Source organism: Hibiscus syriacus, unplaced genomic scaffold, assembly GCF_006381635.1.
Source record: "Hibiscus syriacus cultivar Baekdansim isolate YM2019G1 unplaced genomic scaffold, ASM638163v2 tig00110204_pilon, whole genome shotgun sequence".
Taxonomy (NCBI): domain Eukaryota; kingdom Viridiplantae; phylum Streptophyta; class Magnoliopsida; order Malvales; family Malvaceae; genus Hibiscus; species Hibiscus syriacus.
The window spans coordinates 1017483-1147541 of record NW_024062626.1 but is presented as its reverse complement, the minus strand read 5'-3'; the positions used below and the strand labels follow the sequence as shown (position 1 = coordinate 1147541).

At 33.6% G+C, this 130059-nt stretch overlaps 7 protein-coding genes and 1 pseudogene across 8 annotated transcripts; 4 read left to right on the top strand and 4 right to left on the bottom strand.

Annotated features, from left to right (window-relative positions):
* Positions 1-32105: 32105 nt before the first annotated feature.
* Positions 32106-35688, bottom strand: LOC120219052 (50S ribosomal protein L3-1, chloroplastic-like). The gene is made up of 3 exons (XM_039215902.1): positions 35303-35688; positions 33047-33080; positions 32106-32567 (listed from the first exon to the last, which is right to left on the bottom strand). The coding sequence occupies exons 1-3, from the start codon at positions 35645-35647 to the stop codon at positions 32278-32280; spliced, it is 669 nt and encodes a 222-aa protein (XP_039071833.1). The 5' UTR covers positions 35648-35688; the 3' UTR covers positions 32106-32277.
* Positions 35689-46060: 10372 nt separating this feature from the next.
* Positions 46061-77638, top strand: LOC120219139 (exocyst complex component SEC8-like). 2 transcript variants are annotated; one of them, XM_039216010.1, is made up of 27 exons: positions 46061-46202; positions 46735-46858; positions 48049-48261; positions 57001-57174; positions 57328-57432; positions 58200-58309; positions 59881-60060; positions 60821-60953; positions 61055-61161; positions 61488-61795; positions 61897-62054; positions 62162-62274; positions 63245-63315; positions 63962-64092; positions 64199-64248; positions 64563-64663; positions 72310-72422; positions 72624-72731; positions 73631-73828; positions 74048-74133; positions 74706-74892; positions 74978-75055; positions 75526-75627; positions 75732-75806; positions 76903-76998; positions 77086-77135; positions 77217-77638. In XM_039216010.1, the coding sequence occupies exons 2-27, from the start codon at positions 46817-46819 to the stop codon at positions 77302-77304; spliced, it is 3177 nt and encodes a 1058-aa protein (XP_039071941.1). In that variant the 5' UTR covers positions 46061-46202; positions 46735-46816; the 3' UTR covers positions 77305-77638. The 2 variants fall into 2 exon arrangements, with proteins under 2 accessions (XP_039071941.1, XP_039071942.1); XM_039216011.1 differs by having other exon boundaries at positions 46076-46203; positions 46782-46858.
* A 1382-nt stretch (positions 77639-79020) lies between these two features.
* Positions 79021-83844, bottom strand: LOC120219162 (annotated as a pseudogene).
* Positions 83845-93580: 9736 nt separating this feature from the next.
* Positions 93581-97068, top strand: LOC120219138 (SHUGOSHIN 2-like). Its single transcript, XM_039216009.1, has 10 exons — positions 93581-93639; positions 94519-94697; positions 94787-94824; positions 94946-95054; positions 95170-95193; positions 95300-95362; positions 96051-96092; positions 96209-96377; positions 96464-96515; positions 96590-97068. The coding sequence occupies exons 2-10, from the start codon at positions 94542-94544 to the stop codon at positions 96897-96899; spliced, it is 963 nt and encodes a 320-aa protein (XP_039071940.1). The 5' UTR covers positions 93581-93639; positions 94519-94541; the 3' UTR covers positions 96900-97068.
* Positions 97069-102578: 5510 nt separating this feature from the next.
* LOC120219057 lies at positions 102579-103710 on the top strand. The gene is made up of 2 exons (XM_039215905.1): positions 102579-102661; positions 102761-103710. The coding sequence occupies exons 1-2, from the start codon at positions 102611-102613 to the stop codon at positions 103400-103402; spliced, it is 693 nt and encodes a 230-aa protein (XP_039071836.1). The 5' UTR covers positions 102579-102610; the 3' UTR covers positions 103403-103710.
* Positions 103711-111131: 7421 nt separating this feature from the next.
* LOC120219134 (monocopper oxidase-like protein SKU5) lies at positions 111132-113585 on the bottom strand. The gene is made up of 7 exons (XM_039216006.1): positions 113273-113585; positions 113046-113155; positions 112665-112935; positions 112390-112519; positions 111914-112274; positions 111468-111839; positions 111132-111393 (listed from the first exon to the last, which is right to left on the bottom strand). The coding sequence occupies exons 1-7, from the start codon at positions 113420-113422 to the stop codon at positions 111132-111134; spliced, it is 1656 nt and encodes a 551-aa protein (XP_039071937.1). The 5' UTR covers positions 113423-113585.
* A 6266-nt stretch (positions 113586-119851) lies between these two features.
* Positions 119852-123458, top strand: LOC120219135 (NAC domain containing protein 50-like). The gene is made up of 4 exons (XM_039216007.1): positions 119852-120083; positions 120289-120566; positions 121364-121597; positions 122784-123458. The coding sequence occupies exons 1-4, from the start codon at positions 119867-119869 to the stop codon at positions 123369-123371; spliced, it is 1317 nt and encodes a 438-aa protein (XP_039071938.1). The 5' UTR covers positions 119852-119866; the 3' UTR covers positions 123372-123458.
* A 158-nt stretch (positions 123459-123616) lies between these two features.
* LOC120219136 (bZIP transcription factor 60-like) lies at positions 123617-126025 on the bottom strand. Its single transcript, XM_039216008.1, has 3 exons — positions 125523-126025; positions 124670-124893; positions 123617-123942 (listed from the first exon to the last, which is right to left on the bottom strand). The coding sequence occupies exons 1-3, from the start codon at positions 125708-125710 to the stop codon at positions 123713-123715; spliced, it is 642 nt and encodes a 213-aa protein (XP_039071939.1). The 5' UTR covers positions 125711-126025; the 3' UTR covers positions 123617-123712.
* Between the last annotated feature and the right edge of the window lie 4034 nt (positions 126026-130059).

Genomic DNA, 130059 nt, shown 5'->3' with positions numbered 1-130059 from the left:
ATGTCAAGTATGAATGTCATCTTCTAAAGAAAAAGGGGAAGAAGGCATTTGTTGCATCATGAAGCGATGAAGATAATTCCAATGATGAAGATGAAGTAGTCAACCTATTCCTCGTGGCCACTCAAGAAGAATTTGAGGTATCTTCTAACTCAAATGAATTTAATTCATTTACTTTTGATGAGAAATGATTTAGAGCTTTCAAAAATCAAAATAAATGTTTAGAAAAGACAAATTTGAGTTAGGAGTTAAGCTTAAAAGCTTAACAAAAGAAAAAGATTAATTTCTAAAACAACCTATATTTAAATGACAAAATGCTCACATTGTCATTTTCATGGTCATAAGGAACATACTTGTCCTTTGAATAAAGGAAAACGTTTTAAAATTAGGCAAGTATTGTAACACCCCCAACCCGTATCCGACCCGAATACGAGTCCGAAGTGTCACATTAACTTTTCAAACATTTATTCGTATAAAATAGTGAGTAATTTAAAAACTTTGATAACATTTAACTTATTCAAAACGTTTACAAAATATATCAGGTTCATACAATTTATATCTTTAGACTACATGCCAACTACACTCTATATAAAAATATATCAGTTCATACAATTTATATCTTTAGACTACATGCCACTACACTCTATATACAGTACATATATTTTCTGATCTGACATTTAGTAAGGAGAATTGACCTGTCTTGCTCCGCATTACTCTTTACTCTTCTCGAAACCTACGTGTGAACCAATCACACGCTAAGTCGTTGACTTAGTGAGGCATATAAACATAAATTTCATATACAAAACATACAAACATATACCATCATTATCATTAAGAAACACACACACATCATATGGTTCATGTAACACATTTTAAAACCACTTATAAACCCATCGTATACATATCACATTCAGTATGCTTGTTTAATCACTTTATTAGCCCATGTACACTAGTGAACTTAAGGTATGAGTACATTGAGGTTGTGCACACATATATTGTACCACACAGCTCGGATCAATGTCCGAAAGACCAGTCCATAGATTTCGAAGAACCTAGGTAATCAGTCAATATGTCCCGAAGAACATAGGTAAACAGTCCATATGTCCCGAAGAACAAGGTAAAACCCTCGACCCTTGGCATGCCACTATACCCCTAGCTCTCATATCACATAAACATAGCATTATCATTTATAATAGTTCACATTACTTATTCATATTCTTTCTCTTATAAACATATCTTTTCTTTTCAGTCACGTATCACATGTACGTGTAATCATTGATCTCATAATCACATGTTCCTTCTCTTCTGTCACATACCACATGTATGTGTAAACATATATCTAATATCATATGTTGCATGTAATCACATAATCGTATCATATAGCTTCTTTCACATACATGTAATCACTTAGTCTATTTTCATGTAATTCTTTTCTCTTCTCATATGATTTTATATTCATATCTCACATAGCTTATATCACCTTGCATTGTTTCATATAAACATAGATGTCATATCTTGTTCGCATATATTTTCTATATAACTCATATATCTCATAGTTCTTTCACATAGCTCACTATCATATTTTCATATCATATATCTTATAATAGATTCTTATATCATCATTTGTTTCCTTTCTACCTTTTCGTAATCACATAACATATACAAAGTATATTCATTATCTTTAGTCATGCATACATACAATCAATGTAATACAGATATCACATATAATTATAACAACACATAATCATCCATGACTTCATGCATATTACTCTAGGAAATAGACTCATCGCAAGTCTTATTTCCATTAAACACTACATATCACTAGTATGCACTCACCTTGGTCTCACTAGTCAATTCCAATCTCTTATATTTCCCTTGATCGATCTTACTTGTCAAATGTTCCGGAATTGCTTTACGCGCAGAATCTATATAAATGTACATTTGAGGCAATCATTAGATACCTACACCTTGTAATTGGATACTAGCAACTTAAACAAACTTATTAAACCAATATTCACATTTTCCTTTAGGGGAATCGGTTCCCTCCTGTGGGGGTATCAGTTCCCCCTTGACATTCTGTAAATTCTGGTTCGCTTGAGGGGGTATCGGTTCCCCTTGAATGGGTACCAATTCCCCTTGCCCATAAATCACATTTTTGAGCTCGAAATTCACTTCGTTTCAGCTTAAACCTTCATATTTTACTTTCTTTAATATTCCTAACTTCCATACACATATTTAAACTCATTTCTATTCCATAATCACTTCTTTAAACCCAAAATTCCATCATTTACATGGCATTCAAAATCACACTAAATTTTCAATGTGTTCTAATTCCAATCTAACACTTCATACTCTTAATTAGATTGTGACAAGTCAAATCATCCATAAAACTTCAACAACCATACCATATCAAAATTTCATCTTAAAACTCATATTACAAATTCCTTCTTAATTCCTTTATCTTATTGTTTAAATCCCATATAAGCTTTCCTTAAGCTTATTTAATACCCAAAGAATCAAAACTAAGCTTAAAACTCAAGAATTGACCAACTGAAATTAAACTTACCTTTGCCATAGAGCTTACGGGAAGAGAGGAGGAAGGAGATGACCCAGCTCCAGAATTTTCTTTTCTTCTCACCCTTTCCACGTTTTTATCACCTTAAAAGAAAGATAAAAATCTTTTTGGTCAAATGACCATTTTACCCTTAATTTCCTTTAATAATTACTAAATAACCTTCAACATATATTTCTAATAATCATTAAATTATTTCATTCTTCTACGTTAGTCACCAAATTCTGAAACTTTTCAATTTAGTCACTAACCCGGTATTACGGATGTTACAAGTATGGGTTCCGAAATGAACAAGGGGCATAGAAACTAATGTTCAATGATCCAAAGCAATTTGGATACCAAAATTTACTTAAATGTCTCTTATAGGTGTGTGTGAGCAATGTTGATAAAAGTGATGATATTCAAGATGCTCTAGCCACACATGAAAATGGAATGGGTAACCTCTAAACTTAATGCTTTTGATTTTGGTTATTTGGTTGCTCATTTGGATTTATGCATGCATGAGTTTTTGATTTTGAATGATTATGCATTGTTTTAATCTCATGTATGTTGAAAAGATGTTTTATGATGAACATTTTAAAGTTTTAAATGATTTTTCAAAATTTTTAGTTCATCATAATAAAATTTTGGTCAAAATTAGTTTAAAGGCAACGATATCTCTCTAACAATTGATATCAATTTTCAAATACTTTGATTTATAAATTTTAAATTTGACCTAAATTTAAATGTTTATGCATGTGATTTAAAATGATATCAAATTTTCAAATGCATAACATTTTAGAAAACTTTATGCATATGAAATTAATTTCAATAATTGATATTGCATAAAATATTTTAGACTTGGATGTATTGAATTTCATATGCTACTAACATGTTTGTTATTCTTTGTTGAAATTCAATTTTGTTTAAGTGTCATGATCCTAAAAGCTTAATTTTGTTTGTAATGCATTTATTGAGGGGGAGCTTTGATTTTTCAAATGATTTTTAAAATTTCAAAATTACTACTTACTCTCCAAAGTTATTTTGAACTTCAAAGATTGAATTATTTTTTATATAACAAAAAGGGGGAGAAGTTTGGTTTGAAAAATTCAATTTCTTAATGAAAAATGGGGAGCTTAAAATTTTCGTATATTTTCAAACAATTGGTAACAATTGATAACATTTTGTTAACAATTGATATCTTTTTCATTAAACATTTTATTAAGGGGGAGTTTTGCCAAAATCAATTTTTCAAATGTTTTGTTATATCAAAAAGGGGGAGATTGTTGAATTATGTTTCGATATAACAAATTTAAGGCAAAATGTTTTTGGACTTGAATTGAATTTATTCAAAGTTTTAAAAAGGTTTAAAAAATAATTCAAAGTCCATTACATTCAAATTTGAGCAAAAATGCTAAAGGGTGTCAAAGTGCATATATGCACCCTGGTAGTGCATCCATGCACCTCTGCAGTGCATCCATGCACCTGCACTAGTGCATCGATGCACCATGCAGTGCATCCATGCACTCCATTTTGAATGCACTTAGTGCATCGATGCATCCTGTTGTGCATCCATGCACGAAGGCTGCAATGACTAGTTTATTTAAATTTAATGAAGGGGTATCGATGCACCATGACAGTGCACCAATGCACCATGTTATGGGAAGCCTTTTTGAGTAGAAAAATCATCCCCAAACTGCTCCAAAACATCCCCAACGGTTATATACGACATCAAACACATTTCAAGCTATAAATACAAGCTAAGGACACTTGAAGAAGAAAGAAAACAACTATCCAACCAATCAAACACAAGAGAAGAGTTTTTCATTCTTATTTCAACTTTCTCTTGTAAATATTTTGTTCTTGTGAGCTCAATCTTGTAAACACCTACCTTAGAGAGGTTTTATTGTTTACTTATTTTATCATTTTGTAAAGGGGAAATGTTCTAGCTTATCTCGTGTAAAAGCTAGGGAAATGTTCTAGTTTAGCCCGGAAAAACTAGGGAGTTTGTAAGGTTATCTCTTTGTCCTCAAAAGAATGAACAAATTAGTGAATTTGTTGGAAAATCCTTGGTGAGAAGCTAAGATAGTGGATGTAGACTTTGGTTTAAAAAGTCGAACCACTCTAAATCGCTGTGCAATTTTCTATCTTTCAATCTCCTTACTCCCTAAAATCAAAAACCGTTCCGACCCCTCTTTAAATCGAGCACTCTAAATCGAGCTTCGGAAAATCCCAACAAAAGCCAATTTCTATTATTGAGAACATGCAGTTACATCGTGTTTGTTTTAAGTATTTTTTAAAAGAGAAAATAACCTCAGTGACAAAAAATGCCTTATAATATACGATTTTAACCAACTTTTTTTTGGATTTGCCAAAATGACCAACTAAATCGCAATGCGATCGATAATTCGCAACGCGATCTCCAGTATCGCAAATCAGTTTCCAGATTCGCAACGCGATTCTGACTATCGCATTGCGATTTCCCAAATTCGTATTGCGATTTTCCTAATTCGCATTGCGATTTACGTAATCACATTGCGATTTTCCTAATTCGCATTGCGATTTTCCTAATTCGCACTTCGATTTACGTAATCGCATTGCGATTTAGTAAATCGCAACGAGATTCTGACTATCGCAATACTGAATTTCAAATTCGTAACTCGATTTCTGAATTCGCAACAGGTTTTAATTTCACAACACAAATGTTTTGGGTATATAAATACGCAGCAGCAGCAACTCATAACCTAAATCCCTAAATCGTAACTCATTCCATCTCCATCTATCACTCTCTCCGGCGACATCCGTTCCTATATCCAACGACATCCTTCCCCATCCGGCAACAGGTTTTAGTTTCACAGCTCGTTTGTTTAGTAAATTAATTTACAATAATGAAATCATCTAATGTTGATCATGTTTGGGATAGATTTGTGTTTTGGAGAGTCATGGGAGAATGTTCATGGTGTTTTACAATATATGCCTTTACCCATGAATCTTCAACTAAAACTGTCATTAAAAAAGTTAACTTATGAAACTCTAATGTTACGTGTTGCAAATAAATTGAATTTAGAGCCTCTAAGTGGATTTAGGCTATCTTATCAGAGAAATAGTAAAGTTTATTTGTTAACCGACAATGAAGATGTTGAACGATTCATTGCTTACATTAGTGTTTCAAGTGATGATGTTACATTGTATGTTGTTGAACCTAGAAGTAGTGAAGTTGGGTCAGTAGCGGGTAGTAATCAACTAAGTTTTTCAACCCCAGTTTATGGTGCTCAAAATTTAATGGTTCCACCACAATTTCATCACCAAGCAAATATTGTTTCACCACATTTCCAATACCAAACACAATCTCAAAACCCACAACCTTTCCCTAATCCAAATCCTAATCAACTTTCAGCACCAAATTCCGGTTTTCGTATTGACCAGTTAGACGAGGATGAGCCAACAAAAAAAATTGTGAGTACTAGTCAGTATTCGAAATTTGATCTTGGTCAATACCTGGACTTTGATCTTGGTCAATACTCGGATTTTGATGATTTTTCAGAATAAGAAACAGACCCTGCGTGTAATGATTTTGATATTGGTCAATACCCAAATTTTGATGATGAAACATCGATTGCCGAGGAAGATGTTGTTGATGATAATGAGGAGGAAGTTACGACTGTAAATGAACATGTTGAACATCCATTCTGTAATTCATATAACACTGAAGAAGAATTAGAAGAAGAAGAAATCCCCAAAGAAAAGTCCCCGAAGAAAATACCACGGGAGTATAACTGGAATATGCCAGAATTACTTCAGATACCGGAAGAAGGGTTGGTAAATATAGCAGTTGATTGTCACACAAAAATTATTCGTATCAAGAAAGATGATTGTTTTGATACAAAGGAAGACTTGAAGATAGCTTTGTATACGAAATGTTTATAAGATGGCTATCAACTAAAAGTTAACAAATCAAGCAAAGATCGTTTCGAAACAAAGTGTATGATTGACAAAAACTGTATGTAGCGTATGATTGCAAAGAGGATAAAAGATTGCGAAATGTTTCAAGTTAGGACTTTTATTGATAAACATACATGTTCAAGAACCCAAGTTTTTCCTCACCATAGACAGGCAAACAAAAAGGTGTTAGGTGGTTTTCTGGCTGAGTTAATGTTTTTGAATGGTAGGGTATATCGGGGACATGAAATTATGACTGACATGAATGCTCGGTTTAAGATTAGTATCTCATATTCTCAAGCTTGGACATCGTTTGCCCAACTGGCTTATTGTCACAATTTAAATCTGAAAAATCATGGGTCGGTAACTCATATCAAAAGATAGAGATGGACGCTTTGAGTTGATGTTTATCGCCATTGGTGCTGCGGTTAGTAATCAATATAATTTTGTTGACTCATTTTGTTAGTTACTGCATTTCACATTTAAATGATATATTTCTTGTGTTATGATTTTGTAGATTCGTTCGTTTATTAATTACATGCGTCCAGTTATTATAGTTGACGGAGCACATTTAAAAGGTCGATACCTTGGAGTAAACTTATTAGCAGTAGCCATGGATGCTAACAATGGGATGCCAATAGCTTACGGGTTGGAAAATCTGAAACCTCTGATTCATGGACATGGTTTATGGGGCATCTTAGGGATTGCATAGGTCCTATTAGCAATATGACAATCATATCCGATAGGGCAAACTCAATTGACAACGCTGTTAGAAGGTGTTTCCCAGATGCTTTTCATGGACTTTGTGGTGTTCATTTGTATAGAAATCTAAATCAAGGTCTACTGGTATAAAAAATCACAATGGACATACTGGAAGGCTGTAAAAGCTTATCGGAAGTGGATTTTAATAAGCATATAAAGTGTTAAGACGGTTTTGCCTCAGTGTGCTCAAACACTAGAAGATGTCAGGTTTGAAAGATGGTCAAGAGTATATCAACTTGGAGCAAGATATGGTTTCATGACGTCTAATAGTGTAGAATCAATCAACGCTCTAAGTCGTCATTCCCGGAAATTACCCATTACTATGTTAATGGAGTTTTTTCGAGCCTCTATTCAACAGTGGTACTACAAGAAAAGAAACCATGCATGTATTATTTCTTTAAATTTGTAACTTATCATATATTTTACTAATGATTATTTATTTAAATTTACAGGAACATTGGAACATCGTGTTACACCATGGACAGAAAAAACGATAACGAAACGTGTTGTGAAGTCAACGTCATGAAGAGTTGAACCATGTTCAAACACTTTGTTTGAAGTACTGGATAATAACTTAAATGGGCTTGTCGATCTAAATGCAAAGACGTGTAGTTGTATGAAATGGCAAACATCTGTTATCCGTGTGGCCATGTTATAAAAGTTCTCCATCTAAACCAAGATGATTCAAGCGCATACGCTATGGATTGCTACACTACAGAAGTATATCGACAGACTTATGGCGAGATTGTCTACCCTATTCCACATCATTCTGAGTGGGACATACCAGATGACTTACAAACAGTTTTGCCACCAGCCATGGATAGAAGGCTACCTGGCTGACCAAAAGTCACGATCGTATACCGTCTAAGGGTGAAGAGAAGAAGAGATCGATATGTAGTCGGTGCAAGGAAAGTGCTCATACAAGGTTGACATGTGGATCACCAGTGCCATCACAATCATCTTTTCCTCTACCAAAATATGGATCCTCATCAAAATCCAAAGCTCATATGGTGTCAAGCAAAAGGCAATCAAAATCGCAATCATCTTTAAAATCCCAATCACAACCGGCTTCACCTTTTGGGACTGTTAACTTAGGTGATTTTTAAATGCAAACGTTGTATTATGTGGATTTTATGTGTGAACTTTTAACATTTTCAGTTAAGCATGTATTAGTAACTTGAGTTTGAAAATTGCTATGATCTGTTCAGTTGTTATCACTTATTAGGCATTCATTTGACTATCGCAACACGGAAATGACGTTCGCAATCATCTTAATGTCTATCGCAACGCGGAAATGACTATCGCAATGCGAAATGAAAATCGCAACGAGAGAATCGCAATGCGAAATGAAAATCGCAACGAGAGAATCGCAATGCAAAATGAAAATCGCAACGAGGGAATCGCAAAGCGAAATGAAAATCGCAATGCGAATTTAGTTTCGCGTTGCGATTTTGTCGTTGCGATTTTCATTTTGCATTTCGATTCTCTCGTTGCGATTTTCATTTCACATTGCGATAGTCATTTTTGCCTTCAACATAATGAAGATTGAAATCAACAAAATCAACCATTACATTTCAATCAATTAAACAAGCACAAATAAGAATTATGTTTATATCAATTAAACATATCAACTTTTACAAATCATCTTTTACAAATCAATTAAACAATAAAAAAAATAAGCAATAATTCTTATTTCCTCATCTACTATTGAATCAACTTTTGCAGCCATACATCATTTTCACGCAGCTCACTTCTGAGATTAACCTGCAGAAACCAAACATTTGCTAAAATAACACTTTCTACACATCTAAAACCTACAAACAGCAAATTATTGAATTCTAGGTACTTAACCAAACATTTTCAAACCACAAGCCTATAAACTTACCAATTGTTTATGACATTTTTATAACGCAGATGCAGGTAGGCAGCGTCTCGTATATATCGATCTAGCCATATAATGCCGAAACCACAAGCCTACTGCATCTTTATCTCTATCGGTGGGAGGTAGATACTTTATACTTCTTGTGATCAAACGCTCCAACGTCAAGCATACGAGAGGACCACAATCCCCTCTGGGTCATTTCGTTTGTTGTGGTGCGGTCTCGTATCTGCTAACTGTAATATTGAGCTTCTTTGGCTTATTGTTTCCAGAACGAGTCCAATAATTTATCGCATCCAAGAATTTAGCCAAATGAGAGCTCCATCCCTTAATAATATCTCTTAAATCAGCCAATGATATGTAATTTATCATGCTGTCATATACTATTGCCTTAAGGGATGGGAGCTGAAGCTCGACGAGAAGCCAATGTTTACGTTCCAAAACAGGGATAAACACCTGCAATTATAAGTAATAATTCATTCATTTGCGCACTTATTTATGAATACCTTTAAACTCAATCTAAAATAAATACTAACCTTATCGACCTCCCACCATGCAGGATAAAGTTTAGCTTGTCCATTGCCCAACGCAAATGATTCATCTCGTTGATTCTTCAAGTGAACGACGTTAAAAGATGTCGGCATAATTGTATATCGTGTATTTCTTTTATTTTCCTTAGTTTCCTAATTATTAGAAGACGTGACACCCACGCATCGATATGCTGTTTTACAAAAAAGGACATATATTAGTAACTTACATAAATTTTAAAAAAAATAATCAAATTGAAATATAAGAAAAATATAAGACTTACCCCTCCATCGAAATAGCCATTGTCTTCGACCCCTAATAATACGCCCCACCAAGACCGATCAAGCAACAAATAGATATCATCATTGAGCTTGCATATGTCAGTGAAACACCCCTGGCTCCGCTCATGTAGATAAAAATCAACTGCGGTCTTAGCCCAAAGGGTGTTATCCAGAATTGTGTCCGGTAGTTGTCTCCTCTCCACTTCAGATACCAGTATGGTACTGGCCGATAACTCATACGAGAGCCAACTTGAATCTATCATATCCGGCACATCAGAGGGTTTCTCAAGAATCTTACATATGACGCCATGTGAATCGGGCTCTTGAATGGTGGGAGGGACCTCTTCAACGATGACAGTGGCCTCTTGAACGGTGCGAGGGGACTCTCGAGGAATGATAGGGGCCTCTTCAACGATAGGAGTGGACTCTTGAGGGATGACAGGCGAGTCGGGCTTCTTCTTGCGGTGTCTTTGCACTATTGGGGTGTACGGAGACTTAATAGCACATGCACGCTGTCTGATGCGTGAACTCTGTCGTGCAAGAAAAACCCGACGTAAAGCATCCACCTTATCGGGCCGCTAAATAATTAAATACAAATATCAATAAATAAACAGACATGATATTTAAACAGTGAAAACAAAGACAAATATGTTTCAAACTTGCATTGAATTCACCCAAGTCATTATTCTATCATAGTTCACAAAATGCATCAGATAACAAAGGCAAATATGTTTCAAACTTGCAACACTGTCAACTTAGTATTTGTCTTTGTCTATTGGTTGAAGTAATGCAATTCATTCAAGTTTCAAGTTTCAATTTGTAGAAGAAGAATAGTTTCTGGAACTTAAAATCGCAACGTGAAAAATGACTATCGCAACGCGAAACGAAAATCGCAACGAGAGAATCGCAACGCGAAATAAAAATCGCAACGCGAAACCAAAAATCACAACGCGATTATAGTTTCGCGTTGCGATTTTTGGTTTCGCGTTGCGATTCTCTCGTTGCGATTTTCATTCTCTCGTTGCGATTTTCATTTCAACCAAAAGACAAAACAGTGTTACTAAAATATAGTTTCAAGAATAAACTATTTCTTCTTCTTCTGCAAATTGAAACTTGAATGGATTGCATTACTTCAACCAAAAGACAAAACAAAGACAAATACTAACTTTAGAGTATTAAAGAATACACAGTTTAGCAGAATTGGCAGCAAACGAACAAATTTACTTTCAACCAAAAGACAAAACAAAGACAAATACTAACTTCACAGTGTTAAAGAATACACAGTTTAGCAAAATTGGCAGCAACCGAACAAATTTACTTTCAACCAAAAGACAAAACAAAGACAAATACTAACTTCACAGTGTTAAAGAATACACAGTTTAGCATAATTGGCAGCAACCGAATAAATTTACTTCAACCAAAAGACAAAATAAAAGACAAATACTAACTTCACAGTGTTAATAAACAGTTTAGCAGTATTGACAGCAACCGAATAAATTTACTAAGCAATCTAAGTGAAATGGTTAATCTAAGTGAAATTACGAGTAAATTTATCATCAAGTTAAATATGGAAAATCTTAAACTTACCTCGATGCATAGAGTATGGACCTCATTCTACAACGATACTACCATCTCACGTAGAGCGGTAACCTCACCACGTAAAGTAGACACCTCCACACGCCATGCACCATCGTTATCGCGTAGAGTACCGATCTCCTCACGTAAGGCATTGACCTCATCACGTAACTCCCTTGACTCATCCCGTGGATGTGGAGAACAGGGAGATAGAAGTCGTGGCATCTTTTTCGGTCGCCTATCATGAGGTGATGGTGGAGAAGAGGCTCGATGATGTGACAGGATAGGTGACGGCTCTCGTTGTAGAGGTGTATAGTCGGGTCGATCAGGTGATGGCTCTGGGTGAGGTGATGGCTCTCGAAGTGGAGGAAGTGGAGGCTGCTCATCATTTGTACCATCAAGAAAACGCTGACTAGCTTGCCACCAATCAGTGGCAAGCTCAGCCTCCGTGGGTGTCAGTCTCATTAATGGAGTGTTGGCCTCCTAAAAATATAAAAACTCAAACAAAGTTAAACGTCTACTATTAATACCTTGTTTATATATGATAGTATTTGTGTTAACTTACATTATTTATTGTCGCATATGGTATTAAGTCTTCCCAATCCAACAGACGTTTCCTCTTCCAGGAAATAGCCCTAGGAATATCATTTGAAGTTTTTAATGCATATGTCTGCATGGGGAAAGCCTCGATATCCAAATCTACAAACAATATAATAACAAACATTAGTAATTGTTAAATAATTAATTATAATTTTGAAAACATTATATAGAAATTCTTACCTTAAAGGCCCAAACAAAGCCTGACAAAGTGTATTTCGACCCATCGCCATGCAAACTTTTGCGGTCATCAAAGGCAGACAACAACTTAGTCCAGGTAGCTTTCCATATATACGAACCCCACGGAAATAGATTCCATGCATTTAGGTCCTCTACCAATAATATTAGCTCCTGAGGAATAGGTTGTCTGGCCTCTTTGCCTAAAAAGCCGGCATACAAAAGTAATAGAAGGCATACTTGGACAACATCGACGTCATTCATCCGAGTAAAACCATCTTTCTTATTAAACAATTTCTTCAGGTCGTCGACATGTAAGTTCGCCTTCTCTATTGACTCATCAGGAAAAACCCTGGATAACCATGATGGACGGGTGATATGACGAGTGTACCGGCCTATATCATCGTGTCCAAATCGTAGACCAGTGATTAAGCAGAACTCCTTCCGCCCAAAACAAGTATACGCCGGTGGAAAATGAAACCATATCTCTTCCGCCACAAATGGGTCAAATTAGCATCTCCACCCGGATGCTGTACTCTCAGCCATGGCCCGAAGCAGGTTTCCTCAAACAAATTTCTTTGTGCAGGTGAAAGCTTCGAAGCAATTGTAGTGGCTAGGCTAACTTTATTCCTTAATGTCAATGAAGCCGAAAAAAATTCTACAAAAACAATAAACATACCAAGTTAGATATACCAAAAACTACACTGTGAAGATATACCAAAAACAATAAACATAAATAGTAGTTTATTATTGAAACTAAAATTTGCAACACTGTTTTGTCTTTTGGTTGAAATGAAAATCGCAACGAGAGAATGAAAATCGCAACGCGGAAATGACTATCGCAACGAGAGAATCGCAACGTGAAATGAAAATCACAACGAGAGAATCGCAACGCGAAATGAAAATCGCAATGCGATTTTGGTTTCGCGTTGCAATTATCTCGTTGCAATTTTCATTTCGCGTTGCGATTCTCTCGTTGCGATAGTCATTTCCGCGTTGCGATTTTCATTCTCGAAACCATTCTTCTTCTGCATTACTTTAACCAAAAGACAAAACAAATACGAATACAAACTTCACAGGGTTAAAGACTAAACAGTTTAGCAATATTGGCAGCAATCGAATGAATTTAATAAGAAATCTAAGTGAAATGGTTAATCTATTTTTGAAATTACCAGTAAACTTATCATCAATTTCAATATGAAAAACCTAAAATAATGCAAAAATTTCAAAATAAAAATAATTAAAAAAACTAACCCTAGGAGGTTGATTTTTCATTTCTGAATGATTGTGAGGGATTTCTGACCGTGAATGGTTGTAAGGGATTTCGCCGGCGATGGGGACGGAAAACTTCAGAGATGGGGATGGATTTTGCCGTAGAGAGTGAGAGATGGAGATGGGACTGAGTGTTGTGATTTTAGGTTTGAGGTTATGAGTTGCGATTACTGTGGACGGTTCAGTTTTCGATATATTAAGAAATTCGTGTTTGGAATTTGAAAAAAAAATACGCGTTAATACGAATGGCGCTATGTAAATCGCATTGCGATAGTCAGATTCGCATTGCGATTTACGTATTCGCATTGCGATTTTCCTAATTCGCATTGCGATTTACGTAATCGCGTTGCGATTTACGTATTCGCATTGCGAATTATGAAAATCGCAACGCGAATACGTAAATCGCAATGCGAATTAGGAAAATCGCAACGCGAATTTGGGAAATCGCAATACGATAGTCAGAATCGTGTTGTGAATCTGGAAACTGATTTGCGATACCGGAGATCGCGTTGTGAATTATCGATCGCATTGCGATTTAGTTGGTCATTTTGGCAAATCCAAAAAAAGTTGGTTAAAATCGTATATTATAAGGCATTTTTGGTCACTGAGGTTATGTAAAATGAATTTAATTAATATAATTATAATTAAACAAAAACTATTGATAAGTCGTTCGTTTTTTTTTCTCTTTTTGTCTTTATTGATCGACAGTGGTATCAACTTTAATGTTGGTTATCGATCACCGATATTATTTATTGTCTTTTTGTTTTCTATTACTTTCAATTTTCAATAAATCTACTTGTATTTAATGTTTGTCTTATGTCTTTATGACATATTTTCTTTTTCATTTATGACACATTTTTTTTTGCCTTTTGACATGTTTTTCGGTCGTTTGATAATTGTTTTCATTTATATTTTTTTCTAAATGTTGATTAGATATCGTCACGACTGATCAAAATGACACTCATATGTTATATTATTGATCTTCCCTACTTTGGACTCTCGAATTATATTTAGATACCCGTTATGCGTTCTTGGATAGCTTTTCACGTCTCTCGAGTCTAATTTACGATTTTTCGGTGGTCTTTCAGTAGTTTGATCCTCTTTTGTGGTTCGTTTGCCGATGCGATCAGATTTGTTTGTACATAACTTTATTCGAGTTTTATTGTTTATATTTTAATCTTTCCTTGTATGGTCTTTATGTAATATTAAGTTGGCAGTTTTGTTTCAATATTATTAGGAAATTATCCTAATTATATACTTAATTTACGATTATGATTGTGAATCTTTATTATAATTTAGGATATTTCCCATTTTAAATAAAATTAGTGATTCCAATAAAAAAACAAAACAAAAACTATTATGTAAAATAATTTATTATATTTTTCTCAAAAAAATATTTCCTTTTAAATTCATCCACCATTTTTTCAGCTTTCTCGGTTTTCACTTTGTATCATTTAATCATACATAAACGGTTCTCTGACAATAGAGCGTTATTTTATTGAATTATATAATTATTAAAAATTACAAAATAATTCTTCAATTATTAAAATTTACAAAATGATTCTATAACTATAGAACGTTACTTTATTAAATCCTTATATTGTAACAACACATGTGCATCATGAATCAAGACATATAACTAATAGTATGCATGTATACATATATTTATCGGATACTATTCACAAATGATTTTATACACATAGGTGTAGTGGTATAGGCCTTAACGCATGTACATATTAAGCCCAATTAATAAGTCTTATGGGTATTTTGATGCTTTCAGCAATTAGGACTTTAAATTAGACTCGAATGATCATTTTAGGTGGTTGAGTAACTTATCCAAGGTCTAAATAGTTATTTTGGATCGCATGCGTCCAAAATAACTCGAAAAACCCGTATTATGACCATATAAAATTTTAAAACTAATGAGTTATTTTCCAAACCAATAGAAATACTTTGAAACTTTTGTCTTAATTTCGAAACTAAATATGAGTGTTAAAATCGACTCAAATTTTTTTATTTAAGCTTAATAATATTCTAAAATGGTCCCAAAGACCCTATGATCCTTCAAAGTCACAAAGAACATTACTTTCACATTTTGGGAATATTAAAGGAGTTTTAGGCACAACAAAACAATAATTACTATTAAAGAATCATCGAAATAGGTTATGGCACCCAAAACCTTTCAAAACTCGCATTCAAAAATTAAAAATACGTACGAAATAAGTAAACTCAATAGTTAAAAGATTTATCGATATCCTTTAAGGTTTTGAGTTTGAACATCTTATATACATAGATATAAACGTAACCTAAATCCAAAAAATCACAAACTTAATGTAGATGCTTAATTTGTCTGGGGCCTATATTATTTTCAAATGAAAGCAGTTATGGGGAGTTAAAAACCAGAAGAAAAAAACGTGGGGGGATGACACGATCAGATAACAGAAAAAAGGAGACAAAGAAGAGGCAGAAGGGAATTAACCGAGTGGTCATGGGGAGTTAAAAACCAGAAAAAACATGGGGAGAGAAAAAAAAACAGAAAGCATTGAAGAATAATTCCATTTTAAATTCTTTCTCAACACAAACCTCACAGTAAAAATCATCCTCAGTCATCGATATCACAATTGAAGAGGGAGGAATTCGATCGTTACTACCTGAGTTCGAGGCCTCCATTGCGTGAGATTTGTCATCGGTTTCGTCTGGCTTTAAGGGAGCATCCAACCACCTAAAGGTAATACTTTTAATGTTCAGCCGAGGGTTTTGTTAGGTGTCAAGGGTTGTATCTTCGGGGTTAGTTTGGGATATAGGGCTAGATGGTGTCCTGTTGGCTATTTAGGTAAATCTTACACGGATTTAGACCCTCGTCAGAGCTTCTAGGTGGTGGTCGTTCGTTTTGGTTGAGGGCTAGAGAAAGAGAAGACATGGTGGCTTGGGTTCTTCAAGGTGGTCGCGTAGTTTGTTTTGAGTTGGGGTTTACTTGTATTTCTTTAGGAACCTTAGCTTTTCGTTGGAGCGGCTATAGGACGGAGGCCACGGTGGCCTTGTGTGGTCGCCGGTTCGAAGAAGTAGAGGGCAAAGGAGAAGAGAGATATGCGGCTGATAGTGATGAAGTAAGCTAGGTTTAGTTTTCACATGAAATTACATATATATTAGCGAATTAAAACGGTGTCGTTTAAGGGATTTAGGGTTTCCTGTTTCTACGTGGTTTATTCTTAATATGGGCCATCTAGATTTTCAATTTCATGTAGTTTCGTCCTTAAATCGATGTTTTCATATTTCTAATTTTGTCTCTGTATTTTACTCGTATTTAATTTCAGTCCTAAATGGTAATGTATTTAGTTTCTGCTTGTTTATACATTTGCCTTGTACTTTTACGCACGTATATTTTAGTCCTCAGGCTGTTTCTTTTGGGTTTCTGTTCGTGTCCTCTAGGTTTATTTCCTTTTTTCGTCCTAGATTAGGTTGTCTTTGATTCTATTTTGTTTTTACATTTAAGCTGTAATTTTTGAATTTGTATTTTAGTCATGGAGCAAAGTTATTTTGGGTGTGTATGATTTTCGTATTTAACCTTTAGTTTTATTTCTTGTATATTTTAGTCTTTTGAGCATGACTTGTTGCTGTTTTATAATTTCATTTTTTATTACTTATTTTTTATATATAGGTTCGTTCTGGCCTTAGATGTTCATAGTTTCCTCTTTTAATAGTAATGCCTATATTTTTTTATATAGTTGATTTTAGGCCATAATATTTTGCTTCATTTCATGTTAGTAACCTCTAATTTTTGTTATGTTTATTTCAGCCATTACATTGCTTTCTTTAGTTTGTATGTGATTTATCTTGGTTGTATCTTGGTGTGTTAAGCACAATTGTGGCATGCTATTAAATTAATTGGTCTAGGAAGTGTTTATGTAAGCATGTTTGATCATACACATATAGTTAGATGCCATTAATTTTTACATAACATACATTTTTTGCATAATTTTTATGATATCCTCATGTGCATAACTCGACATCATTACATAATTTAACTAAGGGTAATATCCTTTTAATTTAAATTGTTGAAGTGGCAGTTATAACTGATTTGAGGTCCGCTTTTAATGATTTTAAAATAAAGTGTAGCCCAAAAGTGAAAAAAAATTGATTCGTCACCTAAATTTAGGAACGAGAGAAAAAGAAATGTTCGTATTTAAATATATCGAGAAAAGGTTGTTATATCTTTAAGATCTGGTCTCGATATTTGTAAATAATCGAATATTCTTTATCTTTCTAAAACGACTCGGTAATTTTAATTTAATTTATTTGAGTGCTTTTTGAATGTTTTTAAATTTACATCCTTGTTTTATGAGATCAAAAATTAAATTAAATTTGAATTTGTAAAGTTCATTGCAAAGACGTTAATTAATCAGCTAGATACCGATTTAGGGCGTTGTGGGGGTGCTAATCCTTCCCCGCACGTAACCGACTCCCGAACTTGGATTTTGGTAACGCGGACCTCAATTTGTTGTTTTAATTAAAATTATTTTTTATTTAAAATGACAAAGCATTTTTGGGTGCCCAATCACACCCTAATCAAAGATTGGTGGCGACTCTTCGAACCGTATTTTTCGATCGTAAAGGAAATTCAAAATTTTTCGAAATGAGAGGTCTTTTAAATCGCATCTATTTTTAAATTAAAAAGAGACAATTAAGAATTAATTTGGTTTTCAAAATCTTTCTTTTTCATCACTTTTCTTAAAAAAATCGTTTCGACAGCTTGGCGACTCCGCTGGGGACTTTTTTTAGAGAGTCAGGCCGATAGTCGATTAATTAATTGTCTTTGTAATTGAAAATTATAAATTCATTTTAATTTGGTTTTTGATCCCTTGTTTGGTTTTAATAAGTTTTGTTTGTATTTTGATTTAATTCGATTAACAATTAAATAGTTGTACTAATCTGTTTGCTAATGGTTTCAGAATAATTGTTTGTTTTAGGAATTGATTTTGAGTGTTTTTATTGTTTGTTTTTTCGCTTTTCCTCACACACTGCACAGCTGCATTATCATAACATGAGCTAAAACCCCGCTCCGTCCTATTTAAGTAGGAGTGAGAGACTATGCCCTCGTGTGGTTTTCACCTCCGCATGGGATAGTGGATCACTCCTGGAGCTCACGCCTTATGGTCCTCGTGATGGTAATCACCTCCGCATGGACATAAGGAGGTGTGTTCTCTCAAAATTGAACTCGATCCCCTAAAGCCTATGATGGGCCAGGATTGAGGGTTCGGCAGCCCAATGGGGCACCGGCAAGGACAATTCGAGAAACTATTACTTTAGAACCTAACCCATCATATAGTGAACGTAGAGCCTGAACTTAGGTTGAGCCAAACCCGAACCTTAAGAATCCTGTGAGGAGGGTACACAAGGAAAAGCTTTTTTGAGTCATTTATTTTCGTTTTTTCGAATAAATGCATGCGAACTAGATATCATGCGGTTAGGTTTATTTTTCAAACAAGCATGCGAATTAGATATCATGCGGTTAGGATTTATTTTTGTGAATAACAAAGCATGGGGGTAGATATCATGTTGGGTAGGATCTGATAAAGCATGATTGGGTAGCCAGCATGTGAGTAGGATTCTTGAACAAATTATTATCCCGATTTAATTGCTTTATGTTTACTAACTGATCTTTTGTTGTCTTTGTCTTGTTTCTTTTCTGTTTTGCATTGCACTATCCATTACATGGTGTTGATTTGGGATCGATGTCCACATAGAAGGCCAGTAATATGGAACGAACAGCTCAGAAAGAGGTTGAAGATAATGCAAATATTTTGAGGTGGTCGGAACAGTCCCAACTGACCAATGGGGACAGCGTGATGCCTGGATACGTGTCAAAGTTATTTGGTTATACTCATATCAACGTGCGTCAGAATGATCTAAGTGAGCTAAAAGAGATATGGGGAAGATGGACAATAGCCGATAAGGAGATATTTTATCAGTTGTACGGCGATATTCATTATCTTCTGGATGTACCTATTGATCGAAATCTGTTTAGAGCATTGGCACAGTTCTGGAACCTGGCTTATAGCTGTTTCACATTTGGTAGAGTGGATCTGACACCAACAATAGAGGAGTATCAAGCTTTGGTCCGTTGTTCGAGGTCCCAGATGGATAGAGTATATACCAAGCTGCCAGTCACTCCTTCATTTAAGAAGAAATTATTATTGATGACCGGGATGAGTGAAGATTGGGTAGTTAGAAACATCAAGAAGAAGGGTGACAGTGAGTGCATCTCTTGGTCTGCTTTGAAAGAAGTAATTGCTCATCACCCTGATAAAAGAAAGAAGCTTGACTTGTTTGCTTTAGGGATTTATGGGCTCGTTATTTTTCCCAAAGGTGCTAGGATATGTAGACGTATAAGTCGTTGACCTGTTTGAAAGATTAGACAAGCGCGTGGATCCTGTTCCAGCTATTCTAGCTGAGACGTTCCGGTCTTTGAGTTCTTGTAGGTGTGGGGGAGAAGGACGCTTTATAGGGTGTGCGCCTTTGCTGCTAGTGTGGATTCTGAGTTATTTCAAACATGTTGAAAGAGCACCAGGACGAGTGTTTCTAGATGGGTTTTCGCATTTGAAAGATTTTCTTTCTAAAGAATGGCCTGGGGGCTTCACCGAAGAAAAATGGATGGTCATCTTCAAGGATATCAGAGATGGAGATATTTTGTGGCGAGCTTCGTGGAATACCTCTTCGGATATACTTTACCGATGTGGAGAGCGAGATTGGGTTTCTTTACTAGGTATATGGGGTTCTGTTGGGTATGCACCGTTACTAGTTTCCAGACAGTATGGATTGAGGCAATTCATTCCAGCCACGTGGGACTTGATAGGATCGGATTTTGCATTCAAAGGAGATCAGTATAAGGGTAAAGTTAAAGGGGTTATTGTGGCCTAGAAGCAAACTCGTCGCGTGAATTTGTTCACCTATGATCTCGAGTTATCTCAAGAGTACGAGCAGTGGAGAAGCGGTCGAGTAAATGACAACATCCCGATAGTGAATCCTGAAAATATTCAGCCGGTGGAGGAACAGTTGAGAGTGGTGCTATCTCCATTAGAGTTAGCCAAGCGCGATTTCGAAGCATAATGGAGACAATGGAGAATGACTTTGCAGAAACTGGAAGATGAAGTGTATCAAAAGGGATTGGAGATCGACATTCAGAAGAGTAGAGCAAATCGAATTGAAAAAGTAGAGAAGCAACTTCGGCTAGATTTTGACGATCTTCGGTCAACTTATCAGCGAATGGTAAAAGCTCAGGTAGGTTCTAGCTTGAGTAAGTCTGTCGAATTGAGGCAAGAGGTGGCGAGCCTCAAAAGAGTAGCCGGAGAGAGTCAAGAAGAGCTCAAGCAAAGCAGGCATCAAGTGAAGATTTTATCGAAAGAAAAGGATTCTTTAGAGCAGCGGTTACAAAAGAGTCAAGCCCAGAATGAAAAGTTGAAGGAGAAAATTTCAGGTTTAGAGACTGCATTACGACGATACCGAAACAGGGAAGATAGCTCGAGCCAGAGGGAGGTTGAAAGTCTGAAAAAATAAGTGAGTGAGCTTGAAGCCATGGTTCAAAATTTTCAGAGGCAAGTAAGTGAGCTATCAATAGTTCCTTATGAGGGGGATATACAATGGCGTTTTCGATGGGAGCGAGCTCAGGCGAGAGTTAAGCAAAGAGAGGATCTTATTGCTTGTTACTTAGGACACGCGCAGAGAATAGCTCAATATTTGGTCATTTTATCCGAGGAAGCTGCTGATGTGACTGAAGAACTAGATCCCGAGGCTAAAGAAAACCAAAAAGATCGTGGAGTTACTAGCACATGTACAACAAATAGGAGAGTTGGTGCAGATTTATTTGTGATATGTTTTAACTTTGTAATTGAACGTCGTTCTAATATAAAGAGTTGTTCTAAGGAGTCGTTCCAGGATCAACACCCTGCATTTTGCATATGAATTTTTAATACATTTAAATTTTTGCATCGCATTTTATTCATTCATAATCATATATCTCATATTCATTAATAAATATCAGCGATAACAAAATGACTCTGTGACAGAGTAATACTCGAAAATCCCAAGCATATCTACAGAACCAGGAAGAAAGTTATGGAGGACAAACTTTTCCCAAATTGATAAGGCTCAGTTGGAGTTACAAGATAATATCAAGAAAATGCAAGAAGATATGATGAATGCCCAAAAGGAGATATTTGCTAAGTTTGCGAGTATGTTAGAAGGAAGAAATCCAGAACATGGGAAAAGCCCTATGCCAGAAGGTGTAACTGAGGACCCACTTCATCATCCAGGGTTAACCCCAGAACAATCTCAGAACGTTCAAGTGACCCCTGTTCATGTCGGAAAGGTGCACATTAATCCAGTCGGTGCTTCTGTTAACGTACAACATGGATCTAGTTCATATCAGGAAGAACATCAATATCATCAAGTTTCGGACCTTGATGAAGAAGCCAAGAAAAACAAAAACGATCCACTGGAAGAGAAATAGAAACAACTAGAAAGAGAAGTCAGAGCCATGAATGAAGATACTAGTGCATATGGATTCGACGCAAAGGAATTAAGTCTAGTTCCGAATTTGGTTTTACCTCCAAAGTTCAAAGTTCCTGACTTTGAGAAGTTTGATGGTACCAGGTGCCCCTCTGCATATATCACAATGTTTTGTAGGAAGATGACCGGATACATAGGGGACGATCAATTGTTGATACACTATTTTCAGGAAAGCTTAACTGGTTCGGCAATCCGGTGGTATAACCAGCTGAGTAGAGCTAATATTAAATCATAGAAAGACTTGGCTAAGTCCTTTCTTGAGCAATACAAATATGTGAAAGATGTTAGGCCCAACAGGATGATGTTGCAAGGAATAGAAAAGAAGTCTAACGAGAGTTTTAGACAATATGCTCAAAGACGGAGAGATGTAGCGGTGCAAGTCCACCCGCCTTTGGAAGAGGAGGAAACAAATATGCTTTTTGTCAACACCTTAAAGGCTCATTTTTTCTCGCATCTTATCGGTAATCCTTATCGAAGTTTTGCTGATGTAGTTACAGCGGGAGAAATGATTGAAATGGCTGTTAAGAGTGGGAAGCTCGAGGGAGGAGAGTCTAGTAAGAGGCCACCAACGAGGAAAAAGGAAAACGAAGTCAGTAATGTGAGGCAGTACGATTCTAATAACATCACTGTTTCCCGTCCTCAAGGAGCAGGGTCATCAACACAAAATGACAATAGACAAGGAGCAAGGGACCAGAGGAGAGAGAGGCCTCAATTTGATCTAATTCTGATGACTTATAAGAAATTGTTTCAGATTTTGTATGATCGGTATGTGGTTTCACCGTATCACGTGACACCAATGCAACCTCCTTTTCCCAAATGGTATGATGCTAGTGCTCAGTGTGAGTACCATACAGGGAAACCCGAACATTCCATTAAGAATTATACTACTTTTAAGAAGGTTGTCCAAGCTTTAAGAACGAGGAATGTCATCAACTTTGGTGACAGTGAGCAGCCGAATATAGCTCAGAATCCGTTGCCAAGCCATGCAGGGGCAGGAGTTAACGCGATTATTGAAGAGAGAGGAAAAAGAATTGTAAGGAATGTTAGTGAGGTGGTATCACCCATGAGTTGGGTGTGGTGCCAGATGGTCAAGGTAGGATTGTTGAAGCCCAGTTTGACGGGTGAACAGTTTAACAGTGGAGAGGTATGTCTGTATCATAACAGTGAATGACACAGTATTCAGCAATGTCCTGACTTCCTATCTTTGGTACAAGACATGATGGACAGTAAAGAAATTGAGTTCTTTAGAGAGATTGCTGAAGAAGAGGAAGCGGAAGTTTGCGCTTCAGAAGGATCATCTAAAGGGGTATACAATGCCAGTTGTCCCCTAATTATTACTCCCAAGAATCGAGTTGCGAAGAAGGTAGCCCCGAAAGTGGTTATTACACCTCCATCTCCATTCCCATATCGGGATAATAAATAAGTGCCTTGGAGATATGATTGCCAGATGGGAGATGTAACAAAAGAGAATGAGGAAATAGATGAGGTGGGACACTTTACTAGAAGTGGTAGGTGTTATTCTCTTAATCCACCTAAAGAGTCTGAGAAGAAGGTTGCAGTTGATAAAGGGAAAAAGGTTGATGTGCAGAAAAGAAGAAGATAAGCCTGTTATCAATGAACCAGTAACCGAGAGTGAAGCGGTAGAATTTTTGAAGTTTCTGAAACACAGTGAATACAGTGTTATTGAACAGTTACACAAGTTGCCTGCCCGTATTTCTGTTTTATCATTACTTTTGAGTTCAGAGGCCCATAGGAAAGCTCTGTTAAAGGTTTTGAACCAGACTTTTGTTCCGAAAGAGTTACCCATTGAAAAGTTAGATCGTTTAGTTTCCAATGTACAAGCTGATAATTTTTTATCTTTTTTCTGAGGATGAAATCCCTTCTGGGATGATTGGTAGTCAGAAGGCTTTGCACATCACAGTTAAATGTAAAGGGCATGTGTTGTCCCGGGTTTTGGTTGATAATGGTTCGGCTTTGAATGTGATGCCCTTAGTGACTTTGAAGAAGCTTCCATTAGATAGTACACTTATGAGAACCTGTCAAAGTGTGGTTCGAGCTTTCTATGGGACTAAAAGAGAAGTATTGGGCAAGATTGATGTTCCTCTGAATATTGGTCCAGCAACTTATGAAGTGGAATTTCTCGTAATGGACATTATGCCTACGTATAATTGTTTGTTGGGAAGGCCTTGGATTCATCAGGCCGGTGCAGTTCCGTCCACATTGCACCAGAGACTGAAATTTGTGATTGATGGAAGGTTGGTATGTATTCATGCTGAAGAGGACATTATTGCTTATGTTTCTACTACTGCTCCGTATATTGAAGTTGATGAGCAAGCCGTCGAGTGTTCTTTCAGATCGTTAGAGTTTGTCAATGCTACGTTTGTGGCCGAAGGCATGAAGATACCAAAGCCTCGATTGTCAAACTGTACTAAGATGGGGCTCAAATTGACTCTTGGAAGAGGAGCAAAAGTTGGAAAGGGGTTAGGTCGACAGTTGCAAGGACCGATGAATCCAATATGCCCTGTTACTAAAAGAGATCGATTTGGTTTGGGGTATCAGCCAACTCCGAGGGATAAGCTGAGGGGAATTAAGAAGGGTCAGGAAATGAGAAAGGCCAGATTGGCTGGTGAAGACCTTAGTTGGGAACCCATGATCTTCCCACCGTTGAACAACATTTTCATATCTAGGGGACATATGTTTCAAGGGAATTCAAGGAACACTGAGGTGATGGTTGAGGATGCCTTGGGAGATTTAGGCATTAACGTTATAACTGATGATGAATTTGAGGAAATGAGAGATATGGGCATTTATCCTTCACCGCCGGGCTTCGTGTTGAACAATTGGACCGCGGAAGAACTGCCTGTAGTTTACAAATCTTTTACAGAGTAATGCACTAGAACTTTCTCCCTGTTGTTCATACCCTGGGGCAATAGGTGATTTTATGTAAAGGGTTAAGCTGTTTGTTTTTTCTTGCTTTCAATAAAAGATACATTATGTTAGTTCCAAATGGCAAACATTCTCTCATACATTTCATTCATTCATTCTTTGTTGTATATATGTATGTATTTATTTCTTTCTATTTATCTATATGGGAAAAGATCCTCCCATATGTATATATGTATATATATCTTCTCTTTCATTATTTTTTCAGGAGCTCAGATATCAATAATATGAATGCTAATGACTCTGACCCGGAGATTGATTTTGAGAAGCCTATATGCCAAGGGGAAATCGAGGATTGTGATGATGATGAGGGATGTGAACTACCTTCTGAATTGCTGAAAATAGTGGAGAATGAAGATAAGCAGATTCTGCCTCATAAAGAGTCTACTGAGATTTTAAATTTGGGGACAGATGAGGATAAGAGAGAAGTAAAGATTGGTACCACTCTGTCAGTTGGAGGTCGACATGATTTGATAGAATTGCTTTAAGAATACAAGGATGTGTTTGCTTGGTCATACGAAGATATGTCGGGTTTAGATACAGAGTTGGTTGTTCACAAACTGCCAATAAAGCCTGAATGTAAACCGGTACAACAAAAACTGAGAAGAATGAGACCCGAGATGCTGCTCAAGATTAAAGAGGAAGTGAAAAAACAATTTGATGCCGGGTTTCTTAAAGTGGCTAAATATCCTGAATGGGTGGCGAATATTGTCCCAGTATCGAAGAAGGATGGGAAAGTTCGAATGTGTGTTGACTACAGAGATCTCAACCGAGCTAGTCCAAAAGATAATTTTCCTTTACCATATATAGACACGCTAGTGGATAATACTGTTGGTCTTTGTTCTCTTTTATGGATGGTTTCTCTGGCTACAATCAAATTAAAATGAACCCTAAAGATATGGAAAAAACGACATTCGTTACCATGTGGGGAACGTTTTGTTATAAAAGTAATGCCGTTTGGATTGAAGAACGTCGGGGCAACATATCAAAGGGCCATGGTGACATTATTTCATGACATGATGCATAAAGAGATAGAAGTTTATGTCGATGATATGATTGTCAAAGCTAAGACAGAGGAAGAACATATTGGGAATTTGAGAAAGCTTTTTAAAAGACTAAGAAGATGCCAGCTAAAACTCAACCCAAATAAATGTACTTTTGGGGTGACATCTGGGAAGTTGTTGGGATTCATAGTAAGCCAAAAAGGAATTGAAATAGACCCAGATAAAGTAAAGGCTATTCAAGACTTGCCAGCCCCACGAACACAAAAAGAAGTCAGAGGATTTTTGGGGAGATTGAATTATATAGCTCGATTTATTTCACAGCTGACGGAAAAGTGTGATCCCATATTCCGCCTTCTTCGCAAGAATAACTCAGGGGAATGGAGTGAGGATTGTCAGAGAGCTTTTTGAAGCAGTGAAAAGATATTTGTCGAGCACTCCAATCTTAGCACCACCCATCTCAGGCAAACCCTTGATTCTTTATTTGTCAGTTTATGAAAATTCAATGGGGTGTGTACTGGGGCAACGTGACCAAACTGAGAAGAAAGAAAGGGCTATCTATTATCTCAGCAAGAAGTTCACTGAATGTGAGACAAGATACTCACCCGTTGAAAAGTTGTGTTGCACTTTAGTATGGGCTACCCGAAGGCTTAGGCAATATATGTTGTATCATACTACTTAGCTTATATCGAAGCTTGATCCCTAGAAATATCTAATGGGTGTGCCTGCATTATCTGGAAGATTAGCTCGTTGGCATATCTTATTGTCCGAGTTTGACATCCAATATGTAAACCAGATGGCAATTAAAGGAAGTGCTATAGCGGAATTCATTGCAAGCAGGGCTTCGGAAGAATATGAGTCGTTGAGCTTTGATTTCCCAGATGAAGATTTAATGGCTATTTCGGTAGAAGAAACAGTTGCATCCACTAGAAAATATTGGAAGTTGAACTTCGATGGTTCTTCAAATGCCATGGGACATGGAATCGGGGCAATTTTGGTCTCACCAGAGAGAGAGCATTATCCTTTCACCAGTCAGCTTAATTTTGATTGTACTAACAATATGGCCGAGTATGAAGCTTGTGTTCTGGGTCTTAGAGCTGCTGTTGAACGCAAAGTAAAAATGCTCAAGGTGTATGGAGATTCAGCTTTGGTAATATACCAGCTCAGAGGAGAATGGGAGACAAAAGATCCCAAGCTTGTAGAATACCGTAAGTTGGTTATGGAACTTGTTGATGGCAGCAGCATTTAAGATGAACGAGCATTCAAATATGATGCCCATTGAAATGAAGGCTTATGAGTATCCAGCCCATTGTTTTAATATCGAAGAGGAAGAAGATGGAAACCCTTGGTATTATGATATCTTGCAATATATAAGGTATCAGAGTTATCCAGAACAGGCCACTGAGAACACAAGCCTATATAAATGGAAACCCTTTATTAAATCCTTATATTGTAACTACACATGTGCATCATGAATCAAGACATATAACTAATAGTATGCATGTATACATATATTTATCGGATACTATTCACAAATGATTTTATACACATAGGTGTAGTGGTATAGGCCTTAACGCATGTACATATTAAGCCCAATTAATAAGTCTTATGGGTATTTTGATGCTTTCAGCAATTAGGACTTTAAATTAGACTCGAATGATCATTTTAGGTGGTTGAGTAACTTATCCAAGGTCTAAATAGTTATTTTGGATCGCATGCGTCCAAAATAACTCGAAAAACCCGTATTATGACCATATAAAATTTTAAAACTAATGAGTTATTTTCCAAACCAATAGAAATACTTTGAAACTTTTGTCTTAATTTTGAAACTAAATATGAGTCTTAAAACCGACTCAAATTAGATTTTTAGGTTTTAAAACCGACTCAAATTTTTTTATTTAAGCTTAATAATATTCTAAAATGGTCCCAAAGACCCTATGATCCTTCAAAGTCACAAAGAACATTACTTTCACATTTTGGGAATATTAAAGGAGTTTTAGGCACAACAAAACAATAATTACTATTAAAGAATCATCGAAATAGGTTATGGCACCCAAAACCTTTCAAAACTCGCATTCAAAAATTAAAAATACGTACGAAATAAGTAAACTCAATAGTTAAAAGATTTATCGATATCCTTTAAGGTTTTGAGTTTGAACATCTTATATACATAGATATAAACGTAACCTAAATCGAAAAAATTACATACTTAATGTAGATGCTTAATTTGTCTGGGGCCTATATTATTTTCAAATGAAAGCAGTTTTGGGGAGTTAAAAACCAGAAAAAAACGTGGGGGAGGACACGATCAGATAACAGAAAAAAGGAGACAAAGAAGAGGCAGAAAAGAATTAATCAAGTGGTCATGGGGAGTTAAAAACCAGAAAAAACATGGGGAGAGAAAAAAAACAGAAAGCATTGAAGAATAATTCCATTTTAAATTCTTTCTCAACACAAAACTCACAGATCAACAAAATAGGGTAAACTTAACAATCAAACAGAAACAAACAGTAAAAATCATCCTCAGTCATCGACATCACAATTGAAGAGGGAGGAATTCGATCGTTACTACCTGAGTTCGAGGCCTCCATTGCGTGAGATTTGTCACCGGTTTCGTCTGGCTTTAAAGGAGCATCCAACCACCTAAAGGTAATACTTTTAATGTTCAGCCGAGGGTTTTGTTAGGTGTCAAGGGTTGTATCTTTGGGGCTAGGTTAAGATATAGGGCTAGATGGTGTCCTGTTGGCTATTTAGGTAAATCTTACACGGATTAAGACCCTCGTCGGAGCTTCTAGGTGGTGGTCGTTCGTTTTGGTTGAGGGCTAGAGAAGGAGAAGACATGGTGGCTTAGGTTCTTCAAGGTGGTCACGTAGTTTGTTTTGAGTTGGGGTTTTTACTTGTATTTCTTTAGGAACCTTAGCTTTTCGTTGGAGCGGCTATAGGGCGGAGGCCACGGTGGCCTTGTGTGGTCGCCGGTTCGAAGAAGTAGAGGGCAAAGGAGAAGAGAGATATGCGACTGATAGTGATGAAGTAAGCTAGGTTTAGTTTTCACATGAAATTACATATATATTAGCGAATTAAAACGGTGTCGTTTAAGGGATTTAGGGTTTCTTGTTTCTGCGTGGTTTATTCTTAATATGGGCCATCTAGATTTTCAATTTCATGTAGTTTCGTCCTTAAATCGATGTTTTCATATTTCTAATTTTGTCTCTGTATTTTACTCGTATTTAATTTCAGTCCTAAATGGTAATGTATTTAGTTTCTGCTTGTTTATACATTTGCCTTGTACTTTTACGCACGTTATATTTTAGTCCTCAGGCTGTTTTCTTTTGGGTTTATGTTCGTGTCCTCTAGGTTTATGTATTTCCTTTTTTCGTCCTAGATTAGGTTGTCTTTGATTCTATTTTATTTTTACATTTAAGCTGTAATTTTGTGAATTTGTATTTTAGTCATGGAGCAAAGTTATTTTGGGCTGTGTATGAATTTTCGTATTTAACCTTTAGTTTTATTTCTTATGTATTTTAGTCTTTTGAGCATGACTTGTTGCTGTTTTATAATTTCATTTTTTTATTACTCGTTTTTTATATATAGGTTCGTTCTGGCCTTTGATGTTCATAGTTTCCTCTTTTAATAGTAATGCTTATATTTTTTTAAATAGTTGATTTTAGGCCATAATATTTTGCTTCATTTCATGTTAGTAACCTCTAATTTTTGTTATGTTTATTTCAGCCATTACATTGCTTTCTTTAGTTTGTATGTGATTTATCTTGGTTGTATTTTGGTGTGTTAAGCACAATTGTGGCATGTTATTAAATTAATTGGTCTAGGAAGTGTTTATGTAAGCATGTTTGATCATACACATATAGTTAGATGCCATTAATTTTTACATAACATACATTTTTTGCATAATTTGTATGATATCCTCATGTGCATAACTCGACATCATTACATAATTTAACTAAGGGTAATATCCTTTTAATTTAAAATTGTTGAAGTGGGCAGTCATAACTGATTTGAGGTCCGCTTTTAATGATTTTAAAATAAAAGTGTATCCCGAAAGTGAAACCAAAAAATTGATTCGTCACCTAAAATTTAGGAACGAGAGAAAAAGAAATGTTCGTTTATTTAAATATATCGAGAAAAGGTTGTTATATCTTTAAGATCTGGTCTCGATATTTGTAAATAATCGAACATTCTTTATCTTTCTAAAACGACTCGGTAATTTTAATTTAATTTATTTGAGTGCTTTTTGAATGTTTTTAAATTTACATCCTTGTTTTATGAGATCAAAAATTAAATTAAATTTGAATTTGTAAAGTTCATTGCAAAGACGTTAATTAATCGGCTAGGTACCGATTTAGGGCGTTGTGGGGGTGCTAATCCTTCCCCGCACGTAACCGACTCCCGAACTTGGATTTTGGTAACACGGACCTAAATTTGTTGTTTTAATTAAAATTATTTTTTATTTAAAATGACAAAGCATTTTTGGGTGCCCAATCACACCCTAATCAAAGATTGGTGGCGACTCTTCGAACCGTTTTTTTCATTCGTAAAGGAAATTCAAAATTTTTCGAAACGATAGGTCTTTTAAATCGCATCTATTTTTAAATTAAAAAGAGACAATTAAGAATTAATGTGGTTTTCAAAATCTTTCTTTTTCATCACTTTTCTTAAAAAAAATCGTTTCGACACTTATCCATTTAAGTCCAAACAAAATCTAAATCCATAATTTTTTAAGTTCAAAATATTGAAATAAAATTCCGATCTTTACATTGATTAGTTTTTGACATATCGTGTGTATTATATAATAATAATTAATGATTCAATAATTAAAATATAATAAATAAAAAAATATAAGGGATATACAAATAGATAAATTCCTATCCTGGTGAAAAACTTTAGGGTGCGTTTGGTTCACGGAATATAAGATTACCAGTGAGAATAGGATTACCGGAATGTAACATTACCTAACACATTACTGGAATGTTACATTACTGTGTTTGATTTGTTTGGCAGTAATGTAAGATTACAGTGTTTGGTTGAAGGAATAAAAGATTACTGGAATGTGTATTTTACCAAATTGACTTTGTTCTATATTTTTTAACAAGTGAAATTCTAATTATTTAAATAAAAATTATTTATATAAAAATTCATCGTTAATATATTTAAATAAAAATTATTTATATAAAATTTCATCGATAATATATTATTTTATTATTTAAATATATCATGTATTATTTTAATTTTAATTAATATTAATATTAAATTTAACATAAATTTATTTAAAAAATATATTAAAATTTTACTTCAACATAATTTATATAAAAATATATCACGTTCAATTTTACTTATTTGAAGTTCAAATCTCAACATCTGCAGCCCTTTCCCTTTTCCTAAACTTAGCGCCAAATCATGAAGATGGTAGGGTATTTTATATCAAACCTTATTGGTTGATGATTAAAATTGTAAAGAAAGATGAGAATTCATCCATATATTAAATTCCAGTCTCTTCTATGTTAATTGATTCATCAAAATAATTTGCTTCAGCCATCCATCTCCTTCAGAATATAGGCCTTCATAAACATAGCAAGACAATTATGTTAGACCTTGGAGGTTGAAAACTAATAATCGCTATATGATTTTTCTTCTCCACCTAATGTTTTATTGCTTATTGTTTTGTCTTTCTTGTCCACATGCAGACCTATTATCGGTTATTTCATATTGATTTAAAACTTTTCCCAATAAGAGTCTACGTGACTTCGACTCAAGATGAATGTTGGGTTGTATATGTGTCCAACATGGATATGTGAAATTTGTTTTGGAGTTTTTCCATATATTTGGAGAATCATACTCCTTACCATATCTAAATATGCATGGAAAAAAGTATCAACCATTAATACATCACAGAAAATGAATAAGTACAGTAACATTGGAGTTGAGGTAATTCAGATGGTGCAAAGGATATGTATTCTGCAGTCCAGCCGAGGGAACAGATACTGAGCATATTGACAAGTTAAATTGAATGATCAATTCAAATAAAAGAAGGTAAATTTCTACACAAACTCATACACCAAATAATGCATCAAAAGTCTCCACGATTGAAATACTAAATTTCGAGTACAGGAAGTTAAAACAAAAAGAGTTATGCAGGACTTGCCATTTTTAAAGTAGCAAGACTAACCAAATTGAAATGAAGTACAATACATGAAACTAGTTCTTTGGTATGTTCTTCCCAACAATCTTAGCCAGGGTTATACGTAGCAGATTTCCAGGCTTACCAGGGACATCACCTTTGATCATCACGACTCGAAGCTCACTGTCGATTTTCACAATCTTGAGCTTTCTGATCTTTCTTTCGCTTCCTCCCATTCTGCCAGGCATTTTCTTCCCCTTGTACACACGACCAGGTGTTGTTCCAGCACCAATAGACCCCAATGCTCTGTGACTCTTAGAACCATGAGAAATTTGACCTCTTTTAAAATTATGGCGCTTTATTCCACCTGTGTAAAAATTGGGGCAAAAATCATGTCTGTTATTACATTCCACCAATGGGGAATTTGAATTGCCAAACCAATAAGACCCACATTATGGCAAAGGAAGCTAAAGCTTTCAAAGAAAAACCCTAGAATTCCATATCAAGATGATAAAACAATGTTAAATGAGCAAAGAACATACTTAGAAGAGAATATACCAACCAAAAACACAGAGTTCAAATAATATGTGTATGTATGCATGCAACATCAATAAAAAAGAAAAAAGAATACACCTATTTTTGAACTCTGCAATTTGACCAACATGAAATTGAAGTCTGTGACACCAGCATATATTCACGATGAAGCAGTGAACCACACAATTAATTCATTTCAACTTACATATAAGCATTATATGTTCATTCATCAACATCTTCAATAATGCTAAAATCAAGCAATCTACCATCAATTGATCACCTTCAAAATGCAATACATAAATAAAATCTAACCTTGAAATCCTTTTCCAATAGTGGTCCCAGAGACATCATGTAACACCCCCAACCCGTATCCGACCCGGATACGAGTCCGAAGTGTCACATTGACTTTTCAAACATTTATTCATATAAAATAGTGAGTAATTTAAAAACTTTTTTATAACATTTAACTTATTCAAAACGTTTACAAAATATATCAGAGTTCATACAATTTATATCTTTAGACTACATGCCAACTACACTCGATATACAATACATATATTTTCTGATCTGACATTCGGTAAGGAGAACTGACCTGTCTTGCTCCGCATTACTCTTTACTCTTCTCGAAACCTACGTGTGAAACAATCACATGCTAAGTCGATGACTTAGTGAGGCATATAAAACATATAATATTTCATATAACATAAAGCATATACCATCATTATCATAATCTCTATCATTATCATTAAGAAACACACATAACATCATATGGTTCATGTAACACATTTCAAACCACTTACTTTTGATAACCATTTATAAACCCATCGTATACATATCACATTCAATATGCTTGTTTAATCACTTTATTAACCCATGTACACTAGTGAGAACTTAAGGTATGTGAGTACATTGAGGTTGTGCACACATATGCTGTCACCACAGCTCGATCAATGTCCCGAAGGACCAGTCCATAGATTCCGAAGAACCTAGGTAATCAGTCCATATGTCCCAAAGAACATAGGTAAACAGTCCATATGTCCCGAAGAACATAGGTAAACCCTCGACCCTTGTCATACCAACTATACCCCTAGCTCTCATATCACATAACATGGGCATTATCATTTATAACAGTTCACATTACTTATTCATATTCTTTCTCTTATAAACACATATCTTTTCTTTTCAGTCACGTATCACATGTACGTGTAATCATTGATCTCATAATCACATGTTCCTTCTCTTCTGTCACATACCACATGTATGCGTAAACATATATCTAATATCATATGTTGCATGTAATCACATAGATCGTATCATATAGTTTCTTTCACATATACATGAAATCACTTAGTCTATTTTCATGTAATTCTTTTCACTTCTCATATGATTTTATATTCATATCTCACATAACATATACAAAGCATATCATTATCTTTAGTCATGCATACATACAATCAATGTAATACAGATAATCACATATAATTATAACAACACATAATCATGTCCATGACTTCATGCATATTACTCTAGGAAATAGACTCATCGCAAGTCTTATTTCCATTAAACACTACATATCACTAGTATGCACTCACCTTGGTCTCACTAGTCAATTCCAATCTCTTATCTTTCCCTTGATCGATCTTACTTGTCAAATGTTCCGGAATTGCTTTACGCGCAGAATCTACATAAATGTACATTTTGAGGCAATCATTAAATACCTACACCTTGTAATTGGATACTAGCAACTTAAACAAACTTATTAAACCAATATTCATATTTTTCCTTTAGGGGGTATCGATTCCCTACTGTGGGTATCGATACCCTCATGACATTATGGAATTCTGTCGTTTGAGAGGGTATCGGTACCCCTTTGAATGGGTACCGATTCCCCCTAACCCAGAAATCATTTTTCAGCACGAAAATTACTTCATTTCCTCTCAAACACTTCATATATCATCCCCTTTTTCATTCTTAACTCTAGTACACATACTTAAACCAATCTATATTCATTTATTTCATCTTAAACCTCAAAATCCTATCTTCCATATATAATTCAATAATTACATCAATTTTGCAACATGTTTCAAATCCAATTCTATTACTTCATATCTCTTACTTAGATTGATGACAAGTCAAATTCCTTCTCAAAATTCACTTACTAACTCTTTTCCAGAATTTCCTTAAGAAACTCATTTTCTTTAATCTTTCATAACTTCTTTAATCTTTCATAACTTCTTTATCTTTTGATTATCTTACCTTTGCAAGCTTGGCTCTTCCTTTCTCTCGTACATGAAGAAGAATAAGAAGATGAAGAGAATATCTCTTCATCATTATCCCCTCTAACATATATATCCTTATCATATTTATTTTTAATTCATTTATTAGTTAAATGACCATTTTGTCCTCTATTTCATTTGATAATTCATTCTTCTACTTTAATCATTGAATTCTGAAACTTTTAGGATTTATTTCTAGATAAATCATTGAATTAATCCATTCTTCTACTTTAATCACCAAATTCTGAAACTTTACCATTTAGTCACTAACCCATAGTTTGGGATGTTACACATCAACAATATCACCTTCCTTGAAAATCTCCTCAACAGCTAACTTCTGACCAGTCTCAAACTCCTCCACAATTTGCAACCTAAATTCCTGCAAATACCTCATGGGAATAACACCAGCTTTCCCCAAATGGCCCAACTCAGGTTTCGTCAGCTTCTTGTCTCTAACTCTCCTGTACCCAACTTGAACAACATCATAGTCATCGGTAGTCGATGTCTTAACTTGGGTCACTATATTTCCTTCTCTGAAACCTACGACAGTCACCGGAACAACTATTCCATCGGTTTCAAAGTAACTCATCATTCCAAGCTTTGTGCCCATCACTCCAATGCCTGCTTCCGTACTCATTTAGACTATATGCGAAGAAGACCTCTTCTGGGTAGTTTTGAAGGCAACCAAAAATAGGGTTTTTATGGGTTTTGAGAGAAAAAAAGATTTGAGGGATAAAGGAGGAGACTTTTGGCAGCAAATATGAACAAAGGACTGCGAACCGAGAGTGCACAGCTGGAGGCTAGAGCGGTGGAGCGTGAGGAAGGAACGAGTGGCTTTGCAAAGGGATTTTAATTTTGGGAATTCCAATTTTGAGCCATAACCAAGTCGAAGGAGAATGTAACATCCTCCATGTCGGGTTAGTGATTAATTTGCAAAGTTTCAACATTTGGTGATTAAAGTAGAATAATTATATAGTTTAAAAAGAATGGTTAGTAAATATGAAATAGATGTAACGACCAAATGGTCATTTGTAAGGGAAAAATTATAATTAAAAAAATGTTATGGGGATATATTAGAACCCACGTGGGGCATTAGGTTTCCAGAATTCTCTCATTTCTTCTTCCTTCTTTCTTATCTTCTTCTCTTCCTTCTTTCTTATCTTCTTCTCTTCCTTCTCCAAACGTGGAGCTTGCAAGTAAAGGTAAGAATCTGAACCTTGGTAGTTTCTTTGATTTTTAAGATTGGAAATGGAAGTTTGGATGTTATATAAGCTAAAGGAAAGCTTATATGGCATTAAAACAACAAGATAAGTGTTTTAGAGATAGATTTGGAAAATGAGTTTTTAGATGAAATTTTGATATGGATGAGTTTTTGATGTTTGAATAAGATTTTTGACTTGTCAATAAGCTAATTAAGAAGTATGAAGTAATAGAATTGAAATTAGAACAAGTTGGAATTGGAGTAAGATTCGTCAATTCTATATGGATGAGTAGTTTTCTTAGTTTTAGAGGTATTGAATGGATAATAATTAGTTTAAGTAAGTGTATGAGAGCTAAGAGTATTAAAGGGATTAAAATATGTATATTTGAGCTGAATGGAAAGGATTTTCGAGCTCAAAATAGGATTTTCGGGCTAGGGGAATCGGTACCCAATCAAGGAGAACTGATACCCCCTCAACGAATATGAATTTCCAGAATGCTAGAGGGGAATCGATACCCCCAAGGGGGGAACCGATTCCCCCATAAGAAAAAAAAAAGAAAAGAAAGAAAGACTAAGCTATTAATTTCTTAAATTAGTAAGCTATTAAAGCTTAATTTCAAGACATAGACATCTGATGATCATCTTGAAAATTATGTTTATGTAGATACCGAGCCTACACGAGTTCGGGAATAATCTACAAGTAGGATCGATCGAGGAAAAGGCAAAGAAGTATAGGTGAGTGCATATGCATAGCATGATTATAGAAATATACTTCATTCTAGACTTGTGATAAGTCTAGATTTTATATCTTGGTACATGAGCATATTCTGTATTATGAGACATGACATGAGTTCATATAAAATGCATTATATGACATGAATATGTGGGAAAAGTTATGAGCTATGTGAAAAGGTAAGGAATTACATGTCTACGTGATACAGACTACGTGAAATGTAAAAGCCCATGTTATGTAGATGAGAACTATATGTATAGTTGGCATGCCAAGGGTAGAGGGTCTACGCGGTCCTTCGGGACATATGTATATTCTTTGGAACATATGTGAGGTCTTGAAAGACACATACTTGATCCTTAGTATATGTATATGATTCTTAAGGAATTCTATGTGGTCCTTATGGACATCATTATATGGCACTACGGTGCAATTCTACGCGGTCCTTCAGGATATATATATATTCTGTGGAACATATGTGAAGTCTTGGAAAGACACATACTTGATCCCTAGTATATGTATATGATTCTTAAAGAATTATATGTGGTCCTTATGGACATCATTATATGGCACTACGGTGCAATTCTACGCGGCACTTCGGTGCAATTATACGAGCTGTGGTGACAGCATAGTGCACAACCTCACATTACTCAGATACCTTAGGTTCTCAATATGCTATCATGGGCCAATAAACTTATTAATACAGATTCATGAATGTTACAGTCATACGCTTACAGGTATGGATATTGATGATGTATACTACATTGATTAAGTACATGTTTGCATCTCATCTCATATGATCATGACATTTTCATTACATTGCCTTGTTATTATTATTGCCTCACTAAGTCGATGACTTAGCGTGTGAGTGTTTCACACGTAGGATCCGAGAAAATAGACGAGACAGGTGAAGCAGCTTGACAGCATTACTCCTGCAACCACCAGATCAGAAGCAACTTAATCAGTAGGTCATTTTGTTTTGTAAATGGCAGTTGGCATGTAATTAAAGGGTTAAGTTGTGTATGCTCTGAACATTTTGATAAACTTATATTACAATATGTATATTATTGTATTTTCTTAATATAAGTTCAAATATTTTGCTATTATTGGTTAAGAGTTGTGTTTTAAAGTCAATGTAGTATCTCTGACTTATATCCGGGTTGGGTACGGGTTGGGGGTGTTACATTTAATGGTATCAGAGCTATGGTTTAGCCGATTCTAGCATAAACCAGAGTCTATAGAGTCTTTAAATGGAATACATGCCAACAAATAGTGAGAACTTCTGATCTGGTATAGTATGAGTATGCTGTTTTGCTAATAAAACAATGTGTTTATTCTTATTAGATGTCCGGACATAATAGCTCCCGAAGTGAAGCGGGAGAAGATAGGCATGCTGAAAGCAGTAATTCACCTGCCCTGGCCAGGCAAGGTGAAGAACAGGCATCTCAAGGAGTGCCTGTGCAAGATCAAGATACGTTCTTCAGAACGTTAGACGCTATTCTGACGCGTCTTCAACCTTCTGCTCCACTAACTCAAAGAATTATTGTAGCAAAAGAGTTGAGAGGTTTAGGAGCTTCCGAATTTAAGGGAGAAGCTGAGGAAGGTCCAGTGTCAGCGGATCTTTGGTTGAATGATTTGAAAATCATGTTAGATGGTCTCCACTGTTCCGAAGTGGAGAAATTAGATGGAGCTATATCTTTATTGAGGGGTCAGGCGAGGATATGGTGGACGAACGTCACCATGAGGATGTCAACCGATCAGTTGACTTGGTCTTTGTTTTTAGAAGAATTTAAAAACAAGTATATTGGAGATCAGTTTATCCGACAAATGAAGCAGGAGTTTATGAATTTGAAGCAGATGAGCCGCTCTGTGTATGAGTACGAATGTGAGTTTAATAAGCTGAGCAGGTTTGCAGCTGAGCTGGTGCCTACTGAAAAAGATGCTTGCGAATGGTTCGTGGAGGGCTTGCGCCCTAGACTTAAAGAAATGTTGATAGTATTAAACTTGTCCTCGTTCCAGGAGGTGATCAATCGTGCAAAAGCTCTTGAAAGGGCTCAGAATGAACGATTTGGGGACTCAAGAGTTCAGACATCAAAGAGGACGACTACTTCTTCTAGCTCAGTACCAACAAAAAGGGGAAGAGACTCGGGATTTCGATCGCAAACTAGATCAGAATCAGTTGCATCGTCTGCTAGGGGAGCAAGTCAGGCAAGACCTAGACAGACGCAGTCAGTGGAATCTGGTGCTGGGAGATCTACTCCGAGTCAAGGGAGACAGTGTCAGCACTGTGGGAAAAACCATTATGGGCTTGTCGTATGGCTGCTGGGACTTGTTTTCGATGCGGAGATGCCAGACATTTTATCCGGGATTGTCCCTTGATTGTTGGTGAGCCTGCACCATCTGGAAGAGTTGGTTCTTCCTCACAAAGAGGACGAGGAAGAGGCAGAGGAAGGAACCGTCTGAATTCTCTGCTCAACCTGAAGTTCGATCCACTGCTCGGGTATACAACCTAAAGACAAGTGAAGACCGTGATGACCCTGATATTATAGCAGGTACTTTTCAGTTGTATGATAAATTAGTATTGGTGCTGATTGATCCGGGTTCTAATTATTCTTATATTACCAGTAAGTTAGTAAAGGAGTTGAGGATTCCTATAGAAGCTACGAGTAATGTGATGATAGTAACTAATCCGTTAGGGCATAGTACTCAGGTGGACAAAGTTTGTAAGGGGTGTCCCATAAAGGTTCAGAGAATTGAATTCCCTGCTAATCTGATGGAATTACCCTTTGACGAGTTTGTAGTGATTCTGGGAATGGATTGGTTGTTTCATTATTATGGGAAGGTCGACTGTAGATTGAAAAAGGTAACCTTGAAGAGTCCAGAAGGAATAGAAGTTAATGTGATTAGTGAAATGTGTAATCCTTTAGCAAATGTAATATCAGTGATGTCTGCCAAGAAATTATTGCTACAAGGATGTCAGGGTTTTCTTGCAAATGTGATTGATTCAAGAGCTCAAGAGAAAAGGTTAGAGGAGATTTCAATAGTTCGAGAGTTCCCTGATGTTTTTCCTGCTGAATTTACAGGATTACCTCCGGATAGAGAGGTAGAATTTCAAATTGAAGTAATGCCAGGAACCGCTCCAATTGCAATGGCACCTTATAGAATGGCTCCAAAAGAATTGCAAGAGTTAAAGAATCAATTGCAAGATTTGTTAGAAAAAGGATTTATTCGACCAAGTGTGTCACATTGGGGAGCTCCGGTGTTATTTGTTAAAAAGAATTATGGATCAATGCGTCTCTGTATTGATTATCGACAGCTTAATAAGGTGACCATTAAGAACAAGTATCCCCTTCCGCGCATTGATGACTTGTTTGATCAACAAAAAGGAGCTTCGGTATTTTCGAAGATCGATCTACGTTCGGGTTATCATCAATTGAAGATCCAGGAGAAAGATATTTCGAAGACAGCTTTCAGAACGAGATATGGTCATTATGAATTCATCGTAATGCCATTCGGAGTAACGAATGCACCTGCTGCTTTCATGGATCTCATGAACAGGATTTTTCAGCCCTATCTGGACCAGTTTGTTGTTGCCTTTATTGATGACATACTGGTTTACTCGAAGTCCATTGAAGAGCACAGCACACATTTGAGGCTAGTTTTGCAAATTCTCAGGGATAAAAATCTCTATGCGAAATTGTCTAAATGTGAATTTTGGCTAGACGAAGAAATTTTCTTAGGGCATGTGATCTCGGCAGTTGGGATTAGAGTAGACCCTCAGAAGGTTAAAGCTATAATGGATTGGGAAGTTCCTAAGAATGTGTCTGAAGTTCGGAGTTTTATTGGACTTGTCGGTTACTATCGAAGATTCGTTAAGAATTTTTCGATGATTGTGCTGCCTCTAACAAAGCTAATGAGAAAGAACGTACCATTTGTTTGGACTTCTGAATGTCAAGAAAGCTTCGAAGCTTTAAAGAGAATTCTGACGGAAACTCCGATATTGGTTCAACCGGAATCTGGCAAGAATTTTGTAGTATACAGTGACGCATCCCATAACGGGTTGGGGTGTGTATTAATGCAAGAAGGAAAGGTGGTAGCGTATGCATCGAGACAGTTGAAACCACATGAAAGGAATTACCCCACTCATGATTTAGAAATGGCTGCTGTAGTATTCGCTCTCAGGATTTGGCGTCATTATCTTTATGGGGAGCGTTGTTACTTATATACGGATCATAAGAGCCTGAAGTACCTGATGACTCAAAAATAATTGAATTTGAGGCAACGTAGATGGGTAGAGTTTTTAAAGGATTATGATGTGATAATTGACTATCATCCCGGAAAGGCTAATGTGGTAGTAGATGCTCTGAGTAGAAAGACGTTTGCAGCTTTACGAGCTATAGATGCAAGATTATCTTTAACGGGAGACGGTGGTCTTTGTGCAGAATTAACCCTTAAACCAGTATGGTTGGAACGGATAGGAGAATTGCAAAGTAAAGATGAAATGTGTTTGAAAAGAATTGAACAAGTAAAGAACAAAGAGATTAAAAACTTTGAGATTAAGTCAGATGGAAATCTATATTGTAAAGGAAGAATTGTAATACCCGACGATGACGACTTGAAGAAAGAAATTTTATCAGAGGCTCATTGCAGTCCGTTAACGATACACCCGGGTGAAACCAAGATGTATATGGATTTGAAGGATCGATTTTGGTGGTCAGGGATGAAACGAAGCATCACCGAATTTGTGTCTAAGTGTTTGATATGTCAACAAGTCAAAGTCGAGCATCAAGTTCCATCAGGATTATTGCAACCGCTTTTCATTCCTCAATGGAAATGGGAAAATGTTACGATGGATTTTGTTTCGGGGTTACCCTTGACTCCGAACAAAAGAGAATCAATCTGGGTAATTGTTGATCGATTAACTAAGTCAGCGCATTTCCTTCCGGTTAGAACGAATTTCTCTATGGAAAAGTATGCAGAGCTGTATATTAGAGAAGTTATTAGATTGCATGGAGTACCTGTTTCCATAGTCTCTGATCGAGACCCTCGATTCACTTCTAGATTCTGGAAATCTTTGCATGAAGCATTGGGAACTCGTTTAAACATTAGTACGGCTTTTCATCCTCAGACTGATGGGCAATCAGAGAGAACTATTCAGATATTAGAAGATATGTTGAGAGCATGCGTAATGGAATTTAAAGGATCATGGGAAGTATTTACCGCTGGCAGAGTTCACTTACAACAATAGCTATCAGTCGAGTATTAAAAGGGCTCCCTATGAAGCTCTTTATGGAAGGAAATGTCGTACGCCTTTGAACTGGTACGAGCTCAAAGATAAAGAAGTGCTTGGTTCTGAGTTGATTCATGAAGTAGAAGAAAATGTCCAGATAATTCAGAGTAATCTCAAAGCTGGAGCAGACAGACAGAAATCATATGCAGATCTAAAAAGGAAAGAAATTGAATTTCAAGTTGGAGATAGAGTGTTTTTAAAAGTGTCTCCATGGAAGAAGGTGTTGAGATTTGGTCAAAAAGGAAAATTGAGTCCTCGGTTTATTGGACCATATGAGATTGTAAAGAGAGTAGGACCTGTAGCATATCAGCTAGCTTTACCACTTGAGATGGAAAAGATACATGATGTCTTTCACGTTTCAATGCTTCGAAGATATCGATCGGATCCCTCCCATATCGTAAATCCAGAAGAGATCGAGGTACAACCGGATATGACTTATGAGGAAGAACCGATTCAAATTTTAGCACATGAAGTTAAGCAATTGAGGAACAAGACTATTCCTTTGGTCAAAGTGTTGTGGAGAAATCACAAAGTAGAAGAAGCAACATGGGAGCGTGAAGAAGATATGCGACATCAATACCCTCATTTGTTCGTGCAATGAAAATTCGAGGACGAATTTTCTTAAGGGGGAGAGATTTGTAACATCCTCCATGTCGGGTTAGTGATTAATTTGCAAAGTTTCAACATTTGGTGATTAAAGTAGAATAATTATATAGTTTAAAAAGAATGGTTAGTAAATATGAAATAGATGTAAGGACCAAATGGTCATTTGTAAGGGAAAAATTATAATTAAAAAAATGTTATGGGGATATATTAGAACCCACGTGGGGCATTAGGTTTCCAGAATTCTCTCATTTCTTCTTCCTTCTTTCTTATCTTCTTCTCTTCCTTCTCCAAACGTGGAGCTTGCAAGTAAAGGTAAGAATCTGAACCTTGGTAGTTTCTTTGATTTTTAAGATTGGAAATGGAAGTTTGGATGTTATATAAGCTAAAGGAAAGCTTATATGGCATTAAAACAACAAGATAAGTGTTTTAGAGATAGATTTGGAAAATGAGTTTTTAGATGAAATTTTGATATGGATGAGTTTTTGATGTTTGAATAAGATTTTTGACTTGTCAATAAGCTAATTAAGAAGTATGAAGTAATAGAATTGAAATTAGAACAAGTTGGAATTGGAGTAAGATTCTTCAATTCTATATGGATGAGTAGTTTTCTTAGTTTTAGAGGTATTGAATGGATAATAATTAGTTTAAGTAAGTGTATGAGAGCTAAGAGTATTAAAGGGATTGAAATATGTATATTTGAGCTGAAAGGAAAGGATTTTCGAGCTCAAAATAGGATTTTCGGGCTAGGGGAATCGGTACCCATTCAAGGAGAACCGATACCTCCTCAACGAATATGAATTTCCAGAATGCTAGAGGGGAATCGATGCCCCCAGGGGGGGAACCGATTCCCCCATAAGAAAAAAAAAGAAGAAAAAAAAGAAAGACTAAGCTATTAATTTCTTAAATTAGTAAGCTATTAAAGCTTAATTTCAAGACATAGACATCTGATGATCATCTTGAAAATTATGATTATGTAGATACCGAGCCTACACGAGTTCGGGAATAATCTACAAGTAGGATCGATCGAGGAAAAGGCAAAGAAGTATAGGTGAGTGCATATGCATAGCATGATTATAGAAATATACTTCATTCTAGACTTGTGATAAGTCTAGATTTTATATCTTGGTACATGAGCATATTCTGTATTATGAGACATGACATGAGTTCATATAAAATGCATTATATGACATGAATATGTGGGAAAAGTTATGAGCTATGTGAAAAGGTAAGGAATTACATGTCTACGCGATATAGACTACGTGAAATGTAAAAGCCCATGTTATGTAGATGAGAACTATAGGTATAGTTGGCATGCCAAGGGTAGAGGGTCTACGCGGTCCTTCGGGACATATGTATATTCTTTGGAACATGTGTGAGGTCTTGAAAGACACATACTTGATCCTTAGTATATGTATATGATTCTTAAGGAATTCTATGTGGTCCTTATGGACATCATTATATGGCACTACGGTGCAATTCTACGCGGTCCTTCGGGATATATATATATTCTGTGGAACATGTGTGAAGTCTTGGAAAGACACATACTTGATCCCTAGTATATGTATATGATTCTTAAGGAATTATACGTGGTCCTTATGGACATCATTATATGGCACTACGGTGCAATTCTACGAGGCACTTCGGTGCAATTATACGAGCTGTGGTGACAGTGCACAACCTCACATTACTCAGATACCTTAGGTTCTCAATATGCTATCATAGGCCAATAAACTTATTAATACAGATTCATGAATGTTACAGTCATACGCTTACAGGTATGGATATTGATGATGTATACTACATTGATTAAGTACATGTTTGCATCTCATCTCATATGATCATGACATTTTCATTACATTGCCTTGTTATTATTATTGCCTCACTAAGTCGATGACTTAGCGTGTGAGTGTTTCACACGTAGGATCCGAGAAAATAGACGAGACAGGTGAAGCAGCTTGACAGCATTACTCCTGCAACCACCAGATCAGAAGCAACTTAATCAGTAGGTTATTTTGTTATGTAAATGGCAGTTGTCATGTAATTAAAGGGTTAAGTTGTGTATGCTCTGAACATTTTGATAAACTTATATTACAATATGTATATTATTGTATTTTCTTAATATAAGTTCAAATATTTTGCTATTATTGGTTAAGAGTTATGTTTTAAAGTCAATGTAGTATCTCTGACTCATATCCGGGTCGGGTACGGGTTGGGGTGTTACAGAGAAGGAGAAGAAGATTTTAGCCAGATTGAAGTAGGGAGAAGGATATTTTAGACAACAGGATGAGAATAATGAAATACCTAAGGGAGATGGGATATAGATATTCCTGGGAAAACAGAGTAAAAAATCACTGTTGGTCTTAATATTTTCCTGGCACTTGGTAATGTAGTTGATCCAAACGTGGGAATATTTCTCAAGGAAAAAAACATTCCTCCTATGAATGAATTATACCCTGAACCAAACGGGGCCTTAACGTTTATTATTTCCTCCCCCGGTCGTCTCTCCTTTTTTATTTATTTATTTTAGTTTCACAAATAACAACACTAGTTTTAATAATAATCGTCAACTGCTTGAAATCTTGGTTTCTTATTTATTTTCTATATGTCTATCTATGTTTTTATTTTTTAGTTTCTAATAATTTTATCTTTATGACATAGTTTTTCTGTTTTTATAATACATTTTTTTTATCGTTTGACCATCTTTTCAAAGTTAGATTTAATATAATCTCAACTGATTAAGATAATACTTATTTGTTTTTCCGTTGATATTTTCTGCTTTGGACCTTCGGATTGGACTTTGATACACGGTTTGAATTCGTAGATAGTTTCTCACAACAATTAATTTTGATATGCAGTAACCGGTGGTCTTTCAGTAGTTTAATCTCATGTTGTGATTCGTTTGCCGATGCAGTTATATTTGTTCGAGTTTCTTGGATGAGTTTTATTTTTTTCCTTGTATGGTCCTTGAATGATCTCGAGTGATTAATTTATTGAATCAATGGTTATAGAAAAATATTTTAATTATGTGTTTAGTTTTCAAACTTATTTGTAATTTTGAATATTTTCTCTTTTTAATAAAATTAGCGGCTTTATTTGCATAAAAATATAAGGGATCAAAGTACACATTTTTTAAATTAATGTTTAAAACTTGAAAAATCAAATACAAATGATCAAATCTGTAGTTTGCCCTACAATTATAGCTCTAATAAGAAGTTGGTCTCCTTCTCCTTTGTTTCTCATATTTTTCTTCTTGGTCTAAGATTTTGACATTTCTTCTCCTCCTCCTGCAATTGTAGGGATCTGAATTTTACGCGAGCTCGGCCTGTCAACTGTGGCACGCGCTTTTGAAGGACGGCTCTTAGCAGGTAACCTGGAAGGAGATGAATGGAGCTCACTTTACCTTCGTTTTTCTTTCACTGATTCACGGTTCCAATTATCTTCTTTTTCTTGTTCTTCCTGGCTTTAGATATTTTATTTAATCCTGAAAAATGATTTGATCTGTTTAATTCCTTGAATCACATAATTTTCCATGTTGAAACTTCAATTTTCTTTTCAGTTTCTTTTTCTTTATTCGGTATTTTAATCAAACTTCGCATTGCCTGAAATTTCGTGTGTTCTGGTGTTATGCGTGCTGGATCTGAACGCGTTCCTCTTGATTTTTGGATTTTATTTATTTGTTTTATATCTCTCCTTTGGTTACCGGTAAAAGCATGATAACTTGATTGGAAAGGGAATTGTGAAGTGTACACTTTTTCTTTTAGTAATTCCTTACTGTTATTATTAGTATAAACATTCAGCTCAACTGTTCTCTTTTCTTGCACTGAGCTCTAAGAACGTAGCTGTCAGTGAATAAAATGTTTACTTTTTATTTTTATTTTCTTGGAGTTTCCCTTTCAGGTGGATTAAAGGCTTTGTTGCAATTAGTTGAGTTGCTGTTTTCAGTTTTTTTAGCGTGGGAGAAGTGAAAGGCTTTTTTGTGATGGGGATGTTTGATGGATTTCCCATTCCTCCAGATAAAGAAGTAACTTCAATTCACTCTTATTCTGGTCCTAATATTTTAGGATATATTTAGTTGTTGCATATGTTACTCGAACTCTGGATTGAGTGTCGAATTCGGTTATATATCGGACACACGTTGTTCAATTTTTCCCCTATGTTTTACATGCTTTTGGTAGATGTTCGGGGAACCATGTTCTTATACCCATATATGAATATGTATCAAACCCATATACTTCAGAAAATGAATTTAACAAGTTTAAGAGTTGGAGCCGCATAGGTTGTTGCTTTACTCCGTTGTTTTGCTATTGCTTGTAAAAGATTGTTGAAAACAAAATTGCGACTGGTTAACCATGAATAAATGGCTAAAATTTAACACTAATACGAATATAGTTTTTTATATACATTTAAATTTCATGTGCTTTGTTCTTTGGGAAAATAATAATAATAATAATAAATATTTAATTATTCATGAAAGTATTATTCTTTTTGTTTTCAAACAACCTTTCTTTCTGTGTACAGAAGTAAAAAAATAAGTAATAAAGCAACAGCAAAATGGTGGCATGATTATTTCAAAATTTGGCAATCATCTTGAGGGTGGTGGAGGGAAGTTGGAATAATATTCTGATTGTTTCTATGGTTTAAAATAGGATTATTTACTTGGATGGTATTAGTTTGTTGATTGGTAGGCAGCTTGGTTTACTGTTATCAAGCACTCGTTTCGGTGAACAATTTGATAAATTGGGAAGAACATAATGATGCATTTCTTCGATTACCTTTCTCAAGGTTCTTCTCCTGAGTGCTTGTGGTAAATGCAGTATTTAAGGGATGTTATAACTAGGCATGTTAAGAGATGTTCTAATGGGGCAGCTGATTGTTTAGCTAAATCGGGCATAGGATAGTGTGAGGTGAGGTGCTTTCGTTCGGTGAGATGGGTGTATGTTTTGGGTGTTTTAATGGGGGACTGTGTTTTGTATCTGGTTTTTTTTTTATGTACACCTTAGATTATGCAATAAAATTTTGGGCTCTCTTTTCCTCCTTCCAGTGACTGTTGAGTTTTTCAAAATTTGATAGTTATGAAGGGGTTTTTTAATGAGGTCCTTTTCTTATAAAAAAAGTATTTAGGGGATGAACCTTCAATAATGGTTCTTAGATCACCTTGCATGTTTTAGGAATTTTCTCAAGGTTCTTCTGATTGCTTATGATTAAATGCAGCATTTAAGGGATGAACTTTCAAGAATAGATGAGAGTTGGGCCACAGCACGTTTTGATTCACTACCCCATGTTGTCCATATCCTGACATCAAAAGATCGTGAAGGTCAGCTCCAGATTTTGAAGGAACAAAGTGATGTTGTTGAGGATGTCGTAGATGAAGTTGTGCATGCTTACCATGGGGGCTTCAACAAAGCAATTCAAAATTATTCTCAGGTTCTTTTTTGGTTTCTTCCCAAGCTTTGCACATTGTGCTTCTCAAGTTTCATAGTCCTTGTTTTTCTACTATCTTTTATCAGTTAAGTGGAAAATAATTTGCTTAAAAAACCATTGTGGTGTTTTCTGCTGGGCTCAGGTATCTATGTTCATATATTTCTCAGTAACTATTTTTTGGGTAACGTTGGGTCTACACTCGGATAGGTAATACGGAACATTGTTCTGTAGTTTCAAATTATAATCATATGATTTTTATTTTAAGTCTTGTTGGAAAATTACAATACCGAAAAAAGTCATTAACAACCATAATTATATGTCATAAAAGCCACTATCGCTAATTCATATTCTTTTGGTAAATCTTGGTTTCTTTTGAGGGTAGTTATTATGCTTTAGGGACTATCACCCTTAAAGATTAAAAATTAGAAATTCTCCAGTCATATAAGAATAACTTACAATTAAGTGTCGTGTTCCTCCCTGTTTTGTTGGATGTTTGTGTTAAGTTTTATGTTCTTCCGTTGGAAGTGTAGGAGTTTGTTCAAGCTTGTAATCTGGTTCTTGTGAATAAAAGTTTTCTTGGCTCTCTTTTCCTCCTTCGTTGTTCCATCATGTTACTCTCATAACATGGAGGGATTGAAGGAGGATTTTAATGGGGCCTTTCTATCAAAAAAAAAAAGTGTGGTGACACTGAAGACATTAGCAAACCTCTCAGAAGAATGAGGAACCCTACCACTGTTGTTTATTTTGTTAATTAACAGAATTTTGGTAATTAAATGTTTTTTCTTTTCTCTAAAGATTGTCCTCGTAATGGGTTCAATTGCAATGGTAATTATTGAGGGGGAGTGTTAAGTGGAGTTGTCCAACATATGTTAAATATTAGGTTTCTTGTGGTCTTATGTTGAAGTTGGTCCCCTCCACCTATTACCAACTGGTTTTAGGTTGGATGCTTAACAATATCTAATTATATAAAATACTAATCATATTGAATAGACTGGTCCTACTGGTTGAACTGAGAATAGGACATTTTAAGGAAAATGGTACTATTTACTAGTTATTTTAGTACCACAACAAAATTATATTAAAACTAATAACTCTAGCAATCAGTTCGAGATTATGCACTTCTTTTAATGTTAATTTTATAGTTTCAAGTACTCTATTGATTGATAAAACTATTCTAATTAGGAAAAATAAAGTAGCATAGCTTAAAATTTAATCGAAAGTAAAGAGTAATAAAAGTTTAATACTCCACTTTTTCCTTTGAATTACATTGAGAGCAGAAAAAATATGAGTGAGAAATTTCGAAAGCAAAGTCAGTTTCCGATGAGGTTTGGACGGCGTTCGTCGATAACCTTAGTAGGAGGGTATCTCGTCGTTCTTTAATGGAAATTTTCTTTGTTCATGATCCTATTGTGAGAGTTTTTATTCCCAAAGAAACAAGAAATCCAAAATACAAATTTTTCACTTTTGCTTTTGTTAATTTTAAGACTGAGGTTGGTTTGAAGATGGCTGTTGAAACCTTAAACGGTGTATTGATAGACGGGAAGAAGATCACAGTTAGTCCTGCAAGATACAAGGAATCTCGATCAAGGGTAGTAGGGATGAACATGTTCTCAAAGAAGGTTTCCAGTCAGGATATTGCAGAGACATCAAAGTCCAAAGAGGTAGATAACTCTAACAGAAGTATAAGAGATGCCGGAACTTACAAAGATGCTTTGATGTCAAATAGAAGTGCTATGGGGAATAGGGAACTGTTATCACATGATTTTCACAGGGGGAAAGTCAAGAAAAACATTTTAGAAATGTTTATTCCATCGGAAAGTTCAAGTTGGGTGAAAAGGTCATTAACCGGGATTGTTAAACACTCATTACAGATTGAGCTGATTAGGAAGGCCTTAGTAAACGATGGTTTTGATGTTCAAATTGCTCGATGGGGCCATGTTTGGAACTCTTGCGTTACAGTGTTTAACTCAACCGAGGAGATGATGGACATATGGATGAAGAGGAAATGAATCAATGGTTTGACCGACTGGAACCATTATTGAATGATGAGGGTGTCCCAATGGCCTTCTGTCTGGTGGAATTAATTGGGGTCCCTTTGTTATGCTGGAATGAATCTTTCTTTGAGCAAGTTGTAGGGAGATGGGGAACTCTGGTTGACATACACGATTCTACTAGAAAAAGAGAAGATCTCACAAAGGTAAGATTTTTAATGAGGGTGGCAAGTCCTTTTGATGTTCCGGAAGAGATCACTCTTGGCTCATATGGAAGATCCTTTAAAGTCAGTATTAAGATTGGATCGTCAAGCGAGTTTTCAAGTTCCTTTTTCAGTGATGTTCCGGTGGAAGGTTCCGATGGAGGTTTTTTGAAGAGATGAAGTCTGCTGATGAAGAAGACAACCTACTGTCAGAAAAAGAGAAAGATGCAGCATGTGCAGCAGTAGAAAATCGGCTAAGAGTTGACAATTGGTTCGACCAGGGAGTTTTTTCTGGATCTGAAGGAGCAGGTAAGGAACAACAGTCTCCAAGATTTTCCTTACTAAGAAAAGTCATTAATTGTGGGTTGTCAGAAAGCCATAACATTGGGAGTATAAATGAGGGGGAGTTTGCCGGTTTAGGCATTAGAAATTCAAAATTTTCAGCTGATGGATCAGAGGCCCAATCTGAGGATTTTGGGCAACCTGGGCTAAGAGATTTCAAGGTTATTTCTATTGGACCAGCATTCCAAATCAACAAGTTTGGGGAAATGGTTCATAATCATAATTCAACTGAGAATGGCAGCAGAATTAACGAAGTTATGGAGAATAGCCAGAATGAAGAACAGTTCGATGGTGCTGGAAAAAAGTTATGGAAGCAGATTTAAGGCTGGTTAAATCTAACACTTTTGATGTAGGAATTATCTCAAGGGGCAGAGAGTTAATTCGTTCCAAAAGGTTGTTAAAAACAAAATCTGATATGCAAGAAACTAGAAGTATGTGTAGTTATAAAAGGGTATATAAGAGGTCGAGGAACAGGATACATTGGCATGGGAATATTCTGAATTTCATGCCTGAATATGAGGAAATCATAGTTAGTCAGCGAGGGATACAAGCGGATCTTAATGATACTCAACAGATTTGTTCTACTGCAGATTACATTATCAGTGGGAAAAAGGATTTTATTAATGTTGGTGGTTCGTCGAATGAAATGATGGATACGGAGATTGAAGGATGGTTTTCAGAAGGAGACTGCTCAAGTCTCAAATCTGGTTTGTTAATCAGAAGAGCCAAAAGAATTTTGACAAGGGAAGCGCTAGAACATGTGAGGATTGACACAACCTCCTCTCCAGCATTTAAGCTTTAGCTACATGGGAGGTTAGTAAGCTTTTGGGGGTGTCTTTCAAGGAAGGAAAATAAGCCTTTTTGGAAAAAATCACGACTTTGGAGAGAGTATCGAAAGGGGTCATTCAAGGCGAGCTTGTAGGTGGTGATTAGTTCGAATGGAGACTTTTAAGGGGATATTCATAAAGTTTGAATGATGAAAACAAAATTAATCATATGCTCATGGAATGTTAGGGGTTTGGGTAAAAAAGAAAAAAATAGGGTTGTTCAGAATTTATGTTCTAAAATATATCCTACTTTTCTATGGTTGCAAGAAACAAAGACAGAGAAGTTTCAAAGGTCTTTTTTAGAAGGAGTGGGTTGAACAAACTCAGAGGTGTCATTGAATCTCCTTTGATCGTATCTTCAGGGGGTTTATTGTGTTGTTGGGATGATAATATTTTTGAATTGGAAAATCAGCATGTAAGCAGCAAATTTATAGCCATTTTGGGTAAATTTCGAGCTAATAATTTCAGTTGTGGCTTCATCAATGTTTATGATCCATCAGTGGAGGAGGAAAAGAATAGTTTTTTTGAAGAACTAAGTTTGTTCTTAAGTGATCAGAATTGTCCTGTTTGTGTAGGAGGGGATTTCAATGCTTATTTGCATGAAGAAGAGAAGATTGGCATAGGGCAAAACAGAAATGCAATGATTATTTTCAGTCAGTTTATTCTACAATTTGGTCTTATTGATCTACCTATGATTGGAGGCAGATTTACTTGGTGTAATAACCAAGATAATCCAACCTTTGTAAGACTGGATCGATTTCTGGTTGATAGTCAGTTTTTGGTTGCATTCCCTGACATAGTTCAGTCTATTCTTTCAAGGTTTGTGTCAGATCATAATGCTATAACTCTTGAGAATAGGAATGTAGATTGGGGTAAAAAACCTTTCAAACTATTCAATTACTTGATGGATAAGGAAGGTTTTGAGGATCTGATTAAGTCTTCTGTTCAGAACAGAAAGAAAAATCAAAGGAAAGTGGGTGCTTTTAATATTCTGAAGAATGTCAAATGTTCAATTAAGAAGTGGGCTGAGAAGAGAGATTAGTATCCAAGAGTTTTGATTTCCAAATTAGAAGAGAAAATTCATAATTTAGAGATCGACCAACAACAACATCAAGGTGTTTCAGACAGAGAAGTTTTAGTAGAATTGAACACTCATAGAGCAGAATTGTGGAGGTTGTATAAAATTCAGGAGCAGATCAGTTTCCAGTATTCTAGATCAAGGTGGATAAAAGATGGGGATCGTAATACAAGATGCTTCCATACTTGTGCTACGGTAAGAAAAAAGCTAAATGCTTTGAATGCATTGAACATTATGGGAAAGACTATTCAAGATCCGAATGTAATAAAGGCTACTATATGGGATTACTTCTTCAAAATTTACAATGAGCGTTCCACCCTGGAAATTGATGATATAAGGCTGGAATTTAACAGAATTTCTTTGGACCAGAATCAGTTGTTAGAGAAAGAATTTTCTGAGGACGAGATTTGGGAAACCTTGAAGTCTTGTGACAGTAATAAAGCCCCGAGGTTGGATGGTTTAAATTTGGGTTTTTTCAAGAGGTTTTGGTATGTTAAGGAAGATATTATGAGATTTTTTCATAATTTCTATTTGGGGAAAGAGTGGGAACATGGTGTAAACCATACTTTTATCACTCTTATTCCAAAAAATTCGAATGCTAGTGGCCTTGAGGATTATAGACCTATAAGTTTAGTAGGTGGGTTATATAAGATTTTGTCAAAGTGCCTATCAAGGAGGTTAAGGAGCTGCATTTCAGACATTATCAGTCCTTCTCAATTTGCTTTCATCCCCAGTCGACAAATTTTGGACTGTTTTTTAATTGCTAATGAGGGAATTGATTTTTGGAGGAAGAATGGTTTAAAGGGCTGTGTTTTTAAAGTTGATTTTAAGAAGGCATATGACACAATTGACTGACCTATTTTATTCAAAGTAATGAGGAAAATGGGCTTTGGTTCTACATGGATTGGCTAGATCTCAAAATGTGTCACAACATCCTCTGTTTCAATTTTGGTCAATAGGGTTCCTTCAGAGGAATTCTCAATGGCAAAGGGCATTCGTCAAGGTTGTTCCTTGTCTCCTCTGTTATTCAACATAGTAGGGGAACTTCTTAATCTTATGATCCTTAAAGCTGTTTCAGTAGGTTTATTTTCGGGTATGGTTATTAGCAGGGAGAAGGGGACTTTCAAACTATTTCACCTTCAATTTGCTGATGACCTTATAATCCTCTGTGGAGCATCTAAGAAATAGGTTATGAATGTGAAGAGAGTTCTTCAGGTCTTCGAAGTTATGCCTAGTCTCCAGTTGAACTTAAAAATGTCTATAAACTTTTTGGTGTTAATTCGAATGAAGAGGAAGTAAGAGAATGGGCAGAGGCTGTTGGATGTTCAGTTGGGAGCTTTCCTTTAGAGTACTTGGGACTTCCTCTGGGAGCACAAAGAAACTCTTTTGTTTTGTGGGATCCAGTGGTTCACAGTTTTAACAAGAAGTTGACGGGTTGGAAGGCATCCTCACTTTCTATGGCAGGGAGGTTGGTATTAATAAAGTCAGTCTTATGCTCGCTTCCTACATACTATTTGTCATTGTTTAAAGTTCCTGCTTCGGTCTACAAGTCACTTAATTCAATCATGTCCAATTTTTTATGGGAGGAGGAAATGGAAAAAAACAAGATTCATTGGGTGGGCTGGTCCATTGTATGCAAACCAAAATTCGAAGGTGGGTTGGGGGTTCCAAATATCGAAATGGTAAACATAGCTCTTTTAGAAAAATGGTCTTGGAGGTTTGCAAATGAAAGGAATGTGGATTGGAGGAAACTGATTTGTTCTAAATACAATTTAGACTATGCTATATTGCTATTTGACAATAAGGTCACGCCAAAATTTTCTTAGATATGGAAATCCTTGGTGAACAATCATTTCAAAAAGACCCTATTGGCTGTAAAATCAGAAGCAATTACAGTTTTCAAGTAGGTGATGGGAGTATCATTCATTTTTGGCAAGATGTTTGGGCTATGGATCATCCATTAATGCTCATTTTTCCAAGATTGTTTTCCATTTCCATAAATAAGACTGGAAAATTATCTGAGTTTGGTGCATTCAGTTCAAGCGGTTGGTTTTGGGATTTACAATTGAGAAGGGAGTTGAATGATTGGGAATATGAGCAATGGTCTAATTTAATGACAATCATTTCAAATTTTTCCCTGTCAGTTGATTCATCTGATGTGCTGGTTTGGAAAGGCACTGGAGACGGGATATTTACTGTCAAATCATGTGTTAGTCAGTGTTGTTCAGGGTTCTCTAGTTCGGCAGAGGTTAATTTCTGGAAGAATGTCATTTGGAAGGGATTGCTGCCTCCAAGAGTGGAGACATTTGTATGGCAAGTTGTTCTACAGAAGTTGGTAGTGAAGTCGGTTCTGGTTGAAAGAGGAATGAAGGGTATAGATGACTTGTTGTGTCCTTTATGTAAGCAGAGAGATGAGACCCCCTCACATTTATTTTTTACTTGTTCGGTGGCTTTGACTATTTGGAATAAATTCATGAGATTCTGGAAGATTCAGTCTGCCTTTCATGTGGACGCAAAAATATTTCTTCTAGCATGGGTTGATTTGCGGATTAATTCAACCATATGGTCATTTATTCCAGGGGTCGTCCTATGGACCATTTGGAAGTTCAGGAACTATATTGTGTTTGAAGGAGGAAAGGTAGATCAAGCTGAACTTTTCTTTTTAGCTAGGTTCAGGCTGGCTTCGTGGTATTTAGCTAAGTACAAACAAGTTTCGATCTCTAAGGATTTGCTCATTTCAGATCCTTCATTAGGAGATTCTTGTTCTCCTCACTCTAAACCGATTAAAACAGTGTTTAATTGGTCCCCTCCTCCAAAAGGCTTCATCAAACTAAATGTCGATGCTGCTACTACGAATGATTGGAAGAGAAGTGGGTTAGGTGGTGTTTTGAAAGATGACTCCGGGTTGATTGTAGGATCATATAAGGAAGCTGTAGGTCCTGGGCCTCCTACTTTGATGGAATTGAAGGCTATCCTTAAGGGCTTATCTTTCTTTCACCATTCGACACAGGTTCAACGAACGCCTAATCATTGAGAGTGACTGCAGGGTGGCAGTCGACTGGGTTAAGGATTTCATTTCATGTCCTGATGTTTATGCTTACATTGTTAAAGATATTATTGAAAAACTCAGACTGTGTGAAGGTATTATTAGATGGGTTAATAGGGTAGCTAATTTAGAGGCTGATGCCCTAGCTAAAGCTGGAATTGGTTGATCATTTGTTGTATTTAAGGGTTGTAACTATTTAGGTTGTTGATCTCCTTTACGGAGCTATAGGCATTGTATTCATATGTTCTAATCTTATTATTAATGAATTCCAAGGCACTCTTTTCCTCCTTCCGCTGATTAAGGAACTTTACCCAAATTCCATTAATCATGAAGTAGGTTTTTAATGAGACCTACTATTCCTATCAAAAAAAAAAAGTTTAATACTCCCTCAAACCATAGATATTTTTCAAATGCTATGCTACTAAACTAAGAGAGCTATTTCTTTTCTGTGGTTTCTCTTTTGTGGTTCTTGTACTTGAATCCTATGGTTTTGCCAATCTGATACTAGGAAGAGAAAAGTTGCAATTCTTCGTTATCCTCTTGGATGATAATTTTATGTAGTTATTTTCTTCCGGATATGATCTCTGGTTTATTTTAATGGACTCTTAACCATTTATGTGTCACTCTCACTCTTCTGCCCCATGATTATTGTCCCTTATTTTTTCATGTTTTAGTTTTGTTTTTTCTCAAAATTTCTCTCTTCAAAATATATCCGTTTGTTTTGCTTCCACAATATTTTGTCTAGTTTGTGTTGTCGTGGAATGCTTTGTTAACTTTACAAAATTAGCTTTACTTGCTGGTCTCTATTTATGCACAAGAAATTGCTAGCAAAAATTTTGAAAATGAATACTTTGTAAGACCAAAGTGAGTTCAATAAATGATGCCTCCTTAAAATTTAGGAAGCCTAAAGATGGCTAAATATATGGGAAGAGGAAGAATTATCTATTTTGGATTCAAAATTAAGATGATGTGAAAAAGTAAAATAATAAATTTGGTTTTCAATCAAGACACTCATTTTGGACTTCTAATATAGAATATAAATTATGTCCATGGATTAAGTATTTAAATATCTAATAATGCCTTTAATTATCAATCATATGTTAGAGATCCCTCTATCTGTCTGATGGTTTTCAATCAAGACACTCATTTCTGATGTCATTGTTAATTTCTCTTTTGTATTTCTTTCTTTCTTGGAATTAGAAGAGGAAAGTGATCTTTTTCATTTTTTTATTACTATTTGTTCTTTCTTTTACAGATCTTGCGGTTATTCAGCGAATCTTCTGAAAGTATTGGCGTTTTAAAGGGTGACTTGACTGACGCTAAACAGTGTCTAGGGGTACGCAATAAACAATTGCATCAGCTGTGGTATCGATCTGTTACATTGCGTCACATAATCTCCGTGTTGGATCAGATTGAGAGCATAGCTAAGGTCTGTTGATTATTTTCTAAGGATATATTCTTAGTATTCAAATGTGTCAACTTCGTTAGAATTTGACATTGCACTTCCTTCATGCAATCCTATGTTGCTGCAGTAAATCAAGTAATCTGAAGCATCACCTTTTCTGTTTGTTACATGGTTCAGGTTCCTGCTCGTATTGGGAAGCTCATTTCTGATAACCAATTTTATGCTGCGGCTCAATCGCTTGTTCAGTCAACATTGATGCTTGAGCGAGAGGGCCTCCAAATGGTACTTTATAAAGAAGCATTCCTGTTTCTTTTATTTGCCCTACTTTGATGAAGATGAGGCTTTGGTTTAGATCATGTTTTTTGTATGATGTTGCAAGCAGTGTATCTGTTTCTATTCTTTGCTTTATTTAGGTAAATTTTGGCTTAGCTCCCGTTGCTACTGATTCCATGATTAGATTGGCACTGGCTTAAAATTCTTCAACTTGCTGTTTCAACTTCTCTTACATTTTTATCTTTTAGAGTAACTTGTTGCTTTGTCATAAATAGACTGGCTGTTCATTTTAGAGGTGTTATACCTCCCAAATTAATTGGGTATATTTATTTCAGTCATTACTAAGGCCTAGCCCAAGTGATTTGATATCTGGAAAAATGCGCCTAAAAACAGCCTTACCTTTTTTACTTAGTTTCAGGTTGAACCATATTGTTTTGAAAGCATAGACGTTAATCTCTAAATTAAATCTGTTAAACAGTTTTAACCTTCAATTTATAAGACCTTTAATTGTCATTTGGGTTGCACATGCTGTTCCAAAGATATGCTAACATGGTGTTCTTTCTGTGCTCCTTATCATTGTACATCCATTCTTTTTCTCTTTGTTTGTGGTGGCATACCATTGATAGACCATGCACAATTACTGCAATACCAAATGAACCAATTAAATTTTCTAAACTATTCTTGATATGAAAAATAATCCAGAGGTATATAAGTTTAAACTACGGAGGGTGCTTTTAGATGCCTGCATTTAAATATTCTAACCTAATATAATGTAGGTTGGTGCTCTCCAAGATGTTCGATCTGAGCTGTCAAAGTTGCGAAGTGTTCTGTTCTATAAAGTTTTGGAGGATTTGCATGCACATCTTTACAATAAGGGTGAATACAGGTATATTATTTTTTATCTATTAAGGGCTTTAACTTTCTATTTCACATTTCCTTATAATCTAAGGAAATAAACTGAAGAATATGGAAAGAATAAAAGAGGTAATGAAATAGAAATCTGATGATTGAATTTAGGAGATTACAATAATTTAAATAAATCGAGTTGCTGACTTCTAATATAATAGGACTTTTCTGATAAAGATAAAAAATTCTATCTAAATATAGAAATTACAAAGACTTGTAAGACTTATCATTTTTTATCATAAAAGACCCCAAAACAAATAAGACTCTACAGGATTGATTCTAACACTCCCCCTCAAACTGGTGAATGAATATTTGTCATTTCCAACTTGTTTAGAATTTCTTGAAAAACCTTGCTTGTCAGCCCCTTCTAAACACATTTGCCAGCTGATCCTCGGTAGAGATGGAGTACAAATTACACCACTGTCCAATATTTCAAAAAGTGAAACACCAATCAACTTTAATATGCTTTGTTCGATCATGTTGAACAAGATTGTGAGCAATATTGATACCTGATTTATTATCACAGTAAAGCCTCATGGGTCCTTCCCACTTTATTCTTAAGTCATCTAGGATTATCTTTACCCAGAGTAACTCACATACTCCCAAAGCCATCAATCTGAGTTCTGATTCAACACTTGATCTTGCTACTACATTCTGCTTCTTACTCCTCCAGGTTATAAGATTTTCACCTTAGATTGTATAATACCCAAATTTTGATTTTGTGTTGCCTAAAGACCTTGCATAATTTGCATCCGTTTATGTTTCTTGTGTAATGCCTGAGTTCATTTGATGTTTGAACACAATTTCTTTTCTTGGGCCGCCTTTCAATTATTGTAGTATCCTGTTTACTGCTTTGAGATTTCATTCTTACGGATTATGCATAAGCTGACTGACTACACTTACTGTAAAGACTATATCTAGTCTATTGTGTGCGAAATATATTAACTTTCCAACTAGACTTCATTAGGATCCTCTATCCACCATAAGTTCTTTTAGTGCACCACATAACTCATGATTATACACAATTGGCGGTCTCATCTGGTTTGGAACCCATCTTCCCCGTTTCTTGCAATAAGTTAAGCACATATTTCTGCTGAGAGATGAAGATTCCTTGTTTCGAACGTGCCACCTCAATGCCTAGGAAGAATTTCAACTTTCCTAGCTCTTTGATGTCAAATTCCTTCAAATGACATTCTTTCAAATTCATTCCTTCAATATCATTACCTGTAACTATTACATCATCTACATACACTAGAAACGTTGCAACCTTTTCAGAGTTTGAGTGTTCTATGAACAAGTTATGATCACCTTGACTTTACTTATATCCAGTGAGATCATTGACTTGGAAAATAAGACTTCTACACGGCTGGTTCTAACATATTCTTCTCTCATTTCATCAATTCATTTGTTCATATTGAATTGGAAAGGAAGAAAGGAATGTATTATCTGGTTCCGTATGCTTTCTGCATTTTATCTATGCCAATAAAAAGGCATTTCGGAAAGTTTACCCTTTACAGAACTCTTGTTCATTACGCTGATTAAATTTTACAGCTCAAGTGCATCAAGCTTGCATGATAAGGATGATGAAGTGCCTACAACCACAGCTGTTGCATTTACTGCAAATTCTACTCATCCCGTCTCTCGAAGAACCAGGTCAGTGAGACTTGATAGCATGTTTGGCAGTCAGGGACTTGTAGATGGATCATACAAGCCAGGTTCCATTGATGGAGGGTAAGTCCAGATTTTTCGTTCTTTTTTTTTTTTAATATCCGACTCTATGTACTCCTTGACTTTTCCCTGTTGCATTCCTCTTGAATGATGTTATGAGTTTCAAACAACATATAATGTATGCTTTAGCAGTTATCCTAGTAATATATGCATTACTTTTAAGTGTTAACAATGACTTTTGTTTACCAGAATTGTTTCCTTGGAAATTTGTTTTCATCTTTTACAATATTATCACGTCCAGCTGAAAACAGATTTCTTTTAGAATATAGGAGAACAAACCTTCACTTCTGTTTTAGTTAGTATAGTTTTACGGAAGAATGATTTGGATACCAAATTTCGTTTTGAAGTCATAGAGTCGTAAAATTTATGGCAACCTGAACTGTGATTAAGTGATTTCTTCTACGAAGTGTTCATCTCCGAACCTGTTATCTATTATAAAATCTTTTCTTTTACGGATCTTGTCGCATAAATTTTTTCAACCATTATCAATATTTTCTCATGGGTTCTTAATAAGTTTTTATTATGAACAAATCATCTAAAGTCTTCACAACTTGGTGTTTGCATATATGCAGAAAGTCATTACTCACTAGGTTTCTTTTAATAGTAGTAATAATAATAATAATAACAAAAAACAACAACAACAACAACAATAATAATAATAATATTTCTGATTCTGTCTCTCTTTTAAATTGCTTTTAGATATAATATATTTCTCAGTTTGTTCAGTTGTCTGAATTTGAATCTCACCTTTTTCTTTTTTCAGTTCATCATATGATGGCCATGATGAGGATGGTTCTTTGGAGACGCATGATAATGATGGTGATGCAAAAGATGGCAAAGTTATATCCCATCAGATGCCATTGTGGCTTTCGAGTTCTACTCCCGATGAATTTGTTGTATGAGTACCTCACTTGACATTACTGCATCTCATGATGTTGACTTCATTAATTTCTATGACCTTTAGCATTGAAACACAGTTTTCATTTTGGTGATCTAGGAAGCAATCAAAAAGAGCGATGCTCCACTTCATGTGAAGTATTTGCAGACCATGGTGGAGTGCCTCTGCTTGCTTAACAAAGTAGCTGCAGCTGGGGCTGTAATATGGTTGGTTGCTTTCCTTATGTTGTAGAATGTTTTAATTGAACTTGTATTCATTCATTGGTTCTTTTAGATAGCATCTGAAAATGGTTTTGTACAACTATTCAACCTATTCTACTTTTCCCTTATCTCTTCATCTATTAATGATTTTTCGGATGGTTTTCTAATAAGATATATGAACTCAGAATAATTCTGGATTTAAATTACGTACTGAGCATGATGGAAAGTAGTTTGAGGCACTTTATCTTTTGATAAAAGCTTATACTTAACAAACTAATGACATGTCTGCTGTTGATATTACTTGTCTTCATGATGGTTTGTCTATGTAACAGCCAACGATTGCGACCCACAATTCATGAGATTATCACTTCCAAGATTAAAGAGAATGCAGAATTCATTAATTCTTCAAGGTCTGAAATTGATAAGGCCAATCGAATTGGTAACTCCAGTGTCCACTTTATAAAAGGACATATAGAAAGCTACTGGTTACCTAAACAGAAGCGTCATAATGGGATGTCATTGGCCGGGACTCTGTTGGCAGTGAGCCCTGTCTCACCTGTGATGGCTCCTACAGGAAAAGCACAAGCTGCTGCAAAAGAACTTCTTGATTCAATTTTGGCAACTGTTGTTCAGATAATTGGTGAGACATGGATTTTTTTGTTTATTACTCTTATTCTCTTTCAGTTTTGTTTACTCTTGTATTAAAAAATGAAACTAAATTTCTTAGCTGTAATTGATCAGAGAATCATGTTGTTGTTGGGGAGCTTATTCAGTCAAAATCTTCCCTACAAAGTAACCCAAACATACAAAAGTCGATGTCAACAAATGTAGACCTTGATTCTGAAGCATCTCAAGTTACTGGAGGTTACAGTATTGGCTTTTCCTTGACGGTTTTACAGGTTGGTTCTTTAACAATGACACGGTTTCTTTTGGGCAGTGATTTTGGCATAATTACTTGAACTTCTATGTCTTCAGTTTTCAACATTTATGGCATTATGTGCTGCAGAGTGAATGCCAACAACTCATATGCGAGATTCTTCGAGCAACCCCTGAGGCTGCGTCAGTGGATGCCACACAAACTGCCAGGCTTGCAAACAAGGTTCCTACAAATGAAAAAAGGCAAGTAACTGGAGTCTCTTATGGTAATACTCATAGGAAAATAATAAGGATCCAGTAATAGTTTCCAATGTTCGTCTTTACTTTGCTACTGCATTTTCATGTTTGACCTACCCTGTCTTTACTTTGCTACTGCATTTTCATGTTTGACTTACCTTTCATTTTTTGGGGGAGTGGGGGTGGAGAGATGGCCGCTCCCTTAAAGATGTATGTGTGTGTATCCTTTTCCTCCTTCCTCCCTTTTCATTCAGCCAATTGATAGGATTTGTTGTTTTGCATCCTTTTATAGTTATCTCCTTGTATGCTTGAACAAAATCCAACTGGAATTTCCTTTCTATATTCAATAATAATCAACTCATTGGTAATTTACAATGAGTTAGGACGATATATATATTTTTATTTGTTCCCAAAAGTTGGCATAGTTCTTTTGGTGTATGTAATATTCTTAGCATGCAATACTATATTCACCTTAATTACCGCAAAAAACCAATATCAAATTGATTTTATTTTACACAGCTACAGATTCTGGTGTTTATTCCTTGGTGATTATATCCCATTGCAGTTAATTTTTGAGTTTGTGGTACTTGAATTCAAGTTGGGTCTCTCCACCATAGCCAGTTAGTTTTAGGTTGGATACCTAATATAGAACTAGAGCCCATGTTCGTTGTATTTTGCATTTTTTCCCATTGTTTTGCCCCTTATTTTTCCGATGACATGTTATGTCTGTTGTTGGTAGTGATTAAGATAAGGGGAGTAATTGGTCATATCAGTTAAGTCTCTTTCTGCGGCTTTATATTCAAGTTGGGCGTCTCGCCTATAATCTATTGGTTCTTGCTTGGATGTTTAACATTGTGTACCATTGCTAGCACTTTGTCTTTTGTTTTACCATCATAACTGTGATAATTTTCCTATTAAATTCTATTCTTTCTTAATTTTGTTTGACAAGTGTGAAAATTTATAGTTTTGGTTACAGGGATGGTTCAGAAGATGCATTCACTTTTGCCTTCCGTTTCACAGATGTTACTGTTTCAGTTCCAAACCAGGGTATGATAAATCGAGTTATTGCAAAACTCATTGAATTGTTTATAGTTCTTCATCCATGATCTATATATTATTAATGAGATTTGATATTATATTAATGGGCTCTCCTTAGTTAAAGAATTTTAGTTATTATTTGGCGAAGTCTATTTTTTATTATTAACTTGAATCAACCAAGGAGGAATTTATGTCTGGCTGTATGTATTGTTGGTGATACTTCTTTATTTGAAGTCTATACAATTTTTCTTGAACAGAATTCATTTGAAGTATTATATGTTTACCTAGCAGGGGAGACTGGGAGAGTAATGAGACTTTCAGTTAGATTTTAGATGTAAAATTCACAAGTTTGACTCTTTCAACTGAAGTCATTTTCTTTTTATCACAATTGCTTGATTCAGCAAGCAGTTGGAGTAGGAGAATTTTTGTTTTGCTAATTTAATATGGTCTCTCTCTCTCTCTCTATATATATATATGTGTGTATGTGTGTGTATAGTTATATTTCTTTGGAGCAGCCATTCATGAGTTCTTTTCTCTAAGTGCAGTGATTGAAACTTCTATTTTCCCTTTCCTTCTTGAGTTGCAAATTTTGTAGGTGTAACTTCACATGTTCAATTTGTGAATCATCTCCTCATATGCCATGTCTTCTATATAGGAGTTGATATCGTTCGCCAAGGATGGAATAAGAAGGGTCCCAATGTTTCACAAGAGGGTTATGGCTCTGCAACTGTCTTGCCTGAGCAAGGCATTTATCTAGCAGCATCTTTGTATCGGCCTGTTCATCAGGTTTGGGACCATGAGAATCAAATATCTATGTTTTGAAATTTAATTTTTGTTACATGTTCATTGATGAGACTGCAAATGGCCTTCTGTAATCTGATGTGTGGTGTAGTTTACAGACAAGCTTGCTTCTATGCTGCCAACGAAGTATTCCCAGCTTGTGTAAGTCTCCCTTCCAGGCTTGTATGTGTTACAAAGAAGCGTCATGAATGATATGAAAAGTATTTATGGTAGCTGTTAGGAAAAGAACACAAGTATTTTCCATTTCTTACTGTGCTCTTCCTTTATCAAATCCCTTATCAGTGTTCAGATTTGCATTGAGATTAGGAAGAGAAAATATTTAAAATACCCTTAAAATTCTCTGTATATTATCAGATCTCTGTGAAATTTGTAAAATATGTGGTCTAACACTTTTGCGAATGGGCTGTAGCTTGACATTAACGTTCTTTCGTATCCTGAATTTTCTATAATTGCAGGAATGATGGATTGCTAGCCTTTGTGGAGAACTTTGTGAAAGACCATCTTTTACCAACCATGTTTGTTGACTACCGGAAAAGCGTACAACAAGCCATATCAAGCAAGTTCTATAACCATATGGCTCCCTCTATTGTTATTCATCTTTTTTATATTAATCATATGCGATTAGTATTTTTGATATTTAGCATCTTAGGATGACAAACCGACATCAAAACTATTGGTATTTTTATAGTAATACCAATAGTTTCTGTTAGATGACAGACTGTCTATCAAAACTACCCATTTCATTTTTATGTTCATCATATATTGTTATTATTTTCAATATTTAGCATCTTAAGATTGTTATTACAAGAAAAACGAGGAATTTGATCTTGTTTATTGGATGTTGACGTGGTCTTGTTTCACCAGTGTTAGTGAGTGGGTAAACCGAAAAGATGGTTTACACTATATAATTAAAAAAAATATAAATAAACCTGCATGGGATATTAGTTAAATAAGGCAGCAATGAGATTAACAGAGTGTTCATTACTGATTTACATGGATTGGTGAAAGAAAATATACACACCCTGAAATCTATCCTAAAGGGCTTATCTTTCTTTCACACTATACGACACAGATTAAAGGATCGGTTGATAATTGAGAGTGACTGCAGGGTGGCAGTTGACTGGGTTAGGGATTTTGTTTCATGTCCTGCTGTTTATGCTTACATTGTTAAAGATATTATTGAAAAACTTAGACTGTGTGAAGGTGTTATTAGATGGGTTAATAGGGCAGCTAATCTAGAGGCAGACGCTCTAGCTAAGGCTGGAATTGGTTAATATTTATGTTGTTTTTTTTTTGGATAAGAATAGGAGGCCTCATTAAAAACCTCCCTCATAGTTGCCTCTTGAACAGAGGCAGCTGACGAAGGAGGAAAAGAGTACCCCATTATATTAATAACCCAACTAACATAAGATTACATAAAACAAAACACCACAAGAAAAAAAACACCAAAGTAAAAGACTACTAAAACCTATCAACCAATCCCCTCCTTGGCTAATTTGCCAGCCTCCCAATTACAAGACCTAGGAATCTGCCTAACCAAAATATCTCTAACAGAAACTAAAGCACCAATCTCCCCAACTAGAGACGAAAAGAACGACGGGGCAGCATCAATCCTCGAAATCCAATCCACTGCTTTTTTGCAATCAGTCTCTAAAATTAATCTTCCCTTCAGGACCCATTTAGAAGAAAGGAATAAATCAATGCCTTGTTTAATAGCTTTCAATTCAGCATACACAGGAGGGCCTGGTCCCGTAACATTAGAAAAGGAAATTAGAGTAGAGCCATGAGAATCTTTCAACAATCCACCAATTCCACCCTGCAGACCATCTCTTGTAACCGCCCCATCTACGTTGAATTTAAAAAAGTCAGGAGGAGGTGGAACCCAACACTGACCCATCTGCTTGTTGAGAGGCTTAACTGAAACCCTATCTGCCAACACAGGATCCCCAATTAAAAGATCCACCTGAAAATTTACCTTCGGAAATTTGGCTAAGAACCATTTGGCCAGCCTGAACCTGCAAATGAAGAACAACAAAGAACTATCCACAGTCCCGTTATCAAACACCACTGAATTCCTCGCCTTCCAAACCGACCACAACACCACTCCCGGGATAAAATTCCAAATAGTAGAAAATGGCCGTAGAGAGGACCAAGAGGCTAATAACGACCTGTGATCATTAGGCAAAACAAAAGACAGCTCCCAAATCCTAGCGAACCTATTCCACAAATCCCAAGCCATAGGACAAAGTAAAAAAAGATGTTGAATTGTTTCATCCTCTTTAAGACAAAGAGGGCATAGTACACCCTCCAATGAAATGCCTCTTTTCTTCAATTCCACTCTAACAGCCAACTTTAAGTGAGATACCTGCCATAGAAATGTCTCGACTTTTGGAGGTGCCAAACCAGACCAAACCCACTTGTTCCATGGAAAAGTCCCCCCCTGAACTACACGATAGAGCTTCTCTACAAGATTTAACCGAGAAAATGCCATCACCCTTCCCTGACCAAGACAGAAAATCCTCAACAGAATCCTTCAGATCAATGTTATCAATCAGCGACATCAAGGAGATCCATTGGTCCAATTCCCAGTCACATAAATTCCTCCTAAGATTAATATTCCAAACCCAACGACCGTTAACATAACTGCCAAACTCCGCAGCTCTATGTCATGAGTAGTAGAGATATAGAAACAGTCGGAGAAGGCGGGGGAGAATTGGGGAAATTGAAAGTAGGGTTAGGGATTTCAATTGAGAAAATTAGGGTAATTGGGAATACAAAATTAGAAGGGCTTAGTCACTTACCTGATGGACCAAATCATGGGAAAGAATCATGCCAGCAACACCTGCAGGAAAAACAATTCTGTTAGACAGCTGTACTGCCAGCTGGTAAAGTGGTTAGAATTGGTACAATGTTAACAAATAAAACGTGTACTGAACCAAGAGGAAATTATCTGAAAATTGAATGAATTGTTCTCTTCTTCAACCTCTATTTCTTCTCTAAATTTCTTCTCTTAATCTCTATTTCTATTTCTTCGATTCTCTTCTTCTCCGATTCTCTTGGGTCATAACAAATTGGTATCAGAGCCACAACTCCTGTCAAAGCAATGGCTGAATCCTCTGCTCTTTCTGCAATTCAAAACCAGATTGACGACTTAGCAAAGTTGGTGAAGCAAGATCAGCAATACCTGGAGACAAGGATTGCAAAGAATAAGGGTTGTTTCGAACAGATCCTAAGAGTATTGACAGGAAAAACGGTGGAGCAGGACCAAAACAACCTTGAAACGGAGTCGTTACCTATGGCAATCGAAGGCACAAATGATGGGTGTCAAGTGTTTGATAAAATGCCATCCATCACTAATACCCAACCCTTGGAAATTGGTTCCAACCGTGAGTGGTCTGAAGAACAAAAGCTGGAATGGATAATATATGAACCAAGTAGAAAATGACTGTTGTTTGGTTTTGATCTTCCTATAACAGAAGAAAATGGTGCTGTTTTGGATACAATCAGTATCATGGCAGAGTTTCCGGCAAACAACTTTGGAGCATACGCCATTTCAATTGCAACTGCCTCTTCTGATGTTCTTGAGTTCCTGCAGTGTGAATGCCATGAGAAACCATTAAGAGTTGTTCCACGGTTTGAGAAGTCAGGTTTGCCTACATCAGTTCGAATTGCTACTTTTACGCCTTTCATAGTTGATTTTTCTGTGGGTAATTCAGATTTCAATGAACATGTTGAAACTTTTGATCCTTTTGTGTTTCGGCTTTTGTTGATGGGAAGGAGTATAATTTATTTAGCTAAGAACTGGAGTGTGAATCAAAGGTTGCACCTTATGCTTTCTACTCTATTGAAGTTGGGTATATGGAGCAATCTCAGTGTTTATGATATGGACAGCATCGACCTACCTTTTTGTAGTCCACAGCAGATCAACTACTATGTTCTTGTATTAATCTATAGCAACTGGACTCCTGTTCCTCGAGCTATGAAAGATTACAGAGCAACATCAGAGGTTAATGGCTATCAAAGTCTTCATACAACGAGAGCTGATGCATCCACAGTTTGGAAGGAATTCACAACTCCGGAGGGAAGAAAATATTATTATAACAAGGTTACAAAGCAGTCTAAGTGGACAATACCTGAGGAATTGAAGTTAGCACGTGAGCAAGCTCAGGCAGTAGCTAGCCAAGGAACTCCATCAGTCTCAGGAGTGCCTCAAGCTCCAGTTGCTGCTGTTGGCTCTGCAGCTGAGATGCCTTCTACAGCTATTTCTTTGAGCTCCAACACTTTGCAGGATTTAAGCCTGCTTTCAGTTATGTCTGTTGTTAGTTCTTCACCTAATTCAACATCTGGACCAACGGTTATTCCTGTTTCACAATCTGCTACTACAGATGCACCTGGGGCAGTGTCTGTGTCACCTTTACCTGTTGTTCCCTTGGGAGGTTCCACTGTTTCTGTTCATTCTGTCATCGCTAACACAGCAGTCACAAGAAGCTTGGAACCTATAGCAACTCAAGAAACAGATGGAGCTTCTGCTCAAGACATTGAGGAAGCGAGAAAGGGGATGGCAGTTGCTGGAAAGGTTAATGTAACTCCAGTAGAAGAGAAAGTTCTGGATGATGAGCCTTTAGTATATGCAAATAAGTTGGAGGCAAAAAATGCTTTCAAATCTCTCCTTGAATCTGCAAGTGTGCAATCTGATTGGACGTGGGAGCAGGCAATGAGAGAAATAATTAACGACAAAAGGTATGGTACTCTGAAGACACTTGGTGAGCGGAAGCAAGCCTTTAATGAGTATTTGGGTCAAAGAAAAAAGTTAGAAGTCGAGGAAAGGCGAATGAGACAGAAGAAGGCTCGGGAGGAGTTTACAAAAATGCTGGAAGAGTCCAAGGAACTAACATCATCCATGAGATGGAGTAAAGCTCAAAGTTTGTTTGAAAATGATGAGCGGTTTAAGGCTGTTGAACGCGCTAGAGATCGGGAAGATTTTTTTGAAAGCTGTATAGTGGATCTTGAGAGGAAGGAAAGGGAACATGCTGCAGAGGAAAAAAGGCGTTATATAGCAGAATATAGAAAATTTTTGGAATCCTGTGATTTTATTAAGGCAAACAACCAGTGGAGGAAAGTTCAAGATCGTTTGGAGGATGATGAAAGATGCTCACGTCTTAAAAAAATTGATCGGCTGCTCATATTCCAGGACTGTATTCATGACTTAGAGAAGGAAGAAGAGAAAAAAAAGAAGATGCAAAAGAAACAATTAAGACGTGCCGAGCGCAAAAACCGTGATGCATTTCGTAAGCTAATGGAAGATCATGTTGCTGATGGTACTCTTACAACTAGAACTTATTGGCGAGATTATTGTTTGAAGGTGAAAGATTTGCCTCAATATTTTGCTGTTGCATCTAACACATCTGGTTCAACACCAAAAGATTTGTTCGAGTATGTTGCTGAAGAATTAGAAAAACAGTATCATGAAGACAAAACCCGTATAAAAGATGCAATGAAGTGGGGGAAGATTACCATGGGTTGTTCATGGACATTCGAAGACTTCAAGGCTGCTATTTCAGAAGAAGTTGGTTCCTCACTGATATCAGATATTAAATTAAAGCCTGTGTATGATGAGTTACTTGAGAGAGCCAAGGAGAAAGAGGCTAAAAAACATCAACTTCTAGCTAATGACTTCACTACGCTATTGCATACCTATAAGGAGATAACGGCATCTTCTAATTGGGAGGATTCCAAGCCACTTTTTGAAGAAAGCCAAGAATACAGATCAATTGCAGAAGAGAGCTGTAGGAGAGAGATCTTTGAGGAATACATTGCACACTTACAGGAGAAAGCTAAAGATAAGGAGCGAAAACGAGAGGAGGAGAAGGCTAAAAAGGAGAAAGATAGAGAAGATAAAGAGAAAAGGAAGGAGAAGGAGAGAGAACGTGAAAGGGAAAAAGGTAAGGATCGAACTAAAAAGGATGAGACAGACAGAGATCTAAAGGTCGGGGACAGAATTTACCTGAAGTTCCAGTCTTACCATCAAACCTCACTTGCTCTTCGAAAAGGATTAAAGCTGGCAGCAAGGTTCTATGGTCTCTACACCGTTTTACAATGCATGGGGGTAGTAGCGTATAAATTATTACCCGAGTCTTGGAGGGTGCAACTAGTAACTCATAGCAGTTTGTTAAAAAAAAATGGAGATCAAAGCGTTACCTCATTGGATCCTTCCCAGTTTGGACAGGAAGGAAAGTTGAAGGTCCACCCGACTATGGTGCTCGACAAACATATGGAGAAGAAGCACAATCATGTGCAATGGACGAACTTAAGGCTGGAAAACGTCACTAGGGTAAACTATATTGTGCCTAAAGCACAATTCCTAGTTTTTGATCCTTGGGGACAAGGATCCTTTCATGGAGGGGGTATTGTCATGAGTAGTAGAGATATAGAAACAGTCGGAGAAGGCGGGGGAGAATTGGGGGAATTGAAAGTAGGGTTAGGGATTTCAATTGAGAAAATTAGGGTAATTGGGAATACAAAATTAGAAGGGCTTAGTCACTTACCTGATGGACCAAATTATGGGAAGGAATCATGCCAGCAACACCTGCAGGAAAAACAATTCTGTTAGACAGCTGTACTGCCAGCTGGTAAAGTGGTTAGAATTGGTACAATGTTAACAAATAAAACGTGTACTGAACCAAGAGGAAATTATCTGAAAATTGAATGAATTTTTCTCTTCTTCAACCTCTATTTCTTCTCTAAATTTCTTCTCTTAATCTCTATTTCTATTTCTTCGATTCTCTTCTTCTCCGATTCTCTTGGGTCATAACACTCTACCCCATTTATTGGTCGATAAGGCAAAGATCCTAGGGAACTGATCTTTTTAAGGTAGAATTATTTACCCACAGTTCCTTCCTCGACAAAACAAGAAGGTCCCTATCTTGACTAGAGAGGCCCCCAACTTGAGACTTCAACTCCAGGATATTTATTCTGGCTTCCAGATCAGCAATAGCCTCCGAAAACCCCCTCTGGTTGCTGCTTGGCCAGGACCGAATAGCCTTCTTAGTTCCTTTAAGAATGGAGAACAAGCCCCTACACCCCATACCATTACTAACATTTAATAAGGAATTCTCAACCACCCCAGAGAACCCTTCCTCCTCGAGCATGTAGTTAAAAAAACGAAACGGCTTAGGACCCCAATTATTGCAGTCTTCTATCAACATCACTGGATTGTGATCCAAGAGTGATTTGGGAAGCAAATTTTGAACCACCTTAGGGAAAATGCAGAAAAAAGAACTACTTAACAAAAATCTGTCCAGCTTAACCCAAGTGGAAGACTCTCTATTATTACACCAAGTGAATCTCCCCCCAACTAATGGCAGATCCATCAAATTAAGGGTCTGTAAAAAAGACCAAAACAACTCCATGGAGTGCCAGTTTTGAGAAAAACCAATCTTCTCCTCAGTAACCAAATAAGCATTGAAATTCCCCCCTATATAGACAGGAACATTCAAACTTTGCACAAAACTCAGCAAATCCCTGAAAAACTCCTCTTTGTCAGCCTCTACTGAAGGACCATACACATTAATCAGAACACATTCAAAATTATTCCTCTTGAACTTCCCAGTTAAAGCCATAAATCTTCTATTAATAAATTCCGTGGAAACCGCAAACAAATCTTCATTCCACAAACACATCAAACCACCTGCAGATCCATCAGCTGGAGAGAAAATACCACCACGCAGCAGATTCCCCCCGAGCTTCCTCCTTAATCCACTTCGGCAAACATTCATTTTCGTTTCCTGTAGAAACAGGATGACCGGCTTTTCTCTGTTCACGAGACTAGCCACAGCTCTAGTCTTCTCTCTTTTCCCAAGCCCCCTAACATTCCAAGGCACTCTTTTCCTCCTTCCGCTGATTAAGGAACTTTTTCAGAGTTCCATTAATCATGAAGGGGGTTTTTAATGAGGCCTAATAATCCTATCAAAAAAAAAAGAAAGCAGAGAATAATGGAAGGAATTTCTGTGAGAACTATGTTTCAAGAGATTGGGGGCGGGTTTGCACAGTGAAATGCAAGGTTAAAACTGGTTATACATCAGTTTTATCAATACACGACGCTCCAGCTTTTGCTTCATCTTTGTTTCTCCTTCAGAATTCTTGCCTTTTTTTTCTTGGTAGGATTCCTTTCACGCTTTTAACCTTTAAACTGTTTCCTTACAGGTCCAGCTGCATTTCGACCACGGGCACATCCAGGTGTTTCATATAATTCATCCATTGAGAAAGGTAGACCTGTCTTGCAGGGGCTTCAGGCTATTGATTCCTTAGCAAAAGAGGCAAGTTTAACTTATTTTTCTTATTCCCTGAAGAAACTATTTTCTTTCCCTCCTTTTCAATCTCATCATATTTGTTCATTATTTTGCATTTTTTTTTCATTTAGCATTTTCTTTGTTCATCTTTAATGTTTTACTCAGAAGTTTCTTGACCATCTACAGCTGCTCTTTTTTTCTCCTAACAAGAAACTTTATTTTAACTAGGTGCTTGGTTGGGTTCAAGCAATGCCTAAATTTGCAGCTGAACTTGTGAAGTTTGTGCAAACTTTCCTTGAGCGAACCTTTGAAAGATGTCGAACTTCATACATGGAGGTATGGAGTCTTCTGTACACATTTCTTCCTTAAGATTGCTTTTAACATGCTTTTCATTTGTTGTTGACCTTTTTTTTCTGCCAGCTAATTACAATTGGTAGCTCTCTCTATTTTTGTGGTGTTTTATCAGAACAGTAACAAGTAAAATTATTAAAGAGAAATTTGCATAAGAATGTTCAGATATCTTCTTCTGGTTCATAATCGTTCTAGATATTGTTGATAGATAAGTTGTTTATAGTTGTTCAAGACATTAGCCTTAGCTGGATGCATGGAACGAAGGGGGGGGGGGGTGAGGGTGACTTTTGCTTTCTTTTCCCTCACTCTCGTTTTTGGTGCTCACTGCTCAAGAGGGATCCAAACTTTTGAAGATATCTTTTTCAGTGCGAAGGTGGAATTGCATTTATTTAGCATAGATAATCAAACAAGGTTAAGATATATAATTTTATTGTCTACTGGGCCATGTAAGCTAAAATGTAAATATAATAGGTCATGGTCATAACAGCTCTTATCTACAAGGTAATATGGAAATAGATTAACAGTGTATAAACAGAAACAAAGAATTTGCCTAATAGAAAAACACTATTGTTATTTTATAACTGATAAAATTTTCCAACAGAAATGTCCTAGAAGAATCTAAAACAGGCAAAAGAATTTTTGGTATTGTCAAAACTGATTCCGCATGTAATGTTTAAAATGTTATGCCATTGTGTAAGCTGAGGAGCAGTGCTGCGCATGCTGCTTATTGAAATTATTTGATTGAGATAGTTGAAACTAATTCCTTATTTTTCATTATTATTAACGTGAATATAATAGAGAATTAGCTTCTAACCATTTATTTTGAACATTCTACTATGCATACAGTAATAGACGCATTCATTCATAAACACTTAATATTTCAGGCAGTTCTTGAGAAGCAGAGTTATATGGTCATCGGAAGACATGATATTGACAAATTGATGCTACTTGATCCGGCTAATGTGTGCTTACCAAATGCACTTGGTCAGTCAAATGTGGCAACTATTGTTTCTGATACAGAAAGTATTGAGATTGAATCAGAACTAAGTGAACTCCTCTTAAATTTGCGTCCTATTAAGCAGGTAAATATGCTGGGTGAAGACTAATGCCCACCTGTTTTAAAATTTTCTTTGAGTAATTAGATGTCTAGTATATAATCATCAATAAATATTAATTTATTATGCATTTGAGTTTGACTTGGCTATGAAATTTGGGTGCCATCTTTTAAATCAATTTGAAAATTGTTGTTGTTAAAGTTTCAATTGAAGGTAGTCATTTTTTTTCTAACATATCTTGTGCAGGAGAATTTAATTCGTGATGACAATAAACTTGTTTTGTTGGCATCCCTTAGTGATTCATTGGAGTATGTTGCAGACTCCATTGAAAGGCAAGTTCTTCAATCTGGCTTGAGTCGGTGTTAGAGATTAGTTTGAGGATTTAGGGAGTTAATAATATTGACACTCAGAGCATGAGATTTATTCCCTGGATTCCAGAACATGGATCTCGATGTTTATCTACATGTACGGATGCTTTATGATACCTCTATAAGTCTGGAAAGTATCTTCTTTTGTTCTTCTATGTGATTCAACCATGTAATTTTGTATCCGGATAGAATTGGTGATATAAGGAGATTAATATTTGTAACTGAAAATTGTATTTAAGGATTAATGATAGGGAATTAGCATTTTTAAACCTAAAGTTGTATATGCAACTGAATAGGTCTTTGCATCAAAGAAAAATAAAATGATATGGTGCATTAACATCCCACTCTTCCCCTTCTTTCTCTCTTCCTTCCATACACATACAAAAAACGGTATATCGTTTTTCCCTATTTGTTCTTGGTGAAGCAGATCCTTCTGGTAGAATGATATGATGGACAATTATGCTTTTGAGAAATTCCTATCCAATATTTTTTTTCTTCTGTCACTTACATTTTTAAAATATCTACCAAATATATAGACTTGTACAAGCAACCCCGCTAGCAGCATTAAACCATGTGGACAGTGGCAATCCTAGCAATAAACAAACAAGCAGTTCACCAGCTAGGGATCTGGCATCATTTGCAGATGAGTACAGGAAACTAGCAATTGATTGCTTGAAATTTCTACGTGTGGAGATGCAGCTGGAGACAATTTTTCATTTGCAGGTTTGCCCGAATCGCTTAATTTTAGATATAACCACTATGTGATGAGAGCATCTGCAAGTAACCTAACATTTTATGGCCCCAACAGGAAATGACATATAGGGAATACCTGGAAAACCAAGATGCGGAAGAGCCTGACGACTTTGTTATTTCACTTACTGCACAGGTTATTTTCTCCATTTGTTGTTAATGTGTAACTTGTTTCAGTTTTAACCTTCCTATGGATAATTGTCCCTTTTACAATGCTACTCCATCTTTTCATTTTCTTGAAGCACCCATGTCCAACACCTATGTTAACATATTTTTGAATGTTGACTTAATATGAAGGTTTCTTAATGCTAAGTACCATTTCATGTTCAGCTTATCCTTAGCTGCATCTTGGGTTTGTCAGTGTCTTATTTATTTCTCTGTGTTTACATTTGTCTTTTTCAGTTTTATGGTTATTTAGCATCATTTTCCTGTAACTTCATTTTTTTATAATAAAAATATGATTTGGTTGCTGCAATTTTGATGACGTATTTATTCTTCTCATTAGTATTTCCAATTTCAAAGGATCTGCTTCCTGTTCTTACCTTTGATGACTATTATAATGAGATTATCATTTGAATTTTCTTTTTTTCACTTCTCTGTGCATAGATAACACGCAGGGATGAGGAAATAGCACCTTTTGTTGCTGGAGTGAAGCGGAATTACATATTTGGTGGAATATGTAGTATTGCAGCAAATACATCACTTAAGGTTGGAATACCTCGAAAAGTTAACTTGGGTTCTAATTTGATCATCATTCAGATTCGTTTTAATTTAGTGTATTATCTTTATTCTTCTAACCAATGGGAGGGTAGGCTTTGGCCGACATGAAATCGATCAACTTGTTCGGAGTTCAGCAGATATGTCGGAATTCAATTGCTCTAGAACAGGTTAGCATGTCTTCATATTCAGATAGGGTGGAGTGGTGGGATGGCATTATTTTTTTTCTTTGAAGGTGCTTGAAATAAGATTACATTGTTTCCAATTTTAATCTAGCTCATCTGCAGTATTATTTAATTCAATGTCCGCTGTGATTTTCTTTTTTGTTGAGTTCATTCTAAAGTTTTCTTTATATGAAGATTACAGTCATTTGATTTTTAAACCTTACACTCAAACTCGGTCCTGTCTTTATGTTACTCGGACTCTACATTTTTCTTGAACCATGTCTCATACCCAATTTTGGACATGCATATGAGGATATGACTCTAAGAAGCATCAAATACCTGAAAAAACTCGGAAACAATTAAACATACCTTTCGGGTATATACCATATCCGATGCATACACCCGAGTCTAGGAAACTTAATGGTAACCTATGTTTCTCAGCTCAGAAGAGAGTTAGAGATGGGTGTTTGTCAGATATAGGTGCTGTCAATTTTATTAGTGTTTTGTTATATATGGAAGCTCAGATCCGGCAGTGTCTACTTTGAGGTGTATGATACGTGTATGGCACGAGTACTTTGAAAATAATGAAAACTTGAAGCAGCATAGGTGAAACAATATCTCTGTTTCCAACCTCAATTGGCTAGAATCAATCTTTGTTCGCTGCACCGACACTTTTTATTGCTTGAAATAATGGTCCCAAATGTCATCTATAATTGGAATAATGATCCATTTTCTTCTTAAGCATATAATAGAAATCATAGTTGGAGCTCATAAGTGGTCGGATTTCCATGACAGTATCATTCTACTTTCATCTTTTTCACCTTTACTTTTCTTTTCAGAAAAGAATGGTCAGTTCTTGTGAAAAAATGATACAATTTATGCTAGTATCAATTGAATTACCATGTCCTTCCCTGCAATTATCCTTGCTTGGTTTTCTGTGGTTCTTTAATGTTTTCTTGAGAGTCGGACCAAAAAAATAAGTTTCAAAACTTTACATTCGAATTCAAGTTTCCAAAATCCAACTGGTTAAGGTGCATCCTTCTGATTTAAGTTTTTGCATGTAGAAAAAGATCCTGATTTATGATCTCTGATGTCATTGCAGGCCCTTGCAGCTATCCCTTCAATTGACAGCGAAGCTGTACAACAGAGACTCGATCATGTCCGAACCTATTATGAACTGTTAAATATGCCATTTGAGGCAAGCTATCAGAACTCGGTCTCTTTTCTTTATTGATGAACAAGGTTTCTTTCCATTATAATTGATTCAAACCTTCCTTGATTGCAGGCCCTGCTTGCCTTCATCACCGAGCACGAGCACTTGTTCACCGCTGCAGAGTTAGTAGCGTTGCTAATTTTTTTCTAGTTGAACCAAAATGTTTGTGTTGTTCAGTGACAGCTTATGCTTTGTTTTTACAGGTACGCTAATCTTATAAAAGTCAAAGTCCCCGGAAGGGAGATGCCTCCTGATGCACAAGATCGAGTATCAGAGATTTTATCTCGTTAGCACTTGAAGTGGCTCAATTATGTCTTCCAAATCATACGATTTGGATAATTTCTCGACTCCCTATCAGTGCAGCATGAAGTTTAAGCCTTTTCCTTTGAAGTTATTGCCCGACATGCGCCAACTACCGGTAAATTTTTGTGAGATACCAGAGACATGAGGTTTATTCTATTTGCATTCCCAACTATATTTATTATTCGTGTAGTATCAATTTTGTGAGCTTCGTGTTTCTCCGTGTGTTCTCACTGCTTTGGTTTAGCATCGATTACAAGAGCTTAAAGTAACAATGTCATGTTATGTTGTTAATTACATGCTACTTGTTCTGTTATTATGGACATCAAACATCGTATCTTCAAACCTCTATAGGAAGTCCCAAGTTTGATCAGAAAACATGGTATTTTTTAAGTTGTGTTCTATGAAAATATGGTCTTTCAAGAACCCTAAAAGTACATATGCATAGAATATCAGAATATATATTCGTATTTGACGTTCACCTGAATTCGTGCTGATTGGATGCATGGAATAGAAAATTAGATGGGTTTGACCTATTGAAATAGATGAGTCGGGAATTTTTGCACGTTCGGTTCGTAGAGTATGATGAACCTGTAAAAGTTTTTGTTTTTTGTTTTTGCCCTCATTTCTAAGCTCTTAATTTCATATGGAAGATACTATTATTAAACCGAATATATATTTAATTATTAGCTAGTTTATTGTTTATTTTAGTTAGAATATTAAAAATATACAATTTGGAATCAAAATGGTACGTCAGAAGTTTCAACTTGGCTTTTTAACATTGAGTAGAGAAAGTGATAGATGGAGGAAAGGGGCTGTTAATTTCTCACATAATTTATGTATCATGAGTATTATTTTTTAAAATATGTAAACTATTTTGAATATTGTACTGAATAAAGAATCAATAGTATAAACCAAAAGTCAAAATTGAAAAAATTGAATCAAAATTTATCTTTTGATGAAAAAATAAAAAGGATTAAGATAATAGATATCAAGGAACATAATTTATATATATTCTTGATTCATTTAATATATATATATATATGTATATGATATTGTTTTCTCTAAAAGTTTTGAGTTTGAATAATTGCGTCTGTAGGGTGTATGTGTATTGTTGATGATAAAAAAAATTCTAAACTGATATTATTTTATAATCATTTTAGACTGTTGAGAAAAATTTTATTTATGCTATTCATTATAATCACCAAGTATGACAGTTAAAAACATCCATGCCTTAGAACTCAACTATCTTGCGTGATCTATAACTATAATGGGGTTGTTTCGGAAATACAAGACAATCAATCTTGTTATAGACTCATGCATAGCATGCACAATATATAAAGCTAACATAAAAGGAAAAGTGTTTTTAAAAGTAAGAATAAAAATCTACAAAGCTTGGAGTGTTAAAATCTTCACACAATGAGACATCCCATGCTAAGATGCACGTTGTTGTTATCCAAAGATAAAGCCAATCAAAAATCAATAAAAGAAAAAGGCTAATTTCAAGGGAAAGGGCTGAAATTGGGGACCCAGATGCACTGAATTTGATGTGGAATTTAACATCCCACCTCAACCAACGACATCATTTTCATAATCCTCTCATCACTTTATCGGCATTAAATAAAAATATCATTATAATAATATTTAAAAATTATTTTAAATAAACCGTATGTAAGAAGGTAACACCAATTGAACAGATGTTATTTGTTTTGTGTTAGATAGCGTCCAGGAACCAAACTAATCAATGAAATCTTTGAATTCTTAAATAAAATTATAACTATAATTTTGATTTCTTCTTTCTGTATTTCCTATTACCATAATAATAATAATAATTGAGGTAGAGCACCTTGGTGGGCAATAGAATACAAAATTAAAATAATTAAAAGAGACAAAAATGTTGATATCAAAGGTGGTGGGGTCGATTCTGGGGGGGCGCCGCTCCCGAATATCATTCCAAAGTAGTTGCCATCGTCACTGGACCCTGCACCGCCGCTATTGGTGCCGGTGGACCCGGTGTTGCCGACGGATCCGGGATAAACAAAGCTCCCAGTCTCTTGCCTGTACAAAATAATTCCACTCACAGCATGCAAAAGGTCACACATCAAACTATATTCATAAGATTCTTGAAAAAATCATATTTAATATAATGTCTACGCGGCCAAGGAAAAAGGTCGAAGAAGAAAGCGAAAGGGAAAGGGAAAGGGAAATGACCCACCTAATAAGTGAGAAGGAAGCCTCTTCGTCTTCTGTATGTAATTAATAAAGCTAATTTGTGACGTCTTGAGTACTGTAGATCAACGGGAAAGTATAACCTACGACATCTTTAATATACGGCTAAGAAAATGTGTTATCGGTTTTATTATTATTTTTTTAATAAAACCGGTAAAAAATTATCGAAAGCGTTATTATTTATATCAGTTTTGTTATTATTTAGAGTTTTACCGGTTTTGTTAACATATCTAGTAAAACGCTATATAAAACATTATTTTTTCTACTAGATTTGTTATTGTTGACACTTTACCGGAAATATTAAAAAACATTAATCTTTTAAGTATAAATAATAATGTTTTAGATAATTTTTTATTAATTTTATTAAAAAATAATAACAAAATTAATAGCACATTTTCTTAACCGTATATTAAGACTGTTGGACGGTAGAATTTCCCGTATATCAACTTCACCCACTTGGAAACCATATCAAAGGGAATATAATTGCTTACCCCTTCACCTTCTTGAAACCCTAAAAATATCCCCTTTTCTCGTGGGTCACTCTCCTTTTCAATTTTCCCCTCTTTACTCTATCTCTTGTTTTCAATTTGGGGATATAAAGTTTAAATTGTGTAATTTTTAAAATTAAAAAGATTTAAATTACCATTAAATTAAAAAATATAGGTGTCAGAACCCTATCACTCTTTTAGTCCCCTACGTGATGATATATTGATATTTTATTAATTATGAGATATTGCTAATAAATATTTTTAGATCTATAATTATAATTCAACCCATCAATTGACAAGTGGTAAAAGAGTATATTATTTTTTAGAAATCTCAAATTTAAACAATTACTATATAGAGTGTGTTTTATATTGTCAATTACTATTTTTTTAATATATTATATATTGTAAGCTTCTTAAACTATTAAAAAAAATCTATAACTACAATTACTATGTATATATATATATAATTTCAGTATTTTGAATAAAGTGTGTTTTTGGTCGCGTTGTATGTTGGTGGCATTGATTGGGTGTACTTTTTCCCCTTCATTTAGGGTTAGAGAATTTTTTTAATGAGGTCTCTTTCGATTTTCGTATCTTTTGTATGTTTTTACATTAAATCATACAAAACATCCCTTCTAAAAAAACTAATTTTATTATTCGTTTTGTGAGTGAGCACAAGGGTTATTATCAAATTTTAATAAAACTTGAAGCCCCGTTGTAAGAATTACACCAAGCAATTGACGTTGACAGGTAATTCAGTTATTGGTCAAAGAAGAGGAAGAGGGGGTAATATTGGGTATTCAGGATGACATACCTAGCCTCGCCGAAAACGCCAGCATTGAAAGTAAGCTGTTCGATGTAGGCAGCCGATCGAGGCTCAACGCTCGAAGCTTTAGCATATTGAGCACTTACGCCGGCTCCCGATGGCACGAAATACGCTCCATTTACCATTAAGTCCCCATCCGTCCTCCAATTCCAACCGGCCCATTCTCTCTCATCTGTGTCCACTCTCTTTGTCACCTGTTTACACGACACACACTCATCAAGAGAATGCATTACACACGCCCATAAGAAATCTGGAAAATGAAGTATATGTAGTGGGGACAAAGTGTTTTTGCATTTTTTTATTAATCTTTGTATTTTGTGTATGCTGTGCATTTAATTTTTTTATTTTAAAATTTTAGTTTTGATAAAAATAAAATTTATTAAGTTAAACTTATTCTTTATCTTTGAACGTTAAATTGTAAATTTATATTATTAAATTTCATTATTTTACATTCCTAATAATAGTACTTTACTGTTTAGATTTCAAACGAAATTTCAAAATTTTAAAGCTAAAAAATTAAAAATGACCTTTCACATAGTACATGTACATTTCACGTGCCACCACTGAAATTGGGGATCATTAATGAGCCCCCACTTGCAAAAAAAAAAAACGTATCCACCGCCAGACACACAAGTCAAAAAGATTAAGGAACCACCCAACCAAAATCATTAATCAATCATAAAATTTCATCATCTCTTAGTCTCCCTTTTTCCAAATTGGTAGACAAGAAAGAAAACCAAATCAATGCTTCACTTCATAACGCCCTCTTTACTACTCTTTAATCTCATACAATCTAAACTAAAATCTACCATCATATATAATTGTGTATCTAAAAATATTAACTTCAATCATATATATATATATATATATATATAATATTTTTAAATAAAATAGACACGAAATTTTAAAATGGACATGCATTCCATGAAAACAAGTGACCACATATATAGGTATTAAATATAAATGTTCTTTCATATACTTAAAATAGAGGTGTCATTAGTTGATTGGATTCTTCAATCATATATATATATATTATATATATAATATAAATTTTTAAATAAATAGAACAATTTTAAAATGGACATGCATTCCATGAAAACAAGTGACCACATATATAGGTATTAAATATAAATGTTCTTTCATATACTTAAAATAGAGGTGTCATTAGTTGATTGGATTTGATTTGTTTATTATTATTAATAAAAATACATATAAAAAGATATATCAAAACAAATACGTAGAAATAAATGATCGGAATAATATATCAAAAAAATGAAGAAAATACCTCTTTAGCATTAGGGTCTACAGGCGCAGTATATCGATTCCCTTGACTATTGATAGTAGGGTTAGCACTACCGCCGATGGCATACATTTCCCAAGCAGTAAAATCATTGTTGACAACGTGTATATACCCTCGCCGGCACCTCGGCATTTCTTTGCACCAACGCTTCTCCGAAATGATTAAACGCTATCGTCACCTGCATTCCCGAATCGGCCAAATACCTACACAAAACAATATTCATAATTTTTTGTTAATTTTTAGTTTAAATATTCAAGAAATGACGGATGGTACCTGTCATCATGCCCTAGAAGCATGACTTCGTTATGGTGAGAAAAATAGCTGTTACTAACGGTAATTCCAGTTGATCCCATGATAGCATCAATAAGGCCATCGGTGCAGTAACTAAGGGCGCAATGATCGATCCAGATTTTCTGTGAACCGAAAATAGAGATTCCATCGCCGTCCGATCTACCTCTCCAGCCGACATGCGTCGGGGTCGAAGCAATGTCGGCATTCCCCGAGGGTTTACAATGGCGAACGTGGATGTTGTGTATGATGATATGCTGAACGTACTGTAACGTTATGCACCCGTTCCCTGTTATGTGAACCGTCGTACCGCGGCCGTCCACGGTCTTGTATGAGTTGAAAATCAGTTCGTGTTTGAGTTTGATCACCATGTTGGTCGAGAAGATGATCCAGAGGGGTTCATCTTGGATGACTGCGTGTCGGAGCGTGCCCGGTTTGGGGTTAGCCACGTCATTGTCGGAGGAATCCACGACTGTGTAAATTCGGCCGCCTTTGCCGCCGAGGGTTCCTTGTCCGAAGCCAATGGAGCAGTCGGCTAAGCGTTGGCGGTTGTTATACCATTCGGGGTCGCACCGCCAGCAATCGTCGATGGGGTTTCCCGTTAGACATTGATCTTTTACGGAGAGGGCTTGTCTTCTTGATACGGACACATTTAATCTCCTACAAGGATTTAAGTGAACATTTTGAGTAAAATGCACGTAAATTTTCTGGGAATTCTACAAGTTTCCGGGAAACAGAGGACGAAAATCGAGCATCTTGCTTACATATGAAAATTCTTTTTTAAAAAACAAAAACACACTAAATTTGGTAAGAGAAGACAGTGGGACTACCTGTCTTTATAGTCAAAATCTTCGAAATTTTCCAACACAAAATAATGAGGTATTGGCCTTGGCTTATCAAAAACACTAAAATGGGTATTAAAAAAAACAACTGGGATTTTCTTGTTCTTTCCGAACACAAAATCATGAATGTATAAAAAAACCCAGAAATGTTAGAATCAAAGGAGCCTACCTTTGAATATCATGAACAACAGATTCTGGGTAGGGATGTTGGTGAGGGAGGCTAAGATTGAAGGCAGCTCTAGCAAATGAAGAAGAGAAAGAACCCAACAACATACATATTAAGATAATGCATGTGTAAAGAAGCATCCTTGAACAGCAACAATGGAAGCTTTTCTTTTTTTCCTTTTGTAATAATAAAAAAAGGGCCCTTTCTTTGAACAACTATATGTCTTTCCTTTGCTTGTTCTTCAAAAGCTGAAAAACAAAACATAGGAAAATGTGAAACTTTGGACAACCTGAAGTTGATTTATATAATAAGTAATCTCAAAAGAAATGCCATGAATTCATGATGACGGGACGACAAAGAATATGTAAACCCCAGAAATTAAAAAAGAAAAAAAAAACTTTTTTCTGTATCTTATCTTGTTTCTTTTCAAATGGTTTGTCTAATCAGAAAGTTGAAGGAAAAAAAGGAAAACTAGGTTTATATTGAAAACCTTGTCAATACTCTCTGTTTTCCCCTGTTTTCTTCCCATCTTTTGCAGACTATCTCAGCTTACTCACATTCTTAGCTTGCTGTGTAATTATTCTAAAAACATGAAATAATTATGCAAAGGGTAATTTATGAAGAGGAAAACTGGGGGATTATCCAAAGTAATAATGATGCAGAAAAGAAAACCTTTTTCTTGCATTGAAATAAAAGGTGATTGTGTTTGCCTTTGTTGGAGGATTCATATTCTTTACTGCAATGGATTTATAAATATATACATTTGTTCCTTATTTTACCCAATAAGCAAAGCCTACACGCAGCCATCTAAATGGCGGTCGTCATTTTTTTCTTTGAATAATAAGGAGGTTTAGGGGGGGATAGTCTTATAAGAGAATAAAAAATTAATTGATATAAAATTAAGAATTTAAAATTTATTGTATTAAATTATGGTAAATAAAATAGAAGCATACCTGAATTGGTAGATAGGTTTGTTTTTGCCTAAGAACTTCTGATAAGATAAAAGTAAAATAAGTTAATTTATTTTTGGAGACTACTATCTCTTTATATAGATTAAATATTAGTTTAATCTTTTAAGGGTCGATATGATATTACTTTTGAAAATTGACTTTTAAAAGTGATGTATAAACTCTAAAAAAATACTTTTCAAAAATGGTTTTGAAAAAGTTAAAATTTCCATTTTAGACGTTGTGTTGTAAATTAAAAATATAACATTTAAATCATACTTACACTTATTAATATCATGATATATAAAATATATCAACTTAAACTATAATAAAAATATAAAAATATATTTTAAGATAACTAATTAATAATATTTTATATATAAAATATTTTATTAAGAAAAAATATATTATCTATACTTTTTAACATTTGAATTTTAAAACAATATTTTTATTATTCTGATTTAATCACAATCATTCATTTAAAATTTAAAATAATATAATTTAAATGATATATTTATCATTTTAACCATTCAAAAATAGAAAAAAATAAAAATATATATTATAAATAAATTAAAAAATAGTATTACATATATATATATGTGAAATATATCAATTTAAACTATAATAAAAATAAAAATATAATTATAATAAAGATATATTTTATAATAACTCACTATTAATATTTTAATCTATAATTAATAAACTTTATTTAGTTTTAAGTAATTAAAATAAATTACTAAACAATAAATTATTTTTTAAGGATGTTAGTATTATATTTTTTAAATAAAATGTAAATACATAATTAATAAAGAAAAATGAATTTCAAATTTATTTTTCAAGGCAAATGAGTGAAGTTCATGCATTAGTAAAGATAAAAATTTAAATATGCTTCTAAATGCAACGTTGAATATGAAAAAGCTAGAAATTTTAACATTTGAATTTTAAAACAATATTTTTATTATTCAGATTTAATCACAATCATTCATTTAAAATTTAAAATAATGAAATTTAAATGATATATTTATCATTTTAACCATTCAAAAATAGAAAAAAATATAAATATATATTATAAATAAATTAAAAAAATTAGTATTATATATATATATATATATATCAATTTAAACTATATTAAAAATATTAAAAATAAAAATAAAAATATAATTATAATAAAGATATATTTTATAATAACTCACTATTAATATTTTAATCTATAAATAATAAACTTTATTTAGTTTTAAGTAATTAAAATAAATTACTAAATAATAAATTATTTTTTAAGGATGTTAGTATTATATTTTTTAAATAAAATGTAAATACATAATTAATAAAGGAAAATGAATTTCAAATTTCTTTTTCAAGGCAAATGAGTGAAGTTCATGGATTAGTAAAGATAAAAATTTAAATGTGCTTCTAAATGAAAAGTTGAATATGAAAAAGCTAGAAATTTTAACATTTGAATTTTAAAACACTATTTGTATTATTCTGATTTAATCACAATCATTCATTTAAAATTTTAAATAATATAATTTAAATGATATATTTATCATTTTAACCATTAAAAAATAGAAAAAATAAAAATATATATTATAAATAAATTAAAAAAAATTAGTATTATATATATATATATATGAAATATATCAATTTAAACTATATTAAAAATATTAAAATATATATATAATTATAATAAAGATATATTTTATAATAACTCACTATTAATATTTTAATCTATAAATAATAAACTTTATTTAGTTTTAAGTAATTAAAATAAATTACTAAACAATAAATTATTTTTTAAGGATGTTAGTGTTATATTTTTTTAAATAAAATGTAAATACATAATTAATAAAGAAAAATGAATTTTAAATTTCTTTTTCAAGGCAAATGAGTGAAGTTCATGTATTAGTAAAGATAAAAATTTAAATGTGTTTCTAAATGCAAAGTTGAATATGAAAAAGCTATAAATCACAATTTTTGCGATTAGTTTGAGACAATCGTTTCCGTATCATTTTTCTTTTCAATTGATATCCGTTTGATATTAATTTTACGGTCAAAACGAACTTTTTAACTAAAAGTGCTTTTAGACAACATTACCAAACACGCCATAAGTATTTATAATTTCACACCTCATCAAATTATAAATACAATTTATATCATCTATAATTTGTTTCCACGACACTTTAATACCTATGACACATGTAACTTAATTGATCATTTAATGTTCTATCATATGTTATGTTACCATTTTAGATTATACACGTGTACCCACAATTATAGATTTTAATTCAACATCTTACATGTTAGTATAAAAGGTTGGAAATATCTATAAATATAATATTTAAAAAATATTTATTTGGAAAATATCACATTTAATTATAAACTCGATTGACACATCGACTTCGCATGTGATCATTAGCAAATCTACTATTCGGCTCTAAGGTAAAACCATACTCATTTTTTAAAGGCTTAATATAAAAATAAGTGCTCAAAATATAGTATTTTTTTCATCAAGGTGCATTTCAGCCAATTAGGTACCTAAGTTATAAGGGTTACTATTTTAAGAGCCTAAACTGTAACGATGTTAAAAAGTTATGTTAAGTGACACGTGTCACGTTATAGTAAATTATAAATTTTTTATTTAAAAATATATTTTTAAAAAAAGAATTAAGAGATCTTAACCAAATAATTTAGAAATTTTTATTCTAATCCCTATACTCACATCGGCTACTGTCATTTGCCATTGTTATCGTCAATTGAACCTTTACCGACGACACAATCACTCGATGAACAACTACTGTCGCTAACCTTTGAAATTATTTCAGCCGCAATCCCCAAAGGCTAAATCATTTTTATAATTGTCCATGTCTTCGTATTCCTCTGTACAACCATGTGACTAGTCATTTGCAAACATTTCGGGAACCTTTGGGGTTCCCCCTCCCCCCAACATCGCATCCAGTATTGCTGGTTCCTTTTTAAAGGAGCTAGCTTATTAGCTATTTGTGTGGGTGAGGGTGAGGGTGAGGGTGAGGGTGAGGGTGAGGGTGAGGGTGAGGGTGAGGGTGAGGGTGAGGGAGAGGGAGAGGGAGAGAGGGGACGCGGGTAGGGGTAAAGGTAGTGAATTTTTAAAAATTATATTTTTAAATATAATATTTTTAAAAACAAAATTTTAAAAGTTATCAAAATACGATACATATCATTTATCGAGATTTTTAACAGCCGTTATAGTCAATACACTTTAAAATAATAATATTTGTAACGTTAGGGATCTAGATTAACCGAAAAATAATTAAAACACTAACTTTCCTAAACTACATTTAATATTAAAATAACGTATCATATTTTCGCTTTATTAAATTTTCAAAATAAGTAAAAACAATTTTATATTATTCGTTTGTTTCAAAAATTTATTATACAACTCATCCAGAGTAAATCATTAAAAACTATTCATTTCACTTTTTTCTTCGTATGATTTTCAAAAAAAAAATCATATAAATATAAAAATAGATAATTACTTAAAAGTTATTATAAGTGGATTAGTGATAAAAAATAGATAGTATGAAAAAATTAATAATCACACGCGGCCAACATAACTGACATTAAAAATATTAGTGTTATCACTTACAAAACAAAAATTAAAAGAAGAGAGAAAGACGACACAATAATAATCAGAGAAAATCTAAATTAGAAAGGGATTAAGATTTCCTCTAAAGCTTAATTAGTCATTAGTAAACAAAATCTTAAGAACAAATAAATAAATTGTATACGCTAAGAATAAAAGCCAAGCTATAGACATGGCGATTTATGTTTCTATAATATGAATAACTATTACTCTTTAAATATATTTTCAGTAAAATTAATATCGTATTAGAATAATAATAAAATTTAAATTATCTTCCAATTTTGTATACCAAGATTTGTTTTCTTTATTCGGGTTTCATCGTTCCTTTTTTTTTTAATGTATATAACACGCCATTTAAAGGTGAATCAAACAATGTTTCTTCTATTGGTCTGTCTCGACTCATAGACTCATAATTGCTATTGAATCTGCTACACTATTTCGTCATCTCTGATAACATCACTACAAACAACAATCTTATCAATAGTTCGTTTAGCTCTATCAGCCTTAGTTTTAAAGGGAAGTTGTACAATGGGATACTTTTAATATATAATTAAAAAAAGATATTATCAATTTTATTATTTTTTAAATAATAAAATTTATAAAAAAATTATTTAAAACATTATTATTTTTATCTAAAACATCAATGTTTTTAATATTTCTAATAAAATATTTAACAATAATAAAATCGGTAGCAAAGCGCCTAATAATAATAAAATGATAAAAATGATAATGTTTATGGTAATTTTTCAACCGTATATTAAAGATGTCGCGCGTGATCATTTCCCAGTTTTAATCCATCTCAATGGGATATTAACTTTCCAAATGCTCTTCCAATGGAATAGAACATTGTCCTCAAGAAAAGCATTCAAAAATTGAAGACACTTTTGGCTTGGGTTCAGATGTAGCATTAAAATTCCAAAATTGAATGTGATAATAAATCACCAATTTCGTGGCACGTAATTCAATAAACCCGGCTATGCGAGTGGGGAAAAAGGATAGTGTTTTTAATTTTTCTTAAATGCAATTGGGAAGCCAATTTTAGTTCTGCTTTTTTAATCTTTCGGAAAGTTTCCTTCAATTTGGGCGGCCAAGCAAATTTGAAGATAAAATAAAATTTTAAAAAAGTGACAATGATATTTAGCATTTTTAAGTATTGTGGAAAACCAAAAGTGATTAATTACAAGTAAACACATTTCGATCGGTTAGTCAAGTTGTTTATTTTTATTTTTTTTTCTTAGGTCGTGAGTTTTAGACATATAAATTATTAAATTTAGATTTTTTTTTAAAAAAATGATAAATTATAGTGTAAATGATTTTCAAGATCATTAAGTTATTTAATCAATTTTGTTTTTATCATTAAACTAAAAGAATATCAATTAGGTCATCAAATTTCAAATTTAATTTGAATCAAGCTATCGGTAATTAATTTTAAATAGAATTCGTGGCGTAATAATTAAAACATTTACATAATCACAAATTTAATCATCTTTAATTACACATTTAATTAGTTTAGTCCAAACTTTAGATAATGAAATAAATTTAACTTCTAGATGTGTAAACCTTTTAATTTGATCCAAACATCCACTTGATTATTTTTATCACTCTCTTTAAACCCGTAATACCGTTGTTCTCTCCCTTCAACTTATATTACCATCGTCATTCGTTATCTTTTCATTCACTCACTGAACCACTAACATTTGTTGTCATCATTTTTGTTTCATTCCCAAACGTACTTTTCTTACATCATCAGTTTTATAATTTTTTTAGAGGAATTTGTGAACAGTTCTACCATTTTATTGTCTCTATTCTCAAATATACCTTTCTTATATGTTTTTTTAATTGATTAATGAGATTAACAATATAAAATGAGAAGATTTTCACAATAAAAAAAAAGAAATAGATTATCCTCAAATTTGAAAACTTGAATATTATTCAAGAAATTTAAATAATTCAGCCATTCAAAAATTGTGTAACAATCTATTTTCTTTGCATATAAAGTTTAGTGATCAATTCAAATATGCCAGTAGCCCTTTACGGCTAATTAAATCTGAACCAGCCATTGATTTAGGGTAATTTAGGATTGCTTAAGTCACAAAATACCATGATTTATTCATTTATTCTTATTTGGACCCTACCCATATGCTCTACTTCCATTAATTTTGCGGCGACATAAGTAGATTTCCCAATGAAATTCCATCAAAAAGTAGTGCATATCGACGTGTACACACACACACACACATATATATATATATATATATAAAAGTTCCACATGCATTGTCTCGAGACAGCTTTGACTTTACACAAAAACAGAGGCATAAGAGATACAATATTTTTTTTTTAAACAAATTAAGCATGAAATATACCAAATTTCACAACCAAATAAAAGAAGATAGTTTGCATGACTTGGAAAGTTTTCTTTTAAACATAACAAAATGCTTTTATATGAAAAAAAATGGAAGAAAAAAAGCATGGTGTTATATTAGATAATATTTGGACACATTTCGGCAAAAAAGAGAAGAAGGCTTTCACTTTATAATTAAACCCTCAATTTTTTTTAAAACAATCAATTAAACCTTTTTTACATCTAATTAAGTTCTAATATTCTGAAATTTCACCAACTCAATCTTTTGACTACATTGATCGTTTAACCATTCTTTTGAATCAGTTGACACCATTACATCGAATATCACATCACAATGTTATTAAGTGAAATTTCCCAAAAAAAAATATTTTAACTTTTTTTCAGAATTCTTTTATAATTTTAATATTTATTATAATTTTTTCTTTAAAAAAATATGTAAATTTTGTGATAGAATCATGGTGTGCCTTATGGAAGTAATATCTAAGAGAAGTGTTAAGATTTAATGATTAAAATTGAGCAGAAGCTTAATTGAATTAATTTCTCAATTTGATGACATAACTGACTTATTTCTTAAATTTGAAGGTTTAATTGAGTGGAAAAAAAATAAAAACTAAACTAATTTTTTCTTAAAAATTTAAAGTTTTTCCCCTTAATTTTTAAGGTTTTAAAAAAATGACTATTCAGTAATCATATAATTTTTTGTGGTTCCAAAAAGAGGTGATATGATTCAACGTAAAATCCACGTAGGATAGTATATCTAAAAATGTGAATCAGAGAAAAGTTTTTTGGTAAAAAGAAACAAAAATGGGGGACCCGTACGATCAAGTTGATACTATACCGTCCAAGCGGGCAGAGAAATGTCAAAAGCCTGATAATGATAGACGATCCAATTGCAAAACTAGTTGAACGTGTGATGGGCCCCAATTGTGGGCCCATTAAAGAATATTTTCTTTGGGTAAATGGTACACATGGCCATTTAACTTTGGGAAGATTCTAATTTAACTATCGATCTTTCAATTTGACAATCAAATCACTGAACTATTTAAATATTTTCAATCAAGTAACCTGACATAAACATTTGACAAAGTCGTTGACGTGAAAGATAACAAAATTAGTATAATTATATATTTGGTACAATTCAATCCAAAATTTAATTTAATTCAATAAATTTAATCCTCTAATAAGATGATGACACATGTCATCATCTTATTGAAAAAAACTAAGTTGGAAAAGAATGGTGATGAGGGGAAGGATTGAACCTAGGCAAAACTCTAAACTTGTGATATGTATTATAACATTATGTATAAAACTTATATTGCAGTTAATGTTGAAAAAAAAATGGTCAAAGATGATTCAAACTCAAAACATTTAAAGAGTGTATATTTTAAACTGTAATTAATGCAAGATTAAAAGTAAAAATGAGATTTAGATTTTTTATATTTTTAAATTAAATTAGATTGATTTCATATGCATATATATATTTAACATGTAAGGCTACATCATTAAAGTTCAATAAGGTTATTTTTCAAAGTTGTCAATGTGGTGCAAAGTGTTTTTTAAATATACTTTGCATAATATATGAGAAAGAAGTATCCAGAAATAATGACGGATTTAAAAATAGTCTTTTTAGGATGGACATGCATATAATAATAACATAATTTTTTTAGTATAGATGAACACAAATAAAATCTCAAGATAAATACAATCAATAAAATAAATAATTATACGAAAAAAATTTAAATTTAAGTAACCACTCAAATACAATATAAATCCGCCCGTGTGCAGAAGACTAGAAGGATATTTTTTGGCTTGACATCACAGCGTATGATACGGGAGTTGCATTCTTCATGCAGATAACATATCCCTTTCTCATGTATTCATACACCAAGAGGCGGTTCTGTTCCTCATTGCAGAGCCCTAGTTGCTGGACTAAGTTTTTGTGGTTTGTTTGTCCGGTTCCATTTCTCTCCGTCTTGTCTAATTTTCTAACTGCAACTATTTTTCCAGGCACAGAAGGCTAGTATCGTTTATAAACTGTTCCAAATGCACCACAACCAAGTTCTTCCTTGAATCCATTTCTAGCTTTCTCCAGCTCACTGTAAGTGAAACATGGAAGATATATTGCTGGCATGAGCTTTATCCATTTGTAGATTTCCCTCACGTTGCATCATAAACTTAAATCTTACACTCGAGTAATTGTAATATTTATATTGTACAAAATTCTTCTAGTTTTACTTAGATTTAGAATCATTAGACGTGTGAAAATAAATGACTGAAATTAATAATAGGAAATGAGAAGCTCTTCATCGAAAGAAAAATAAGGAGTTAATTTCATCCATATATTTCTACTTATCTAACAATATTAAATACGTGTAAAATTAAAAGAATTTTACACAATATAAGTAAATATTAACCCATATATTATATAGTAAAATTTAACCCATATATATCTATACCATTTGAAAAGTAGGTAAACTACATGTAATTAGTACCTAAATTTTAATTTATTTTAAAATCACACGTAACATTTATTTTTTATTTTATTTTAATATTCTGCCGTTAAAAACTTAACCGAAGTGTTGCACGTGATATTTTTTATGGGTAAATTACATCATTCATCACTTAACTCTTCTCACTCTTATTTTGGTCACTAAAGTTTAAATTTTCAATTTAACTACTTAACTTTCAAATTGCTCATGTTTTAATAACTCTAATTTATTTTATTAATAATTTTTGTGACATGATTTTTTTTATTAATAAATAATTAAAAATAAAAAATAAAAATGAAAGTTAGAGTGGTTAAATTAGGAGTAATTTGAAATTTAAATAATTAAATTAAAATAATTAAACTTAAATGACCAAAATAGGAGTAAGAATATAGTTGAATGATGAATGATATAATTTACCCATACAAAAGTACCATGGTTTAGTATTTATGTTAAATTTTTAACGGGACGTACTAAAATAAAACAAAAAGTAAATATTATATATGATTTTAAAATAAATAAAAGTTTATATACTAAAATGAAAAAAACTGTGATTGTTTAAGTATTATATGTGTAGTTTACCCTTGAAACTTTAGGGCGGCTTTAGCCTCTGAAAGCTCTTAATTCTGAATTGTCTGAATCTGGATAGTAATTTACTGTTTTGTCCTTTACATATCATATCCCAGTTTCCCTCCCATATTCAAAAAGTGAGAAAGTAGTACGGGGTCTTTGTTTATCTTTTACGATTCTCGACGCAGAAACCAGCTTCGTTTCAGGTATTTCGATTCCTTTTTTGTTTCTTGAATTTCTTTCTCCCCAAATGGTCATTTCACCGATTCTTTCGAATCCTTTTCTTTTTTACTTTCTTAAAATTTTTCTAATTCTAATCGTGGGGGATTCTTGTTGCGAATTGCATGTTTTCCTGAATTAGGTTGAGCAACGAACCCTAGTTCTAGAATGTAATTTTTCTGCAAATTGTAAAACTGATTATTGATTAGGGTTTCTTCTTTATCTTTTTGTTAATTACATTTTTGCATTAGTTTTTTTTAAATTGACAGTGGGACTAGGTCCTCTAAATCAGTTAATTTTTTTGCTCGGAAATGGTGGAAAAGTGGAATTCAGCCAGTTTGCTGTTAATGCAGCTGTTTAATTTTATTTCTCCGAGTTGGTTTAGAGGTTAAGAATTTGTTTTCTACAAATTCCATTTTAGCATTTGGGTTTGGGGTTTGTGAATTGGTTGTGAGGTAGAATCTCTTAGTTAGTTTATTCAGATTCTTGAGAAATGCTGGAATGTAGAAATTTATGTGGCTGTTAATCATCTGTTTGCTTTGACTTTCTCTGTGTTTGTTTAGATTTAGGGATTTTTGTTTTTCATTTTTAATTTGAAAATGAATTCATTTGGGATTTTTTGGTCTATGTTACCGACACTCGTGTGAACAATGGATACTGGCATGTGTTTGACAAAGTAAAGTTTAGTTTTTTTCCCAAGTTTTTTCATATATTTGTAGGAACCTTGGAAGATCATATCCTCACAGCTATGTATGGATATGATCGGAAATGGATGCATCAACAAAAAATGAAAAGTTAGTGTCACACAGGATTGGGTTTTTTAGTATACTTATGTTTGTTGAATGACTTATTTGTTTGAGTTTTAGGTAATGAGCTGAAAGGGAAATCTATGGAAAACAGATCATTGATCAGTAATACATCAAGGAAAGGGCTCAGCGACATAACCAACCTGCAGCATCAACCTCAAGTGTTGACCCAAGATGAAAAGCTTCTGTGGAAACCAGCTTCATTCAATAGTAAAGATTACATCGACAAGCTCCAACAGGTACACTTTAAAACTGCAATTAGCACACTTTTCTTTTTTTCCTTTGAATTCTCGTTTTGTTCATTTAGCTTACTGTATTATTTCTTCAGGAAAATATGACGCTGTTGAAAGTTCTTGCAGACAGAAAGTATCCTCTTTGATTTGTTTTATTTGGTTTCTTTCATTTCTGCCTCCAACAGTTGCTTGATGTTGTTGTCTCTTCTCTTGTATGACTTTTTTTATTGGTTTTTCTTAATTTTGACTCACAGTAAAGTCATCGAATTGAGTGCAATTGAGTTACAGAAACTGAGAATCAATTTGGAGAAGTTTCAGCAACAGAACTTGCAACTTGCCCAAGCAAACAGCCTGATGTTATCGGTAGATTAGTATTGCTTCTAATTGTCTGTTTCTCAGTTTAGTAAATCTAGGAGGCATTTGGCTTTTTCTGATATTATGACTCTAATGAGGTTGATGTATTATATTGGTTTTGCAGGAACTTAATTCAGGGAAAGATAGGGTATATATTCTGGACATCTATGTTTCTTGAACTTGTTCACGCTTAGCCCATTTTGTTGTATGTTTTTGAGACTTGACCATCGACTGTTTTTTTTTTCTCTTTTCAGCTAAAAGCCCTTAAACATGAACTGGGATGTAAAAATGCTGTGCTTCAAGCAATAAAATCAGAGGTACCTTTTTGCAACACTCTACTTGGCCAAGTGTAGGTTGCAAACGAGATTCATATTCTCGAAAGCTACTCAAGTTCTGCGCAGGAAAAACAAACGAATTTAACTTGGTTGTTACTGAGCAGAGTTTGACTAGTTTAGCAAGCAAAATTCGTGTATCCTCATGCTTGGATTGAGTGATTTGCAAGTCCAGTTGAGTTACCCACTCCGTCTCAATAAAGTTGTCACATTATAACTTTTGGTGATAAAAGTTTGTCAACTTCGACTTATTATTATTTAATTTTTTTTATGAAAAAATTAAAAAATATATTTTAAAAAATTTCAATGAAGTGGTTTTCAAGTATGTTTTTTTAAATTAATTAATTAAAATATATAAAATAATTAAGGTTGAAGTTAAAAAAATGACCAATAAAAGTTATCAGTGGCATTTTAATTGGGACAGAGGGAGAATTTTTTATATTTTTATTAATTTTTTTCAGTATTAAAAAAATCAATTTGAAGTTAGCTCGAGCTCAGGTACAAATAATCAAGTTCAAGTAGATCGAATTTAAGTCGAGTTTTAAGACGTGAGTTTCAAGTTGAGCTCTAGGTTGTTACTATTTGAACATGACTCAGTTGAATTACACCATTTGGTAGTCAGGTTTATGATTTCATTCTGTTTATTATCTAAATACCTTGTTTCTGTCATCAGAAGAAAGCCAAGATTGTGGCTTGCCCTACATCTGGAAATGAGGTATTTACAGATCTGGATTGACTTTTCATATCAACAAAATCATTTACAAAATATGTATTGATTTTTCTCTTATCAACATCCCATGTTATTTACAAATGCTTTTCCATGGTTTGAAGCAAGGAACAAACAAATATGGCAGGGCTGGTGAATCCCTTAAAGAAGAAGATAGAGACTATAAACCTTGTAGTCGGAGCAGGTGTGACAAGGAAGTTGAATCTCTTAAAGAAGCAAATGGAGAGAATAAATCTTGTAATACGAACAGGAGGCAGCAATCAAAGAGTCTATGTAAATTGCATATCTGCAACTTTATTTCAAAGTAATTAATGTTGCTCATTGCACAATCTTCACTTTTTATTTACGTGCTGCTTCAGGCCCTTCTAATATTAAACCAGTCGAAGCCAAGGAGGGGGTCGAGAACAAAAGGTTTATTTTTATTGCTTTCTGTTTTGAAAAAACAATGTTGTTTAGTTTTTTAAGATTCTTTTATGTTTACCCAGCAGGGTTTGTTTAAGAAAGCAATCTGCAAGATTTAAACCCCAAGAATCGGAAACAACTGAAGATGTTTTCAAGGTAGATAATACAAATTTTCTTGTTCCCTCTCGCTGTGATGATGAGGTGCATCTGAGTAGCCTGGTATCATCTGATTCATCGTTCAAAAAAGAACCTGATGAAGGATGTATGATCCCCGGAAATGAAGCTCAAGAACTTAGAAGGCCATTTACAGGAAGACCTTCGCGCCGAGCAGCTGAGAAGGTCCAATCCTACAAGGAAATGAAGGTTAATGTGAAGATGCGCAGAGAACTGTGAGTTCATCCTCTTTGCTTCTTCACTGCACTTCACTAAGGTTGAGATGCATCTACCTTCCTATATCACAATGCTGTCGTTTCTATATAATACGTTCTCATAAAACTGCCCTTAACGTTTCAATGCATCATCCATGGATGACAATTGGAAGTGCCTGAAATTGACATTAGGTTGTTAACCGAGATGTACTTGAGTAAGTTGTAGGAGTTTTGATATATACATTTGCAGGTTGACCGTGTTATCCGATTTGCCTATTATATTGCTTGTATCAATTTAAAGATTCAGGGGTTGAGACCCTTTATGAAATAGAGATTGATGAGCTCCAACCATGGTTAAACCCCAGGTTAGACCTATCTATAGGTGAGGTTACTATGGCTAAACCAGTCCCAGATCTTATTCATTTATAATTTGTTTGTGCTTCCAAATTTTTGTATCGTGTGCTAAGATTCCATGGGATCCAACCGAGGTTACCATTTTACAACTATAAATGTGCATGACATTTTGAGGGTGTTAGACCATCTGATATTATGGTCAGTAATTTGTCATGGTCGTTTTGAAGGATGAAATGGAGATGTACTTACAAACTAAGGCTTTTCTTGAGATTACTTGGTTATACTGATCTTAAATTTCATGGGATTTGGATCAAATTCATCTTAAATTTTATAATGTTATAGTTTCAAGTCACTTAAAGGATAAAATTGATTTTATATTCGTTTATATTCGTTTTTTAAAAAGAACTTTAATAATCTTTTGCCGTTTCTAATTTCGCCCTATAAAAAAATGTGTGGTTCTATTTTTTTTCTTTTCAAATCCTAATTTTAACTAGAATATCAATTTTTTCACTTCAATGTTTATTGTTCAACCGTTAAATTTATTAGTTTGATCGAATATTATTTTGGTTTTTGCATCACTTCAGTAATAGAAGAGAGAAAGAAAAAGATACTTAAAAACATGTGGGGTCATTACCCATCAAACTTTCACATGCATGTATAAAGAGGCAAAAAGAGTTTAATCACTTTCATTGCTTGTGCATCTCAATGGGTGTGTAAAAGTATTCGATCTATTTGTTCGATAGTCCGATCTATTTCCCCCCGAATATTTCGGATTGGATATCCAATTAAAAATTCGAATAATTAGATTAGATACAGATAAAAAAGAATCAATATCGGATTATTTGAAAATCCGAAAATAAATGGACCTTTAGCTCTAGGCCCAGTAGGCACTAGCCCTGTCTTTGTACCTTCCACGGGAAGCTGCTCCTTTCAGCTTTCCGATAGTTTTCTCCTTCCAGCTGTGTGTAATGTATACCCAAAATTCTAGTTTAGTCTTAGGCATATAATAAAAGGCATCCAACCGGCAGAGCCTTGTAACTGAATGGTGCTTTAAATACATTTATTTTCTGTGTCTTTCTAAGCATTCTTTCATTGGTAGTTTTACATTGGAATGTATTAGTTATACTTTGAACATTTGTTGGGAGCAGAATATGATTTGTTTAAGTGATTCTTTTGGAAACATTTGGATCTCTATCAGGAAATGATAATGACATTATTTATATCTGTAGGCAATCATCTATGTCTCTTAATTTACAAGTTTATTGGATAGCTTGCGAAAGCTTCAGAGCTTGAATGTGATTTGTGGCATGAACGTTAGGCATAAGAATCATATTTACAAAATGATAAGTTGAGCTTTTTGCATAACCTGAACATATGAATAAGGGGGGAAATAGAGAAAGAAGGGGGAATTGAAAGCCGGATGAATAATCTAATGCATTTTAATATTAAGCTAAATGGAATTTTGTAGTTTTTTCCTACATTCCTTTCCATTACAGCTTCGCTAATTAGGGTTACCTCTCAAAATATATTTTCAGTTTCCAGTACTTGTTTTGGCTAATGATTTTTGTGTCAGATGTTTCTTGCCATCAACAATTAAAAAAATAAGTAAATATGCTTTTGGTGTTTTTTTAATAGTACTATTTATATATTTTAATGCATTACAAATAGAGATAGGTAAGCAAAACTCATTTGAAAAAAGAAAAGAAGATTAAAGTGAAATATTCGGATCGTTATGTTTTTTATCCAAAATTTTGGATCGGGTCGAATTCGATATCTGAATTTGTACACCACAAATACAAATATTGTAGGACGTCTTTTCAGTTTGTGCGTTATACCCACAATAGAAACCCTAAATTCAAGTTCAAACTATTTTAAATTTAATCAATTTTGAATTTGATTATACAGATTTGAATTGAAAAGAAGGTAGGTAAATGGGCTAGGCAGTGGGGTAATTCTAGTACTGGAGAAAAGCAGTCATTTATTAGTAGCAGAAGGACCTCTTTCAGAACTTATGTTTACATTGTTGTGTTATATGAATCCACATTAACCATTTTCGTTATTATATCCGTCACATTCTCGGAGAACCCATTACAAATAAACATTCTAAAGTCTTTATCTTACCGTTTAGACACTATTAGATTCAACTTGTGAAAATTCCACACCGTGTGCTAGTATTAATGTCCTAATCCTATGGGCTGCAATAACGATGCTAGAATTAATGTCCTAATCCTATGGGCTGCAATAAGGATACTAGTATTACATAGTGTCCGATATCAATAATTTTATCAAATAATTTCTGTAATTAAAAGAAGTGTTATTTTGCTTAAAGATTTTAGTTTGAGCAGGTGCATTTATAGAGTGTATGTGTGTTATCAATAGTTAAAAAAGATTTTGAACAAATACTACCTTATAATCACTCAAGACTAATAAAAAATATTATTTTCCTCTGCATTAAAATTAATCAATTGAGAATTTAAATTGAAAAAATGGAAGGGATTACTTACCAATTACAACTCGACAACTTTATAAATCATCTAATTAATTATTTTTTTCTGAAAGATGAAACATTCATTAATGAGAATTATTCAATAATTAATATAAAGATATAGGATAGAGCGTAATAAAAAATAATCGAGTGACTTTAATGATAAAAATAATGTTGTTGAAAGGATTCATGTTTTAATGCCGAAAATTATTAATATAATTATCCATTCTTTCATTTAACATAACCATATTATTATAAATAATAGTGAACTGAGTAATTATTTATTTATTAAATAATTTTCTAAAATGCTCATTAACAATTTTTTAAATACTCTAGTAAACCAAAAAATATAGATTATGTGCAATAAAATTGATTCAACTAATTTTATTATTATTTTTAAATAATTTGTAGGGCAGTTTATGATTCGCCCAGAAGATCTAAAGAGGGGGAAGTGACCCCAAAGCCGAAAATGCACGTGAAAGGACCCACACGTTAATATCGGTTTACATTACGCCAACGAATTAGATTTGATAATATTTGGTACTTTATAATGATTAAATTTAATTAAATTTAACGTTATGAGTAAATTTAAATATTAACATAGTTGATAATTATAATTTTTAAGTAAAATAAATTTTCTTAAAGATCTCTTTTATCTTTTTTATATTTTTGATAAAATTTTAAATTATATTATTAAAATTTGTTATTTTATATTTGAATTAAAAATTATACATAATATTTTACCATTTTCCATTATAATTATTTGATAATTTTTTATAATTTTTAAATATGTATCTTTAAATATATATTAATAATTAAAAATTTACTTGAATTTAATATCACGAGTTAACTCGAAAATCAACTAATTTGATAATTATACATTTATTCTTACCTTCGAGTATAATAAATATTTTGTAGAGTTTTTTTGTTATTTTTATTTTTATAAAAATTTAAATAAAATTATTAAAATTTATTTAAAATTTAAACGCATTATCAAAAAATTATATCCAAACATTTTATCACTTTTATTTATACTAATTAATAATTGTTAATTTTTTAAATAATGTATACTTAAATTATTTTTATAATATAAATATTTTTAATAAATTTATTTAATTTTAAAAGTAAATAAATTAAAATTAATTTTATTTATAGAAGATAAATTATTTTAAAAAAAATTATCTAGTTATATTTAAGTAATTATATATCGATATAAATTTGTATAGTTTCATATGTTGGTATATTCTCTGTAGTATTTTTCCATATCCTAGTATTTGATATTACATTTTAATTATTTTATAATATATTTAAATAATTACAGTGTGTTGAAAATTATTATATCTACTCTAAATTGTGACTTTTGGATGTTAAACTCCCCCCCCCCCTCCCCCGAAAGGGACATATATTTGTTGTCTAAATGGCCTTTCATTTGTAGGTTGAGGACCCTACCGTTTATTCTTTTCTTTTAATCAATCATTTTTGGTGGAGAGCTTCGAAAATCTTAAGGTCAGAAATTTATATTATTCCAATGTCCAACATTAGATTTTTATGATTTGATCGGGCGAATATAAGATTTTATGTCAACGATATAAATTTAAGAAATTGCATTGAAAATTTAGAAGTGTGAATTATAAAATTTTAAGAAATATGAAATTAGACCGTCAATAAAATTTATAAAGAGAATATTTAAATTATATGAAAAATTAAGATTTTCAAAGATGTGATTATACTTATAATATTGTGCGGTTTATTTTTGTTTATAATAAAAAGAAAATAAAATTTCTAAGGTGGGGAATGTTGAACATATGGGTGTGCTCACATAATCACATGTAGGGTTGATGTATAATGTTATTTATTGAAAATGGGATCTATCGTATCTTAACTGTATTATATTTTGTATTATCTTAAGTTATTATTATATATAGTAGATGTTCATCAATCGGATAAAGTTATGATCTAAAATTTTTATAATAAAATCTAAATAAAAATTATTTTCATATTAAAATAGTAAATTAAGTCGAGTTACTCAAATTAAAAATAAAAATGTAACGATATACAAAATCTTTTATTTAGTTTAGTGTAACTATGAGATTAGTAATGTGATGTGCATAGAAAGATTTATATATGATGGTGGTGGGGTCATGCTTCCTCAAAAATAGGTTTTATTATCTTTTAAGCTTTTTTATTTTAAAATTAAAATTCGTCTCTCTAATTTTTTAGATTCATTTATTTTCTTAATCTTCTTAATTAATTAGGTGAATTAAATCTTAGTTCTCCTTTTTTTTGGTACAATTGCCTTTAGGTCACTCTTAGTTTTAGAACTGGATAAATTAAATTTTAACATATCATTTTTTTGGATTCAAATACTTTAGTCTCTTTTAATTTTAAAATTAAACAAATTAGATTCTAACTATTATATATATTTTTTTATTTTTATTTAATAATTTTAATTTAAATATTAGCTTATTCATATTTATATTTATCCGAGTATAATTTTGACACTTTTCGACTAATGTGGCGAAAGTCTAAAAAATGACAACTTAATAATAGAAATTGAATGCGACTAAAAATGTTATCAAAAGCATAATATTTTAAGTTGAACACAATCTAAAATATTATAGCATTCATAATATTTTCGGTGACAATCGAAATATCGTAAAAATATAACATTTTAAATTATGTTTAATTTAAAATATTACGTTTTTTATAATATTTTCGGACGCACCTAGTTTTTACCCTTTTTGGCTCCAATCTCTGGTTCGTGAACGAAAAAGATAGAAGGGAAAGGTCACATGTAACAGTCAAAAGGATATTTCAACTCCTATAAGAAACGCCGAAGAATCCATTGAAATGCTTAGAAATTAACCCACTTTCCCCTCCGATTTTAGACCTTTTCAATGGCTGATCAATGCACTTCGCTCACCTTCTCTTATTTCTACCAACACCAGGTAAACCATCTTTGTTTAGCTTTGCCAATCTTTGAATCACTTGTCAAAATGCAGTACCACCGTACAAGGGTTTAGTTTCTAATCTTTTGTTTTCTGCAGGGAATGGAAGAGTTAAAGCAAACCCTAATGTTCACAACGGTGGAGCTTGAGACAACCCTAATGTCAGCCAAACAGGAGATTACAAGAAGAGAGTTTGAATTGGTTCATCTCAAAGATGTTCTGCTTCGGACATTGAAACAGAGAGATGAAGCTCAAGCTCAGTGTCGGAAGCTGATGATGGAGAAATTCGTACTTCACCAACAATTACAGCAGCAACAGCTGGATACTGCTTCACCTTTCGGTGTTTCCCGTGAAGAAGATGAAACAAAACCTGCAGATCTCTCCGCCGGCGAACCAACCATCGTTTCATCTCCGGGTTCCGACTCGATTTCGGCTCCGGTGACTGTACCATCACCTCTTACCGAACATGCGTTGAAACTAGCAGTTAACAGGCCACTTCCGGCGAAAGGAAAGCTGTTGCAGGCGGTTAAAGATGCCGGTCCGCTCCTGCAGAACCTTCTTTTGGCCGGACCGCTTCCGCAATGGCAGCATCCTCCGCCACAACTAACCTCCATTGACATCCCGCCGGTGGCCATCTCTTCCAACAAGCTTAAGAAGAGGGGTCCAGAAAACTACGGAGACGATGATTCTTCCCCAAAAACCAAGTACCAGAAGGTCGTTGAAGCCGATCTCATCCATTAATTCTCGGATGGATCGATCCGATACGAGGAACTTTTTCATCTAAAACATAATTTAATAGGATGATCTTTTTCAATTCTCATACTATGATTTTTTCGAACTTTACAATCCTAACGTCCAGTGTTTAATGGAGACTTCAAATGTATATTTTGATGGTTGAGTTTCCTAATTTTGTACATTAATGAAATCGCAAGCAGATATCCATTATTTCCAGATTAGTCAAGAACCTTTAACAAATTTATGTTGTAGCCAAGTGTTCATTAATCAAATGTGAATCTTGTGCTCTCATGGCATTCCCTATCTCTCTTCTTTTGATTTGTGTATTATTAATTAGGTTTTAAAGGGTTTGAGATTAAAAGTGTCAAATACAAATGTGTCGAATTGAATAAATTTAAAATTTTAAAAATATAATCATATATTTTAATAATTATATAATAATAAAAAATATCTCCGACATTTGATAATATAATCACTTTTGTTCCTATTTTTTTAGCATATCAACCCTTATCGTTTTACTTTGGGTCAAAAGAACCCTTATGTAGATTGAAACTGTTAATCAACAAACGGTCTACTCCCAAAGTTGATTCATTAGAAATAGTGGATAGAGATATTGACGTGACATGTCACGTTAACGTTACCATGTCAATAAAAAATATTTATTAAAACAAATGTATTTAATTATTTTTAATTAATTTAAGGCTTAAACTAAAAATAAGTCCTCAGACTATTTTTTTTCTCGCTTTAAGCAACTAAACATATTTTTACCTAAAATAAATTCTTAAACTATTATACGTAACCACTTTAAGTGCCTAAACTATTTTATTGTCAAAATAAACCCTTAAACTATACTCTCTTTTTTTTACTTTAAGTCTCTAAACTATTTTGTGTGACATGTTAATATCTCATTGATCGAAAGAAATTTTTTTAACTAAAAAATGACAAGACTTAGAATGGTTACATATAACGGTTTAAGAACTTGTTTTGATCAGAAAATAATTTATGGACATAACGTAGAGGCTTACTTTTACTTTAAGCCTTAATTTCATCGAAGCCAATCATATGTGACACGTGTCATCATATGATTGATGAAATATAATTTAAATAATATAATCAAAGTAAACAAATCATATAAAATAAATTTTACCCAACTTGTGTATCAAATAATAACCCTAAATACAAATTCAATTTAAATATTTAAAAAATAAGTGAAAGTCATATTTTTTTAATAAATATTGAATTTAATATCAAAACAAATATCATAGGGAAAAAAGTTTAGAAATTGGAGTTGAATGATGAAAAATGTGATTAGATAAAAGCAAATAAGCAATGATAGACCTTCATTGAGATTTTCTTTTTCTCGGTCCGTAAAGCACTCTCCTACCACCCATGGTAAATGTCTGCCACTAAAACCGGGAACTAATCACATATCACTATCATTACTAGTTAAAAATCAAGTTTGAAAAATTATATATATTTTTAATTTAAAATCAAAACCTTTAAAGATAATGGTTTGCTTCACATGGAGGGGTCAAGGTCATTCTTTGCTCTAACATCATTTAGACAATAATTATTGATTAAATTATATTTGTTATAGACATAAAATTTTGAATCAATCTAATAATGATCTTTATATCATTAAAAGAAAAAATAATTACATATTTTAAATTTACTTTAAACTAGGCATTGCATTACTTATATAAATAAGACATGAAATATAATAATTTGATCATTAAAATATTACCTGAATAAAAACTTAAAGATCTTTAATGATTTTGGTTGGTTTAGCCATAATCATGAAGGTCGCATGCTGGTTAGCTTAAAGATTCACTTGTTTAGAGGTCCCACACGTTTTCCGTTGTCTACCAATGTTTCATACTTCTAGATTGTCTTTAGGAATGGTGATTTAGTTCGAGTTTGACGAGTTCTAATTCGATTTGATCAAGTCGATTTTTAAGAGAGTAAAATTAAGTTTAGGATGAAAATTTTAACACGATATAATACTATAATATTTCTTATATATTTAGAGATCATTAATCCATTTATATTATTTTTTTCAATTAAATCCTTAAAAACTAATCAAAATTATTTTTTAAAAATATATGTTCGTGTTGTGTTGGATCAAATGTAGATTTTTACCTGAAAAATCAGACTGAGTGAAAATGAAGGGATTTACTTTTCTGGTCGAGTTCGGATGATATGACATGTTTTACATCACCTAAAGTGATGATGTGGTTTATGTAAAAATGTTACGTCAATAACATGAATTAATAGTTAGTCAACTAACTGTTTCTATCTAATATAGACTATTTTAACCCAAAATTAAAATGTTTGGGACTAAAATACTTGGGCATTTTCAAATGAGTATATTATGGGCAAGGATATGATCTTGGATTAAGAGGATGATCCAATTAGCCTAATTAACTTGAAGAAGAGGCCCAAAACTGATTCTTCAGTTTTTTACTGTACTTTAAAGTAAATGTTGTAACCCCCCAGACCGATGCGGATAACCCGATCCGATCTGGGTTGTCACATTAGGGCCACCGGAGCGACCCACTGTGTAAAAATAGCGGAAAATTTAAAACTTTTTATCAGAACATGTAAACTTATAAAATCATTTGTCACTATTTAAAAATAAAACATATTTCCAGACTCGTATATAAAACAAAATACAATTACATGCCCCCTAATCACATGTATCATACTCTGAAAACAACGCCGGAAGAACTCCCTTACTGTTGTCGATAGCTGCACTGGTACAATTCTTTTAACCTGCAATGTTGAGTAATAGAGTGAGCTTCGGAAAGCTCAGTAATACAGAACTACCTGATGATGCTAAAGGACATGCAGATAAATGGAAAGTCATAATTTTCTTATTGAATCAGACGTATACAAATTTTCAGAATAATCTGAGGTTCCACTGGTAGTTCATCGAATAGAATCCATGAATATCTCAGTTCAAAGGAAGCATTCATAGTATCACGTTTTTAGGATATCGAATAGGATGTCTAGTGTGTTCCAACAATACAATAAAATCATAATAGGTACAATAAACAAATCATAGTCTAGTAAATCTCATAAATTCATAAAAGAGTTTAACTTTTGAAAATCATAGTTTAAACTCTTTTCTTGTACACCATCAATAATTTTCAAAACTATTTTCCATATAGCTTACTCTAAGCACACAGCAAAAAAGAAAGACAACCTAAGGATAAGCTTTAGAGCTTATATCCTTAAGCCCGTAAGTCTAAGTCCATATAGCTTACCCTAAGCACACAGGAAGGGAAGCCAACCTAATGTATCTTGGGGCCCCAAGAGTCACATTAGGCTCATTCTGTTTATTAGCTTGATCAGAGCTATACTATTGTAATTCAATCTAAAAGTTCAATTGCACCCTGACACAAATTCCATAAATCATCACATTAAATTGGTGCATCAATAAAACAGTAACCAAAAAACTAAGTGTACCTCATATTAAAACCAATAAAACAGTTCAGTAATAATTAGGGAACACACTAGAGGATCCAAGTATTTTTCAGAGGCATTTTGTAATTATCGGTAAGGATAACATGAAGCTCGTGCAATTTGATCAGATTCTAAGAACAAGGTCCTATTAGAGAGAATCGATTATTAACCGATCTAATCAGACATTTAAAGTTGATACTTTAGAATTCCACTATGATTCATGTGCATCAGGAAAGCGTTCCAGAATGCCCAGAGTGATTTGAGCTAATAAAGGAGAAACGAAGCTTCAAGACATTTACAATCCATGTTAATCGATCGGTTTATCGAACAATTCGAACTGAACAAGCTCTCTGAACTAATGCATGTTGACCCGTCAATTTACTGCCTTTTCAGAGTATTTACTCTTTAATACCAAAATTCTTGTCCATAAATCATCTTCGTAATCATTGCTGAATAGATCTTCCAATAGTCTTTATTTCATTTCCATATTTCAACGATATCAGGAAATACATACGTACTTGATTCATGTTTTATGACCCATAAGGATAATTCATCATGTAAGTTCAACAGTGTTCCCAAACTCATCAAATCACCTATTTAATCCTCAGTCATTGAGGTTACTTAGTTCGTTTATCAGTCAAGTCTATCCCGATTACTTCAGAGCTTTCCAGATAATCCAGACGTTTCTGAATTTCATATATATATATATTGTACTTTCGTTTAATTTAATTTGGTCTTCGTGGTTGATTTGTCTAACAAATATTCATTTCTTATTATCGAATACGACCTAGAGTTGAGTTGAGCTGAGTACTTTCAAAATTATCATTGAACCACACTTGAGAAGACGAACACGCATTCAAGTAACATCTATACATTTCAGGTACTGACATATACACTAGCATTGATTGCTCGGCTTAATATGATCCAACTTTTAAGAGCAGTACCATCCATGTTTATTTGGATTCCTTAATTAATCCAACACTTCTACTAATTTTAGGTCATAAGGGTATTTTGGTCATTCTGGTGCCCAGTTTTATTCCATTCTTTTCAGAGCTCGAGGATATCCAATTATTCCTGAGCTTGGTAATATTCTTGAGTCTTTTTCATTACAGGGGTATTCTGGTCATTTTACAGATCCGGTGTATTTCAATTATTTCCTTCAATTCTGTCTTATTATTTAATTCCAACTTATCATTTATTCCAGACCTTTCAAATAATTCTTACAAAAGAGCACCCTCGATAATTTATTCTTAACTCGAAGATTTTCAGATCGATTGTCTTCTCAGATGTTACCAATAGGTTATCAGAAATTTTATGTACAAAGACAGGATCTTAACAATTAAATACTTAATTTATTGAGTTAAGTACAAATCCTCCAAGAACTTTCTTATTCAAGGTCAACTCGAGCTATTTTTACCTTTCAAGGGCATTTTCGTAATTTCTTAACCAGATGATTTCGGTATTAACTCTTAACGAGCATACTTATAATTTAAAGATCCTATGGTTAGTTGTTTCCTCGAACATCTCTGATCTTGAAATGATTCCTTAACAGACTTCTGTATCTTGCAAAATCCCTATTGAGGTTAAAAACCGGTTATCCATAATTTCCGAGTAAAACTAACATTTCTTATGTACATCAATAAATTTATCAGATCAATATGTCTTTTCAGATTTACTAATCCACTTCCAGGGACAATTCTTGTCATTTTCCAACATAAGGGTAATTTCGTAATTTTACCTAATCGAAATATTCTCATAATTTCTCATATAAGTACCTTTAACATTTAACCTTTGATGATATAAAATATAAGTTACAAATCCAGGGCTGATTTCTTTATCACTTATCACAAACTTGTAATTTAATTCTAACAATTCCTCAATCTCTTATATTAGTCATTCGATCCGTATTCAGTTACAGAATTTCTACCACATTCATATCGAGTGAATAAATTATTCAACTCCACAAAAGTGACCAACGTTATCTTATTCATGCATTTACCAATATCAACATGTTCCATAAAGCATAAAGAGGTAGTAAAGTATTACCTCGATTTCCGTGCAATATCGATCAACCATTTAAATTCCATTTAAATTCCATTTGAACGCCCTCGATCTTTAATTCAACTTCCAATATTTTTCCCACGATTCAGGCCATAAAAATTACTAACTCGTATCCAAATAATTTCCCTTGCCATAAAAATAACTTATTAGAATCTAAATAATAAAATGGGAACCCATTTGTTAACACTAAAAACTTTAGGAGTCAATATAATTTTTAATTACTAAAATTAGGGACTAAATCGATCTTAATAAAACCATTATGCCATAATCATAACAATATAAAAGCTAAGAGACAAGGTTGAGCTTTTAACACTCGGATGTCTTACCTTATAATTTCCCCCTTTCTACTTTAATAACAAACCCCCAAATTCACGTGCTGCTCCCTTTTAACTTTCATTTTCAATTCTTTTTTTTTTCTTTCTTCCTCACATGATCTTTCTTTCCAGACTTAGACTTTAAGTCATTTCTATTTCTTTAGATATCTTCACCGAGCTCTGCAAATGAACAAGGAAGCTTCGTCGGCCGACAATCAAAAGTCGATGACCACCGCGTCGGTTACCATCTTCAGTCACCGTTCGAGACCCAAATCATACCATCGAAGCCGCCTCATTCTTCTCCTCACGGATCTTACCTCCCTTCACGAGACTCGCGATGGACGTTTGTAGATACAGTCACGGCATGTCCGCCAAGGCGTAGAGTATGTTGGCAACTCCGGTGAAGTTGAGGACTAGCTTTGTTGGACCACTGTGTGTGACGACCTCAGCCTGGCCGTGAATAAGGGCAGCTATGGCCATGTACCAGACCGTATAGGTAATCATTCCAATACCTATAAAAGACCAAATCCGGTAGTTGTGAAAGAACGATATGAAAACTGTGGTGGCACATCAAACTCCAAAAATATAGGTCCATGTCCTTTGTCCAATTTATCATTAATATAGAAAATATTGCTTGCACAAGCAATGAGTTGTATGACAGATCCGAATAAGATGAAACTACAATTGAAAGCAATTCCAGCTGCCTTCCAGTATGGTCCCAGCAACCCATCAAGCATTTCTAACCACTGGATGATATGTTTTTTTTTAAATTAATTCCCATCACTCATAGCTTTGCTTGGATTCATTTGTTCCTTTATTAATGAGTTGATCTTTTTTTTCTTTCTTTCCGGTTGGCATGTATTAAAAATAATACAAAGGTTTTGATGGATACAAAAGCTGGCCGAAAGTGAGAGCCCAAAGCAATGGATTCCAACCATGACTGCATTATTCTTACTTAAAAAATATATCTCATATGAGTGGCCCTCAATTATTTAATAAAATAATAGTATAATATAACAATTATTAGCCAACCACACTTCATATCATTTAACAATAATAAGCTAACGTATTTTAGAAATCTCTTAACTTATAATAATTAAATGAGGGAAAATAATAACTAAAGTCCATGAATTTTTTCCATAATTCTTTTGAATTCAATACTTTATCATTTCTAAAATTTAGCCTCTAAGTTGGGGTGTGACAAATGTTGTTCAAGTCTGATAAAGTATTACATCATACAACCCATTGACTGTACTTTAAAGTAATAGATCTCAAACATGCCTTGAATCGATAAAAAAAATACCCTGACAAAGTCTCCAACAATTTCTGATTTCCCTTCCATGCCTGAATTGAAGCCGAAACAATCTGTCTGCTTACTGGTTTATGATGAATACAATGCAGACCACAATCATGTGGAACCTATGAACATGAAAGAGAATGATTTTATGCATTTCATGGATACTGGACTGAAATCAACATTCAAGCAATGCATAGTAATTAAAACTCTTCGGATAAGGGTACGTAGTGTTAGAAGTATTTTCCAACGCGTAGGAGAGTATAATCAATAGAAATCCGATACTCATCACTGAATTCGAGTAAAACAGGTTATTACTAGTTAAAATTTACACTTACCATGTTACTTGTTTAGATGAACCACTGTTTGCTGGGGCCATAGGAGCCGGAGGTGGAGGTGGAGGAAGGGTTGGGGGTGTGGGTGGAGGTGGAGGTGGAGAGCCAAAGATTCCTGTCAAATAAGAGAAAACATTTAGATTCAACTATAAGTATTCGATATCGGTATGTGTTTAATATACAGTCACGGTTCGATGAATCAAACCATAACAATACATAAATGTCGAATATGAGTACTTTGAAAACAATATAGACAATGAATGTCACTAACCGCAAAGGAGCATGTTTTCAGGGGCCTTCTTTTCCTTAGCAGGGTTAGGATCAGGATCATAGACTCTCACATAAAGCTCCTGACCTAAGTACCAGTTTTTCAAGTGTTGTGATCTCAAATTCCACATCCCAGGATTGTCTAAATAAGCATAAACCGATGTCCATCTGCCAGGGTACACCTGAATTGTCGAGCGGACCACCGGATCGTAGGTATTGTAAGAAGATCGAGAATTCGGTGTCCATTGTTCTTCACCAAACCTAAAGCCAATACAAATTGAACCGTAAATAAGCTTTGCTTCACCCTGTGAATTTTAATTCTAATCTTTACTTACCCAACTACGAAGAATCCAAAACCATCCAAATGCCAAGTATGGATTAAATCCAAGTCATTCTTGAACACAAACTCGGTCCAGCCGTTATGGATTCCAGATGCTACGAAAACATCGTTGACGGCTTCAGCGTTTGAAGAATTTGTTGGGAATTTGTCGAGAACATAAACACCGTTTCCTCCATTGGCGAAGGCATCGGCGAGCTTTAACGGAGTTTTGGGTGTAAGATAAGATACGTTGTTTACTGTATATCGAGCTTTGCCGTTGATCTCTGAAACCAAGCTTTGGAGAACGAAGGATTGCGATAATGTCACATTCGAAACGTTGAAGGTTCCTTGCGGATTAGGCCTAGCAGCTCCCGCCGTCAAATTCCACCTACACAAACCAACACGATATGGTTAGTTAAGATGTCCCGCCTTCACAAATCGATTCCGTCTTTCTCGATTTACCTAATGGATTTAGCTTGATCGATGGAGAATTGGATATCGAATGGATCAGGCCCCGGTGGCAGACCACCTCTAGGAGGAATAATGGAGTTTTCGTAGTGCAACACCGCGACACCGACAAGATCACTGAACCCGGTGGCATTGACCTGTTTCGGAACCGCCACAATGTAATAATCTTGTTCTTGTTGATCTGCCGTGACGAGCACGGAGTAAGATTGGCCGACATGTACGTCGAGAGAATCCACAGGCATCTGATTAACATAAGATCCTTCTGTTTCAACCAATAGCATCCGGTGATTTTGAATCCTGAAGTTGAAACTCCAGGCAGTTCCAACGTTCGATACCCTGAACCTGTATGTCTTTCCTGCATTACATAAACACCACAACGTTATTCGATCTATGGTTCACGCATTAAATATATCCGAATTTCGAATATAAATAATTTAATAAAAAAGAAGAAAAATTATTTTATTTCGTACCCTTTGTTACGGTAAACAATTCATAGGCTTTTGAATCATTATCCAAATACGAGCCCTTTCCATTCATCAAGATTTTATCAGGAGGGATCTCATAGACCGTTGAATTGTTTATGAGCTGGGACCTTATTTCCTGTATGATGCAGAGAAATTGTATGTTATTTCAATTTATATGATTGTCAGATACGAATATGTATTCAACATAAAATATTTGCGTTCGAGTAAGTAACATTGCAATCATTGATGTATAGGCTCAATGAGAAGACTATGTACATTACCTTGTAACTCTTCTGATACCAGTCTCCAATGAGAAGATCAAAATCATTCTCGGGTTGGGGGAAGGGTACTTCGATCACTGGACGATTATTAACTCGAATCGGACCGTATCCGCCTCCGGCTTTCAAGAAATTGATGGAGGGGAAATAGATGAAAGACCCAATTTGATCCTTGACCTGAAACTCGTAAGTCCAGTTAGTGCCAGGCTGAATTGGACAGTTCGTTCCCGAAACTCCATCCTGCCATGAGTTAAGTCTTTGTTGTATCCCATTCCTGCATCACCAACCACATCAAAAACCCTAAGTTTTTCGATATAAAAGAGTCGGCACCATCTAGATAATATCGTATCGATGTTAGAATTCAAACTCTTATTATTTTCGTACCATGTAAATAGTAGTGGCTCATCTATATTGTTGAACACATTGACGTAAACTACGTCATTGGTTGTGGCATTGACGAGGGGACCTGGAAACATCCCATTGATGGTAATAACCTGTGAAGAACACATCTCAGATCATAAACACAAATCAAATCAACTGGAAGAAGAAAAAAGACGTGCAAAATTACAGTTAAAGAACTTAATGGTGTTTTTAACAGATGACAAACTTACAGGTTGTTCTTGAGGAAATGGAAGAACTGATGTATTAATGGCTACAGTCCACTCCAAGTAAACATCAGCACCATTACTAACGGTGATTAAGAGCTTGAAGATAAAAGCTGATATGAATATCAGCCTAGGGAAGTTGCCGGAAACTGCCATTACAACCACCGGAAATGGTGGTTGTGGGGGTTGTGATTTGGACAAGAAAATGAACAAGAAATGCTTAAGTTTTAAAACTGAAATTACATAGGTTAGGACAAAATACAATAGCTTGGTGGAACTTCCAGGGCAAATAGAAAGGTCCAAATGATTTAAAAAAATTGAGAAGAACATTAATTTGGATGTTAAAGACAATTGACAAGAAATAATTAAAAAATTGTATTAAATATTTTCCTTTGATTTCTCAGAATAATGAACCAGTTGGCTTTGGATTGCTGACAATTGTATTCTCAATATCATAAGAATAATTGATTAGTGCCTACCGAGTTACCGAGGTAAATTTTAAAATGAAAATTTTAAGATTTCATTTCATTAAAATTACTTCAACTTCTTTTATATACATAAAATTAATGATTGTTGGTTTTATCTTTGGAGATTTTTCATTTTTTTTGGTAAAACATGTAATTCCAATGAAATCATATAAGTCCAAGATATTATTATTACAATAAGTGTGAATATATTTACCTTTGCATAAAAATCTCGTGATTAATTCTTAACCAACCAAAAGTCATGAAATATTTGCACATAGTTTTGAGGTTAAAAACAAATATCACAAGAAAATATAACAAATGAAATCTTTGCCCGAATGAATGGAACGTCTATCCCTCTAAAAAAAATTCGTCTTTGTAATTTACATTAGAATTTTGAGCTAAATAAATACGTATTTATAACTATTCGAGGTTGGTATACCCTGACAACTTAGACGGGAAGAAAGTAAATATCTTTATGGGTAAACTACGCAAATGATCAATAATGTTTTAGTAAGTTTTCGTTTACACCAATGATGTTTTAAAGTCACAAATCGATCACTAATGTTATCATTTGTTACAAATTGGTCACTCGACGTGAACAATCCTTAACAGACGTGACGAAAAACACAACTGACACATTAACTGCTTACACGGACTGGGTTAACCGCCACGTTGGAGACCCAAAAGCCTTCACCGGTCACCTAATCCCTAAACTTAATTTAGGGTTTTTCATTCCTATCTCTATTCTTTAAAACTTTTTTCCTGAAAATTGTAAGAGAAGATAAATCTTGTGAAGATGGAAGACTTCATTGATGTTCCGCTTTGCAACTATGGATTCTCAGTTAAGGTTTTATTTTTTATTTTTTAGTTTCTATCAAACCCAAAAGAAGATTACCATAAAGCATAGTGTTGTCCCCCCTTTTTTGTAACCTACATGAAAGTACTATTGTTTTTCTTTGCTCATTTTTCTTACTACTTTTTTTCTGAGACAAATGGAAGAAGAAGAAATCTTATTTTCTCACTACTTTTTCTTTCAGATGAATTGAAGAAGGAGAAATAGGTTTATGGAAGAAAAAAGAAATGTGTTTATGGAAAAAGAAGAAACAAGTTTATGTAAGAAGAAGAAACAAGTTTATGGAAGAAGAAAAAATGTTTATGGAAGAAGTAGAATGGTTCAGAATGGTAAATGAAACCCTTGATTCTCCCTATTAATTAGGGTAAACTACATAGTTGGTCACTAATGTCTAAGAAAGTTTTCGTTTTCCCCACTGAAGTTTAAAAAAAGTGGCGGTCAACACAATCCATGTAAGCAATTAATGTGACATATGTGTTTTTCGGCACGCCTGTTAACGGTTGTTAACATCGAGTGATCAATTTGTAACAAACGATAATGTTAGTGACCGATTTGTGACTTTTGAAACATCAATGGTGAAAAGAAAAACTTTCTCAAATATTAATGACCATTTGTGTAATTTACCATGTCTTTATTTAAGTACAAAACAACTTTATTTAAACACAAAGTAAATTTAATTTTGACTAATAATAAAATAATATGCTCCCAAATTATATAAAATAAAAATGAAAAATATTAGATTGAATTTAATTACAAATAAATAATAAAATAACTAAAATTTTATAAAAAATAAAAAAAATAATATATATGATTTGTATCCAATTTTCTACATGTGTTGCATATTTTTGAATTTTTGATACCTGATTAAGGCGTTTCAAGAAGCATTAAAAATTTAACTGAAAGACAATCAATAAGTAAGAAGACATCTCAACCCAAAACTACATGTATCTCATATGAAATATCTTTGCAGCTCATATAATGTTTCAGCCTTCAAAAACAACTTCAATTTCTTATCTTATCTAAATTGTTTCACCCCTCTTATGATCCTACCATTTCCGCACTCCTAAAAAAGATTCGACCTCAAATCTATAATTTACTCGAACCATAATTCTTAGTATCTATTTATAATGATAGTTACTTTGTTACAAAGAAATCTTATTTTTGTAAAAATTTACTCAAAGTAAATCATATATTATTAATCAATATAAAAGAAAATAAATGTTTTACAATTTGAGTGAAATTGAATTTGGGACAAATTCTAAACACTTAGAAATTTGTAAGCAGAAAAATAATCAAAACGATAACATCATAAAAATAAGACATAAGTAAAAGGCGAGTTTTAACGTGGTTTGATCTTGTCTACCTTTACGAACGAGAAAAATAATAATTTATTATAAACTTAGATATCACAAAGAGTACAAATATATAATATCTCATGTATTTAAAATTCGGTATTATACAAAAACTGAAATATCCCAAATCATTCTTCCAATATCCCAAATCACTCTTCTAATATCCCTACAAAATTCATCTATGCAATACATATCTCAAAAGTTATAAAGACCTGCTACACACACACACTATATATATATATATATATATATATATATTCAAATACATTATCAACAAGAAACATAATTCAATAAGATTTCTTGCCTAAAATAAGTATTTACTTATTAAAGAACAACTAGATCGATTGAAGAATTACTTCCCCTACAACTTGAACTATAACTTATGATACCACTTGATAGGAATCTGTAAATGAAAAAATAAATATCAACATAGAAAATATCACACAAAAAAGGTTGAATTTAACATGGTTCAACTTTGGTTACCTCCACAGATAAAAAAAACAATATTATACTATAAACGTAGAGATCATGATATATACAAATACATGATATATCATGTATCCTAAAATTTGATATTTATATAAAATCCAGAGTATCCCAAATCACTCTCACAATATTCTTACAAAACTCATCTCTGCAACATATATACCTCAAAAATTACATTGAGGGTTACATATCTCCAAATTAATTATCTTTCATAATACTAAAGTTTAAGACATACATCATATTTATATAATCAAATATTTGGTCACTAAGAAATTTAATTCAATAAAATTTATTGACTAAAATAAATATTACTTATTAAATAAATTAAATTATCAACTAATCTCTAATTGTTAGAATTATAATAAAATCTAACTTAATTACTAATAGTTGCGGAACTTGGTGATAAAGTTTGGTTAAAACTTTAAAAAATTCAGAGGTTTAAATTAAAAATTTTGAAGGGTTTAGTTTACATTTTTTTCCTAAAAATTCGGCTCTAACTAAAACTGTTGAAATTTTGAAAAGATTAATGAGAATTTTTAAAAATTATAGGATGAGTTTTAATTAAGAATATTAAAAAAAAATAAAGTTTAATATGAATTTCTAAAATTTTTTAGGGGGGCAATTTAATTTTTTTTTAAATTTTAAGAACTAAAATTATAATTTTGGTATTTTTTCCTTAAAAAAAGAGGGAGGAAAAAAGCTAGTCTAGATACACTATTTTCTCTCTTTTTTCCTCTTATTACAATGATAAAACTCACACCTATTTATAGATTTTAATAGTCACTGGATTATTGACACATGTTAACATCTTAACAATTTAACATTATAAATATTTAGATTCTTCTAGTAAATAATTCTAGACATAGTATTAAATAATACAAATATCTATATTATTTTATGGATATATTTAGACATATACTCTTTTTACATTAATCTAGAATATTCCCAAGATATATTTCCTAAATGATAATTATATATTTACCTATAAGTTGTCTTGGATTTGAACAACAATGTTCGATTAACCTTATCTTCAACTATTTAATCTTTTAATCCCTAAATTTAATATGATCATGCCAAATGCATTGAATACCTCATAAACTATAATATAACATACTTAAATTAAAGTATAGCATGTCTCCAATCTAAGTATGTAACACATATATCCATCTTGTCTAATAATAAGCCATCATTAAAATGTATTTGTCTCTTTATTTTGAAATTTCATTCTCATCCCTGTTTCATTCATGTCAGTAATTTTGGGCATGCAACATTACTTATAGCTCTAGAAATTTGGGTAATAATTTTTACAGTTGCATCAATAGCAAAGTCGGAGGATGGTACACTTGCTTTCGACTTTTTTCTTCTTCTGTGGAACACCTCATTCTCCCTCAATGTTTTTTTATGATCCTCCCTAACCTTGTAAATTTTCTCATTTGATGCCTTTTGGGTAAATTTAGCATGTATTTTAGCCTTCTTACGTGCCACTCACTCCTCTTTCAATCGTCGTTTGAGCCCCGCAATTGACTTCTTCATCTTTAACTCAACCTATGGAAATACTATTATTCATTAATCCATGCTTATAGTTTGATGAATAAACTATACACACTAACAAACAATTTATAAAAATGAGGCATAAAAATAGATAAAATATGCATAATCAAATTAATAAATAATATCACAGTAATTCGCCTAGTATGATATTGCGTGGAACGATCTTTCTAAGAAGATTCCTCTTCATTTTGGTGACGGGTAGTTGCCTTTTTCTGTCACATGAATACAGTCACAAAATGACACACATCCCTACTTTACATTAAGTTCTCAAAAGAAAACACTAACCTTAAGTTCAACAAACAATTCATTAGAATACGGTTGCCCACCATTTTGTGCAATGACAGTCAGTGGCAAAACTAACATTATTTTTTGGAGGACCGTTTAAATTTTTTTGAGCAAACCAATAATATTAATAATGCCTATCATGTTTTTCTTGAGAAAATAGATAATTAGAGGAATATATTTGACATGGACATGCACTAAAGTAATTCCATCTCGTTTATTGACGGGATATTCATACATTGACTTACGTAACTCGGGATCATGTTATGTAAACAAAGGATTAACATGTCCAACCTCAACAACCAGATACATAGGAGGAGTGTGTGTGTGCGCGCATACATGTGTGTGCGTGTATGTGTAATTTTTTTAAAGATTAAAATTCATGAACCCACATAATAAATATATATTTAAAATAAAATCGTAAATAGATGTATTATATTTATAATATAAATATCGAGATTCGAACTACACAAGGTAAGACAATATGCGTATTATTAATTACTCAATCAATTAATAGATCTTGAGACAATCAAATTTAATAATTTATTATACTCGTCTCTCTTGAGGAAACCTTTTAATATTATGTATATATATATATATACAGGATCACGACCCCTTACTAGTCTTAAAGTCGTTTCGCCCCTAATTATTAATTAAAATTTGAGACAATATTTACATGTGAAAAAGTAAAACCATTAGAAAAATCGATTTTCACAAATTTCTCAACCTACTACAACCAATCTCAAATTCAAACAATTATTTAGTTTAAATTTAAAATAAAAGTTTTAAAAAATATTTTATTCATCTTATAGAAAATACTTTGTTGTTTAAATATTCTTTCTTGAAATTTTACATGAGCAATGTTCAAAAAGTAAACACATCTGTTACTTGTCTTTAACATGTATACAAATCAAATAGACGACAATGCAAGCATATAAATTTTATCTTCGATCGTTTAATAAATTAAATTTTTTAAAAAAATATTTAAATCTTTATAAATTAATATTTAATCAATTTAAAATTTATTTCTTTACATTACTCACAATTTATTCATCCATGAGTGTAATGGACTGCACAATCACAATAAGGCAAACAAAGAGAAAAGTCAAGGGAAATTACCATAATTTTTGCAACTCTATATTTATGTAATTTATTCTTCTTATATATTTGCATGCATTTGATTGGTTGATTGATGTTTTTAACGATAAAGTAGTACTAGTAATAAAATATATAAATATTGAAAATTAAATATACTATTATACCTATTAAAATATAATTTATATGATTATTTCGTTAATAATTTGATGGTGAATGACAGTAAATTAAAATTTTGAAAAGTTAAGTAACTAAAATAATTTTTTTTAAATTAAGTAACCAAAATAGAATCAAACTTAAAGTTGGCTGACGACTCATACTTTACCCTAAATTATTTAAACGCTTTGGCTTACAAAATATAAATAAGTGAAATTTCTTGCAATCGAAGGAACTCTATATCTTGCTCATCAATCAAAAAAACAAAATATTTATTTCAAATCGTTCAACTATTTATATCAACTACAAAAACGTCCTATTTTGAAGTTTCGGTTTTCCCCCAAACTATTCTCTCTCTATGGGTCGTCAAAATTCTTTAGCCGCAGATCAAAGACTAACGGCGGCGGCGAAGACTGGCTGTTCAGAGACGGAGTTAGCACCTGGGTTTCGATTCCACCCAACCGATGAAGAAATTGTTAGTTATTATTTGAAAAGAAAAGTTATCAACAAGCCTGTCATATTTAAGGCTATCGGTGAAGTTGATATTTACAAGCATGAACCGTGGAACCTTCCAGGTTATTTTTATTTATCAATTTTTGTTCTAAACTTTAGAAGTTAATGTTTAATTTTATTTTTTCAGTCTAATCTAGTATTTGTGATTTTTTTTTTTTGCATCTTGGATTTTTATGATAAATTTTCTATTACCATGATACTCTTCTATTGATTTTTACTTAATTTTCAATTTATGTTGCTAAAATCTTGCTTGTGGTTGTTTTTCAGACAAATCAAGATTGAAAACCAGAGATCAGGAATGGTATTTCTTCAGTTCATTGGATAAGAAGTATAGCAATGGGGGAAGAATGAACAGGGCTACAAACCAAGGGTATTGGAAGACCACGGGTAAAGATCGAGAGGTCCATCACAATTCGCAGGTTATCGGGATGAAGAAGACGTTAGTCTTTCATAGCGGGAAAGCTCCAGATGGATTGCGAACCAATTGGGTTATGCATGAGTACCGGCTCGTTGAAGAAGAGTTGGAAAGGATTGGAGCATCTCAGGTTGAAACTATTTGATTTGATATTAATGGTGAATGATGATCTGATATGCATGACTAATATTGATGTTACGAATTAAGTTATTTTGTATGCTAAATATTTTGGATGACAAAAGAAATATAATTTTAGCTTGAAATACTTGGCAAGAATTGGAGCATTGCATGTTTGAGACCACCATTAAAATGAGCTTGATGTTGAATGAGATCTGTTATGTATCACTCCAAGTGTTGATGTTGCAGTTACAGATTAAGCCATGTACATTAACAGTTGCCTCGTGTTTCACCTATAATTTGGATGACGAAATAGAATTTTAATACGAAATACTTAGTATGTTGTGCCTTAGGTATTATTCTGCATTGATCTGATTGTACTGAAGAATGGACCTGAGAGTTTGAGACACTTTTTTCTGTGTGGAAAAAAAATACAAGTTATGAGAGATGATTAGAAAATATAAGTTTGAGCTGGTTATATGTTTGCTACCTTTGTTTCATTGCAATCCAGTTACTAAGAAAATATAGTAAATGTGATTCCTTTTGTCATATGTTATGATGTTTTTATTGATAAAATTAATAATATGTTACTCCATGTTACTGCTACTTTTCGTTTATTTCTTTAAGTATTTGTGTCCGACACCCTATGTTACATGTATCTGTGGGGTTTTTAGTGTTTTTTATTTTCATGGTTTATTAATATTTTAAAACCTTATGTTTAGAAGTCCTACAATTTTATCTACAAACGAACTTGACGATTTTACTATCATAAACTATTAAGATTTTATTTTTTCGGTTTCCTCTCTTTAGGGTTATGTGCTCTGTAGAGTAATTCATAAGAATAATATTGGACCACCAAATGGAAACCGATATGCACCTTTCATTGAGGCAGAGTGGGATGATGATTCAGCCATTTTGTTTCCGGGAGTAGACACCAAGGATGATGCAGTAACTGTTAGCGATTCGATAGCCGGCAATGATGTGGCAGCTGCTCAGAATGCTGCGACTGAAAGCAACGGTGTTCAAAGGATCAGTTCCGAGCAGGTATGTGCCTTATCTTTCTTGTTATGGCTTTATTATAATAATCAACTTTATCGTAGATGTTCATGTTTTTTTAAGTGTTGAATTTCCTTTAGATCCTCACTTCGATGATTTCACTTGTTTTATATTATATAACATTTTTAAACCCTAAATCCTACACACATAATTGGATATTTCTACACTTATTTGACACTTTCATTGAATGGAAGATTCCATACCGAGGAACTGTTCCGTTTATCCCTTTATTTGTCTAGTAAGATGATGGCGAGTAATATTGCAAGATTGCCTGCTGAGCTCTGGTTTATAAGGATAGTTCTATAAAAGCAAGTTGGATAGTTCTATATAATCAAGTTTATCGAGCACTTTATAGCTATGTAACTGGTGTGAGTATTGCACCCAGATGTGTTCAATGCGGACAGGTTCAAATTTGTTCAAGATTTTCATGTATTTGGAAGGTCCTTGGAGGATTATAACCCCTCACGCATGTTTAGGTATGTCAAACCAGTAGCGGAACTTGGTGATAAAGTTTGGGAGGCCAACTTAAAACTTTAAAAAATTTAGAGGTTTAAATTATAATTTACAAAAATTTTGAATAGTTCAGTTTACATGTTTTTCAAAAAAAAAGGTTTAATTAAAAAAATAAAATTTGAAAGGCTTAATGAAAATTTTTAAAAAATTATGGGAGGGGTTTAATTAAGAACATTTAAAAAATATAAAGCTTAATAAGAATTTCTAAAAATTTTGTGGGGGCTAAATTATATTTTTGAAAATTTTAAAGGTCTAAAACTGAATTTTCCTAAATTTTGGACGGTCGTGGCCCTCACTTGTCCTCACTTAATTCCGACATTGTGTCAAACATGGGTCTCGGACATGGGTAATTAAAGAAATGAAAAACCTCAGGCCTGAGTGGTAACATTTGATTCCGGCACGGAATATCTACAAATATGAACACTGTGGATGTCATGATGGTCAAAGAACCCTCTAAATAAATGGACAAGCTTAGAAATAATTGAATGTGCGTCAAACACATACCGATATCTGGCAAACTCAAGTTAAACTAACGTAGCACTGTTCTTGATTTAGTTGTTATCTCTATGGTTTTTAATGCTTGCATCTTCGTATGTCAGATGCTACTGTTATATTACCTGAATGTGATGTGCCTCTTATGAACTCTGTTTTATGACGGCAGGACATTCAATATCTGGAAGAGGATGCTCCGCCTAGTGATGAAGTTCTGAGAGAGTTGCCGAATGAGAGAACGGATGACCGTACTTTGTTATCTCCATGCAAGATCAATAGATCAGATGATTGCATGCATAATCGAGAATCACCCTTATCTCTATCCCAATACAAGAGAAGGCGGCATACAGATTCAGTTCCAAACCATGCAAATATTTCTGAGAATTCTACTAAAACTACTCAGGGTCATTGTTCAGCTAGAACAAAGACAATGTCTCCATCATCCGCTACAAAAACAGCAGTTTCTGCACTCTTGGAATTTTCGTCGATAGAAACTATAGAACCGAAAGAGAATCAGAACACTTGTTCTCCTCCTCCGCCAAAAAACATTACAAGTAGTCTATATTCCGTTGTGCCTCCTGATTGCATGAAACTTATCAACGAACTACAATATGAGGTCCGCAAGATCTCCTTTGAGAAGGATTCATTGAGGCTCGAATTGATGAGTGCTCGAACTATGATCAGCATTCTACATTCGAGAATCGATTCTCTTATTGATGAAAACGAGGAACTGAAGAGGAGCAACCGAGACAGGTAGCACGGGTTGCCTAGGAGCTTTTCTGGCAGATTTCCTTATCTTTACCCTTATTTAGGCATGAATTGTTGTTCACCGGCATTAGCATTCGGCTTGTACGTTTGAAAATGTACCTGGATGGCCAGATATTCCATTGAAAATGATGAATAGCAAAGCATTATTTTGATTTGTTAAAGCTTAATTAAAGGAACTTTTAAGTTTCTAGTTATCCAAACAAGTTAAATGTATAATAAGAGAGTTTTAAATCCAAAAACAAAGATGGAAGAGTGCTTATTATCAACCACAAATGCCGTAATAACACAATAAGACCCACACACCCATCACATTAAAAACGTAAAATGGAACTAAAATTCCCATAAAAACAATAAATCTTTCATCTTTTCCCTTGATGCCTTGCATCTCCTAGTCGTTACAAAAGTTGGTCCGACCGGGTTACTCTCTACCCCTCTTGGAGCCACTCTTTCGGGACTTTGTGCTTCCTCGTTTGCCAGTGGAACTGACTTGGGCAGTGCTGGCAGCGTGAAGAGGCACATGATGTCCAGGAACCAAAGCAGGGAACCCAACAGCAGGGATTCTACAAAGGCAAACAATGATTAGAACTGTTCAACAGGCTTAAAAGAATGAACCATAATTAATAGCAACAGTATTTAATAAGTAACAAAGAATACAAAAAACATAGAGTTCTAGAGTATTGTTATTAATCTTTAGTGGATCAGAAGTATAATAAGTCGCAAAACAGCCCTCTGCTTGACATCTATACTTCACTAATAAGCTTGAAGTAGGAAAAATGAAATTACAAGGCTAAAACCAAAACCCTAATCCAAATGATAAACCCTACTAAAAGCTAACATGGGCAAGGTTGAATATTTACCAATTCCATTATGATTCTGATCTAGAAGAATAAAACTAGAAACACAATTGCAAAGGCCATAAACAAGTACTGTTTGCTAAGCAGCTCTGGCTCTTTACCTTTTGTTCGTGAAATATCCATAAAATGCATATCCAAACATAGAGTAATATGACCTTCCAAATGTATGAAAAATTCAGGAAAAAGAAACGAACGTACGGGTATTGAACACATATGATATTAGAATTAAAACCCAAGTCAAGTAATATATACAATTTATGAAGACAAGAAATCTAGTAACCTACACATGTATGCACACTTCATATAGGACATTAAAACCGGAGCCCAGTAACATAATCCATTTGTGAAGGAAAAAAGTGCTTTCTTCCCCATTGTATTATTAAATAGAAGACTATGAATGCAAGGAGAGATGGTATAGAGAATCATAACATACCCAACAAGAGCACAGCAGACTCCTGCTTGGCTGAGGATGCATCAAATGTGCCACCCTTATGCAAAGTAAGACGAAGAGCTTGATTCTCAGCAATGAAGAACTGAAGCATATGGCTCAGTCTCCTACATTCCCCTTCTAAATACCTACTCTTCATCTCAAGATCCTTGACATAAATCTTCTTCCTCTCCCTTGATCTCACCGCTGCATCTCTGTTTCTCAACTGCCTAATAAATACATTCAGATCAATCAATTGCACTAAAACCAGTTCCTTATCTTCAAATTTGGGTTTAAACAAGATAACTCTGTTCACAAACTACTTGGGTCTAATTTAGTTTTTTTTTTCCTAATTAGTGTTCAAGAATCTCAATTTGAACTCGAGTACTAATACAAAAATGGAGTTTGAAATTGAACATGGAAAACAAGTTCATTTTTATTAGGTAAAAAACTTAATCAAAATTTTGAACTCGCCAATGAAAATCAAGCTTATGTTTTTGAAGATGAGAGCAATTCAATGTTCATTCCAAATCAAACTCAAGCTTTAAAAGTACAATTCAATTGAGCTGTTTTCAGTCAAACTAGAGTTTCTTAAGTAAGCAACTACATCTCTTACATCGAATTAGACATGCAACTAAATAAATTTGAAAGGAAATACAACTTTAGTGAACAATAGAGAACGATAATAGATTGGGAAGATCAATAGAGCTTTAAAGGAAAAACTCGATTAAGCTCTAGTTTCTTACGTAAGCGATTACACTTCTACTTCAAATTAGACATGCAACAAATGAATTTGAAATAAAATACAATATTAGTGAACAATAAACAAAAATGATAAATCGGGAATATCAATTTATACCTTCTCTGTTTCTTAATAAAGGGATCATCTTTATCGACCTCGGTGTGGGTCTGGTTTTGTTTTCTGAAATCAGCATCGTCGAAGGCCACACCGCCACTAGGAGGTGAATCGACCAGTAAATCAGCGAAGAAATCATCATCGGAGGCAGGCTGAGTCTCAGTCCTATCGCCAGAATGATCATCCTCCATCAAAGCCTTCTCGATCTACCCGATCCATGAAGAAACCGCAGGTTCTTGATCGCGATTCTCGGTCGAAAAGGGTTACGGAGGCGTTTCAGTTACCGGTTCCGGTTCATTCTGTAAGATATCTCCGAAATCGGGAAAGTCAGCCTCCAGGAAGAGGGTACCCCAATTGATTTCCTCCATGAAAACCCAAAGGGAAGATGAAATTATTAGGATTTACAAGAGAAGAAGAAGAGGGGTTATGTTTAAGATCGGGGAAAAAATTTAGTGAGAAATTAAATTGAACCGATCAACAGAAAAAAAATACCATTGAACTCTGTTTCCTTAAGCTGAATTTATATGGGAAAAATTAATTCAAATTCCATGATATTGAAAGGAGACTTTTTATGGATCGGGTGATGTTTGTATGTTACATATTTAGCCTGGGTTCAGGTAGTATCCGGAGACAAGCCTGTTTCGCTATTTCCAAGGCTTGGGTAGTCTGGGCTGGGCCCTATTCAGAAACCAAACTCCAATGATTAAATTTAATGTCTTTTTAAAGTGGAATTGGGACACTTAGGTGGTGTTTATTTTTGCAGAGGTAAAAGGTCTGTAGTCTACATATCACATCTGTAGGCATCTGCAGTAGAAGAGGTGGATCAAAAGTCTGCAGTCTGTAAGAAGAATACTATTTGTTTTTTAACGTCTGCAGACTGCTAAAATAAACTGAAATATAAATAAACTGATTTTTTAAACTTAAAAGAGTTTTGCAATACTGAAATTTAAATAATTTTAGTTTTATAATACTGAAATTTAAATAATCCATACAACAAAAATAATAAATTTTTTTAAAATAAATCAATCTATATTTTAAAATAAATCAATTCATATTTTAAAATAAATCAATTCATATTTTAAAATAAATCAATCCATATTTTAAAATAAATCAATTCATATTTTAAAATAAATCAATCCGTATTTTAAAATAAATTTTTCCATATTTTAAAATAAATCTATCCATATTTTAAAATAAATCAATCCATATTTTAAAATAAATTTTTCCATATTTTAAAATAAATCAATCCATATTTTAAAATAAAATTTTAAAATAGATTTAAATAATTTTAATTTCTTTGAAGAGATTTGAAGACCTTTGAAGACATAAAATCATGTCTGCACCAAGAAGACCTCGCGCATATGTTAGAAGAGCTTATGTCTTCTAAAAAACAAACGGTCTGCGAAGCCCAATGTCTGCGCGTGGTATGCACAGCGCAGACATAAGAGCTTTGCAGACCTTACACAGTAAAAACAAACACCACCTTAAGGATGGGCATGGGACCTGAAACCAACGTGTTTCGACCCGATCTGATCCGGTCGGATTTTTTAAACAAATTTCGGGTTCAGGTCGGGTAGGATATTTTTTATGTGATGTTCGGGTCAGGTTAAGGGTGAAAATACCCGACCTGAAAAAATATATAATTTTACCATATATATTTAGGAATAATTACAATAATACCCCTCTATATATTATTTTTTTCTAATTAAATAATTATTTTTATTGAATAAAAATATTTTTTTATTATTTCGGGTTGGGTTTTTAAGTTATATATCGAGTCGGGTCTCTAGTGGAGGACTTTTTGTTCTCGGGTCGGGTCTGATGGACCAAAAAACCCGACCCGACCCGACCCATACCCATCCCTAGGGACACTTATACCACCCCAAAATTTTCTTAGGTAAGGTGTTAAGAGATGGTTAATGTTGGTTTTTCATCCATTTAAATTTGATTTGAAAATTAAAACTTTTGAGTCTCATCCGGTTTATATATATATCATTTTAATTAAATAAAATAATAATTTAATTAAATAATATATAAAAGAGTATTATTATAATTTATTTTAAAATATATATCTAAGTTTAATAATATATTCCATAAAATATATATCTAAATTTAATAAATTTGGCTTAAATTAAAAATAAATAAACTATATTTATTTTTTGCTTTACGTTCCTAAACTATTTTTCGACCAAAATAAATATTTAAATTATTATATGTAATCACTTTAAGTACTTAACTTATTTTTTGGTCAAAATAGGTCCTTAAACTATGACTCTTTTTTGTTTTAAGCTTCTAAATTATTTTTTTTAGTCAAAATAGATATCTAATTTTGTGTGGTGTCTCGACATTTTATTTGCCTAAAAATAATTTTCTAACTAAGAATGATAGGATTTAAAATGATTAAATATAATAGTTTAAAGACTTGATTTGATCATAATATAATTTAGGGGCTTATAGCAAAAAATGGTATAATTTAAGTACTTATTTTTACTTTAAGCCAATAAATTTATATATACATTTGTTACTACTCTATTATAATGATTTATTTATTAAATTTATATAAATATATTTTTTGATGCAAATAGAGCCATTACTTTTATTAAGCGGGGAATATATTTAAAATTATAATGATGTACATAAACTTAACAAGTAATTAGAATATTATCCTATAAACGATAACACAAGATAACTAGTCATTCGAGATCATACAAGGAAAATGTTAAAATTCATCTAAAAACTTGAACAAAAGATAGATACAAATAAATTTGATTGCATAGATAAACGAACCACAATAAGAGATTAAACTATCGAAAGATCACTGATAATCATAAATCAGAATTGAGAATCGTGAGAAAAAATATCTACAGACACAAACTGTGTATTCAAGTTCAATCTGAAGATCCAAAAGCATGGAAGATCAACAGAATAATAAATAAGTATCATCTTCATCAGTAGTGACGATATAAAATCCAACCTTAAATGAATTAAATGAAAGAAAAAATGTCATAAGATTGATAAAGAAAATAAAAATATACCAAAAGATACGGAAAAAATGCCATAAAAGTATAATTATTAAAAATTAAAAAATTAAATAAGACAAAGGTGTAATATAAAAGTATAAGAAAAATAAAGAATACAGATAATTGGTGACCAATACTAAAATTAATACAGTTACCTATCAAGTAAAAGAAGAAGAAAAAAAAAGCAAGCCGCAAGAATATAATTATATAAAAAATTAAAAAAAGATAAAATTTACTATGAATTAAAAAAATATTCTGAAAATGTTTCTAAAGGACAAGTTTTCAAGATATGCCGTTTTATGTATTGTCGAATTCAAGGGCACATCCGTTGTCACTTGAACTTATGAACAACCACCATATATGCCTTCTATTTTTATTTTATATTTTTAATTATTTTATATTAAATAATAATAATAAAAATGTTACATCATTAAAAATAATAAAATAATTTAAAATTATCAAAATAAAAACCATTCGAAAGTTTAATAAATTAATTAAAAAATTAAAAATATAATAAATAAAATAGAACAAATAGTATAATTGAGTGAGAAATGATATAATATAGGTTAGTTATGAACTTCATAGAATTTAATCATTTCACTTAAAAATCAGTACTTTAAATGATTTATATACCAGTAATTAATAAAAATAAATATTTAAAAATTCATATGCAATAAATTAATTAAAATTTATATACTAACAAGGTTATATTTTCGGTAATCGTAATATGAAAAACAATTTGAAATAAAATAAAGAGATTATTTTTTTAAATAAAAAATGTTTTTTTTAATTTTAACAAAATAAAAGAATGAAATTTACAATTAAACCACAAATCATGTATATGTTTGAAAAGTAAAAATCTAGAACCTTCTGTCGTGACTTTCAGGAGCATTCCACGTGCTTTCATGTTGAACAACACCCATTATGCTACTTTGAGTGACTTTATCGTTCGTTCCAAGGTGAGATAGAAAGACAAATAAAGGAATGTGTATATGTAAAATTAAAGTTATTGAAGCGCACGTACAATTAAATAAATATAAAAAAGAAAATGACCAAATTGCTTTTCACGTAAAATTAAATTATGGCGTGTTTTCTTATTAACTTCATGCGAATATAAAATAATATCTAATTCATTCTCTCAATTATTAAATATTAAACGTTTATACCTCTTAATATATATATATATATATGACGTTTGAATTTAAAAATTTAAAGAATAATAATAATTCTTTAACCGATGAGGTCATTTAATTCGTATCCCAATACATAATATTTTAATTCTATCATTAAATATTTAATGATCGAATAAAAATAACATAAATCATAAATTGATCGATGAAATTAAAATCTTTAAAATTGATCGACCAAAATAGTAACATAAACAAAGTTGAGTAACCAAGAAAGTTGTTTACTTTTTATACAAAACAACTTTTTTAGTTTGGTATTCCAATAAATTAGAAATTGACAACTAGTAAGAAATTTTTGTGCCTGTAAACCAACATTTGTAATCAAATATCAAA

Excerpts from the sequence above, each read along its gene's own strand:
- LOC120219052 (XM_039215902.1), bottom strand. The coding sequence starts at position 35,647 with ATGAGTACGGAAGCAGGCATTGGAGTGATGGGCACAAAGCTTGGAATG. Across the intron at positions 33,081-35,302 it reads AGGAAGGTGATATTGTTGAT|GTCTCTGGGACCACTATTGG; the intron begins GTGTAACATCCC and ends GTGTTACATGAT. Across the intron at positions 32,568-33,046 it reads TATTGGAAAAGGATTTCAAG|GTGGAATAAAGCGCCATAAT; the intron begins GTTAGATTTTAT and ends ATTTTTACACAG.
- LOC120219139 (XM_039216010.1), top strand. The coding sequence starts at position 46,817 with ATGGGGATGTTTGATGGATTTCCCATTCCTCCAGATAAAGAA. Across the intron at positions 61,796-61,896 it reads AACTGTTGTTCAGATAATTG|AGAATCATGTTGTTGTTGGG; the intron begins GTGAGACATGGA and ends GTAATTGATCAG. Across the intron at positions 64,249-64,562 it reads ACGAAGTATTCCCAGCTTGT|GAATGATGGATTGCTAGCCT; the intron begins GTAAGTCTCCCT and ends CTATAATTGCAG.
- LOC120219138 (XM_039216009.1), top strand. The coding sequence starts at position 94,542 with ATGGAAAACAGATCATTGATCAGTAATACATCAAGGAAAGGGCTCAGC. Across the intron at positions 95,194-95,299 it reads TTAATTCAGGGAAAGATAGG|CTAAAAGCCCTTAAACATGA; the intron begins GTATATATTCTG and ends TTCTCTTTTCAG. Across the intron at positions 95,363-96,050 it reads TTCAAGCAATAAAATCAGAG|AAGAAAGCCAAGATTGTGGC; the intron begins GTACCTTTTTGC and ends TTCTGTCATCAG.
- LOC120219057 (XM_039215905.1), top strand. The coding sequence starts at position 102,611 with ATGGCTGATCAATGCACTTCGCTCACCTTCTCTTATTTCTACCAACAC. Across the intron at positions 102,662-102,760 it reads CTTATTTCTACCAACACCAG|GGAATGGAAGAGTTAAAGCA; the intron begins GTAAACCATCTT and ends TGTTTTCTGCAG.
- LOC120219134 (XM_039216006.1), bottom strand. The coding sequence starts at position 113,422 with ATGGCAGTTTCCGGCAACTTCCCTAGGCTGATATTCATATCAGCTTTT. Across the intron at positions 113,156-113,272 it reads CATTTCCTCAAGAACAACCT|GTTATTACCATCAATGGGAT; the intron begins GTAAGTTTGTCA and ends TGTTCTTCACAG. Across the intron at positions 111,840-111,913 it reads GATCAAGCTAAATCCATTAG|GTGGAATTTGACGGCGGGAG; the intron begins GTAAATCGAGAA and ends TGGTTTGTGTAG.
- LOC120219135 (XM_039216007.1), top strand. The coding sequence starts at position 119,867 with ATGGGTCGTCAAAATTCTTTAGCCGCAGATCAAAGACTAACGGCGGCG. Across the intron at positions 120,567-121,363 it reads AAAGGATTGGAGCATCTCAG|GGTTATGTGCTCTGTAGAGT; the intron begins GTTGAAACTATT and ends TCCTCTCTTTAG. Across the intron at positions 121,598-122,783 it reads AAAGGATCAGTTCCGAGCAG|GACATTCAATATCTGGAAGA; the intron begins GTATGTGCCTTA and ends TTATGACGGCAG.
- LOC120219136 (XM_039216008.1), bottom strand. The coding sequence starts at position 125,710 with ATGGAGGATGATCATTCTGGCGATAGGACTGAGACTCAGCCTGCCTCC. Across the intron at positions 124,894-125,522 it reads TTTATTAAGAAACAGAGAAG|GCAGTTGAGAAACAGAGATG; the intron begins GTATAAATTGAT and ends TGTATTTATTAG. Across the intron at positions 123,943-124,669 it reads GTCTGCTGTGCTCTTGTTGG|AATCCCTGCTGTTGGGTTCC; the intron begins GTATGTTATGAT and ends TTGCCTTTGTAG.